This window comes from Sciurus vulgaris, assembly GCF_902686455.1.
Source record: "Sciurus vulgaris genome assembly, chromosome: 7".
Lineage (NCBI taxonomy): Eukaryota > Metazoa > Chordata > Mammalia > Rodentia > Sciuridae > Sciurus > Sciurus vulgaris.
The window spans coordinates 113,687,561-113,825,348 of NC_136467.1; the positions used below are offsets into that span (position 1 = coordinate 113,687,561).

Consider the following 137,788-nt stretch of genomic DNA (forward strand, 5'->3'; position numbering starts at 1 on the left):
GAAGAACTTCTCCTCTAAAAATAAATGGTTCCCTTTCCTACCTATACTCCTGAGCGCTGATAGGGAAAGATGTAAAAGCAGGAGAAATTGGAGAGCAATAAGCTAAGCACCTACGTGCCTTCCACTTAAGACTCCCAGCTTATGCAGAAAATTAATATTCTTTCAAAACAAACGAAGAAACAGAAGAAAAGAATGAATGCATGGGATTAATGAATGGAATAAAGAAAGAAGGGGAAAAGAGTGAATGAATGCATGGGCGAATTAATCAACGAAGGAGTGAGTGAGGCCAGTAACCACCGACTCCGAACTTACGCAGACAACCGTCAAGGGGGATTCCGGAGGGGCGGGGCGTTTGCCCGGAAGCGCCGTCGGGGGCGGGGCCAAGGGCGGGGCCCTCAAAGAGCGGCCACTTCGTTGGTCCGAGTGGGCGGGGCGAGAGGGAGGACCCGATTGGACTGCCCAGCTGCCCAGAGTAAACGGCTGTGGTGGAACGGGTCGGCGCTGCTGTCCACCCCTCGCGCCGGTACAGCCTGGAACCGAGGCTACAGCGAGCCCGGCGCTCTCCCTGCTAGGCGGACCCGCAACCCGGAAAGGCGGCGCGGCGTAGCCCGGAGACCGATCCTGCTCGAACCCGGCCCCAGCGGGCTGGCGCCGCGGGCATGTCGGAGGCGCGGAAGGGGCCGGACGAGGCAGATGAGAGCCAGTGTGACTCCGGCATAGAGTCTCTGCGCTCTCTGCGTTCCCTACCCGAGCCCACCCTGGCCCCAGGCTCCAGACCCTCGGACGGCGGCAGTCCCCAGCCCTGGCCCCATCCTCCGGGGACCTCCAAGGAGCCACAGGAGAAGGAAGACGGGGACGGGGAGCGGGCTGACTCCACCTATGGCTCCTCCTCGCTCACCGAGCCCTTGCCCTTGCTGGGGGGTCCTGAGGCTGAGGACCCAGCCCCAGGATCGCCACTGTCCTCCGCGGGGGCACTGAGCCCTCAGCAGCTTGAAGCACTCACTTATATCTCTGAGGACGGAGACACGTGAGTACGGGGCTAGGGAAGATGGGATACTAACCCTGGGCCTCCTAGGAACTGCAACTATCCGGGTGCCCCACCACCACCACCAAGAGTATATCTCCAGGCACCAAGAATATGTCCCGCGCTGGAAGGGACTGTCCCAACTCTCTTCCAAACTCGGAACTTAATTAACTCTTAGCCCACTTTTGTACCATAGCCAGGTCCAGACCAGAGGACTTGTCATCATTTATTTGCCTTCCCTTTGGGAAATAGGCAGAGTTAGCACAGTTCTTACCCAGGCACCTGGAAACCCAGCCAGTATCTTGGAAATCCACCTAACCCACCCCTGAGAAGAGAAAATTCCCCTGACCAGTCCAGGTTTTTTTTTTTTTTTTAACTTGCTGGGGGAGGGGGCATCCTTGTTTGCTCAATATCTGGGATTCCCAGCTCCTGACCTCAAAACGCCCTGTCTCCAGGAAAAAGAGACACCAGTTACAGGTTGCCCATAAGTGCCAGGAAGCTTGGGATGGGGGTGCTGGCAGGGTACAGGATTGGGACTGGCCCTGAGAAGAAGAGAGTGACTAGGCTGGGGCAAGAGTGCCCCAGCAGACAGGCGACTGACTGCCCCAGCTTACTTCCTTCTCTACTGAGAAAGGGGAAGTGAGGGCTGGAGTCAACCTCCCCAACACCCTTCATTCCTGAACACCCCAAGTCCTCCTCACTGTTCTGCCTTACCCCCTCATTCTATTCTTCCTCTCCCAGACCCAGAGGGTGTTTGATGGGCACTGAGCCAGGGGACAGCTGAAGTTAGAAGTGATTGTGTGGGATGGGATGATCAGTTGAGGACTTGGCCCCAGAGAAAAAACACTGGCAGCAGAGGTAGTAGCTGGAATTTGGGGGTAAGAAATGGAGGGGAGGGTTGGAGTCCCAGATTAGAGATGCTGGAATAAACAGGCACAGGGGAGGCAGAAGGTGCCTGTTCTGACCTGCATTTTGGAGATGCAGGGGTTGCAATCTTGGGTGAATATTGACAGAGTTATCCTCTGGACCCAGTAAGTGGGAAAGGAGAGATCCTAGGCCTTTTGTACTCTACCTAGATCACTCAGAACCCCAAGGTTTCAGGGGCTTAGTGCAAGATACCTACAGTTGACCTTTGATCCAGGGAGTGGGTCTTCCGACACTGCCCTCTTCTTTGGCCTCTCAGTCCCAGCCTTTACCATCTCTAGTTAGAGACAGGTGGTGTGTGTGTGTGTGTGTGTGTGTGTGAGAGAGAGAGAGAAAGAGAGAGAGACAGAGAGAGAGAGATGTGAAGGTGGGCATTTTCCTCCCTTGGAGGTGTTTGGACTGTGGGAGGTGTGGAAGTGGGAAGAGGAAGTGGGAGGAGGGGAGACTGAGGGAGAGAGGGAGGTGGCTGTAGGAATGTGACCCAGAGAGCAGGCCCTGGCCGAGGGGATTTCCAGAGCGGTTCCTCCCTCCCTCGTCACTCTCTCCTGGGCCTCTCCTGCCGCCTGCCTGCAGCCAAAGCCTGCCCTTTCTCCTGTCTGAGCAGCCCCCTCCCCAGCCTAGATGGGCCTTTTTTTTAGCCAAGATGCCCCCTTCACTAATGCCCCTAGGCAGTTGTCCAGGCCTAGACTCTCCAGCTCTGGCTTTCATTTCCCCCACCTGATGTGGGGAAACCCCAAGACTGGAACTTCCCTTGCCAGATACCCCCCTTACCCTGAGGTTAAGACTTTTGTCCCCTTTAGCAGACGGACCTTTCCTGCACTGCACAGCTATCCTCTTAGAAGTGCACACAAGAGTGGAGGGCCACTAATCAGGCCTGTGCCATTTGAGAAGTGGCCCTTTTGACTTCCCTGGGAAGGGCAGCAGGACGAAATGCTGTCTCCTGCCTCTCTTCCAAGAGCTTGTGTTTCTCTCCCTTGGAATGTATAACACTAGTTGCTGGGGGGAACCCCATATCTGACTCCTCCTGTACTCCCTGTCATGGGGAGGTGGGGAGCTCGGCCCTGGAAACCCCCTCTGCAGCTTTCAGTTTGGCTTTGAGCCGCAGTTGGCCTTGCAGGGCCCTGGGGGCAGAGGGGAGCAGGGCGTGGGCAGGCTGGACAGGAAGGCCCTTGTCCTGTCAGCACCCTGCCTACATGCCCACCCATCCAAGGCCCTCCTCAAGGCCAGCAATGGGAACGTGGGCCTCCCACCCCCAGAGTCCTGCCATTCCACACCAACCCTCATTTCCAGGCCCAAATTCTCACCTTCTGCACCTACCTTGCAGGCTGCTAATTAGAGGGTGGTGTATTCCCTCTAACCCCAAGACCCCAGTCTCCCCTCTCTGGCCTGGGCCCTGACCCTATGCACTCCCCTGCTCCCTAGGCTTGTCCATCTGTCGGTGATTCATGAGGCCCCAGCCGTGCTGCTCTGTTGCCTGGCTTTGTTGCCCCAGGAGGTCTTGGACATTCAGAACAACCTTTACCAGGTGGGTAGAAAGAGGAGTCTGTGTCCAGATAACTGTTTTTGCACTGGAACCACCCCCAGCAGCCACACCAGGGTCCTTAGATTGCTCATTTGGGAACCTATGTGCCAGATGCTGGGCTTGAAGTGAAGGATGCAGAGATGAGTAAGACCCAGCCTCTGCCCACAGGGCTCAACCTGGGCTGGAGGACCTGTGTAAACACCTAATGACACATTATGGGGACAAAAAGTGTGATAAAGACACATACCTGCTGCTGTGGGTCCGGTGTCTTTATGGAACAGGCAGAGAAGGCTTAGTGTCAGAGGTGACATCTGAATGAAGACTTAAGGAAGAGGTCTGCCAGGGAGACTGTCTAGTCTGCTGCCAACCCAATTCCTGCAGCCTAATCTGAGGGCATAGCACAGATCTCCCTAGAGGGTGAGTGACTGGACTCTGACCCCACACGTTCTTTCTCCAGGAGATGAGCAGACCTATGAGAAGAACAAGGGTCACTTCCCTCATCCTGCTTCCAGAATTGGGGTCCTAAGAACTTGATGGTGGGGTGACACAGAAGGAAGGGCTTGCTAGTTCTTTCTTAGAAGACCAGAGCTATAGCCTTTATAAGCTGCTCTCAAAGAAAATGCTGGCATCTTGATATTGCTGTGCCCACTCTAGCGTGGGAGCATGCTGCAGTAACCCCTTGACCTTCCGTTTGTGCCTACAGACGGCACTCCATCTGGCTGTTCATCTGGACCAGCCGGGTGCAGTTCGGGCCCTGGTGCTGAAGGGGGCCAGCCGGGTGCTACAGGATCGGCATGGTGACACAGCCCTACATGTGGCATGCCAGCGCCAGCATCTGGCCTGTGCCCGCTGCCTGCTGGAAGGGCAGCCAGAGCCAGGCAGAGGACCATCTCACTCCCTGGACCTCCAACTGCAAAACTGGCAAGGTTTGGGTAGCCCCAGGGCCTGTGGGAAGAAGAAGGACAGGAGACAGGGAAGGGAGAGACCCAGCTTGTCCATTGGTGTTCCTCCAATTGGTGGACACTCGGTGCATCTTTACTAGATGAAGGAATAGATGATGGATGAATGATCTGATTCAGAATTTACCAATATCTGCTGAGTGCTGAGCAGAAATCTAAGTCTTGTCCTTAAAATATAGAGCTTAATAAAAATTAAATGAACTCCTTCATTCATTCACAATGTACTGAGGGCCTTTCTGTGTGCCAGATCCTACTCCAGGAGCTCAGCTTGCATCTGAAAACAAAACTAAGAAAGATAGAGATGGACAATAAATATAAGAAGTGAATTATATAGTGTGTTAAAAGGAAGTAAGTGCTATGGTAGAATAGAGCAGATGGGGGGACTGGAATGTGCTGGGGGGGTGGCTGATGTGATTTTTAAATAGGGTATTCAGGAAAGGCCAAGGTCATTTGAACAGAAACTTGAAGGAGATGAAGGGTGTACTTTGAATCTAAATCTCTATTAGAAGCAGAGAGTCGGGGGAGGAAGGAAGGTATAGACCAGAAAGGAGATAAGCCAAGGGGAAAAAAAAAGGTGAGGGGGCAGGGGAGCACACAGGAGTAAGTGGCCCCTAGGGAGAGTCTGGGGCATGAGGATCCCCAGATGGCTTCTCAGAGAAATCTGGACTGGGCTTGAAAGCAAGTAGAGTTCTAAAGTGTATGTGGGTTGAGGGGTATGTGAACTGGAGGAGGATCTGTTTAGGGCTGTCACTCAGCAGCCTGACCTCTGAAGCATGAAAGTTTCAATAACATGACTGAAAGGTGGAAACTTTGAGTTCCTTTCCCCTCAGACTTTTGAGGGGGTTTTTGGGGTTGCATTTTAAGAGTCCTGTGATTAGAGGCATTGAGTGGGCAGGGAATCCCTTGGGGGTAAGGGTTAGGGAGGTCTGAAGAGAGGGAGAGAGAGAGCTGGGTGAATGCCAATCAGTGGCCCTGTCTACCTCACCCCAGGTCTGGCCTGTCTTCACATTGCCACTCTGCAGAGGAACCAGCCACTCATAGAACTACTGCTTCAGAATGGAGCTGACATTGATGCCCAGGTGAGGCAGCCTGTCAGGGCACTACCTGCTTATGGCCTGCTCCCCACCTGGCCCAGCCTTCCCCCTACAAGATCCCCTGCCCTACTGGCAAGTGGTGCCACTGCGCTCCTTCAGATCCCGGGCCCAGCCTGCCACTTAGGGGTCTTGGCTAACATCCTTATGCCTTTCCAGGAGGGTACCAGTGGGAAGACAGCATTGCACTTAGCTGTGGAAACTCAGGAGCGGGGCCTGGTGCAGTTCCTGCTCCAGGCTGGTGCCCAGGTAGATGCCCGCATGCTCAATGGGTGCACACCCCTGCACCTGGCAGCTGGACGGGGCCTCAGTGGCATCTCATCCACTCTGTGTGAGGCCGGCGCTGACTCCCTGCTGCTGAATGTGGAAGATGAGACACCGCAGGACCTGGCTGAGGATGTACGAGACACATACTCTGCTCCACTCTGGTTTCAGGGCCTCCCATATCCATAGCAGAGATAGGGACTGTCAATAGCTTGAAGGACCAGAGAGTTAGGAGTCTCGGGATACAACTAGGACTCTGCCTGCCACTTACCAACCAACCATAGAACTCAGGCCAACCTCTGTCCCTCTCCAAACTGGTTTCCTTAGTTGGTCAGGACCAGGGGCTCAAACTTATACTCCTACAGCAACTCTGCACCTGGAGTGAATCAGTGAAGCTGGCCAGGTGTAAGACAACCAAGTGTTGAGGGCAGTGAGAGAACAGAGAGCCATACCTCGGGTTTCTATTTGGCTTCAGCAAGTGCTTAGGCATAGGAATATAGGCCCCATGTTTCCAGGTCTTGGAAATTTTTGAGAGGTGAAACCCAGTTCTTCTGTATAGTCTTTCTTGTTTTTAAATGTTAAGTATAAAACAAGTGTTTAGAATGTTCTGCCTCCTTCCTGCCCCCAACAAAAGCAGATCCAGGACTGGATCACCTTTAATGTCCTCCTAGCTTGGCTATTCTGGCATTATTTTAGAGACCAAAGGCTCGGCTGTGCCAGGAGGCCTTCATTAGTATGAAGATGTAGTCCCTCATGTTCTTCAGCCCTGGTGAGGAGGCAGTGGCCCAACAGGTTTCCCCAGGTCTCCTCCACTGCTGCCTTTTGTCATGGCCACTGATATTGCTTCTCTCCATTCTCTTTCTCAGCCCCTTATTCTTTTGCCCTTCGATGACCTGAAGATCTCTGGGAAGCCGCTGATGTGTGTCGACTAAAGCCAGGACAGGAAGCTGGGGCCACTGCTGCTGCAGTCTGGGCCCAGTGTGCCCTTCTAGTGTCCTAGGGACTGCTGAGGCCAGAGCCTGGAGCCAGTACAGTTTTGAGTGAGAAGAGGGATTGCAAGTCAGAGAGAACCAGCCTGGAAGAAAGAGCTTCCCAGGTGGACTGGAAGGAGATTTTGGGGAGGCTCCTAAAGCCCCAGACATCCTGGGTGAAGCCTGTTTACCTCTCTTGGAGATGCCAGGGCCCTCATTTCTACCTGTCTGGTCGGTCTGAACCTGCCAATAGTGGGAAAATGTAGAGGCTTCTGAGTGAGAAGAGACTGAAATAGAAGCAAGCAGGCCCTGAGGGGTCCCACCTTACTGCTATTGAAGATTCCAAAACACTCTTGGTCTAAAAACTTCAAACAGAAGGACCTGAACTGAGCCTTTGGGAAAGGGACAGTTCAGTAATATAACACTAAAATAGCATAGACTTTTAAAAAGTGTTTTCCTCCCAGCCAGGTGCAGTGGTACAAACCTGTAATCCTACTCAGGAGGCTGAGGCAGGAGGATCACCAGTTTGAGACCAGCCTCAGCAACTTGGCAAGACCCTGCCTCAAAATAAAAGAAAAAAAAAAAAAATTTAAAGGCTGGAAATGTAGCTCAGTGGCAGAGCGCTCCTGGTTTAATCCCCAGTGCTGGGGGTTGGGTACCCTCCTAGAGTTGTTTTGTGCATGCGCATAGGCAGACCTGCCCTATGTCTAGTGATAGAAGCAGAGAGACAGAAACTGTCCCCTGGGTGTGGTAAGGAGCTAACAGTCCTCAGACTTGTCTCTGTCCAGCACAGACCCTTGTCCTTTTGTGGAAATGAGGGATGAAGGGAGAAGAGGAATGAGAAGACACAGGAGTCTGCCTCTGGGGTAGCCAAAGGAGGCTAGGCACCAGAGACCTGCAACTTTATACATTTTTTAGAGCTGACAGTGTAGCAAGTGAGACAGCCTCACTCATAAACATTAAATCATAAACATCCAAATAATATAATTACAAATTGCAAAAAGTGCTGTGAAGGGAAAGACTAGTGGGAAAGAGGACAGTAACGTGGGTGAAGGGCCTTTCTTTGGGTGTTCCAGGGACGCTTCTGAGGAGTGTCATCTCAGTTGGGACATGGGATGAGTAAGTGATGGGATAGAGCGTTTGGGTGGGGGAAAGCCTTTGGAGAGTGAGAGGAACTGAGAGCAGGCCAGCTAGTCTCTACAGGGCCTGAGTAAGTGGGCGAGGAAGATGGGTCAGTTAGGTCATGCAGAGCCTCGGGGGTCACGGGGACTGAGGGGACAGAATTACTGGCCCAACCAAAAAAGGAAGGGGATGTCTTCATACTGTCAGAAAGTGGGAGAACTAGTGAGGCGTGTTGCCTGTAATCCCAGTGACTGGAGGCTGAGACAGGAGGATCCCAAGTTTGAGGGCAGCCTCAGTGAGACCCTGGAGCTCAGTGCTGAAAGTGACCCTGAGTTAAATCCCCAGTACCAAAAAAAAAAAAAAAAGTTAAAAAAGAAAGAATAACGTAAAGGGGAACTGTTTGGGACACAGAGCCTCGACGTCCCAGTCCACAAGAGGGCAGTGGTCACCCACCCCTACCTCCAGGATGCTGAAGGGGCTGAGGGCGATGACGCCGGGGAAGGCGTCTCTCCTGGACTGGGTCGCTGGGCTCCTCCGCCCAGAGGCAGCCCAACCTCCCGGGCCCAGTTGCGTCTGCCTCCAGGCCGCGCGGGGGCGCTGTAGCCCGGCGGCGGCTGGGGGCGGCGGGGGGCGGCCTCCGGGAGGGAGGTACCAAGAGCGCGGCACTTCCGCTAGCCGCCCGCTCGCTGGCTGCTGGCGGAGGCGGCGGAGGGTGCGCGCGGCCCGGGGACTCGCAATCCCCGGTCCCCCTCCGCCCCACGCGGCCTGGGCCATGGACGCCAGGTGGGGGGCTAGGGCAGCGGCAGCGCACGTGATCGAGCCCCCGGGCCACGTGACCGCGTCTCCGCACTGGGGGTCGGGTGGGGTCCCAGCCTCCAGGCAGCCGGCCCGCGTGGCGCTGCACGGAGCCGGAGGGGATGGAGAAGCCGCCTGGGCTTGTGCTCCTTGAGGGACTTCGGGGAGTGAGGAGAGAAGGAGCTGGGGACCCTGGCGATCCGGGAACGTGGGAGGCGGGAGGGGGGGAGGGGGAGCTGCCTCTAGCCAGAGCAGCCCAGGCGCGCTGGAGGGAACAGAGGGGACCTGTGTGGCCAGAGAGGCGGGTCCGCCCCCGGGGAGGGAGGAGGCCCTGCCTGTCGGCCCCGTGCCTAACCCCCCAAGACAGAGAGAGGCTCTTTGTCCCTCTGGGCTTTAGCGAAGGGGGCGGGGACAAGACGAGGCACTTCTGTGCCGTCCGCTTCTTTGGGCCTGGGGACTGAAGAACTGCACACTAATCCTTATGTCTGCGCCCCCAGCAGGTGGTGGGCAGTGGTGGTACTGGCTGCGCTTCCCTCCCTGGGTGCTGGTGGGGAGACTCCTGAAGCCCCTCCGGAGTCATGGACCCAGCTGTGGTTCTTCCGCTTTTTGGTGAATGCTGCTGGCTATGCCACGTTCATGGTACCTGGCTACTTCCTGGTGCATTACTTCAGGCGGAAAAACTACCTGGAGACAGGTGTGTGGAGAATGGGTGGGGAAGTGGTCTAGGTCTGGATTGCAGGTGTTGGTTGACGTTCGAAACCTAATGTGACTTGGAAAAGGAAGAAGGGAGGGAGGCCAGTAGGCTGGACAGCAGGGCAGGCTGGCTGCTCTGGGGAAGTCGAGGTGCTGTGGAGGAGGTTTGGGGCTTGACTGTGTGTGTCTTCTTCAGGCAGGGGTCTCTGCTACCCCCTGATCAAGGCTTGTGTGTTTGGCAATGAGCCCAAGGCCTCTGATGAGGTTCCCCTGGCTCCACGGACAGAGACGGTGGAGACCACCCCCACTTGGCAGGCCCTAAAGCTGCTCTTCTGTACCTTGGGGCTCCAGGTAGGTAGGCAGGCTCTGCTTCTCATCCTGGATTGAGTCTCAGTGGGCCCGGACTCTGTGAAAATCGGTTTTCATTCTGTCCATCCCAAAGATTTGCTGGTCTGTGTGTTGTGTGTCCCTTTCTCCTAGACACACACAGCATCATCTTCAAAGTTTGGAGGAAGCACGGATTCTCCTCCTTCCTCCCCTCTCCTTCTCCAGCACTGGTACTGAAAGTAAGGATGCACTTTGATTTCATGATGTCTAGTGCAGAAGGCGGCGCATCGCTTCCCCACATTTCTGTGACATCTATTGTGCTGTTGTTATACTTCCCCCTCCCCTGTTGTGACTCATACACTAAACCCACTGATGAAAGTTTGGGAAAGCCATTCAGTACTACATGTTAAAAGGATCCTAAGATGCTGTGTGGCATCTTGGAGTGGGTGCTAGTTCACTTTTTGTAGCATGTCCAACCATATAGGAGTCAAGCCTCCCTGTCGTCTTGCCTCCCTAAGTTGTTTGAAAGTAGGGAGGAGAACACTTTGGATGGAGCCAACTCTAATGTTCCCATGCTATGGGAACCAACAGGGTCTGGGCAGCTCTAAAGCATGTGTTAATGTGTTTTTCACCACACTTGATTTCCTACAAGGTGAATCCAGACTTTGGAGAGGAAATTTCTACTGCAGAGGAACGGAAAAACACGTACTGTCCTTTGTCATTTAGAATCATCCTGAGGAAGAGGGAAGTTACCTACTTTTGTCTACTTTTTCCTTCTCTTGTTTATTGTCTCCTGTCTACCCTCCCCCACCCAGGTGTTCTACCTGACCTGGGGTGTGCTGCAGGAAAGAGTGATGACCCGAAGCTATGGGGCCACAGCCACATCACCAGGTGAACGCTTCACGGACTCACAGTTCCTGGTGCTAATGAACCGTGTGCTGGCACTGATTGTGGCTGGCCTGTATTGCATCCTCTGCAAGCAACCTCGACATGGGGCACCCATGTACCGGTACTCCTTTGCCAGCTTGTCAAATGTGCTTAGCAGCTGGTGCCAGTATGAAGCTCTCAAGTTCATCAGTTTCCCCACCCAGGTGCTGGCCAAGGCTTCTAAGGTGATCCCTGTCATGCTGATGGGAAAGCTGGTGTCTCGGCGCAGCTATGAACACTGGGAATACTTGACAGCTGGACTCATCTCCATTGGGGTCAGCATGTTTTTGCTGTCCAGCGGACCAGAGCCCCGCAGCTCCCCAGCCACCACACTCTCAGGCCTCATCTTATTGGCAGGCTACATCGCTTTTGACAGCTTCACCTCAAACTGGCAGGATGCCCTGTTTGCCTATAAGATGTCATCAGTACAGATGATGTTTGGGGTCAATTTCTTCTCCTGCCTCTTCACAGTAATCTCACTGCTACAGCAGGGGGCCCTCCTGGAGGGGACCCGCTTCATGGGGCGACACAGTGAGTTTGCTGCCCACGCCCTGCTGCTGTCTGTCTGTTCCGCATGTGGCCAGCTCTTCATCTTCTACACCATTGGGCAATTTGGGGCTGCTGTCTTCACCATCATCATGACCCTCCGTCAGGCCATTGCCATCCTTCTCTCTTGCCTCCTCTATGGCCACACTGTCACTGTGGTGGGTGGGCTAGGGGTAGCTGTGGTCTTTGCTGCCCTCCTACTCAGAGTCTATGCCCGAGGCCGGCTAAAGCAACGGGGAAAGAAGGCCGTGCCTGTTGAGTCCCCAGTGCAGAAGGTTTGAGGGGATAAGGACCCGAGAGATGAAGTGGAATAGGACCCTCACCATACTATCCAGAGGTGCTGGCTCAAGGGCAAAATATGGGTGTTCTTGGTATCACAAACCAGCTCTGCAGCTGGGGATGGGGAGCCCAGAGATATCTTCCCTTTTGCCTTAAGCCACCATCCTCCAGTAGGCAAGTTGAGCCTCAGGGTAGAAGGGAGTCTTCGGTTGGGGAGGTGAAGTGGGCATAGGTCCTTCCCCATCAAGCTCCCTGAAGTTTTGACCCACTTGGTGGCTCTGCCACCAGCAACTTCAACACTGCTTGTCCCCTACCTTCTACACCCACTCTCATACCTGCATTTCTTAACTGTTAAGAGAAGCACAAGTATTGTAGGGTCCAAATGGCTGCTTCCCCAGGAGAATCAGTATAAAGATGGCAGTGTGCCAAGGAAAGGGAATGAAGAGCCCTGCTCAGCATGTATGACCCTGAGGCCCTAGGCTCTGGCCCCATGAACCAGTTGCAGGTTTTGGTACTTCGGAAATGTCACTTTTTGCTCTTATAATTTTATTAAACTGCTGCAATGGACTTGGCCCTGTGTTTTGGTTGGCTTAAGGAACAGAAATGTCAATGTCTATAAATTCAAATCACCAATGCCAGCATGCACCTTTCTTACAAACTTATAGCTATATGTATCTGTTATATAACCCAGGAAAACAGCTCAGCCTGCTGTGTAGTTGGCTGGAGGATCAAGAATGATCTGAAGCAGTATCATCCACTTTACAAGGGAGAGCAGAACTGTATAAAACTGCATCTTCTTTATTTTGCATACTTTAATTTTGGAACAAAATAAAACAACAAAAAACACAATACAACATCCAACCCTGCTGCCAAACTAGGTAGGGGATGGGGCTTGAACACCCTGTTTCCTGCCTTAAAGACACCAAGGACAGGAGAAAAACCACTAGAACATCAATCGGCAGAGGAAGCCAGGTGGGAAAGGGCCATTCAAGGCTAATAATGTAGAAGCCATGGGGAAACTATACAGAGGGCAGATTCTCAGTGGCAACTCCTAATCTACTTCTTCCATGCGAGATGCATCCTCGTCACCCTCAAGAGGGGGAATCTCATCAGGAACAGCATTGCTGGGTTCCTCTGCTGTCACTTCATCTTCATCAATGCCTAAATGTAAACAAAAGGCCCAGTGAGAAATGAACTGAACAGACATTAAATAAAATCTGTCCAAAAGGCCAATTCCACAACTAGCCCCCACAGCGAAAGAGTCCACACTGCTTACCTAGGCCTAGCTTTATCATGCGGTAGATGCGATTGGAGTGGGTCTGGGGGTCCTCAAGGGAGAAGCCAGAAGACAGCAGTGCAGTTTCAAATAGCAGCACCACGAGGTCCTTGACAGCCTTGTCATTTTTGTCTGCCTCTGCCTTTTGCCGCAGTGTCTCCACAATGGGGTGGTCAGGATTGATCTCCAGGTGCTTTTTGGCCATCATGTAGCCCATGGTAGAGTTGTCTCGAAGTGCCTGGGCCTTCATGATCCGCTCCATGTTGGCTGTCCAGCCATAGGTGCTGGTAACAATGCAGCAGGGTGAAGACACAAGCCTATTGGAGATTGTCACCTGTAGACAGTTGGAAGAAAGTTTTTTTTTTTTTTTTTAGCAGAGCAGCCTAGTGCAACCCTATAGTCCTGACTATTCCAAGAGGCTAAGGCAGGAGGATCACTCCAGCCCAGGAGTTTGAGGCCAAACTGAGGAGCACAGGAGACACCTCCCCTTGCCAAACAAAACATTAGAACACTTTAGGTTTAGATCAGATCATTGGAAGGTAAAAATGATATGCTTTTAAAAGTTTCTACATTCCCAAGCACCTGAACTAATACTTATTCTCTAATTTTGTAGATCAGTAGCCTTAAACCTAGAGACTAAGAGAAATAAGGCCTTAAACAGTAAAACCACCTGAAACCACTAAGATTGCTAATCAGCATCATAAGATTCTGAAAGGAGCAGCCCCCAAAGATGGAGGTTACAAAATATATCCTAGTCCTCAAGCTACTTACCTTCTCAACCTTTTTGTCCAAGATTTCTTTCATGAGCTTGCAAAGGTTCTCAAATTTTGCCTTGCTCTCCTCCATTTTCTTTTTTTCCTCCTCATCCTCCGGTAGCTCCAGGCCTTCTTTGGTCACAGAGACCAGGCTCTTCCCATCAAACTCCTTGAGTTGCTGCACACAGTACTCATCAATAGGCTCAGTCATGTATACCACCTCAAAGCCACGCTTCCGCACGCGTTCCACAAAAGCAGAGTTGGCCACCTGCTCTTTGCTTTCACCTGTGGAGTTATTAAATGTGACTCAGTGACCAAAAGGATTTACACTGCCAGCTCCTGCCAGTTAGCCCTGATGTGTCCTCCCCAGATAGGAGGCTTTGATCAGATTAGATCTTAACGCACCAGTAATGTAATAGATGGACTTCTGTGTCTCCTTCATGCGAGAGACATACTCTGAAAGAGAAGTCATCTCATCTCCAGACTGAGAGGTGTGGTAACGCAGTAGCTCAGAAAGGCGCCGCCGATTAGTAGAATCTTCATGGATTCCAAGCTTAAGGACAGAAAGAAAAAAAACAATCCAACTTAACTGAAAATAACCTTACTCTCCATATAAATAGGGAAATACATTCTAATTACTGAAAAAGTGGTCAAAGGCTGGAGTAGTGGTACCCATCTAATTCCACAACTAAGGAGGCTGAGGCAGGAGAACAATTCGAAACTGACCTCAGGCATTTAGAGATACCCTGTCATAAAAAAATAAAAAAGGCTGGGGATGTAGCTCAGTGGTGAACTGCCCCCCACCCAAATAAAGGTCGAGGGAATAAGCATTTGTCTCCTTACCTTAAGATTTTTAGAAAATGCCTCATAGAATTTTTTGTAGTTCTCCTTGTCTTCTGCCAACTCAGAGAAGAGCTCAAGGCACTTCTTCACAATGTTTTTGCGTATGACTTTCAAGATTTTGCTCTGCTGAAGCATTTCTCGGGAGATATTCAGGGGCAGGTCCTCAGAGTCAACAACACCACGAATAAAGTCTGCAATTGAATGGCAGAAAACTCAGTACAAACAGCTACATGCAAACTGGTACCCAGATTCAAGCAAAAGGTTCTTTTGCTTCCTGAACCTTGACTTGTTTTATTGTAGAGGAACACAGATTACCGTCACAGACATTACAATCCCAGGAGAATACTGCAGGTCTCAAAACACTTTACCCACTACAACAGGCCCAGGGGATACTTACTGAGATACTCTGGTATCAGCTCATCACAGCTGTCCATGATGAACACACGACGGACATAGAGTTTGATGTTGTTCTTCTTCTTCTTGTTCTCAAAGAGGTCAAAGGGAGCCCGCCGAGGGATGAACAGCAATGCCCTGAATTCCAACTGACCTTCTACAGAGAAGTGCTAGGAGAAAGAAACCCAAGATAATACACCAGTAGAACATTTCAGAACAAAAGTGTCTTTCAGTCAACACCAAAGTATCTACATCTACAACTGACATACAGCAGTTCCTACTGGCAGCCCTGGAGGGAAAAAACATGAACCCTAATGTCAATAACCTTAGGACAGTCCTCAATGTGTACAATCCTTGGTTGAGTTAAGGGAACAGTTCTCCAATCTGAACCCTGTTATGTGTAAGGCTGCCATGGATGTTGCCCAGATTTCTATTAAAAGACAAAAGTGAAGTCATTTGGGAGGACAGAATCTCTCCACTGTGGCAGGGTCACTAGTAAGTGAAGTCATGTGGCTCCACGACTTTCACAGTTTGAGCTATCAACCAGTTGGGCAAGTTCTGTATGGACTCTACTATCTGCTCCACTCCAGCTGAGCCCACATATAAGGTTTCTCACCTTGACTGCCAGGTGGTCTTCCCAGTCATTGGTGAGGCTCTTGTAGAATTCTCCATATTCTTCCTGAGTAATGTCATCAGGGTTTCTGGTCCAAATAGGCTTGGTCTTGTTCAGTTCTTCATGATCAATATATTTCTCCTTAATCTTCTTTGTTTTCTTTTTCTTATCTTTACCAGTATCATCCTCTTCATCTGAGCCCACATCTTCAATCTTGGGTTTCTCCTCATCATCCTTATCTTCCTCCTCTTTCTCACCTTTCTCTTCCTCTGCCTCATCATCACTGATTTCCTTCTCTCGTTCCTTCTCCAACTAAAGTACCAAACATAGTGGTTAACAGTGAAGAACACAAAACTCCACAACCACACTCAGTGCAGATGGGTTGCCAAACTGGTACTCACATAAAGGGTGATTGGATAGCCTATGAACTGTGAGTGCTTCTTCACCACTTCTTTGACCCGCCTCTCCTCTAAGTACTCTGTCTGGTCTTCTTTGAGGTGGAGAATGACTTTAGTACCCCGGCCAATGGGCTCACCTAGTAGAGTCAATTGCAATGAAGGGTAAAACCATTGAGACTAAAAGCAAGACTGATTTTTAAAAGAAACTGCTCTGCAAGTATGATACTCAAGATTGTTATTTCTTCCTCCAGAGAACTCTAACCCAGCTACATCCATTTGGAGAGCCAACTCACCATGATCAGCCCGTACAGTGAAGGATCCCCCAGCAGAAGACTCCCAGGCATACTGTTCATCATCATTGTGCTTTGTGATCACAACCACTTTCTCTGCCACCAGATAGGCAGAATAAAATCCAACACCAAATTGTCCAATCATGGATATGTCTGCACCAGCCTGCCAAAGAATATTAAAAAAAAAAGTTAAAAAAAAAAAAAAAGGAGCATGAAATTTGAAACATAACCAGTCACAAAAGCATCAATGAATATTAATGTGCACATAGATGAAGTGCTATATACCTGAAGAGCCTCCATAAATGCTTTAGTACCAGATTTGGCAATGGTTCCCAAGTTGTTTATGAGATCAGCCTTGGTCATGCCAATGCCTGTGTCCACCAAAGTCAGGGTCCTTTCCTGAGGGTTGGGGATGATGTCAATTTTCAGCTCTTTACCACTGTCCAACTTGGAAGGGTCTGTCAGACTCTCATAGCGAATCTTATCCAAGGCCTGTAAATAATAGAAATTATAGGCATGTTTTTATGTCCATCTCTTCTTCCAAAATTCTTGGTCTTCTACTTCCACATAGCCTCAATTCTATAGCCCCTTAAGTCCTCAGACCAACAGCTACATTATCCACTTGTCCAAGTCAGTCTCTTCAAGTATATGATGGCTACCCAGAATATAAATCTTTTGGAACAGTTAGTTTATCCCCTTAAACAGTAGCAGCTCCCCTTCTCCCTCAAGTGCTTTAAAAATGAAAAAAAAAAAAAAAAAAAAAAAAAGACACAGCACTCCAATGGAGACCTGCTCCAACACTTACATCAGAAGCATTAGAGATCAATTCCCGAAGGAAAATTTCCTTGTTGGAATAGAACGTATTGATGATGAGAGACATGAGTTGGGCAATTTCTGCCTGAAAGGCAAAGGTCTCCACCTCCTCCTCTCCATGGTGCACTTCCTCAGGCATCTAAGATAAAGATGGTCAAGAATTACAAAGAAACTCGAGAATCCTAAAGGTTCATAAGTTCAATTAAAACCTGAAGAGATTTGAGTTCAAACTGCTTTGAGCCAAGTACTATCTATTCCCAAGCCTGAAAAAAAATCTTTAAAGATTTTAAGCTACACACTAAATAAGCCAACTCAGGAAAACCTAAATCCTTCAACCAAATGGCAAGCCAGACTTTTTTTGTAAGATTATCTTAAGGTCCAAGCCTTAAAGAGTGATGAGGCGCCTCAGCATCATCTGGTAACTTGTGAGAAATTCAGAACGCTGATCGCATCACAGGTTATCTTAAGAACGCCAGGCAAACCCCATGCACATTTTAACGTGAAAATTTAAACTCGGGGAAGGACAGAGTCTAACAAAAACAGCCCTTTATTTATGATACCCCTTAGTATCTCCGAAGTCCACCGAATGTGGTGTTCCACCCTGCAGGGCAGGATAACCTGAGATCGATGGGGTGGAACCCAAAGAGCAATTAAAGCAGGACAAAGAACCAGGAGGCAAAGCTCCACCGTGACCGCTGGAACAGCGCAGACTCCCGCTTAGGACCCAACATAACTAAGATGGTGGCCAAAGCCATCGGTCGACCCTCGTCACTGCCGGACATGCGTCGGCCGAGACCATGCGAGGAGGGGGCGCCGCGGTGCACCCTCCCATCGCCCCAGCATCCGGGCACTGGGGCGGGGCGCCAGGCACCAGAAGCTTCCAGAACAATCTCAGCTCTCTGGGAGGAGCGGGGGAGGGACCATGAATCTTCCAGAGCCTCCCCCTCCCCCGCTCCTCCTCCTTCACCCGGACTGCAAGAAAATCTGAAAAAGCCGCGGTGGGACCGAACACACTGAAGACTGAAGACGTTCCTGCCTCGCGGCACACCCTCACACAACCGAAAGGCCCAGAAAACGCGTCCAGTGCGACAGGTGACAAAGGCAGCCACGACGGGTCGTGCTGAGTCACCCCGCGCGCGCAGCCCCACCACCCGCTGGCCCCCCGTGGCCGCGTCCGGAAGTGGGCAGCAAACATGGCAGCGTCCCGTGCCGGCGCGGCCACCACGTGCGGTCGCCCACCCCTCCAGCCCCGCTCCGCCATCCCTCTAATCCGCGGCGATTTGCCGCCTGGTGGACGCCCCGCCGCCCAAGCACGATAGAGAAAGCTCTAGAGCCCGAACCCACCACCCCAAAAACCAGTTTTCCCACAGGCCGCACCGGCACAACGGTGGCTAGCCTTCAAAAGATCAGAGGGACGAAAACACCACGAAAGAGCCCTCGAAGGAGAGGGCCCGCACCGAAGACTACGGCCTTACCTTGACGAGAAGGGGCTGCTAGTATTAGAATAGAGTGGGCCCGAACAGTGCGCCACTCGCTCGCCACACCTAGGCTGCGCGGGGTGACTCAAGAGAGCTACCGTGCGCCCCGAGTCGCTCTATATAAGGCGAAGCACAGCCCGGGCGCCCTCCCCCGGATCCCTCCGCCTTAAAGGAGGGCGCCTGTCAGCTCGCACCTGCAGCCTCCCGCCCACCTGACGTCATGGTCCGAAGTCAGGAACGGGGCGGGGAAGAGCCCTAGCACCCCGCCTCCGGCTCTGCCTCGGGATCAGCTGTCGGTCCATTTGCCCGTTTGCTTTCCTTCACAGCCCCGTGTCTGCAGGTCAAGGACCTCACAGGATTAGGAATCGGGAGCGCTCTTGTGGCCTTAAACGGTGGATTTACCAACCCCCCTAGAGTCCTCGGAGCTGGCGTCTCCACACTCTTTAGAGGCCGGGCCTCTATGGACATCTAAAAAGAGAAGAAACAGCTAATCATCCCTACTGCCTTCCCAAAGCTGATCTTCCTAGAGTATCCAGACCACGGACGGTGTGGCACTCAGGGTACGACTTTAGGCACCCAAGATCCCCGTTCTCGCGGGAGCAGCGGGAAGGCCGGCAGTTCGGGGCGGGGCGTAGTTCCGATTGGGGGAGGGCGCTGGCCGGGGCCGGTGGGGGACTCTTTGTCAGCATGTGGCGGAAGGAGCGGCAGCGGCGGTGCTGCGGCACTTCCAGCAGTTTCCAGGCCTGTCTCGGCAGGAGCCCCCCGCCCGCCCCCGCCCCCGCTAGGCTCCGCCTCTCCCGCTGCGGTGAGCTCGGCTGGGGTGCTAGGCCAGTGGCGTGTTTTGTCCCCGTCCTATTTACGGTGGCTGCCCCCTGCGGAACCCTCTCTCCTCGCCGGTCTTGGAGGAGTACTCCCTCGCGGGTGGAATCGGGCGTCAAGATCCCTTCGGATCTGTCATACGCGCATGGGCAGCTGGGATGGCTCTGCGGGCAGCTCTCAATGACCGCGTCGCTACGGGAAAGACCTTCCCAGCCTCTGCGTTCACGAAAGTGCAACAAAGCTCAGGGACATATGCCCTCCCTACAAGGACATCAAGCTGTTTCTCCAGCAACTTTCGCTTTTCTCACCCGCTTCCCTTTTGCAGCTGCTTGGGCTTGGGGAGAAGAGAGTCCCCAGAAACCTCTGCGGGTCCTGCAGGAGTCTTGGGAGACCTCATGAACACGGGGCCCGGAGGGCGGTCTTGTACCAAGTTGTTCTCTTCAGCCAAAGAGCCCGAGCCCCTTAGGCTGTGAGCCTGCCTGTACCTGCCTTCCAGCTGGCAAGCTGTCCTTGCCTTTCCAAGGTGTCATTTGGAAGCCTGGTGAAACCATTTAGGAGAGAAGAGCCCCCTCTGCTCTGTGCACTGTTAGATGTCCACGTGCACCATTCTTAGCCCACTCTGTCCACCCCTGTAATACTTGAAGGGGTTACCCCACCATTACCAACCGCACCTTCCTCACCAATCCTGGCACGCGGTTCACCTTCCCTAATACACCTTGGTCATTGTTGAATTCTGATGAACAAAGGAGGACCCTTGTTTTCCTCTTCCTTACCCACCTCCATTTAATCAACCCTGCCATCTCCACTCCAGTTCTACCCGTTCTTATCATCCCTTGTGGTCTGTGAGAAGCCCATGGTTGGGCGAAGTCAATGAATGTGGAAAGGGGCACTGGGTGCTGCTGTCAGGAGGGCCCCAAGGTGCTCTATTCTGATCAAAATCTCAAACCAAGAGCTGGGGAGGTAGCTTAGTGATAGAGTGTTTGCCTAGCATGTGTGAAGCCCTTGGGTTTGATTCCAAGCACCACACACACACAAAAAAATAATAATAATAAAGATCTCAAACCAGCCAGGACACAGTGGCACATGATGTAATTCCAGCAATTTGGGAGGCTTAAATGGAGGAGCACAAGTTGGAGGCCAACCTCTGCAACTTAGTGAGATCCTGTCTCAAAATAGAAAATAAAAAGAGCTGGGGATAACTGGGGTGGTGGTACAAGCCTGTTATCCCAGCAGTTTGGGAAGCAAGAGGATTACAAATTCAAGACCAGCTTCAGCAACTTAGCGAGGTCCTAAGCAATTTAGTGAAATCCTGTCTCAAAATAAAAAGGGCTGGGAATATGACTCAATAATAAAGCACCCTTGGGCTAAATTCCCAGTACAAAAGGGGGGGCGGGGTGGCTAGGGAGGATGTAGCTCAGTGATAAAGTGCACCCCTTCTGTGCTTTTTAATGCTCAGTACCAAAAAAAAAAAAAAAAAAAAAAAAAATTCCCAAACAAAGCTGTCTGCACTTGTAGTCCCAGCAGTTAGGAGGTTGAGCTTCTGCAAATCTGGAAGTGTGAGACTAGCCTGGGCAACACAACAGGACACCGTGGTTTGTTGTTGTTGTTGTTGTTGTTGTTGTTGTTTTGTTTTTTGTTTGTTTTTTTAAAAGCAAACCTCAAATCAGGAGCAGCCTCCCTCAACATGTCCTCTCCCTCTGAGCAGAATGGGCCTAGCTAATTAAAAATGTGTTGCATGGGCTGGTAATTTAGCCTAATGGTAGAGTATAGCCTAACATAAGCTAGGCCCTGAGTTCCATGGTTCACCAAGAGCCATTAGGGCATCGCACTGACCTGTGAGCAGGTGAAAATAATTTCACATTTATGAATAGGAAAATGAAGGTTTTGGTGATTGACTACCTGGTCACTCAGCCCAGAGCCCTTCCTGCTCCAGAAGTGGAATGAAAATATGGTCTCCCTCTCAGGACCTAGGTCCAAAGCAGATGAGGATCCATTCCTGTAAATGGGCTTCCTCTGAATTGGACCCATAGCACTGTCATGACTAGAGACTCCTCAGAGACATCCTGAGGACTTTCTAAATTGAGAAAATCTCAAATCATACCAGTATAGAAATTCCATTTGTTCTTCGAGGAAGCCTTTCAAGAGACCTCTGCCTGTGTCCACAAGCTTAATCCCTCTTTTACCTATTGACACCAAGCCCCCACCCTGAGTTTTGCCTGGGGACAGGACAGGGAGCCCCCAGCCCACTAGGGCTGTAGCAGGCTGAGTGTGGACCATGGAGGTATGGGAGAAATGGCAGAGACCCCAGTCAACCTGGCAAAGAAGGCAAGCTGATGGCCACAGCTAGCCAGGCCAAGGTACAAATCTGCTCCCAGGAGAAGTAAAAAGCATGGAAAGGTATAGAGACCAACAAAGGTACCATAGTTTAGGAACCCCTGAGTGAGGTTGGAGCCGCTGAAAGTGGCTCTGTAAGCAGGAATTAGTTCTCAGAAGGTTGCGAATGCCCTGTTGAGAAGATCTAACTTTAGGGGTGAGGGAGACCACTGAGAGGGCCTTTAAAGACACTTTAAATGCCTTAATTCTCTAGAAGCTTTATTCCCAGCAGCACTTACAACCATAGAGTTTCTCATAGAGGAACCATTATTCCTCATCAGGCCTCAAAGCCCAGGGTAACTTGCAGTTGAAGACTGGTCTCTGAAGCAGAAGCAGGGATTGACAAACCACCACCTGCAGCTGGGGATACTGTTACTTGTTTTTCTATGGCCTAAGGGCAAAGAATGATTTCTACTTTTTTTTTTTTTTTTTTTTTTCTGGTACTAAGGATTGAACCCAGGGGTGCTTAACCACTGAGCCACATCCCCAGAGCCTTTTTACATTTTATTTAGAGACAGGGTCTCACTGAGTTGCTAAGTGCCTCACTAAGGTGCTGAGGCTGGCTTTGAACTTGTGATCCTCCTGCCTCAGCCTCCAGAGCCACTGGGATTACAGGCGTGCACCACCACACCCAGCTTGATTTCTACATTAAAAAAAAGATTTTACATTTAGCTATAATTCTACCTTTTGTTTTGCAATGCTAGAAATTAAACCCATGGTCTCGTGCATGTTAGGCAACCACTGAACCTTAGCCCCAGCCCAGGTTTCTACATTTTCCAATGGTTGGGAAAAAAAAAAAAAAAGAAAGATATTATTTTGACAAGTGAAAACCATACGCATACGAAATTTGAATTTCAGTGTCAATAAATTTTATTGAAGCACAGCCACACTCATTTGTCTATATTTTGTCTCTGGCTGCTATTTTTATTTTTATAATAGAGACAACAGAGCTGGCAAACTTTAAAACATTTACTCTTACCTTTTCCAGAAAAGGTTTGCAGACCCCCAAGCTAGCTAAAGCTTGTGAAACAAGTGAAGTCTTGAAGAAGCACAAACTCAGCCTAGGCAGGGGAATTCTGGGGGGCCACTGAGCTGAGATAAGGCTCAAGGCATGAAGAAAACCACTGGGGGCCTTAGGAATTTCATGATTGTGGCTGCAGCTATAGATCTTTCTTTTTTTCTTTTTTTTTTTTTTTTTAGGTGGGGGGCTGTCAGTACCAGGGATGGAACTACTCAGAGGCACTCAACTCCTAGGTCACATCCCCAGGCCTATTTTGTATTGTATTTAGAGACAGAGTCTCACTGAATTGCTTAGCACCTTGCTGTTGCTGAGGCTGGCTTTCTGCCTCAACCTCCTGAGCTGTTGGGATTACAGGCATGTACTACTGGGCCGGCTAGCTATGGATCTTGAACCCCCAGAACAAGCAACTTCCCAATCTCATTGCCTACCAGTTGTGTCCTGTCACTTTCTGGCCCTCCTGGTGGGGATTTTGTAGTCTCCTCCTCCTCCTCCTCCTCCTCCTCCTCCTCCTCCTCCTCCTCCTCCTCCTCCTCCTCCTTCTTCCTTTGAGGTGCTGGGGATAAATCCAGGGACTCTCCCATGCTAAGCAAGAGCTCTGTCACCATGTGCCCCTCCATCCCCTCCCCAATTCCTAAATCTCTGAACTCCTCAGGGAATACCATGAATTGACACCTCTTCTAACCAGTGAGACTGACATTCAGATAGGTTCAGGACAATGGGGCAGGTGTGTACACCAGCATGGACTTCTCCTCTTTGCCGGTTTTCACATTCCTCAGGGACATCAGTCTTACACACTGTTGCTCACCTTATTGCTAGTTCATTTTTATTTCAGCTCTGATGCCAAGGCAAATGGAAAATTTTTTTTTCTGTTTCTCAGAGAGTTCAAAAAAATTGATTTTTATTTATTGCTCCAGCAACTTGATAAATTACATTATTAATTCTTAATTTGTCAATTTCTTGGGTGTTTCCTAGGTGCAAACATATCTGGGAACAACAGTTTGATTTCTCTTTCCCTTTCTAATTCTCTCTCTCTCTCTCTCTCTCTCTCTCTCTCTCTCTCTCTCTCATTCTCTTTTTGGTACTGGGGATTTAACCCAGGGGCACTTTACCGCTGAACTACAGCCCCCATCCTTATCATTTTGTATTTTCAGCCAGGGTCTCACTTAGTTGCTTAGGGCCTCACTAAATTGCTGAACCTATCTTGGAACTTGCAATCCTCCTTTCTCAGTCTCCTGAGCTGCTAGGATTACATGTGTGCACCACCGCACCTGGCTAATTCTATTTTTTTTTTTTTTTTTTTTTTTTTTTTAGTTATAGATGGACACGATATCTTTATTTTATTTGTTTATGTTTATTTTTATGTGGTGCTGAGGGTCAAACCCAGTGCCTCAACATGTGAGAGGCAAGCACTCTACCACTGAGCCACAACCCAGCCCCCTGGCTAATTATTATATCTCTTATTTCTTGTTTTATTGCATCATCTAGGACCTGCAGAACACCAAGTGGAAGCAGTGCTTCTGGGCATCCCTGATCAGAAAAGCAGTGCTTCTAACATTTCACCATCGAATATAATTTTTTTTTTAATTGAACCCAGGGGTGCTTAACTACTAGGCCACATCCCCAGGGTTTTTTTTTATATTTTATTTAGAAACAGGGTCCCACTGAGTTGCTATGAATTTTTTTTTTTTTTTTTTTTTTTTTTTTGGTGGTACTGGGGATCGAACTCAGGGCCTTGTGATTGCGAGGCAAGCACTCTACCTACTGAGCTATCTCCCCAGTCCTGTTGCTATGAATTTTAATCTGAATAAATATTGCATTCTCTGCATCTACTGAAAACATTAGATTTTAATTCCCTTAAATGGTTAACTTATTAATAAACTTTCTAATATTAGACTGACATGACTCGTTTCTCTGAAGTTTTATAGAACTCAGCCGTCCAAAAAACTACCTAGGTCTTATTTTCCATATGGAAGCATTTTAACTAGGGATGCAATTTTTTTTAAAAATGGATTTCTACTTTTCTTTGAGTCAATGGTTTAATAATTCTTCTGGATATGATGATGATGATGATGATTTTGAGATAGGATATCACCACTCTTGCCCAAGTTGGTTTTGAATTCATTTGCAGGCTCCTGAGTAGCTGGGACTAGGAATGTATGCTGTCACACCTGGTTTGGATATTTCTTGAAAGTTTTTTTGGTTTTGTTTTCTTGGTGCTGGGGATCAAACCCAGCACCTTGTGCCTGCAAATAAACCTTTGGTTACTAGGCCATACCCCGGTTCTCTGTTCCTATTTCTTTTGGATCAGTTCCATTGTTCTCTATTTTCTTACTAATACTGAGTGCATTAAAATTTAGCCTTTCCTTTTCTCTAACATAAGGATTTAAGGGTACATATTTCTCAAGAACTATATTAGCCACATCCCACAAAATTCAATATGCTACGTAATATTTATTATGATTCAGTTTTAAGGATTTTCTGATTCACCTTATAGTATCTTCTTTGATCACTGTAGAAGTGTTTTAAATTATCAATTATTTTTTAATTATCCTTTATGTAGTAGTCAATGTATATGACTGTCACTGGCTCTTTTGTATTTGAAACTTGGTTTGTCAAGCTAGATTGTGGTTAGTACTTGTAAATCCTCAACATGTGCTTGAGAAAAAATAGACATTATCTTATTGGGTTTGATCTGTTAAATCAAACACATTGTTGTTCAAAATAACCAACACAAAAAATGAATGAAGTGTGCACAGAACATATCTTGGAGAGGCCCGAGGCAGGGAGCCAGGCAGGGTGGGAGGAGAGGAGAGCCCTTCTGAGGAGAGAGGGAAGAACGCAGGGCGGAGGCAGGGGAGGGGCGGAGCACACCTCTGGGTTGGAGGATCCAGGAGCCTGTTTTAGACATGTTGTGAAACACCAAAGAGAGGGGTTTGCAGGCAGAGGGACACGTGGAAGAGGCCTGGACTGGACTGGTAGATGTAGGCATCATCAAGCTGGTGGCTAAAGTCAAGGGCAAGAACAAAATCACTTAGGGGAGAGTGGAGCCATTCTTGAATTACAAACCAGGCATCTTTGGTAATCTGCTCTATTAATACACATGTGACTGTGTCTCACCTTTCCAAGGGCCCCAGGGATGTAACTAAGTCCTGCCTGCCTGCCATTGCCAGCCAGCCCAAAGGGTTTGTCCTTCTGCCATCTCACCCACCAGGCATGCCTTTTGTCTTGGGCTTTGTTCAGAGTTATTTGAGTAAGAAGGTAAAACATAACCCCAATCTGTTTGTCTCAGAGCAGATTACAGTCAGGGGAAGGCACAAGGGCAGGTGGCACCACAAACAATCCTGACCCACTTAATGTTCTACCTGCCACCTGCCCTGTCTCAGGCACTTGGCACACCTTTTCAGTATGCAGGTCTCAACTGACTGTATTTCTGAACTAGTCACCAGAACCAGTGCCTGCCTGGTTCCCTTCCACCCAGATAAGGGACAGGTAGGGCTGGGTGGTGAGGGAATCTGGGTGCTGGGTGAGTGAGGTTAGACATCAAGGACTTTGTTGATGTCACTTAGAAGGCTGACATGAAAGTTCAGTATCCCAAGGGGCTTGGGACCCCTGGGAATGTGAAGAGAAACGACTCTCTCTGGAATTTTCCAGAGATGGGAGGAAACGGATCACATCTCCATTGTGGTGCCACGTGATCCCTCCTATCTTTGTCTCCTTTGCTGCCTGGGAAGAACTCTTTGGGGGATGGGGAGCATGAGGAGACGGACTGATTCACCTGGTGCCTTGCAGTTTACAGAATTTTTTTTTTTCCATCCTTCAACTTTTCAACCTTAGTTTTCCGGGATAAAATGAACACAGCAATAGTCAGCACTTTTAGGGTTTATTGGGAGAGCAAATGAAACGATGTGCCAGAGTACAGAGCGGTGGGGAAAGCGACACTACTCGCCAGATCTGAGTGGAGTCTCACAACCCCACGCCCGCAGGCAGGGCAAGCGTCACTATTCCTGCTTTACACAAGAGTGGCTGCGAGATGGAAAGTGCCTAGTTCAATGTAGCCCAGTTGAGCAGGAGGGTGTGGGCCGCCCTCCAGCCACCTGCGCGCCCGGTGACGTCACCCCCCGCCCCTCCCCGAGGTGCAGGGCGGGGCTCAGGCTATTCCCGCCCCAACCCGGCATCTGGCTCCAACCCTGCAGTGAGGTCTCCTGCTGCCCTGTGGAAAAAAGGTACCCGGACGGTGGTTCACACTGGAAATGGCTGGACTGGGGAAGAATGGCGTGGTTCTCAAGCTCCCAGGTCCTGTGGGAGAGGGGAAGGAACGGCACCGGGGAAGAGCAGAGCAGCCTAGACAGGAGACCCCAAGGATGCTTAGGCTCATCCTAGTGACCATGGCATCTCTGTGGCTCTGGGGACCTCATCTCCTTTGTCTAGGTTTCCCTGTACAGCTGCCCTCAGTTTCCTTAACAAGTCCATACATATATTGACCTTCCTTTTTAAGGAAAGGAGCCAGGGCCACAGAGAATGTGTGGCAGGCCCAAGACAGAATTCCAGGCTTTGAATCCAAACAAGATGGCCCTCTTGTTTGGCAAAAAGCCTGGGAGAGGGCAGCTTCTTGGGCCATGCTGACCCACTCACCCACTTAGCACTCACCCACAGCCTGGATGGAGGGGAATGCCAACTTGCTCCTTTGCAGGAAGCACCAAAACAGCCAAGGCTACAGAGGGTTGAGTGGACACAGCTGGCCCTGAGAGCACCACACAAAGGCCAGTTCAGTGTGGATGGGCTGCAGGAACCAGCCAGGACACAAGGTCACTGATGGGTTGGGTTGGGACTCTGCCCATCTCTACCTTAGTTGCCAACTCATCCCAGGAACCAGACAACCCCCAGGACCTGCATGGACAGTGCCAAACTGGCCTCTGTATCAGATCTGCTGTCTGACCCGTCACAGCCACTCTTTCCTGTGTGTGGACTCAGGTTTCAAGCAGGGCCTACTGGCCAGACAGCAGCACTGTCTCTTTAAAGTGACTCTGCATTTCTCTGCTCACATTCATTTTGAATTACTATCATAGTTTAACCCTAAGAACAATTTGGGTTTTGTTTTCACAAGAATTAGGGGTCCCCTATCACCCCACCCCTTATACTTGCCTATGCCATGCTCTTTCCACATTCTCTTAAAAAAAATAAACATATATTCCGATTTGTTGGTTTGAACTTGGCTTCATTTCTGTTTTCAAGAATGACTGCTGATTTTACTAGGGCTCAGTTTTTCAAGAGTGTTCAAGGTCTCAACATTTCACCATAAGACTAAAAAGAGGGACATTTCTGTGCAGCAGTGGCAGCCCCAAGGAAGGATGACAGACCATTTTGAGCAGAAATGTCAGGTGATGACCAATATTAAGTCATGGCAGGCAGGGATATCTGGCAGATTCTCCAGCTCTGCTCTCCCTTCCTCTTGGAAGCAGAGGGGAAAGTGGTGAGAGCCAACAGGGCCCCCTGCCCACCGCCAGGCTCATCCAAGGAAGCGTTGTCTGCAGAGCGCCCACTTGTGGCCAGGATCCATCACTACAGCTGGTTGCCAATTTTTTCCTTAAGATTTTCTTTTCAGGAAAGATATACCAGCAATTTCCTTCAACATCTATTTAAGTACAGAAAGTGACTGTAGTCTTTTCTTCCTTTGAATCATTGCTGGGATTGGGAGGAATTTACATAACATCCCAGGGGCACAAGCAATGAGCACCACCACACAGTTGGAGTCACGCATGTGGAGACCATGGAGCAACAGGTGTCACTGGGACACAAGCAGATATAGTGCAGCAAAATTTCCCAAGTACCTCTCTGGGAGTCAGGCACGGCATTTTGAGCTTGAAAAGCCAAAACATGAATAAAACATAGATCTAACGTCAAAAACATGGTGGTCTTGTAGCTGGACAAAGATAAGCACCTAAGCTAGCATGGTACAAGCCTATAATCCGAGCTATGTGGGAGGCTGAGGCAGGATGATTCCAAGTTCAAGGTCAGCCTGGGCAACTTGGCAAGATCCTGTCTCAAAATAAGGGCTGGCAATGTAGCTTAGTGGTACAGCCCTTGCCTAGCAAGCACAGGCTTTTGTTCAATCTCCAGTAGCAGAGGAAAAAAGATAAGAACATGATAGACAATAAGTCATCACATTACTGAAGTTTGCTGTGTAGAAGAGGAAGAAACTACAGAAACTGGCTGTGGCTGATGGAGGATCAGGAAATGTTCAGGGAGAGAGGTGCATGCTTCAAAGAAAGGGACTAGCACACCCCTATATTAGTTTTCAGATTTTTTTTTTCTTTTTGCTAAGGCTGGACTTGAACTTGTGATCCTCCTGCCTCAACCTCCCCAGTAGCTGGGATTGCAGGTATGCACCACCATGCCTGGCCTGATTATTCTTGTGGCCATAACTGGGATAGATCAGAGAAGACCTGGGAGTTGGTCTCAAAAAGCCAGGTAGAAGTGGTAAAGGATCCTCTGCCAGGCCCCTGGGGGGACTGCTGGCCCTCAGGAAGGAAGCCAATAGGGATCTGGGGTTTGGGTACAAGGGGGAAGGTAGGGAGGCCTGAGGGCAAGCAGAGGAGAAAGACCTCAGGTCTGCGGCTACGGTTTGCCTCATATCACATACACTGAGGCATGTGAAAGCTGGAGGAAGAATTCTAGGGAACCAGCAGCTTTTGAACCTGATTGGAAGGAAGTCCTTATCTGTCTCCACCTCAGATATATACTCTGGTTTGACAAATTAGCACCTGGACTTCAGTTCCCACTACAATGGTATACTTAACTACCCCATTAGGGCTTGAGCTCATGGAAGAGACTGAAAAATAAGCTAACAATTTATTGAGGCCCGAAGCCATCAATTAAACGAAACACCTCTGATAGAAAGGAAGTTCTGCCAGAGGTGCCAACTCAGTAGCAATGTGCTGGTCAGGAATAAGTGTTGGGGCTGGAGAGTCATCATGACCAGAATGCTGCACTTACCTCTAGCCAGGTAGTCATTCTTGGGCGGGGGTCTCAGTTGTGAGGACTTCTCCACTGAGACTCTCATAGTCCCATTCCAAACTACCCCTCCTTAGGCCAGAGTTTGGGCTGAGGAGGAGGAAGTCCAGCTTCAGTATGAGGACACATAGGCTCCTTGTTCCCCAGGAAGTCTGGCAGGCTGTGCTTTTGGTGTCAGGGCTGGGTGCCAGGTAGGGGAGAACCCTCAGGCCTCAGCCTCTTCCTGCCCAGTGATGTGGGAGTACCGCCAAGAGCTGGGGGTGGAGCTGGCCAGTTTTGCAGAGTTCATTGAAGGGGATGAGGACAGAGCTGGGGGGGTCAGTAGCAGTTAAGACAAAGACAAGGAGCTGTCTCCATCTCCAGTCTTGTGAAAGGAGAAATGAAGCAGCAAAGAAAAACTTGGCCTTTCTGTCTGGGCCAGTCCGGGTGTCCTGGCTGGAGGCCTGTCCCTCCCCTGTGGTCCAGCAGGGGGCACTATAACTCCTCTGAGGTCAAGGGACTATCCCCAACCCCTTAGGCCCAGGCCCAGGCCTCAAGGCCCCCAGGCGGGTCATGCTCATCCCTCCAGACTCAGAATTCCCATCTTCTACCCTCACCAAGGCATTAAGCTTGTGGCCCTCACCAAGGCATTAAGCTTGTGGCCTGAGAACACAGGGAGCCATAGAGAGGAAAAAAAAATTATTTTATTTAATCAGAGAGCCTCTGAAGGCACCTGGTTTGTGTTGAGTATAAAAAAAAGGCAGTAAAATAGCAACTGTAACAGTGTGCATGATGGGTAAGGAGGGATGGGTGAAGGGCAGAGGACAGGGGCACGGATAAGGGGGAGAAAGCACATGGGAAGAAAGGAGGGAGGGGAAGTATCAGATCAGACCATACAACGGTCAGTCCTGGTCCCCAGCCACCCCTGGTATGGGCAGACAGACACAAAACACACATGCACGCTCTCTGAGCCCAGGAGCCTCTCCTGCCCTGCTCAAGCAGGGACCAGTCAGAGCCATCAGGCAGAGGCCACGCCCCTCCTGACTGACCCTCCAACCCACAGTGTTCTCACTGTCCTCAGTTTCCATTCAGAGGCTCCCTCCCCAGGGCCTAGACATTGTGGCCCAGCACAGGCCATAAGAAAGCAGAAGTTGGCTTTAAAAGAAGAGAAAACCTTCAGACTGCCTCGCATCTTTGGCAAAAGGGGCAGGAGGCAGGCCAACAGTGAGTCCTTCCATTTGCCCATGGTCACACAATTGCCCGAAGCAGGAAGGAGAGGACAGCCCCCAGTGCCAGGCCCAGACACAAAAAGAAGGTCATGATGGCTCCCGCGGTCTCCGCCTCAGCCGGCTTTACTTTCCTAAGGAGGGAAGGCAAGACAACCTAAGCACTGACTGCCCGGCCCCTGCCCTAGCCAGGGTCCCCAGCTTCTGGGGTGGGGAGACCAATCTGTCCTCCATTCCCAACCTGCTTCTGCCTCTTGGGGGAATGTGTCCTGGGGGGACCTCTTCCAGGCAGCCCTAACCGCTCCCTCCACAGCCCCACCTAAGCAACCAGGGTACTGCCACCCTCACTACCCTTCCCCAGCCATCTCCCGGTAGCCATCAGCTTCAGGATCAGAGAATCTCCTTTTGCCCTCTCTCCCTCTACCGAGTGTCCCCACCCGGAGCTCTAGATCCTGACAAATGCCACCAAGTTCCCTACCGGGCCCCACTCACTTGGGCCCGAAGCACATGCAAAGGCTGGCGAGGTAGCCGTTGGAGAAGGCGAAGGCAGCCATGAAGAAGATGTACCAGGCATCGTGCTCAAAGACCACGGGCAGGTAGTGGCGGGGACAGACGTTGCACAACAGCAGCAGTGGCACAAACACCAGCCGCGCGACCACTAGGCTCGGCAGCCAGCAGCTGTCCTTCCCAGGCTGCAGGCACCAGGCAGTTCCTCAGTCGGGGCTGAACCCTGGGTTCCATTTAGTGCCCCTCGAGACCGGACTGACCTCTAAGCCTGATTACCTCTAAGGGGACACTGATCAGGAAGGAGCGGGCACAGTGAAACCCTGTGGAGTGCTGGAATGTTTGACAACTTGACTCGGGTAGGTGCACGCACACACGTTAAGTTTTACACTTAAAACTTATACACTTAATAATATAAACCGGATTTTAAATAATGGACCCCTTCCATTATACTTTCTTGGGTTCCCTTTCTGGGTCTCAGGCTGGACTCCTTCCCCCAGGGAAGTAGCCTTTCCTTCACTTACCCACATGAAAACAGCTGTGAGACTCCGGCCCAACCAGTCAAAGATATTGAAAGTCAAGAAACAGGACACAGGAATGAAGTAATTTTCTGGGGAGGAGGAGAAGGGGAGGGGAGAGAAACAGACAGAGCAACTCTGACCCTCATTGGGCCTCAGCTTCCCCAACCACACAACAGAGAAGGTACTTCCAGCCCGGGGAAGGACAAATGGACCCAGGAAGATCTGGCTGGGCAGAAGGCAATGCAGGCCCTCTCAACCTCATTTCCAGTCCCGCTTGAGAATGTGTTGGGAAGTTGCAGGGTCCTTACCCCAGGCGCTGGTGCCTGCGATGCTGGATTTGACCTCAGCAGTCACAGCAGGGAATAAGCCAATGGTGACCGTGAAGATGAAGCAGACAGAGAGAGCCAGGACTGAGATCTAGAGAAAAGGGAAAGCACTCAGCCAGTTTTTTGTTGTTGTTGTTGTTGTTTTTATTGTTGTTTGTTTGTTTTCTGGTGCTGGGGATTGAATCCAAGGGCACTCTACCACTGAGCTATATGTCCAACCCTTTTTATCTTTTATCTTGAGATAGGGTTTTACTAAGTTTCTGAGGCTGGACTTGAACTTGTAATTCTCCTGCCTTAGCCTCCAAAGTCACTGGGATTAGGCATGTCCCACCACACCTGGCTTCTCCAGGTGGCTGTCTTCGTGGCTGCTGTGCATCAAAGAACCAAGAAAATGAACATGTGCACATGCACACGTAAGAAAGAATCCAGGAATGTGACTAGTCTCAGGTCAAAAAGGGAGCTAGTGGCAGCAGGGAAGGAGGGAGCAAAAGGAGAGGAAGAGGTAAGGGACATAGGGTAAGATGCCTTGCCCCACATACATTTTTGAGGATGGCTCTAATAGAGTGGTTTCCACTGGTTGACTGAGAGTTGGGGGCTGAGACCCCAGATTCCTCTTTGCCTGCTCTTGGCCCCTCTCCTGGCAGGTGACAGGTTGTAGAAGAATCTTCAAGTTGTAGGAAGGACAGAGCAATAGGCAGGGTTAGTTACAGGTGGACCGCGGCCACACCCCAACACCTAGCTGAAACCTCCTTTTCAAATCCCCAGGGCTTGAGCCTCCCACCCAGGGCTTAACCATTCCCAGGAGCCTCAAGTCACGTGATTCTCTGCCCAGAATCTGAAACTGCTTCCTAGTGCCTTCAGTCCTAATGCCAGGGCATACAGGGTCATCTAGGATCTTCCCACATTTTATCACTTCCAGCCCTCATTTCCTACTGCCCCCTACCTCCACCCCGGTCGCTCTGTCCTCCACTGGCTCATGGCTGCCAGCTAATACAGTGTGTCCATTCTTGGCCCCTCTGCTCATGTTCATGCTGCTCTTGCCTGGCATGCCGCCCTCCCCCGCTGCTTCCTTAGGCTATGAGACCTTTACTGATGAGGTCCAGCTTGGTTTCCTGCTCCCCAGGCCCCTCAAGTTTGAGCTGCTGGTAGTAGCGGAAGAACTCCTATCAAGCAACAGAGACAGAGAGGCAGGGTCAGAGGCATTGCTAGGATTCCTACCTCCCCCAGAGTTTGGCCTCAGACCACTCTTGGTCGGGAACCCTGGACCTTCCCACCCACCAAACCCCAGTTCTCTCCATTTGCTCACCAGTCGGGGCAGGCCCAAGTAACAGATGATAGCTAAAATGACAACCACACAGGCCGTGATAAAGTAGCCAAAGGCACTTTCTGACAGTTCTGAGCCACCTGAGACAGACAATGTCCATGATCAGAGAGGCCCCATCTCTTCTTCCCGACACCACCCCAGGGCTACAGGCAGGTGGACGGGACTCACTGGCAATAGCGCAGATCATGGCCACTGAGGCGAAGAGGCCTGCCAGGCCCTGGCCACTCATGATGGGGGCTGTGTAGCTGGCGGGCAGGAGGCCAGCCAGACCGAAAAGGCTGCCCTGCAAGATGGCGCCGAATGCTGGGGAACAGGATAGGTATCAGCAAGGGATGGTGGGGTTGGCAGTCAAGGGTCCAAAGGAAAATGAGCCCCTGTGATTCCCGCTTGCTCCCAGTGAGGCTTGATGCTGGGCTTCCCTCTGCCCCACACCCAGCCTAGCCCAGGCCAGGCCAGGCACACTCAGGCCTTTAAGTCCCGACTGCTCATGACATCCATCCCCTCCCAGTCCAAGCTTACAATTAATGAGCATGATCTTGATCATGGTGATGACGAAGAAGGGCAGAGCATCCAGCTGCACCTTCACTAGGATGGCAGTGACCAGGAACACCAGCAGGATGGCCACTAGGCTGCCTAGGATCCGTACAGATTGGGGGATCCTACAGGAGAGGCGCAGGGCAGCAATAAGGGGTGGGCAGGAGTCAGTAATGGCCGGGCTGGGCCAGAGGCAGGTACTCACCTCTGATGAAGGAAGGAGTTGAGGCAGGTGAAGAGCAGCAGTGGCAGCATGGCACACAAAGTCATGACATTGTTGAAGATGGCACTGAGGGACCTCTGCTCTGGCAAGGGTGCTGTGGGGGCAGCTGGAGCCTGGATGTCCTTGCTCATTTCAGCAGTGACCAAGGACACATTCTGGGACATGTCCAGGCGGTTTGTGAAATACTGCAAGGATTGCAGAGAAAGGGTTGGAACCTCTGTCTCTTCCTGGGCCCAAAGGCACACACCCAGACCCTGTAAGCTCAGAGGACATGCCCCATGGAACCCAGGTCCCCAAGTCTCACCTTAGTGGCAGTCATGAAAAAATTCCAGGGGAGCAGTGTCCCCAGGCCCAGCATGAAGAAGATAAGCCAGACAGCTTTGTATCTGGGATGGGAGAAAAGAAGGGCTAAGTGACCTACCATCCCGCCTTCCCTCCCAGGTCAACCTGAGACCCCTTCCTCCCTGCCCTCAATCTCTTCATTTCTCTAGGGAATTTGTCGAGTAGAGGGGAAAGGGGGTCAGGGACATAGGACTGAATGGCATGACTGATAGGACCTCAGTTCTCAGCCCTCAAACACTCAGGGGATCCTGTAGGCTGGGAACCAGTGTGACCCACACATCCGGAGATGGTTTTGGAAATCCTGCTGAAGGGCTGGGGTGGGCGGGTGAGTAAGAAAACAAACAGCGAGGAGTCTTCTGCCCCCACCAGGCAGGCTGGCTGGAAGTGATTGTGCGGCTGAGCAGGAACTTTGCGGTTCCCCCAAAAGGATTCTGAGGTCAAGAAACTCCCAGACCATTCTGGACCTAGCAGGGCAGGCGGGTGGGGTACCTGGGAGGCAGAGAAGGAGGGAGTTACAGTTGTTTTTTCCCCCTGGTCTAGACAGAACTGGCTTTGTAGGTCACACTACCTAAGGTAGGCCAAGAGTCTGTAGCCACTGGAAATCATCTGGGCAGTCATCTGGACCGGGTATAAATAAAGGCCACCCAGCTCCAGCCAGGCCAGTGTTTAATTAGGTAGGCCTTACCTATAAGCTTAGCAACCCTGGTTCACCAGGGTCACTAAGGCCCATGGCCATTTCCAGATGTGCCTGCCATACTCTCCCAGCAGCCAACACCCACATTCTTCAGAGACCCCCCCAAGGCACTAAGGAGGAAGGCCTGGTCAGGGTGCAGGGGCCTGGATCATAACAGACCTCATACGGAGAGGGCCTAGGTAAATGCCCCAAATGGGCAGGTCTGAGCTGTGACAAATACAGCCCCCAAAGCCTCATATACCCCCCATTGAAGTAAAGATGCTGAAGGATGGATTCAGAGGCCCAGAACGGAGGGCAGAACTCCCAGGCAATGTCACACAGGACAGAGGGTTACAGTGAGACTGGGAAGCCAGGGAACAGTGCAACAAGGTGGCAGAGAGGAAGGAGGGAACTGCTAGGCCCATACTTAAATTCTTTCCCCTCCAAATCCAGCCCCATCAAGTGGACATTCTCATCTGCCTTTCACAGGTGGGGAAATGGTCCCAAAGAGATCAAGTTAAAAGACCCCACAGCCAAAGTAGCCTGGTTCCATAAGCTTTGGCACAGAAAGGAAAGAAGGTAGCAGGGGAAAATTAAGGGGTGTGGTGGCCTGAGGCAGAGGGAAAGACAGTCTAAGGCCTGGCAGGAGTGTGACAGGGCTTCATCAACATTGTCAGGTCCCAGACCATTGGAGAGCTGGAATGGACACAATCTCTTCCCCCAAAACACAGTCCCCCCTGCGGCTGCAGATCTAACTTGAGCGAGTTCACAGGCTCCAGAAGTGGGAAGGTCAAATTGAGGACCAAGGTGGGTGGGGGTCATCTGAGGCACAGGCCCCGGGGCAGTCCTGAGGGACAGAGAGGTTTTGCCAGATGTGCTCTGGAATGAAGGGTATTGCCAAGTATCTCCCCGGTGGTGGCGGGAGGAGCCGGAAGCTGCAGACTAGCTGGAGAGCAACAGGGGAAACACTGACAGGCCAGACGGCCTGCTGCCCACCTCGTGCCCTCCCTGCAGACTCTCCCGCCAGCACCCAGCCAATGCACACATGCTTCCCAGCCCCAAGCCGACCTGGGCTGGAAGGCCAGCTGCAATGGCAATTCCAAATTCCAAGGAACACTGCACCCAGCCCCCTGGAGACCCATTCCTTTGATCCCTAGCCAAGGTCCCCCCCACAGTACCTGTCTTGAGGCTGGTGACTGGTGGTAGTCATGGTGCTGTTGTCCTCGGTTGTGCCTGGCTGACGGCTCCCTCCCTCTGGCGCTTGCTGGGGGCAGAAGCAGTATGAGGCCCTGCTTCTACCCAGCCCTCCTCAGACTCTTGTTGGGAGGAGGGGACAGGGCGGACAGAGTGGGCAAGTGGAGAGCCTCGCAGGATCCCCTCTGGGCCCTGCCCCTCAGGACCACTAACTAGACCCTCTGGCCCAGCAGGCCAGTCCGATCCAGCCCTTATGCCTGCTCAGGCTCCACCTGGCTCCAAGCCTGGCCGTTGCCACCGCTATTTTTATCCAGCAGCCGAAGCAGTTTATAAGCTGGGAAACAGGAGGGTGGAGAGCAGGAGAGAAGGAGGAGGAAGCATGATTGAAAGGGAGGGAAAGACAGTTAAAGAAGACAGGGAAGGGATAAGAAGGGTCAGAGACAGTGCTGACAATGGAAGGTGAGCCGGAGGGCAGAGGACAGGGTGGAATGGAGTGGAGGAGACAGCCAGAGGGAGGGGAAGCAGGAAGGAGAAAAGGCACAAAACCAAACCAAAGCAATCTACAGGGCTCCAGGCTCCTTCTGCAAGTCTGACCTCTCCACCCTCCCAGGAGCCCCTGGATTCAAGGACAGGGGAGGCTCTGCCCAGCCTGTCCCCTACTCAAGGCACCCCAGACTGGCCTCTCTGCTGGGGACATCTTAAGCCTTTCTTTCCAGCCACTGCCCAGAGGCTTCCTACTTCCCGGCCAGATTTCCAGGGAAATATTTCACAAAGGGTGTGGGGACCCGGGCCTTCTCACAACCCTGCCCAGCCACTCTGACCCCCAGCACTGCCCAAGGGTCATCCCATCCCCCTGTCAGTTCCTCTCCAGGCCACTGTCTTCTTCCTCTTTCTGAGAATGGCCTTGCAGGAAAACTGGGAGTGGGGCACAGGCCCAAACTGCTTAGTCCCAAAGCTTCTAACCACCGCTCTCAGCATTCCTCTCTGTGGCCTGCTTGTGCAGGGGGATGCTCCCCGGCACCAGAAGATGAAACAGCTTTCCCTTAGATGGCCTGGGAGGCCACACTGGCATGCGCTGGTCTACCCTCCAGGTGGGCCCAGCTCTGGAACCAGGCCCAGGCTGTATGGAGTAGAAGACAGCCTTCTGCTCCCTGTCTGGGCACTGGCCCAGACTCACTAACAGAAGGATAGAATAGAAGGGGCCTGGGAAGTACCTAGGAGGAGTCCTAAGGCAGCTTGGGCCTGAGGCCTTGTCCACAGGGTGCTGAATGAGGGCCCAGAGTGCAAACGGTGGTACTGAGCAAATCAGGAGAGAATCCCTCAGGCCTCAGGGGAAGCCTCATAAGCACAAAAGCACACCCAGGAGATAAAAAGGCCAGAGCAGCTGGGCAGATAAACTGCAAGAAGTCTCTGCAGGGGAGCGCCCCGGCACCTGAGATTTGCAGCAGCAACTCAGTGGGGAACTCTGAGACCCTCAAAGGGCTTTTTCACCCTTCCCTGGGTAAACTCTAGACTACAGATCTTCCTCATTCCTCAGCCCCCAGTCCAAATCTGGGTTGCGGGGTGGGGTGCACCTCCAAATGGAGGCTGAGGGCTTCTTCTTTCAACAAATATTTACCAAGGACCTCTGTATGCCAGTCAGGCATTGTTGCTAGGCACTGGGAAGAGTGGCAAACAAAAGTATTGACCAGTGCTCCACCCCACCCCCACAGATAAGGCTCTTGACAGAACAGCCCTCGTCCCCTTAGCAAACTGCATTAGGCTTGGAGAAGTATTGATTTCCGTCCTCTCCCCCAGCTCTACCCCTGCTCTCTGTTCTCAGCAGTCCCCACCCGTCCTGGGCACCATGCAACTTCACTGGGCACCCCTCCACCCCTGCCCACATCTTCACATTCCACTGGCTGGCCTAGGTGTTTTGTTCTTGTCAGGTTTTGCCCAACAGCAACCAGGGATCTGATACCAGCTCAGACCATCTGGTGTATCAGGGCCATGCCTTAGCCTGCTAAATCCTGAAAGCAGCCACCAAACTGAGCCCGTTCCTGCCCCCAGGTTCCTAACACCTCTCTTTCACCCTAACTTCCAGGCATACCATTGTGCTACATCAAATCTTCACTCCCTAGAGTGCTGTATGGGGCCAGTCACTACCTGCAGAACCCCTCCCTGCTTCTCTCAACTACCCAGAAGCTAGTTCTAGATGGTTTCCACTGAGCAGATGGGCCAGCTGAGGTTCAGAGATGTTGGGTTTCTTGCCTAAGATCACTGTGTAGGTGAATGGGGAGCCCAGAATTCAAACTCAATGCACATTTTATTCTAGGTTCCTTCCCCAGTGGGGAGGGAGATATAAACACTGCTTCCCAGATGTTCCTGTAGACTTGGGGGGGGGGGGCTTTGCTCCAATTAAAGGGGAAAAAATAGGCAACAGTCCCAGCTACTGGGGAGGTTGGACAAGAAGATGGCAAGTTTGAGGCCAGCATTGGCAGTTTAGTGAGAACCTGTATAAAAAAAAAAATTGCTGAGGATGAAGATCAATGGTGGAGCACCCCTGGGTTCAATCCCCAGTCCCCCTACAACATAAATATAAATAAATAAATAGAAAAATAAGGTGGGGGCCCAGACCATTCCCAGCGCGACCTGAATGTCAGATGTAGGGTACCTCATCTCCATCCCATCACATACACATTCAGGCATGGAGAACTCACACAGACGGGAGGGCAAGTCCGAGGGTCTAGAGGTTATTGAGATGAGTGGGCCAAGGGTAGATAGAGAGACCCCAAAGTAGGATGAGGGCCAGGACGGAACCAATGTTCCCCCATCACCTCTCTCCTCTGAGGAGAAAGCCTGCAGTTTGCTGTCCTTGTCTTGTCACTCATTTACTTGAGTAAATGAGGACACACCAGGAAGGAGAGATCAGGGACAAATATTTGGCTAGTAAAAGGGATACTTAAAGGGACAGCTCCCCTATCTCCATCTGCGTCGCTCCCCATCCCATCACATTCACTGCACAAACAGCGTCGCGGCCCCTCCCGTGTCTCCCAGGATTAACCTCCCAGGATTAACCATCCCCTCGCCTGCCTCTTGGAGAGGTCCGCGTGGCAACAGCAGCTTTTGGGCCCGGAGCCAGACCGCTGATGCCCCACTTGAGTCGTTGTCCCCACAGGATCCCCCAGCGCCCGGCCTGTGTGTGCCACGTGCTGCGCGCTCAGCACGCGCCAGGCCAGGGAAGCAGGGGTCCCGCGTCTGTGTCCAGGTCGCGGAGCTGTCTAGCCGGGCCTCCCTGCCCTCGTGGCAAGCTGGACGCGCCACCCCGCGCCCGGCCGTCCCCAGCACGCGCCCACCCAAGCCCCTGGGAGCACCTGCTGGAGGACTCCTCCACGCGGAGATCTGCGCGCCTTCTCAGGGCTTCCCGCGCCCGCCCTGGAGCTTTCAAACCCGCCCTCCTCTGGGCCCGCCCCCGGCCGGCGCCCGCCACTGTCCCGGGCCTGCCACCACCTCCCGGGACCGCGGCGTCCTGGCCCCGCCCCCGGCCCGCCCCCGGCCCACCCCATCTCCGCATTAGCAATTCAGCACTCTCCGGGGCTGCGCCCAGACACCCAGCGCCCCAGGGCCTTCTGCTCCTATTATTTCCGAGGGCCACGCTAACCCAGCCCATTAACAAGCTCGTGGGCCTGGAGGGTACGGCTCCACACCGGGCGTCCTAGTCCCCTCCACGCAGGGGCTGTGTAAATCCTGCACATTCCACCTCGGGACGAGCACCGGGCTCACACTGGCCCGGATGCCCCCACCGCCAGGCCCCACCTGAGGTATTCTGTTCTCCCGCTCCAGGCCCCCTCCAGCCACTTCATACTGCGCCTTTTTTCTTTCCAGCGCCCCACCTTTTCATGCCGCCGTTGCCAGTTCAGATCCCTCTTCTTTTCGTTTCAATAAGCCTTCTGTCCCTCTCCCCCATTCCCTTGTGGAATCCCTACAACTTAATCATTGGTGACCTGTGTGGTGAGTTTTTCTACCCATGACACATACCCCTGGCCATAGACCCATAAACATCAAACCACCCAAAGCGCTGGCTTGAAGGGGATGAGTGTGTATGTTTGTCTCTGTCTCTGTGTAGCGCCCAAAGGCAGAACCCTGGAGCCCCCTCATGATCTCAGCCAGCACTTTTGAAAATTGAGGCACTGCTGGGGATGGGAGGAGAAAGCCAGGAAGAGCCCAACATCCTGCACAAATCCCATTGTCCCAGAGATGATACAGGTCAGAGGTGGAAGCCTTGCTGAGCTCCATATCCTTCCCTGGCTGACAAGGAAGGGGGTCCAGGCTGAGGAGGAGTCCACCATGTACTTCAAGGGAAGGGCAAGGATACCTTTTTGTTATTGTTGGAAAGTAAATCAGGTGGTCATTCTTTGCCCCTACCTCAGTGCTTTAGGATGATCCAAAGGTTGGAAGTGTCCTCCAGAGTGAAAATCCAACCCAGGTTGCCTACCCCACCCTCAAGAACCTCAGGTTTGTCCCCTGGAGATGTCATACACACTAATTAACAATTAGCGGCAGGTTTCAGTGACAGCACCCAATGGCTCAGGAAGCTGGGGTAAGAGGATTGCAAGTTCAAAGCCATCCTCAGCAACTTAGCGAGGCCCTAAGCAACTCAGCGAGACCCTGTCTCTAAATAAAATACAAAAAAGGACTGGGGATGTGGCTCAGTGGTTAAGTGCCCTGGGTTCAATGCCTGGTACCAAAAAACATCAACAACAAAGAGTTAACAGTACTAATATTGTAGGGACACTGCAAAATCACCCCTCTTCCCATGAAAGCCTGGACCCTGAGGAGGGAGGGTTTTATATAGGACAGTGGGTAGAGGTGTCCCCAGCTTTACAGCCCCCACAGAGACGACACACATCTTCCCCACAGCAGGAAGTAAACAGAGGGCAGGAAGATGGGTGTGGGTGGTGTTTTTCTAGGCACTGCCCCTTGGCTTTTGAGTGGCCTCATGTCTGTCCACAACCCTGGGTTCCTACCCTCCTGTTTGTCCAGTCTCTCTTTCTTCCTCTCCTGGCCATTGCCTCCCCTTCTCCTTGGCCCCCTGCCTCACTCCCACCTTCCTTTCCCAGCTCTGGCACTGTGGGAGTGGCTGGCCTGGTGGGCAGAGAGCTCAGCCAGGCACAGCCAGGCTCGGTGGTTAGTGGGTACAGTTGTGTACACAGGGGGCTAGAAGTATAAGGAAACCGGAGGAAAGAGTGAGGGTCCCCAAGAGGCCAGCCTGGAGAAGGTTGGTTCCTCTCCCCACCCCCACTGGGCCTGGCCTGCTCAAGGGATGGCAACAGCCAGGCCTATTATTGTTGGAGAGAAGCCCATCTGGCACACACCCTGCCTGGACCCCAGCCAGCACCCACACCCATCACAGTGGCCTTTCCAGACAGGGAAGGTTCCTGGGCCCTCTGCTGGACAGCCACTAACACAGGCCTGTGCCTGGAGTTTTTCTAGCCAAATTAATCAGTCCTCTGCCCAGTCTTGTGTTTCTCTTCCTCCGTGGAATCCTCAGATCTCAGTCACAGGCGGTCGGGGGGGGGGGGGGGGGGGGGGACTCTGGTCCAGCTGACCCCCACTCCCAACCCAATCCCCCACCACAACACTGGGGACTGTGGCATGCTCCAGACTCCTTCCTCCCCCTGGCCACTTGTAAGCATGCCTCACCACCAGCACACAGCCCTATCTCTCCCCAGGCCTGCATCCTTTCAGCTGTCATCAACAAGCCATCTGTGTTTGCTGGAAATGTGTTTGCTGAGCCTGGGGGGTTGTCACTAGAACATGTGTGTCATGTTCTCAGTTGTGTTTGTGATTATGTCTCCATGGCCTTGTGGCAGGGTTGGGTCTACAGAGAGGTCAGTGAGGTACTGCCTGGGATGCCAAATTTAAGGGGATGCCAAAAAAACTCAGTAATCAGGATAAATTGTAATGCAATGTGGAATTATGGTTTGTTTGAAAGTGTTAGTGATCAGCTGGGTGCAATGGTGCAGACCTGAAATCCCAGCAAGTAGGGAGGCTGAGGAGGAGGAGTTCAAGTTCCAGGACAGCCTAGGCAACTTAGAGAGGCCCTGTCTCAAAATTTAAAAAAAAAAAAAAAAAAAGGGCAGGGGGGCCTGGGGATGTAGCTCAGTGGTAGAGCACCCCTGGGTTCAATTTCCAGTACTTTGAAGGAAGGGAGAAAGGAGAGGAAGGGAGAGGAAGAAAAGAAAGGAAAAGGCAGGACCAGACTTAACTATGTGCTGGGGTTCGTGAACGTGAACATGAACTCGCTTGGGACACCACTGAGCTACACTTCTGCCCTAGTGCAAAGTTTAAAAACCAAATTTAATAAAAAGGCTCAATGATGAATACAACGTCAAATTTTTAAATAAAGACAAATGGTGGGTACTAGGTCAGGGTTCAAGAAGAATTATGTGTGATCACTGGATCTGGTCGCCTAATATCTCAGGCTCCTGCCCTCTGCTCTAGGCAGATCTCTGACCTGCGGTAACGGTAAATGGTTGAGATCAGAGAAGAGGGGGAGTCACCTTAGTAGGCCTTCAAACTCGCAGAAAACTACCCTCTCTTCCAGAAACCTCAGATTCAGACTGCACCGACACACAGTCTGCCTGAGCAGCGTGAGAACTGCGCAGACCCCGCCCCCGCCCGGTGCGCGCCTCGCTCTCTCCCGCCGCCCCCGCCGCTGTTCCCCGCGCACCTGCTGAGACTTCGGCGGGGGCATCCGGACTTGGCGGAGAGGACGGAAATTCCCAGGCCGGCGAGTCCCGGAGCCCTCCTGGCCTCCTCACCTCCGTCCTGAGGCTATGGCCATGGCCAGAGAGCGCAGCCCGCGCGGGGGTTGACCGATCTCTGCCGCCGAGCGGGAGAAAGGTTGCAGTTGGCGACCGCGGCGCCAGCCCAGCGCTCCGCGGCAGGCTCACAGTCCAGCCTGGCGCCGTTCGCCGCAGAGCGTTTCGGGACGCCGGCGGTGAGGGAGGCCCCGTGGGAGGGGCTCGTGGGCCTGGGAAGGGTGGCCAGCGTATCGAGGGAACCCGGGACTCAGTCCCCCTTCACTCCGCCCCTCCCCCAGTTCGTCCTCTCGGGAGGCCAGAGCAAGTGCATTGGCTTTGGAGAACCCCGTGGGGAGGTGAATGGGGCGAGGAGAGTCCTACTGGAGTGGGGGTGACAGCTTTGGTGTCGCTTCTCTGGGCGTTGGGAATTGAATGGGGATACTGAGAGGAACCTGTACTCATCACTATCCCCCTCTCCACCTAGAGCTCAAGATTCATTCAGGGAAGTAGGATTATTGCATGGAAGCAATAAGCAAATAACCCGGAGGCTGGGATGCAAATGTGCCTGACAACTCTTATTTGAAACACACACCCCCCAGGCCCCTCCCACTGGGGAGGGGGAAATAAGGAAGTCAATTTTTCAGGCCACCCCCTCCCCTTCTCTTCTGGGTGGAGTGTCCTGAAGTCCTGCATTTCTGCACTGCCCCACGCCCCAGGTGGCTACCTACAGGATCCTTTAGCAAACAAGGCTCCCCCTCCCCACCACTTTTAGCTGAGAAGTCTCCAGACTGACTCAAACAGGTTTTCCTCCTGTGAGCTAGCAGCCAACTTTCCTCCAAAATAGACCCAGGGGAAGTGTGACCTTCTGGGCAAAGTTAGACACTAGAAACAACTTAACTTCAAGGTTTTGTCTGTCTGTCCGTCTCTCTCTCTCTCTCTCTCTCTCTCTCTCTCTCTCTCTCTCTTTTATTTTTAATTTGGTCCCAGGGATTGAACCTAGGGGCACTTAACCACGAAGCCACTTCCCCAACCCTTTTAAAAATATTTTATTTAGAGTCTTGCTGAGTTGCTAAATGCCTTGCTAATCTGCTGAGGCTGGCTTTGAACTCAGGATCCTCCTGCCTCAGCTTCCGGAATTGCTGGAATTACAGGCATGCACCACCGTTGCCTGGGCAACTTCAAGGTTTTGGAGACTGAGTCGGACAGTGGAACAAATAGCAAAAGGAAGCCTCCTAGTGATTCTCTCTTTCAGGCCCCCTCCCCACCTGCTACCCACTGAGGTGTGGGTGACAAGAGTTTCAAAGGAGCATCCCAAGAATTCAACAAATATTTATTGAGCACTTGTTTGTGCTGGGTTTTAGGAGCAGTGTTGCCTCCAAAAGCAACCAAGATTTTCTTATTTTAAGGTAAGTCCCAAGCCCGGAAGACCAACAGTCTGGATCCAAATGTTACCTCTTATCTAAATTGTCAGATCCTTTATGTCCTCATTTGCCTGGAGGTGAGGTCTCCTCTCCCCTGAGGCCAGAGGTCATTAGCAGAGGTCTTTGGGAAGAACGGCAGAAGGGAGGTGCAGTGATCCATTGTCTGAGATACAGAGCATCCTTCTAGAAAGACACGTCTGCAGGGAGGGGGAGGCATGTTCAGGTCAGACCCCACTCGACTGCCCAGTGGGCAGGCTGCATTGGCGCTGGTGCCAAGACTGTCTACTCCAGGAGAAAGCTTTGCGATGGCTATTCGGCTCCCGCCAGGACTCTTGGCTTCACTTCTGGGGGCCTAATCTCTCCCTTCTCTCCTGGTGGTCCACTCTGGAGGTCTCCCCAGCATCTGGCTGATGTCGCTGGCTGAGGATGAACAGCAAACAGCCCAGTAGAGCCTCTCGCACATCCTGGGAGCCCAGGCGACGGGCCAGTCGGCGCAGCAGGGGCAGGAGGTGCTGGCGGGCCAGGCGGGCGGCAGGCAGCAGCAGGCGGGACAGCAGCCCTCTCAGCAGCAATGGGAGCAGTGGGGCAGGCATGGCAGCTCAGAGCTGTGAAGGCAGTGGACGCTCTAACCTGGTACTTGCTGCTCCCACCTCACCTGCCGACGACCTGGGATGGACAGGAGCACCCCCTCCCTTCAGTTTACACCTTTGTGCTCCCCAGTCCTCAATTCATGGGTCGCTTGCTTTTGCTTTTACGGAAGCCCTTTCTCTTAGCAAGGTAGCTGGTAGAGGGGGTCTCACCATAGCACAGATGGGGATACCAAGCCACAGCTGGGGAGAAGAAAACTGGAGCTAAGACCCACAGCCAGCCCTTCCCTGCCTCCAGGGGCTCTACTGTTCCTTGGGCCCTTCCATCCCCCTGGCATTCCCCAATCTTCCTCAATCCAGCAATTCTAATTTTTCTTTTGGGGGGTTCTTGATCCATCCAGACCTGCAATCCTTACCACCCTGGCTCCCTGCACCTACCGATCCACCGCAGCTCTCACCAGTCAGAATTGCTGCTCAGAATCAATCTCCGGCTGGACCTTCCTGCAGTGGAGACAGCCTAGCTGGATGCAACACTGGGTAACCCCACCCAGCTCAGCCCTACCCAGCTCAGCTTGCCTGGGTGGGGGGAACAATGAAGTGACAGCTGTGTTCTGGCACCTGGTGTATTGAGGGGAGAGGGCAGCTGGGCTGGCCCCCTTTTCCAGTTTGGAAGGAGGAGAGGAGGGAGCTTGTGCAGGAATTCCCCTTGCTGGGTGTAGGCCTCAGAGTTGGGATCCAAACAGCACTTCCTAATTGTGTGTCCTTAAGTATGTTGACTCTCCTGGGCACCAGTCCCTTCATCTGCTACCTCAATGGCTGAGAGGAACTGAGAGGAGGAACTGAACTGGACAATAGATGACACTCACATGTTCAAACCTCAGATACAGTAAGGCAGCAGCTGTGGCACACTTCTTAACACCAGTCCTACTCCAGTGGACAAGACAGGGAAACCAGGACCAGGTGGGAGCAAGCCCTCACCTGGGGGCAGAAAAGTGGAGACAGTCCATTCATAACTGGGCATACATTCCCACTCAGAGACAGAAGAGCGACACAGAGGTTACATTCCCACTCAGAGACAGAAGAGGGACACCTAGTTCAGGACCCTTTTCTCCACCCGCTTTTCCCTCCTTGACATTAAAGGAGGGTCCATAAGGTAGCCAGGTGTATCTCATTGGGTTTACAGGCAGGTTTTTGTTTGTTTTTAAATACTTCATTATCCTACTTTGAAAATTGTTATAATTCCAGCCTTCTTAGACTCAAATGAGATAATGGCCTTGACGTATTGTATAAACTTCAAGGCTTTGAGAATATGATCATTTATCAGCACCCCACCAGCAGCTGCTGTCAGCATTGTCATTGTTGTCATCTCCATCACCATCTAAGACCTCGAAAAAAGAAAATTTGCAAGGTCAGAAAGGCCTGTCTACTTCTGTGTGGAAGAAGCAAGGGAAAAAGAACAAAAGAGTATACATTCATAGGCAGAATCTTCCTCTTCTTTTTTAAAATATTTTTTAGATGTTGATAGACCTTTATTTTATTCATTTATTCATATGTGGTGATGAGAATCAAACCCTGTGCCTCACAAATGCCAGGCAAACGCTCCACTGCTGAGCCACAACCCCAGTCCTCTTCCTCTTCTTATAGTCGCTTCCTGAGGAAGTTCAGTGGCCATGTGTTTATCCCAGGGCTGTAAGCAGGACACATTGAATACACGTGTATGCCAATCCTGAGTTCGTGATCTCACTCAATTCTCACCACCGTGGTGCAGGGAAGCAACAATTATAACCAATGAATAATCATTGAGGAACTTTAAGGTTTGGGGTAGTTAAGCACATAATCCAAAGTCACACACAGGGTAAATGGCCTGATTTACCACATTCGGTAATGGCCTCTAGAACTGCCCTTTTCCTGGGTCTCCCCAGTTGTGTCTTTCCAATTCCTTTGGCCAAAATTTGGAAATTATCCTGGACTCCTTTCTTCCTATGGCAATTCTCCATCCATATGAGCAAATCTGATGATTCCATTTTAAAAATATTAAGAATATGCAGCTGGGGATGTAGCTCAATGGTGGATTGCTTGCCTACCATGCTTGAGGTCTCAGGTTTTGTCCCCAGCAACACACACACATACACACCACACACACACACACACACACACACTTTTGAGGCCAGAAAACTAAAGACTTGTCATATGATCTTGTCTGCAATACCTATAGATTTAGGTGATTTTATTTTGAGGCTCCCAAAATACATTGAGGTTCCTGGGTCTGCCAGGAAGTGACATTCCTTACTCACCTATAAGACAATTGTAGAAAGGAACCATGTATTTAAGATTAGGAACCATGTAAAAAGACTAGTTTATTCCCTCACCCCTAAGGATTTTAATTGGCTTCATAAACTCAACTTTAGTTTCTTAAAACAATTTGATCATATCTGATCCTATTCATATTTTCAAATGTGACATTCTAATCAAAGACTTGGTAACATATGCAATGTTTCTGTGTCCTGTAAGAAACAGGTTCTTATTGAACCGTGAAAATAAAACATTCACTAAAAATTTCTGAATTCTGGAGATATCAGGGAGAAAAAGGAAATGTTTAATTTTATCTTATGAAGAATGTACTTTATCAAACTACTGAAAAAGTTTCCTCAGATTCAATCAAAAACCTGTACTTTTTAGAGTCCACTCCATAGATCTTGAAGACAAATCACAAAAGCTTTAGGAAATCATCAGAGTAAAATAATGACTGTCTGTGGATCACAGATACTTAAAACGATCATGGTTTAAGATCTGATGAACCAGGCATGGTGGCACACACTTGTAATCCCAGCAGCTCCAGAGGCTGAGGCAAGAGGATCACAACTTCAAAGCCAGGCTCAGCAACTTGGAGAAGTCCTAAGCAACTTTGGGCTGGGGATGTGGCTCAGTGGTTAAGCATCCCTGGTACCAAAAAAAAAAAAAAAAAAAATTCTAGTAAAAGTTCATCATAATGCAATTAAAAAGGAAATTTTATAATTTCTGTGGCATGTAATATTTTAAGATAACTAGTATTATGACTGATATGTAATATATTCCATTATATCATGATGTATCAGATTTCTAGGAGTTTTATACAACTTCTTTCATACTTACATTAATAACATTTATCTATACATATAATCTATAGAAGGCTTAGCATCACTTATTTGATAATGCTCTCCACATAATTTAAATATCAGATTAGCCTAATTAAGGCTGGGGGTGTAGCTCAATGGGAGAGCATTATGCTTAGTACAAGCAAGAGCTTTTAAAAAAAAAGCCTTATTAGTTTAACATCTCTGTTTTTTTAAGGAGAACAAATTATTTTGAGACATTCCAAGGGCCCATTTGGAAAATCTCAAAGTTAGTTTGAGGTTAAAAATAAAAAGACAGTTTAAAATTTGATTTTGGACACTATCAAAAGGTTTAGAGCCAGGTATGGTGGCACAGGCCTGTAATCCAGCTTGAGAGGCTAAGGCGGGAAGATTGCAAGTTCAAAGCCAACCTCAGCAACTAAGCAAGGCCCTAAGTAACTCATGAGACTGTCTCAAAATAAAATAAAATATAAAAAGGGCTGGGGGTGTGACTCAGTGACTAAGCAGTCCTGGGTTCAATCCCTAGTACTTAAAAAAAAAAAGAAAAAAATTTTAGAACATTCGATTAAATAGGATCATAGATCATTGTGAAATAATACCAGAGTGAAAGACAAACATACAAAGTCACGTGATCATAGAAAACTTTTAAAATTGAAAACATTCAGTATTTTGGGTTTTTGTTTTTGTGTGGCACTGAGGATAGAACTCAGGGCTCCAAACATGCTAGGCAAAAAGTCCACCACCGAGATACACCTCCAGTTCCTCAGTTTTACTAAGTAATCAAAAAAACTAATGAAGATCATATGAAACACAGGAAATTATTTTGATAAAATAGAATTACTCCCCTTAGGCAGATTATTTAAGAGATTACTTTCACAACCTTTTATCAAAAGCAGACCAGCCAGAGTTCCAAATACAAAATAATGATAAGGAGATGGAAACATTAACTATCCTGATTGAATCCGTACACATTGTACATATGTATGTAATTATCACACTGTACCCCATAACAATTAACATAATAATAAAAAGAAAGGAAGAAAAAAGTGAAAGAGCACACCAATGCTTCAAGGAAACCTTGTTCCTCCCGGGACTCTCACACACACATTGGGAGTTGAACCAGGAATGTTCTACCACTGAGCCAAACACCCAGCCCTTTTTATTTTTTTATTTTGAAATCGAGTCTAAGTTGCTGAAACTGGCCTTAAACTTGGAATCCTCCTGCCTCAGTCTCCCAAGCAGCTAGGATTATGAGCGTGCACCACCACATCTGGCCAGTTTCTTAGTTTTAACTCAGTTTTATGATTGTAAATATCTAGTTAAGGTAAAAAATTTGGGAGCTGGGGTGCAGCTTTGCCATAGGGCATTTGACCAGCTCATGGGAAGCCTTTATTCCCAGCTCCAAAAAAGACAAGAAATTATTTGACTAGTAAACCTAGTGGAATAAAAGTTGTCTGTCTGCATTATATTAATGCTGACAACTTTGGGAGCATATCCATTTTTACAAAACAACAATACTTGTTTGCCATAGATTATCCAAGTGTGTGAATTTAAAAAGCATTGAGCCAGCAGCTAGGACAGTAATGCACATTTATAATTCCAGCTACTTGGGGGATGAGGTATGAGGATCACTTGAGCCCAGGAGTTAGAGACTAATCAGACTGAAACACCTTGAGATCATGTCTACAAAAGAAACAAAAGCCAGGCTTGGTGGCCCATGCCTGTAATCCCAAAGCAGCCTAAGCAACTCAGTGAGACCCTGTCTGTAAATAAAATATAAAAAAGGGCTGAGGATGTGGTGCAGTGGTTAAGCACCCTGCATTCAATCCCCATACCAAAAAAAAAAAAAAAAAAAAAAAAGCATTAGGTGAACATCTGTGTATCCAAGAGGGTGCTTAATTTATGTATATGCTTTTTTACAATTTAATTTTGGCAACACATGAGAAATATCCCATATATCACACACATGCATTTAAGACATATATATACATACAGACATGCACATCATAGTTTTTATTTTAAACCTTTAACCACATGGCATGTACAGTAATACAAAACTCACTAGTTTATAAAAGAATAACCTGATCTAAACTTTGCATCTGGCAAATGCAACAAGTTAAGATTACTTGCTCAATGGCTAAAGCTTTTTACTATTTGTGGAAAATATTTAAAGTTTGCATTTGCCCAATTTCTAAATAATTTTCTCCCCTTTCCATTTCCACCTATCTCTTTACCAGTCAAGGGACCAATCAAAAACCTGATAAGCCTTTTTTCACTTAAAACTGATTAGTTTTTTATGACTTAATCACAGATTTGTAAGTCATCTCCAAAGAGGGCACAAAAAGATGCAGCCCTTCCAAGATTCAGAGCCACTGCCAGAGTCCCCTGAGAATTGGCAACAGGCAGTAGGACACTTGCTGGGGATAGTTACAACCTCCATTTCTGTAAACTATGTTCTGACAAAAAAATAAGACCAGTGGAAAAACATTGTCTTTCCATGGGAGGGTAGGGACCAAATGGGTGCACTAAGTCAAAAACTCACACAAACTGCTTCTCATAAATGTCTTTGACTTACCCCCACCTTCCTCCCGCCCCTGGCCAACTCTCTTCACATCTCCCTAAAGTCTGCTTGTCATAAGGGATGGCTCTAAGATAAAACAGAGTAGAAATTTTCCATTTCAAAGGCACAGAAGAGAGGCTGGGGTTATAACTCGGTTGGTAGAGTACTTACCTTGAGTGCACAAGGCCCTAGGCTCAATCCCCAGCACTGCAAACAAACAAACAAACAAACAACAAAATAGACCAGAAGAAGGATTGAGTTTTCTTCCAGAAAGAATATGGGGGCATAACTGCCTATTATTAGACATCGGTTTTGGGGGAATTCCTGAGTCTCTTAAAGTTCAAGTGACTGAAGGCTGGAATGGGTAAAGGAATGGGCTCATAGAGCTTGCTCACCGGGACCTCACTGTGCAGTGAGGTGCTGTGTTTTGTGGAGCAATAAGAGAGCACACACAGCAAGAGGAACTTAAAGGGCCCTGGCAGCAGGAATATCCTTTAGTTTCTCCTGCCAATTTAACCTAGATGTCTCAGGCCTGGAGATGATGCCAGAGTACTCTGTAATCCCTCAGGAAAACAGGAAGTTAAAACAGGCAGCTGGGGATTTAAGGGACTTTCTTTTTGGAGCTGAGGAAATGGGAGCCAAAGGAATGTACTGAAAAGATGGGACCAGATTTTGAGGAGGAGAGCTTTGGGGGCGTCCAGAGATCTAAGAAGTTTTCTGGAGGTTCAGGGACAGGGAGTTGAGGGCAAATATAAGAGGATGGAGAAGGGGAATTTATGGTGGATTTGGATTTCAACTTTTGTTCTAACTTTGATTTCTGTGGATTTTTTGTATTTTTGTTTGTTTTGTTTTTTTAATCTCGTTAAGGAAGTCTGTAAGTCTAGCCTTTGTATTATTTTGCATCCTCTGTCAATTTGATCTTCCCATGGGTATCAATAAGTCAGTTGTTTAGCATGAGAGTTTCAATATTTTTTTTCTCAAATGTGACCCATTTATTTATTCAAGGAGCAATGCAAACCAGTAAACCTTTCATGCAAAGACTTGGAGATAACTTTCTAGGCTTAAAATAAATCTTTACTATGGAGATGACTGGTGTTCCTGAAGTTGAAGCCTTCTTATATGAAAAAATTCACTCCCAGAGACAGACTAAGTAAAAAAGAGCTTCATGGCCACAGGCAGTTAAGAATAATATTTGTGAAATGGTATTTCCTGTATCCAACAGAGTGTCTGGTCACATACCTGCTAACCTATGACACCCAAGTAGCTGAGTCTTTTCTAGGACTAACTAAGCAATGAATTTTGAGATGACATTTGCCACTAAGGGACTGGGGCCTCTTATTAAGATAAACTCTCCTGAGAGCTGGTATAGTCAGATAAAGAGAAGTCTACTTGTCACTTCATGGATCATTCTCCCAACCTATTAGACTAACTGCCTGATGCAAGCCGATATTAGCAACCCCTAACCAGAGAAACCCAGAAAGATCATTCTCACTGGTTACAAAGCCAAACTATCAGGATATAAAACAAAGAGAACTTTAATCTATGATGTCATCCTTCTTATGACAAAGGATGCAAAAGATGGAGACACTGGCCTTCTCTAGAGGGAAGGGATCAGAAAACAATAGCTCACATAAAAAACACACAAGGCTGGGTGGGGTGGCACATGCTCCTAATCCCAGAGGCTTGGGAGGCTGAGGCAGGAAGATAGAGAGTTCAAAGTCAGCCTCAGCAACTTAGTGAGGCCCTGTCTCTAAATAAAATACAAAAAAGGCCTGGAGATGAGGCTAAGTGGTTAGGTGCCCCTGGGTTCAAAACCTGGTACCAAAAAAGTAAAAAACAAAAAACACAGGGCTGGGGGTATGGCTCTGTGGAAGAGTGCTTGCCTGGCATGCTGGAGGTCCTGGGTTCCATTCCCAGCACCACACACACACACACACACACACACACACACACACACACACACACAGACCAAAGTCTCAAGAGCTAGTTATAACACAAATGTTTTCTAGATTTAGAAAGGAGGATAGACATGGAAACTCTTACCACTCTCACTTTGCAGACAGAGATGTGGGGACCTGATGTGGTAAGAATCTTACCTTCAGCTAGCTTTCCGTCAGGGGTCCCAGAATCCTGTTTCTGCTTTAGTCCTGGAGTGTGCAGTCCATCACTAAGGTCCATTTGTGGTTGCCAAAATGTAGAGAAGGGTAACCAATGCTTCCTTCTGTACTTCTAGGTTCTTTGGCTGGTCTACAAATTAAATTGACATAAGACAGACTAACAGGAGAAAAAATATCATAATCACATATGTCTGCATGGAGTCCCATAAAAATATAAGACCCTATGAAGCAGCCAGATGATGGAGACTTCTGTACCATCCTGAGCTTCAGACAAACCAGGGCTTGGAATTTCTGGGGTATGATGGAGAAAAATTAAGGGAGGGGTAGGGGAGGAAGGGGGTGATGAATAGAGACTTCCTTGTTATGTGGATGGAACTCTCTAGGGGCAGGGATAAAAGTTGTCATGAGCAGCTCTCTCCCTGACACACACCCTTTTACTGACACAAATTTCTTTATAGATATAAGTTTTCCTTATAAAAGGGCAAGTTTTCAAAGATACTCCTGTGCCTGCAGTTTTTTTAAAATAATCAATATGCCAAAGAGTCAGATTTTGCGGTCTCTTACAATCATTTTTTTTTCTTTTTTTTTTTTTTTTGGTGGTAGGGATCGTACCCAGGGCCTTATGCTTACAAGGCAAGTACTCTACCGACTGAGCTATCTCCCCAGCCCTCTTACAGTCATATTTTGAGGGTGTATACTGAGCCTCAACAGCACCTACTATTGCTTCTGCCAACAAGGTTTTTTTTTTTTTTTTTTTTTTGCACCGGTGATTGAACTCAGGGGTTCTTAACCTCTGAACCTCATACCTAGCCCTATTTTGTATTTTATTTAGAGACAGGGTCTCACTGAGTTGCTGAGGGCCTTGCTGAGTTGCTGAGGCTGGCTTTGAACTCGTGATCATCCTCAGCCTCCTGAGCCTCTGGGATTACAGGTATGCACCATGGTGCCAGGTTCTGCAAAGCTCTTCATCCAGGTATGGACAGGGCTCCCCGTCTCATCCCCGTCAAGTCTTTGCCTAAGTGTTACCCAACCATCCTATTTAAATATACACTGCACCCACTCCTTTTGTCCCCATCTCCCCTCATCTTTCTCTGTCTCCACAGCAGATCACTGTCTGACATGCTAGATATTTTGCTTCCTTATCTTGTTCATTATCTGCCTCCCACACCAGAACGTGAGTTCCAGAAGAGTAGAGACTTCTCTATTTCTCGTCTCTTTTGTCTGCTGCTGGGTCTCCATTGTTTGTCAGTTAACATTTGTTGTAAGAAAAAATAAATGAAGTTCTGTGTGGGGATCCAACACTGGTCCTGTTAACCCCAGAGCCTTGCTAAGGTCATGAGCTCCGTCAACCCAAACATGCTCCCAGAATGTGCGGGAGCCCGGAGCTGCACAAATAGCTAGAGACAGCCCTTGGGGAACAGGAAGAACACACAGAACCAAAGGGGAAGAAAGGCAGGCCTGATGGCTCCCTCTGAGGAACCCAGGAGGCCCCACTGAACACTGCTCAGATCTGTGATTGATGTGACTTGGGCCAAATCACACTGTCTTCTCCGTCTCAGTTTTCATAGCTGTGGGATCTTTGGGCCCTGGGCCTGGGCCAGATACTCCGCCCTATGACACTGCCTCTTGTAACCAGTGAGGAATTCCAGGGGACTGAGCGGGCAAAACAGGTAAAGGAAACAGGCTATTGTCTCTGGTAACAATGAGGAACTGCAGCAGCGAGGGAATAGAGGCAGGTGCTGGGTTCAAGTAACAAGTCTAAGCTTAGCTACTATCCCCCCACCCCGGCCTGTGTCCATCTCCTCCCATTCTCACATTGATTAACCCCACTCCATTCCTCTTGGCCTGCCCCAGATCATTCTCCTAAGACAGGGAACTAAGGGCTGTACTAAGAATTTCCTGGAAAGATAACCATCCTGGCTGTCAACAGAGTTGCCAGGGAGCAGTTTCTTCTAGTTCCTGGTTTAGCATTGTGTAATGGGCCTGCACTTCCCTGACCTCTGTCTCCCAGGCTCTGCTGGGGGGTGGGTAGACAACTTTGAGGAAATCGACCAGACCTTCTGTTTCCTTGAGGTCAATTAAAATACAAGTGTCTGAGAGCTGGGCACAGTGGCACATGCCTGCAACCCCAGCAACTTGGGAGGCTGAAGCAGGAGGATTGCAAGTTCAAGGCCAATCTGTGCAATTTAGTGAGACCCTGCCTTAAAATAAAATAGGACTGGGAATATAGCTCAATGATAGGGCACTCCTGGGTTCAATTCCTAGTACCACCAAAAAGATACAGTGTCTGGGTTTCAAACTGTGAAATGAGATCTTTGAACTAGACTCTAAGTGACCACTGAAAAGTCCACTTCCCTGGTCCATTCCTCAGGTCCTCAGGGCCATTCAGAAGCATAATGGAGACACCTACCACCCTTATACACGAGCATCAGTTAAATGGGCCACTCATATTGACAACAAACATTGAGTACCTACTGCATGCCAGGCTTGTACAAGGTACTGTGGCAGTAACAAAGAGGCCCAATGCCCCCAAGAGTAGGCAGGGTGACAGCACACAGGTAAAGTGGGGATGGGGTGGTGAGAGCTCACGGCTTCTCACCGGAACCAGGAGCTGGGCTCCCTGTTCATCCCACCCCTGCCTTCGTGTTCCTACCTGGGAGTTCCAGAGCACTCCATAACATACCTAGGCTAAAACTGTCATTAAGAAGAAATGTATCTGAGTACCAACCTGTGAAATCGGTTGCAAGTGTTTCTACGTTGGTCACTTAGCTCTGGATTCACATGCTGGCTCTGCGCCCCTCTCTAGTGCTGCCCTGAATGCCTGACAGGCTGTACAGTGCACAGCGGAGATAAGAGTCACTCTCTGGAACTGTCCTATATGGTGGCCCTCCTCCCGAAAATACGAATTATAATACTTAGTTATTAAGAGGTGGGGAGAATACAAAGCTCAGAGTTTGGTCCTTAGAAGGTGTTCAATAAACATTCATATCCTTCCATCTTTGCAGTTTTTACCTCCCAGCACACTCCTGTGTCTGAGGCCAGCTGAATGGGCTGCTTCTTAGAAGCTCAGGAGAAGCCACTTGGACCAGAGGCTGGGGTTCAGTTAACACTTGAAGGATTGATGGAGATCTGTGAGGCCTTGGCCCAGCTTCAGCACTGGCCTGGAGTCCTTCCCATTTGTGGGAGGTCGAGGACAGTGCTGACCCCCAAATAAGGAGTGCCTCAAGGAGTCAGGGAGGCCTCATTTCTCCCAGGGATGCCTCATCAGGCCGGGAGATCCAGGGAAGCTGTTGCCAAGAAGTAGGTGTGGAAAGCTTTGTGCAGGAAACAGAGTGGCCAGGTGTAGGCAGAGTACTCACCCAGGAACTGGTAGCTTGGCTCCACCACTTAGCACAGCACCTTTCTGCCTCAGACAATAGATTTGAAACCATCTACCCACGTGGGGCTACGGTAGCATCTGAGGCCTGACTCCAACAACTGAGAGAACAGACTGTGGTTCCTCCACACCCACCAAGTAATTCCAGGCAGCAGGACCCACACTGGACATGCTCATAAGACATGAGTAAAAGGAGTCAGGGAAGGGGCTGGGGTTGTGGCTCAGTGGTAGAGTGCTTGCCTGATATGCATGAGGTACAGGGTTCGATCATCAGCACCACATATAAATAAATGAATAAAATAAAGGTCTATCAACATCTAAAAAACGTTTTTAAAAATTAAAAAAAAAAAGGAGTCAGGGAAGTAGATGCTGCCCAGAGTTAACTAGAGCTGACAGGTGGGGCCTTTCTCTATTCGTGGGAACAGTTGCCTTGACCAGAGGAAGGGAGGTGGCTCAGGAGTGGAGCCATATAGAAAGAAGCCCATTGTCCCCACGGAAACAGTTGTCACTCTCCCCAGACTCAGCTGGCAGGACCCAAGGGTGAGGTGCAAGCCCTAAACCCTCTGGCAATGCCTCACAAGAAATAGTCAGCTGTTGGAGCAAGACAGCTGCTCCCAGGACAGTGGGAGAGAAGGTGGTGAATGAAGGGTAGGGAGAAGGGAAGGAAGGACATGCCTAGCAAATTCCATATGGGGAGGGAGAGCAGCAGAAACCACAGGCCCCAGGAAAAAAATCTAAGAAAGATAGAGCAAGACCCTAGTGGAGAAAGCAAACACATTTTTATAGAAGGACGCAAAAGGAAAACTTAAATACATGGGTGTCAGAATGTGTCAGAATGATGGTGAGGAGAGTATCATGTGATAAACGAAGTGAAGATGTTTGTTTTCCCCCAAGTTATCTAGAAATTCAGTGTGACTCCAATCAAGGGCCAACAGTGTTTTGTATTTTCTTTTCTTTCTGGATCTGGGTAAGCTGATCATAAAATTTATATGGAAGAAGTAAGGGCTAAGAATAGCCAGGTCAATACCAAAGAAGAAACAGAGAGGCCTGGCCCTGAGGGTGCCAATTTGGACACATTGTAATAAATTATTTGCCTCACAGGAAATAAAAGGTGCAGAAGGTGGCAAGAATAGACACCCCCTAGCGGGGTTAAGGAACAGAAGGATCAGAAACAGGCCTAAGAACATGTGAGGCAGAGGGGGACTTGCTGGTGAGTGAAGAAAGGACATGTGTGGTCAGATGTGGGGCAAGGACTGTCGGGCACACATGGGGGTAGGGGAGATAAGGTTTGACCCTTTGGCACATCAACTAACTCCAAAATTTCTGGTGGCATTAGAGACTTGAATGTGACAAGTAAAACATAAAAAATAGGAACAGATTTTTAGGAATTTGGAATAGCACAGAATTGTTCATTTTATAGATTTTTATAAACTTTTTGTTATGGTAATTTTTTTGTTTTTGTTTTTTTGATACCAGGGATTGAACCCAGGGGCATTTAACCGCTGAGTCCCATCCCCAGCCCTTTTTTGTATTTTATTTAGAGACAGGGTCTCACTCAGTTGCTTAGGGCCTGTCTAAGCTGCTGAGGATGACCTTGAATTTGCAGTCCTCCTGCCTCAGCCTCACGAGCCCCTGGGATTACAGGTATGTGCTATGGCGACCAGCTTGTTATAGTAATTTTCATAGCTATTGGACTAGTCTAATGAACACCCATGTATATGCGTCACCTATTTCAATAGTAGATCAGAAACTTTCAATGACTAAAAAAGACACTATACAAGGGCTGAGGACATAGCTCAGTTGGTAGAGTGCTTGCCTTGCATGTACTAGGCCCTCGGTTCACACTACAAAGTGAAATGACAACCTCCCACAGGCTGAGGGGAGAAATGTACAATACACATAACCAAAAAAGATTTAGCATCACCGGGTGCAGTGGTGCGGGACTGTAATCCCAGGGACTTAGGAGGCTGAGGCAGGAGGATCCCCAGTTTTAAGCCAGCCTCAGCAATTTCCCCTAAGCAACTCAGAGAGACCCTTTCTCAAAATAAAACACAAAAAAGGGCTGGGGATGTGACTCCGTGGTTAAATGGCCCTGGATTCAATCCCTGGTACAAAAAAACAAAACAAAAAAAACAAACAAAAAAAAAAACAGATTTAGTATTAGTATTGATTATAAGCAAAAATCTTTTATAATCATTAGGAAAAGGACAAAAAACAAAAACAAAAAAACGAATCCTATTAAAAAAGATCAGAGGAGGTCGTTTCCTGAAGAGGAACCAGGACACTGCTCACCTACACCAGCCAATGGGGAAACGCACACTATGCCAAGAACAACTCTCACTGTGCAGCCCTGGGAGGCAGACCTCAGGGAGCACTGGAGGGAGAGTCAGATGGCATGGTCATTCAGAGGGCGATTTGGCAATATCTGGCCAACCTGGAAATGCAAGCTTATCTTCCACTTTCTCCCTTCCTTTCCTTCTTAGGCTTCCAGAAGTTTCAGCTCTGCCCCACAAAAAAGGCAGTGAGGCCTGGCAGGTAGGAGGTGTGGTACTGGGTAGAGGCTGTCTGATTTCAGCTGTCCCTGAGCATCCTCCTCCCTCCTGTCTTACCTTGGGTGTCCAGAGCCAGTCCCTTTCTGCCCTCCCTCTCTCCTCTGGCCTCCGCAAGCAGGAGGTGGTGTGTGTGTGTGTGTGTGTTGTGTGTGTGTATATGTGTGTGTGGTATGTGTGTGGTGTGTATGTATATGTGTGTGTGTGGTGTATGTGGGGTGTGTGTGTGTGGTGTGTGTGTGTGTGTGTGGTGTGTCTATCTGTGGGCCAGGAATGTGGGAGCCTACCAGAGGTGAGCAGCATCAGGAAGTGGGAACAGGATGGACACAGGAGGGAGGCCAGGGGAACCTTTCTGGATAAGGGTGACCTTGCTGTGCCACCCCCATGGCAATCTCGGGGAGCACAAACTGCTCCCCAAACCATGACCCAGAATGACTCAACCTCCCCTTGTTGCTCTTCTCTTGCCTCCTGGGGGCCAATGGAGACTGCTACTCAGTCTAGTTTCTTCTCTCCCACCTCATCCCCTCTCTTTTTTGGTGACAAAATTCTGAAAATACAAGCTGGGCATGGTGGTGCACCCTGTAATCCCCATGACTCAGGAGGCTGAGGCTGGAAACTCACTAGTTTGAGGATTTCTGGGTGACTTAGTGAGACCCTGTCTCAAAATAAATTTTTAGAAAGGACCAGGGATGTGGCTCAGGGTAGAGCACTTGTCTAGTAGGCACGAGGCCCTGGGGCAATCCCCAGTACTGAGGGAAAAAATAAAAAATCTGAAAATCTGAGAGCAAAGAATAAAACCTCATCCTAAGAGTGACAGGGACCTGGAGTAGTGGGCTTGGGGAAAGTGCATTTTTTCAAACCACTGAGAGTAAGTGCATGACAATTGTGACAACAGCCATCATGAAACTTCTGTTTAGTTCAACTGATGAGTGTTTGTTTCACTTGAATCTAATAATATGAATGTTCAAGAACAGAAAATATGAGCATAGAGCTACATTTTGAACGTTTCTCCATTCTTAGAATTACCACTTTTGTGTAATGTACCACAGAAATTACTATTACATGCTGAGCGGGGTGGTTGTGTGGCAGGTTTGGTTTGATTTTGGGGTTTTTTTTGTTTTTGTTTTTTTGGTACCAAGAATTGAACCCAGGAGCTCTTAACCACTGAGCCACATCCTCAGCCCTTTTTGTTTATTTTTTGTGGTGTTAGGGATTGAACCTGGGTTAAATGTTAGGAGAGTAACCATTATAGAAAACAAGCACTTTACAAACATGTAGTGAACAACAGCACTGTCTTTATAATATACCCAATACCTCATATTCCTTCATGAGGTTAACATTTACAAGTGTATGATGCATTTGGTCCTTATAACTTTCCCGAGTTCTCTTCCTTTCCCTGAGTACTCGTCTCTGACAGAAGAGTAAACTGAGGTTCTGAGTGGGCCTCTGTGACAGAAGAGAGTTGTAGGAAAGTAGTGGTGGTAGAAGGGGGTTGTGCATTAGACTGGGGCGGGTTCCTGTTCCAGTTCCAGTTCCAGTTCCAGCCTTAGTCCTGCTGGAAACAGGATGCAACACTCTGTAGGCCCAACCTTTCCTCAGTGATTCATTCAGCATTCACTGGGTGCAGGCTCTTGAAATACAAATGTCAATGAAGTGCCCCTGTCAATGAAAAGACAGTCCTGCTCTCAATGTGTGGTCAGTAGGAGCGACAGAGGAGGAAATGGGAGTTGCAATACAGAGAGGCCACTCTGGGGGCAGAGGGGTAATGCCATGCACTTAAGGAACAGGGCAGCGAGGGGCCTCGGGTTGAGGAAGGTTGGAGCAGACTTCCAGGAGAACACAGCTACCGAGCTGGGGCAGAAAGGAGGAGTGGCCAGGGAGGGAGGAGGGCTTCTGACAGGTCTCCTGGAGGAAAGGAGCAGGTTCCCTGGGGAGGAGGAGGCGGCCAGGTAGGATGTAAGCTGCAGCCTCCCTCCCATGCCACAGAGGAGACAGTCCAGGTGAGGAAGAGCCTGAGCAAAGCAGGAGGCCAGGGAGGGCCCATCTCAGGAAATGCCTAAGTGGGCCCAAGGTCTGGGCCAGGAGCAATGCGGAGGCGAACTTTGGACGTCCCTCCTGGTGGGTGGCTCTGATAGAAACAAGGAAACCAGGATCCTTTTCGGGAGGGGGATGAACTCAGGTTCCCAACAAGGTGATTCTGAAGCCCCGCCAGATCTGGAGTTTGGTGTCTGTCAGAGAAGGGTCCAGGAGGGACGGGGGACTGCTGCAGGATGAGCGGGCCAGGACCTGCTTTGGGAGGCAGAACAAGCCCCAGGAGCGACCCGGGAGGCAGGAAGGTGCAGCTGTAGACTCCCAGAGGGCCTGAGCAAGCTTAAGAAATATCTTGCGTAAATAAACACACACTGTGACACCCACACAAGGGGTTGACAAAGCAGAGGAAGTGGGAGGTGGAATTAAAGGTGTTTTGGTTTTCTTTTGTGAGCTTTTCTGTATTTTCTATGTAATCAGAAGAACAGGAGGAGAGTTTTTAGTTTAGAATCAAATGTCACCAAGAGGTCAAATGTCCCCAGGAAGATATAGACCTAGAGGGTATTTGGGATGTGGCTCTGAGAGGGGACAGGTGGCTTGGGGAGAGCAGTTCTGCTGGAATGAAGGGACAGAGTCCATGTGGCAGACATTAAAAATCTAGCTAGATCAATGACAAAGGAAAACATTGCGATTCCAATGCAGGCGAAGGTCTAATCTTCCTAAAATAGAAGTGGCTCATAGAGTTTTATAAGGAAAGCCAAAAAAGCCCACAATGAAAATGGGCAAAGAATAAAAAGAGGCAGTTCATGGAAAACAAACTGCAAGCCAAAGCAAAATATGAATATTGCTTAGTTTTACCCACAATTAGAGAAATGCCAGTTACAGCTATTCTGAGATACCATTTTTCTTCTATCAGATTGGAAATATGTAAAAATTTGACCACACGTGTTAATGAGGCTGTGGGATATAGGCGGTCTCATCCTGCTGGTCAGAGTACAAATTGGTACTGTCCTTATGAAGAATTTAATATTTATTATAATTACTGATGTATATACTCTTTAGCAAAAAAAAAAAAAAAAAAAATCCCACTTTTTGGAGTTGGTCCTATAGAAATATTTGCAGTGGGTTAAAATGGCATATGTTTAATGTTATATATATTGTAATATATTGTTTATAATAGCATAAGAACTGCTAAATAAATGATGAGGCTTCTATACAGTGGAATGCAGCAGAGCTATAAAAATAAAGAGGGGCTGGAATGTAGCTTGGTGACAGAGTGCTTGCCCAGCAGGTGTTGGGCCCTGAGTTTTGATCTCCAACACTGCAAAACAGTGAAATAAAATAAAAAATAAGAAGGAAGCTCTTACATCCTAATAGAAATATTCTCCAAGGTACATACTTTAATTGCTTTTTAAAATAAACTGTTTTAGAACAGTTTGAGATTCACAGAAAAATTGTGAAGATTGTACAGAATTTCTGCAGACCTCATGCCCATTTCCCCTGTTTGTTGGAGAATGGTGTTAGAAACCAGTTACCGGACATTAGATGTGCTTGTTGCTACTGGAGTATTGTTGCTTTTAGACAGACTAAGGAAGTATGTGTGGGTATATGAACCAAGTGTATACTCAGATCTACACATTTGCATGGGGAGTGCTGGCTGGGGATTGAACCCAGTATGCTAGTGTTCTGCCACTGAGTTATACCCCCAGCCCTTTTAAAATTTTATTGTTGAGACAAGATCTTTCTAGGTCACCTAGGTTGGGCTGGAACTTGCCATCCTCCTACCTCAGTCTCCTCAGAACTGGGATTACAGGCACTCACCACCACACCTAGATTATAAATATTTTTTAATGTAATCATCTGTACCTATACTAAGTTAAAAAGGAATTCATACTGATATCTCCCATTTAATCTACTACCACATGGATTATTCAAGCCTCCTTCCCTTGTTAATTTGTAATAAGAGATGGCAGGGAGGAAGGGAGGGAAGGAGGGAGGGGGCTGTTTTAAATGAAAAGAGGAGCGACTGTTGGCATAGCTTAGTGGTAGAGCAGGTGCTTAACAGGCATGAGACCCTGGGTTTGAACACTGGCACCCTCCCCCTCCCCCCAACACACACAGAAAAGAAAGAAAAAAGGTGCCAACAGGTGTGCATAACATCCTACTTTTTGTGCAAAGAAGGTGGAGAATTAAGTGTATGTATTTATATGTTTGTACTTGCATAGAGAAATGCTGGAAAGATGTAAAGCCATCTACCAGGAGAATTGAGGACAAGGTCACACAAAACTTGCCCACAAATGTTTATAGTAGTGTTTTTCAAAATAGTGGTAGCAGTTGCACACACCATAATATGTAAAGCCATGAACTGTATACTTAAAAATATTTCTAAAAAGCTTATGATCTGGGTGTGGTAGCCCACTCCTGATATCCCAATGGTTTGGGAGGCTGAGGCAAGAGGATCACAAGTTCAAAGCCAGTCTCAGCAATTTAGCAAGACCCTGCCTCAAAATAAAATATAAAAAGAGCACTCCTGGATTCAATCTCTGATCACAGCACCCCCCGCCCACCACCAAAAAAAAGGCTTATGATTTGGGCATGGTGGTGCATGCCTGTAATCCCAGCCACTCCAAAGACTGAGACTGGAGGATCCCAAATTCAAGGTCAGCCTTAGCAACTTATTGAAGCCCTCAGCAATTTAGTAAGACACTGTCTCAAAAAAAAAAAAAAAAAAAAAAATTTAAAAATTAAAAAGTAAATGGGCTGGGGATGTGGCTTAGTGGTAAAGTGCCCCAGAGTTCAGTCCCCAATACCACAAGACAAAACAAAACAAAAAAAACAAACGTTCTGATTAACTTCTTTTTTTTTTTTTCAGACTCTACAGCTGTCGCTTCTAAATGTTGCACGGTATTCCATGGTTTTCCAGCACATCGGAGACCCTGCTTTCTCAGAGGCCAGAGGATGAAGCTATGGAGTTACTTTGAGAAAGGGGAGAAGTTAAGGTTGAAGTCATTCTTCCGATGCGACCTCAATCTTTATAGTAAAATTGGAGGTTGTGGAGAGGCCTCTGAGGGGAGCCAGGTGGAGGAGGGGCAGCAGCTGTGGAGAATGGCAGTTAGTCAGCAAGAGTTGAAATTTTGATTGCCAGGGGCCCAATTGAGGTCAGCCAGCATGGCTGTGGAGGAGGCAGACTACAGAGCTTAGTTCCTTCCCCAGAAGATCTCAACTGCGAGCAGAAGTTACCCACGCCCAGACAAGAACGGAAAAGCAGGAATGTGGGGCTGCCTGCCTGTGGCTACAGATTGGCAGGAGAGAGAGACAGTGGGAATAGCCTCCCAGGCCTCCCAGGACAGTTCGGCTGCCAAGAGGGGCACGAGAAGTCACTGGGATGAAGTCATTTTCCATATTTTCCACTGTATTGAAGCCTCATATTTTATTTTCCATATTTTACACTGTATATATAGCTATTGCGAATAATACGTAGTGCCAGTAACCACTCACAAGTGTCAAGAATTCTATCATGGCATCTTGCTTGTGATACAAAGTCACAAGCCTCATGCCATTTGTGTTGTTTAGTTCAATGACTTGATATTTTAATATGTATTTACAATTGAACGTTTGATTTTCCCATTTTTTTCCAGTATTGGGGTTTGAACCCAGGAGTGCTTTATCATCAAACTACATCCCCAGACCTTTTTCAATTTTGAGATAAAGTCTCCCTAAATTTCTGAAGCTGAACTTGAACTTGCAATCCTCCGGCCTGAGTCTCCTGAGTCACTGGGATTATAGCCATAAGCCACCATGCTTGGCCAGTGAGATATTTCAATACATGTGTACAACGTATAATGATTGGACGAGGGTAAGTGGAGTATTGGATGTAGCCAGAGGTAGAGCACCCCTGGGTTCAAGCCCCAGTACCACTAAAAAAAAAAGTTATACTGTATCCCATAAATATGTATAATTACCATGTCAACTAAAAATAAAATATATTTTAAAAAATTTTTAAAGAAGCGATTCGTAGTCCTGATTTGGGAGTTTTCTGCTTCCCTCCCTCCTGGCTTGAAGTTGGCAGTGTTTCATCCTAGGTCAAGGGGTCAGCATCTTCCTGGGGTTCTGGGACTGCAGGGACCTCTCAAAAGTTCAAGAGACCTTCTAGTTTCAGGACCTCACTGCCCCACCCTGCAACTTTGTTCTTCATGGAGAGAGCTCCTTGGAGAACAGGGAAGATAAGGTGGGGAACAAGCCTTTAAGAGGCTCCTTAGAGAGTATCATTTATCTGTCACACTGGGCAGGAGGAAGGGGACTCCTGGAGAGTGATGGCTGGTGATAATGGATGGAGTGGGCTGCTTTCTATACACACTGACCAGGTTTGGTCTTTGAAGTCATAAAGGAGGCAGGGATAGGTCCGTTGCAGGGAATCTGTCACCAGTTCAAGGAGGACCGGAACTCCAACAGCCCCCTCAGCATTCCAGCGGTGGGCAGTTAGGACAGAGTAGGAGGCACTGAGCCTGCCTCAGGAGGTTGAGAAAGTGCACAGAGGCAGGAAGGATTTGGGCTCCTTTGGGAAGGACAGGTCTCTAATTCAAGGGAGTGTGGGAGCTGTTTCTACTAATGAGTCTGAGAAGCTCACACACCCAGGACCCAGTATCCCTGCCAGAGACCAGAGGGGGAAGCCACAGAGAGATCTAGAAAGACAGAAATGTGGTTGTGGAGCTGCAGTAGAGCCTGAGGCTTCTCACTACCACAGGAAGCTGGGACTGGGAGTAGGGGTTGGGGTGCATCTGGAGTAGACTCCAAGGTCAAGAACTAGTGAAACAAGGACCATCCCTCCCGTGAGGGCAATAGTTCCACAGGCAACAATTTTCTTCTTTCTTTCTTTTCTTTTTCTTTCTTTTTTTTTTTTTTTTTTGGTACTGGGGATTGAACCCTGGGGCACTTAACCACTGAGCCACATCCCCAGCCCATTTTTTATATTTTTATTTTGAGCGAGAGTCTCGCTAAGTTGCTTAGAGTCTCACTAAGTTGCTTAGAGTCTCACTAAGTTAGTGAAGCTGACCTTGAACTGTGAGCCTCCTGCCTCAGCCTCCCGAGCTGCAGCTGGGATTACAGGGTTGGGGTTACAGGCATGCACCACCACACCAGCGACAGGCAACGATATTCTAACAATAATAACGACTTGAATCTGAACACCTTTAAGGCAGGAATGAACACTCAGTCCTCACCACTCCCAGTCTCACACCCAGGAGGTTCCTTTCATGTATGTGATATGCCTGCTGGCTGCACAGGTGTGGCATTTTGACCATTGAATTTTTGACCTTTGAGACACTGCAGTGCCACCCTTGGGGCCCGAGTTTGAGGGAGGAGAAGACACAGGTGGCTCAAGGTATTGTGGCCCCTAACTTTGCCAGTCCTTTATAGCCTTCACTGGCAACTGGCAGTTTCCCGTTAAGGGTCTCCAACCCTAACGCTGCTCCACCACCCAGTTCTTACCCTCAAAGACTGAAGCGAACGGCCCACAAATACTAACAGCGCCCCCTAATTATTGCGACAAGCTCGCCTTTTTAAGCGCTCTGGGGAGGTGGGGTGCTCTCACCTTGTGGGGAAGAGAGCTATCCGACTCCTCTTTGGTGTTGGGGAAGTGACTTGCGACCTCGCTAGTCTTTTCCTGGTGTCGAGACACAGAGAGGGGGAGTCCAGTGGCATGTGCTGTTTATTATAACAACGTCCACGGGTGAGGGAAAGGAGAGCGAGGCTGTGCCACTGGAGGACCGGGTCAGCCTGCAGGTGTCAGTGGACAGGAAGCGTGGAGGGCACCAAGTGGCTCAAGCGCCCTCCCTATCTTCGGCCTTCTCACACAGGGAAACACGGTAGGCCCAACTTAAGTTTTAAGTAAAATATACTGAGAGTCTGAGATTTGTGGGGTTAATCCAGCTACTAGAAGCCGGCGGGGGGAAAAGAGCGCCCCTTTGAGCAGCAAAGCGAGGGCGGAGTAAACACGGCATCTGGGTCCAGGAGACAAGAGAGCTGAGGGCGGCAAGGAGCACCCCACCCTGCTCGACCAGAACCCCGGCTGGCGGAGAGGGAGCCAGGCTCCAGCGGCGAGCCTACGCCAAGGTCACGGTCAGCCACTGCAGAGAGAAGAGCAAACCAGGACGAGCGGAGGCCGGGAAGCCCTGGACATGGCCGAGTGGGCGGGGACAGAGGCTGGTGGGCGGGACCATGGGGCCGGAACATCCCTTCCCACTCCTCCCCACGTACCTGCTCCAAGTCCAAGCGAATATAGCCAGTATTCTTGGGATCCTTGGTGAGAAAGAAGACTGTTTCAGGAAGGAGGCGGGAGAGAGGGGTTGAGAGCCGTCAGTGGTTTAAAAGACCCACTTCCAACAGGATAGAAGGTCAGAACGTGCTTAAGAAGTTGTTCCTTGTTGCTTCCCAGATAAACCCCTGACCAGGTGTGCAATGAATCATCACAACTCATATATCCTTGCTAGAAGCCAGATCTAGTTCTCAGTGCTTTCCATGGCTCCACTCCGTTTACTCTGCACCTCCATTCCTGTACCATTATCATCCACATTTGATAGGGCATGGGCATGGAGGCACAAAGTCACAGCGCCAGCAAGGTGTGGAACCGGCATTGGAACTGGGGTCATGTGCGTCTGACTTGGGATGGGGAGTTGTTCTGGAGCTGCTTTTCTCAGGGTGAATGTGTGGGAGAGGGCCAGTGTCCCTAACCTAGGCTGGGCAGTGGGCAGGTGCTTAACTCACAGTACATGGCCTTCAGCTTCGTGAAGCAGCTGATGAAGCTATCAAATTCCACCATCATGTTATCATCTGCATACCTAGCCACTAGCACCTGCATCACCTTGTTGTTCAGCCTTATACCTAGGAGAGAGAAGTCAGGGAGAGGTGAGTCCTGGGCTCTGCACAAGGCATCTCCCAGCCCTTACACCCTTTCTTGTCCCCTGGCTACCTGCTTTCTCAATTGCCAAGCGCATCTCATAGGAGTTCAAGTTGCCTGACTGGTCCTCATCACACTCTCGGAAGATGTCCTGAAGACAGATGTGATAGGACTATGCACATAGCATTGGTTGAAACCAAGAAATACTGCAGTACAGTTGGCAATAGTTGCTCAAGCTCCTGAGTCTCCCACATTGCCCCGCCCACTGTGGGCTTCCAATATTTCTATTATCTAGTGACTAAGGTGCTAATTCCAAGCATAGCAGGGGGCCTCTGGTAGAGCAGCTCAGGTTTTCTGCAGGCATCCTTCAACACTGGCTATCCTGGTTAGTAAACAATGCGATAGCTAATACCTCAGCCCTCCAACACCTTCTGTGGTCAGAGGTTCCAGGTCTAGCTTCATTTCTGCTAGTCCCCACTCCACTCCTCTTTTTAACCACTGAGCCCCATCCCCAGCCCTTTTTATTTCTTTATTTATTTTTTGTATTTTAGTTAGAGACAGGGTCTTGCTGAGTTGCTCAGGGCCTTGCTAAATTCCTGTGGCTGGCTTTGAACTTGTTATCCTCCTGCCTCAGCCTCCCAGGTCACTGGGATTACAGGTGTGGACCACTGTGCCCAACCCCACTTCTCTTGAGGACCCCCTTTCCTGATTCCCACAGGCTGTCTTTCTAGAGCCCTTTACCGTCCATTTCTTGATTTTTTTCCATAGGACATAGAACTCCAGAAGCCCCAGCTTTCCAGAGTCATTTTTCTGGGGGAATAGTCAAGGATAGCAGAAGAGGGAGTGAAGCCTTGGGGCAGGGAAGCAGAGAGGCACTGAATGGTAGTAGCCATAAAAATTGACTTTTTTTTTTTTTTTGGTACCAGAGATTGAACCCATAGGAGCTTAAAACCACAGAGTCACATCTCCTGCCCTTTTTATTTACTTTTTATTTAGAGACAGGGTCTTGCTAGTTGCTTAGGGCCTCACTAAGTTACCAAGGCTGGCTTCAAACTTGTGATCCTCCTGCCTCAGCCTCCAGAGCCGCTGGGATTATAGATAGGCATGGGCCACCATGCCTGGCAGAACTGACATCTTTTCCTAACCCTATCACAAAGAAGGCCATGGCTGGCCAGAGAGGTTGCCATCTCTAGGTCAGGCTTGATGGGTAGAGGACAGGTGTGGGAGAACACCAGATAGGACCACCCACTAGATAGGAAGATACATCCATGAGGTTGATCATACGGCGACAAGCGTCCAAGCCAAAGCCCTGGATCTTGTATTTGACTGTGAGGGAGGGAAGGGATAGGAAGAAAAGATAGAATAAATGGGATGTAGTTGGAGACCGGGCAGAATATGTGGGGGAAGGGCTGCAAGGGTGGGAGTGGAGACTCACTTTTTTTTTTTTTTTTTTGCAGTGCTGGGGATCAAACCCAGGGCCTTGTGCTTGCAAGGCAAGCACTCTACCAGCTGAGCTATCTCCCCAGCCCCGAGACTCACATTTGAAAGCCATTCTGTTGAGCAGTTTCTGTAGCTCATAATGGTCTATTTCTTTGTCCTAGGAAAGAGGACCGGAAACTCCTGCTCTGGCCCCTTCCACCCCCAGCCACACTCCTTCAACCTCAACCCATGCTCTCTCACCTCGCCTGCCACTGTCTCAAACAAATGTATGAAGTCCTCATCTATGTCCTTCTTAGAGACGCTTTCCTACAGGAAGGGAGTGGGAAAGGGATGCAGTCCAGAAAATTCTTTCATACCCCTCATGTGTTTCCTTCCAACCTCCAGTTCCATGGCCTCCCCTCACCTCCTGGAGATGTTCTTCGTAGCTGAATCCATCCATTTCCCTGGGAGAAAGGGAGTGAAAGCTTGGGGGTTACCAGAGGTGGGGGAACAGGTTTGCAGTGGGATCTGGGAAGGTCATGTTGCATATTCAAAGCAACATGTAACAGCTCCGTGGGATCTAGAGTCTAGGTCTAGTTCTGGTTCTACTACTATCTGGGACTTCAGCTGCTGATGCTTCAATTTTCCTGACTATAAAATAGGGGCAATGTGGAGGAGGACCAAATAACAGCTCCTCAAGCTTAATACCCACAGTTCTTGATCAGGAGACCTACAAACGGTGAGGTACGACCCTTACCAGGACTGGCTGTGCTTCTCCGTGAAGACGCGCAGCAGGAAGTCGGCTTCTTTGTGTGGCTCGAAGGTAGAGGGAATAATGATGTATTGCCCTGGAGGCAACCGGAGGTGGCTGCTCACCTCCCGTGAGTTGATGAAGGTCTCTGAGAAGCCACTGTCCTGATTCTTCTTGAAGAAATCCTTCTTCAAGTGCACATCCCGGATGTTCTGTAACTACATGTGCGATGGAGGTGGGTGCAGGACTGGCATGGGAGAGCAGGGAGACAGGGTCCCCCAAGGCAAGCAGCCTGATGGGCAGTGGGGGGGGGTAGGACATCCCCCAAAGACCATGCAACCCTGGGATGGTCTCTTCCTCACTCCCACCAGGGCCTCAAGGGGCTGGGATCCTAACCCAGTGTTTCTCAGAGCATTTTACCAAATCCCACCCCTTGCCAAAACACATGCAGGGGGCAGGATTCGTGGCCCAGGAATAAGCCCCAAGTCTTCTTCTGTACCTCCTTTGGGACCTGGGAAGGAAAGAGAGAGGAGATTCAGATCCTGAGAGTGCTCAGGCCTGCAGAAGCCAGGCGGAGTGTGCAGTGTGTGTGTGTGTATGTGGGGGGCTCTGACAGCATCAAGAATCCATCGTATTTGGCTGGGAGTGGTGGCGCATGCCTGTGATCCCAGTGGCTCAGGAGGCTGAAGCAGCAGGACCGGGGGTTCCAAGCCGGGCTCAGCAACTTAGCCAGGCCCTAAGAAACTCAGTGAGATAAATAAAACACAAAAAAGGACTGGGGATGTGGTTCAGTGGTTAGGTGCCCTGGGTTCAATCCCAGGTACCAAAAAAAAAAAATCATATTTGGATTGTAAATTATAATTTACACCATGTTTTGCCAAGGTAGATTTGTGTGTGTGAGTGTGTTTGTGGTTCTGGGGAGTGAACCCAGTGTCCTGAGCATGGTAGGCAAGTGTTTACCACTGACCCATATGCTTGTTTTTTTTGTTGTTGTTTTTTGGATACAGGGATTGAACTCAGGGGCATTCGACCACTGAGCCACATCCCCAAACCGATTTTGTATTTTATTTAGAGACAGGGTCTCACTGAGTTGCTTAGTGCCTTGCTGTTGCTGAGTCTGGCCTTGAACTCTTGACCTTCCTACCTCAGCCTCCTAAACTACTGGGATTACAGGCATGCGCCACCGTGCCTGGCTGTGTGCTTGTTTTTTAAGACAAGGTCTTGAATGTGTGGATTCAAGTGATCTTCCCACCTTAGCCTCCTGAGTAGCAGATGGCACATACCATCACACCTAGCTCCAAATAAATTTGTAAAAAGATGAGTTAAATCAAGCTCAATACAGTAGGTTGCTAGGTGCAATGGCATGTGTCTGTAATCCCATGTACTCAGGAGGCTGAGGCAAGAGGATTGTGAGTTCTAGGCCAGCCTGAGCAACTTAGCCAGACCTTGCCTCAAAATAAAAAATGAAAAGGGGTGGAGATGTAGCTCAGTGGTAGACTATTACTGGGTTCAGTTCCCAGTACCAAAAAATAAATAAACAAACTAATAGCTGCGGTGGGTTGCCGCTATGGTTTGAGTGTTTGTCCAAACTCATGTTGAAACTTAATCCCCAAGGTTATGTGTTAATGGCATTTGGAGCTGGGGCCTTTGAGAGGTAATTAGGATTCGATTAAGTCATAGAGTCCCATGATGGCATTAGTGGCACTGTTAGTAGGGGAAGAGAGATCTAAGCTAGCAAGCTTCCGTAGGATGCCCTCTGCCATGTCATGAACCTGCAGGAACACCTTCAGCAGGTGCTGAGCAGATGCTGGTACCATGCTCTTGGACCTCTTTTCTTTATGAATCACCCAGTCTATGGTATTCAATTATAGCAACGAAAACCAAACTAGGACTGTGGCTTTGCTGCATGTAGCATCAGCACCTTTAATATGCTCATGTTTACTGTAGAGCTCTCAGCGGAGCAGAGACTTCCCTGATCTTTCCCCCTCCTTCTTCTTCTCCCCCTCTCTCCTCCGTCTCCTTCTCTTCCTCCCTCTTTCTTTTGCAATGCTGGAGATGGAGCCCAGAACCTACCACATGTTTTTGCTCATTATTGAACCCTGGAGACTGGACAGTGATTTGGCACATAGTAGGTGCTCCATAAATACTTGTCGAATATAGAATGACCAAATGGCCATTTCTAGAATTTTGCAAAGCATGATTGGTCCTAGGAAACACCTGTCATGGATTTGTCTTAGCCCTTGGAGTGAGTGCTCTTGGTGGGGCAGCCGAAGGACAGCTGCAGAGTGAGATGTCTCTAGTATCTAGGAATCCAGACACAGGCTTTGCCTCTGATCCTGGGATGTGTGAGCTTGTACAAGTGACCTCACCCCTCTGGCCCTCCATCCCCTTCCTCCTCTTTAAGGGTGTTAGCATTGTAAGGCCTTTAGAAAAGCGCCTGCCACAGAGGAAGTGCTAGCTAGGTCTGATACATAAACAAATCTGTGGAAAGATACAGCGGCTGGAGAGCCATGCTTCTGGGCTATTGGAACCTGTTCCACTCTCAGGTGGGGGTGGCCCTGAAGAAGGATCTTAAAGGGAGGAGGCCAGGGGTGAGGGAGCAAGAGTAGCTGGGTGACTAGCAGGGCACCCACTGAGAAGATGACAAAGCCAATGGTGTGCAGCTGGATTCCCTGGGGCCGAGCATGCCGCCAGTTCTTCTGCATCAGGGCCACCAGGCAGGTGCAGACTGCATCCTCCTCAAGGTCATCCTCTGGGTCATCCTCCTCAGGGAGATGGATCTTAAACTGGGGGTTGGTCCAAAATGTGTCTGTGGAGGAAGTGGTTTTGCTGGGACAGTGTCTTGACCCTGCCCTTCCCGGGATGGACCAAGCTTCCCCAGTTGTGAACCTGCCTCCCTTACAGGCAGATGTTGGGATTGACCCCTGACCTTATGCACCTGGCCCATGACCTTGTGCCCAGACCTGGGTTAGTGCTGAGTGTGGCCCACTGATCACTTCCTGCCCCCGAGGCCCCTCCCTACCAGGGTTGTTCCTGCAGCCCCCCGCAGTGCTGCCCCTCCTCCAGCTGCCCTCGTAGAAGGTGGTGTGCCAGTAGCGCTTGTGGTCCCCAGAGAGCGCGTCGGGGGTGAGGTTGCAGATCTCCAGGAGGGTGAAGTTGTTCATGAAGTCGTGGTAAGATATCCTGCAGCGGGTATGATGGTGCCCGTCAGCGTACACCCACACCCGTGAGCACGGAGGGCCCCAGAACCTCCCCATGGGAGGCACGGGGGGGAGGGTGCCAGGGGAGTTGGGGGTGGGGCATGGGGGGGTCAGAAGTGCCCCTAAGCCACGCCCACCAGAACTCCCCATCCTCCTTCTTGTGCAGCAGCTGTACCCGGAGGCTGGCATCCACCTCGTCCCACTCCCAGGATCTGCAGGAGAGAAGGCAGCAGCCGGAGAGGGGTGGGCAGGCCTCCCACGGGATTCCCTCGCCCACCCCTGCAGGTCTGCCTCCTGGGGTCCCAATCTACGTGCAGCACCTTCAGGGAGGGCCTTGCCCTGGCTCATAGTCAGGACACACGTCAGTCCCTCACTGCTTTACTCATGGGTCTGCTGTGACCTCTGTCCCCCACCTGGGTCACAGGCACCTACTCATCACTCCAGGCTCCATTCCACTCAACCCTGCCCCAGGGATTCTGGACCCGAATCAGTGTTTCCATCTTGCCCCTGTAGCGGACCTGGGGGAAGGCATGACAGGTCAGGGGCATGGGTCAGGAGAGAGGGTTCTTCCTCCTTGCTGTTCTCAGGTGGGGCTGATTGCCAGGACTCACATCCTCAAGGCCGGTCACGGCGTAAGCATGTCCTCTCACTAGCATCCTGTGAGTCATGGATTCCAGCTCACTATCACTGGTGACCTACAGGACAGAGGGGAAGGGAAGGCATTCAGGATCTGGACTGGGGCACCCTCAGAAAGGTAAGAACTCTCTGGGTTTCTTTTTTTTGGTACTGGGTATTGAACCAAGGGTGCCCAACCACTTAGCTATGTCCCTAGTCCTTTTTTATATTTTATTTAGGGACAGGGTTTCGCTGAGTTGCTAAGTGCCTCGATAATATGCTGAGGCTGCCTTTGAACTCATGATCCTCCTGCCTCAGCCTCCTGAGTTGCTGGAATTATAGGTGTGTCCCACTGTGCCTGGCCCTTGGGTTCTTTTTTCTTAAAAATTAAACTTTATATTTCAAAGTAATTATAGATTAACGTAAGTAATACAGAGAGACCCATAGTAACATCTTGCAAAACTGTACAATGTCAAGCCAGGATGTTGCCATTGATGCAATCCATCAACCTTGCACGACTTTCCCTAGTCTTACTAGAACTCGCTGTGTGTGTCCTGTGCAGTTTTCTCAAGCATGTGGATTTGTGTACCCACCGCCACAGTCAAGTGCAGAACATTTCCTACACTGTAAGCAGCCTTCATGTTGCTTATAACCACACCCACCTCTTCTCAGGACTCCCTGTCCTAGCCAACGACAATCACAAACCTATTCTCCTTTTCTATTATTTTGTCATTTCAAGAATGTCATATAGTGGAGCTGGATGTGGTGGCACACCCCTGTAATCCTAGCAATTTGGGAGGCTCCGGCAGGAGGATCACAAGTTCGAGGCCAGTCTCAGCAGCTTAGTGAGACTGTCTCAAAATAAAAATATAAAAAGGGCTGGGGAAGTAGCTCGGTGGTAAATTGCCCTTGGGTTCAGTTCCCAGTGCAAAAAAAGAGAAAGAATGTCGTGTAAATGGAATCATGCATTCAGCGTGCAACCTTTTGGAGTTGACTTATTTTCATTCAGCGTGAGTCTCTTGAGAGTCATCTTAGCTGCTGCAGATATCAATAGTTTGTTTCTTTTTACTGCTGAGTGGTATCTCATGGTGTGTAATCACCACAGGTCATCTAAGCATTCACCTGCTGAAGGACTAGATTGATTGCCATTTTTACTACTTTGAATGAAGTTGACATAGCATTTGTGTATGGGGCTTCGTGTGGACCCAAATCTTCATTTCTCTGTGATAAATGCCCAAGAATGTGATTGCTACGTCACATGGTAGCACTCTGGGTTCATTCATTTATTTAAATAAGTATTTGTTGGGTGCCTATTGCATGGTAGGTCTTGTCCAAAGTCCCAGGGTCCAGCAGTGGATGATGACACACATAAGGTCACTACCCCCATGCAATGTGAGCACTGTCTGAAGATGAGCTATGAATAGACACAGAGGTAAGCAAGATGTTTCAGGTCACAGTACAAAGTAGAAGCCCTGCATGGTGGCCCATGCCTACAATCCCAAAGGTCAGGAGGTGGAGGCAGGAGGATTTCAAGTTCAAAGCCAGTCTTAGTAACTTAGTGAGGCCTTGTCTCAAAACAAAAACAAAAACAAAACAAAATAACAACAATCACAGCAAAACCCTTGGCAAGGCCTAAACAACTCAGCAAGACCCTGTCTCTAAATAAAAAATTAAAAGGTCTCAGGATGTGGTTCAATGGTTGAGCACCCCTGGATTCAATCCCTGGTGGCCCACCAAAACAAAAACAAAAACAAAGTGTAAAGTACATCTATGGGGAGTCATGGAAAGCTAGCCTGAGAAAGGGGCAGCTGAACTGAAAGGGGAGTGAGAAGCTAGTCATGCAAGTATCTGCTTTCCAGGTGAAAGCAGCAACAGGTGCAAAGGCCCTGAGGCAGGCCTGAGCTTGGCTTACTTCAATGGAGCAACCCATGAGGGAGGATCGCTCCAGGGCCTTCCTAAGGAGCCTCAGCAGGTTATTAGGGGGCCTCAGGAGATTAAGGCTCTGGGCCACTCCACCAGTGAAGTCCTCGAAGCCCTCCATGGTGCTACCCCCAGCCAGTGCTTCGTAGGACCCGCTCAACCTGTAGGTACAGAAATGGGAGTGTGAGGAGGTGGTGAGGGAGGGAGGAATGGCCTGCTATCCACAACCTCCCCCCACTGCCCCAGCGTCTCTTTCTCTGCCTGTGGCTGCCCACTGGAGGGCAGCTGGTGGGCAGGGCAAGCCCCTCCGAGGGCTCAGGGCACTCACTTGGCATATGCTTTCTCCAGCAGGGCGCTCCAGAACTCAGTGCGCTCGGAGGAGTGTACGAACACCAGCTTGTCATTCTTGGTGGGCAGCCGGTCATCCACCACCACGTCCATCCACTGCCCAAACTGCCAGATCTGTGGGTACCAAGGTGGGCCTCAGCAGGGCAGGGGCATCTCCATCTCTTGTCCCTGTGCCTAGGGCTCTGTACACACACACACACACACACACACACACACACACACACACACACACACGCACGGGAATCCTGTCATCTGAGCGCCTCCTAGTGGCCAGGCCCAGTGACACATCAGCCTTGGAGCCCCACTCCCTGGAAAGACTGAACAGTGAAGGAAAGGCTGAGAAAATCTTGAATCCCCACCTCCAGCCTCCTCGCTGTCCTGCCTGGCCTCCAGGTGACTCCATCACCTTTTGACCAAAGGCCCTCCTCTGAAAATGGGAAGCTTTACTAGGGTCTCTGAGATCTTAACACCTCCTACTATTCTTTTTTTTTTTTGTATTTTTTTAGTGGTAGATGGACACAATACCTTTACTTATTTACTTTTATGTGGTGCTGAGGATATGTAGTGCCTCACAGGTGCTAGGTGCGTGCTCTACCACTGAGCCACAAGCCCAGCCCCAGAATCTCCTATTCTTCAAAATATTTTATGACATGGGTTATTGTCCACGTGTTATTAAGGGGCATATCACAAAAATTAAGTGATGGAGACCACTGACATCACACACACACACACACACACACACACACTCATCACATATATACACAAATAATAAGAGGGAGAGAAGGAGAATGGAGAAGGAGAACCACAAATTGGTAACTATTTTCTTTGGGGACTTAAACAATTAGCCCACACAATTTCTTTCATGAGCAGACACTTCTGTGATAATCAGGTCAAAAGCCACCCCAATTAACGTTATTTTTGAAAGAGAAAATAAAAGCGCACAACTTAGCAAGATCCCAAAAAGATCCCAAAATAAAAAATAAGAAAAAGGGCTGGAATCCCCAGTACCACAATAAATACACACATACGAATTCTCTCTCTTGCCCCCCTCCCTCTTTCCCTCTGTCTCTGTCTCTGTCTCTGTCTCTCTCTCTCACACACACACCTCACAAAGCAATTCAGGTTCTCAGACTGCCCCTCACCTGAAAATGGAAGATGCCAGCATAGTTCTTCCTGAAGCTCTGGTCCCTGGGCACCACTCGGTACAGCAGTTTGGGATACGTGGTAAGGGAGCCAATGGCGGCCAGCAGCCAGCAGTCCCCTGAAAGGCAGGCAGAGCTTTTCCCCTTGAGCACCCACATGTGCGGGTGGATCCCTGCCCTGGGGGGCAGGAATCTGGTCCTGTGCACCCCACTTCCAGCAGAGCCGCCTTTCCTCAGCCCTCCACTGAAGATCGCTGGGGAAGGAGGCGAATGGGGCCACCAGGGGCATCTGGCTTTGGGAGGTGAACTCCGATGCCTGTTCTGTTCTGTGGGAGAGTCGCAAGTTGGAGCCCTAAGCTTGTGTTTTGGGGCATTTGGGGAGGAGGTATTATTTATTGTTCTCAGATCTTGCTCCCCTCCCTGGGACCTGCTTTCTCTGGGAGAGCGTCAACATGCTCCCTCTGACACGTCCTGTCACCTTTCCCACTGCCCCACTCCCACCCCCTGAGCACACTGGTGACAAGGGCTCGAGATGTTTCTCCCTCATGTCACCCTCATTCTGTGGAGACCCAGAGGTTCCATTTGTACCTCAGCAAATTCCCTAGGACTAGCTGTGCCTGGGGCACAGGGCCATGTCTGTGGCCTGAGGCATGATTTAAAGGGAGCCTGTAGGAGGACAGCACTATGAGTCACCTGCTGCCATCTGCCTCCTGGGTTCAGCCCTCACTAGGAAGCAGGTGGTGCCTGGGTGGGCACCCTGGGCCAGGCTGAGCTTGAGGGGACTGGGAGAGCTCTGCGATTACCAGGGATCTCCCAGCTTCCTGAGGGAGGCAGAGGACAGGAAGGAAGGCCAAGTATGCTGCAGACCCACTAGCACGAGGGTGCCAGGGAAAGTGAATTTTCTCCCCTTAGAATCTGATACCCCTCCAGCCCAGTGAGCTGCAGAGGCAGCTGTGGGGCCTGAGGTCTCCTTGGACTCTACCCTGGCCACACCCTGCCTTTTTCTCTGCCACAAGTGGGGACAGACTTCATTCCTAGGGGAAGCCAACCCTGGTCTCATCCCTAAAGAGGCAACGAGGGGTTTGGAGGAAATTGGGACAGGGCCAGGCTTAGGAAGGAAGACCTGTCCATGCAGTCTGAGGGACAGTGGGTCGGATGGAATCAATTTCTCCCTTATTTGATGCCCGAATTGAGAAGGTTTTAGCACCTGCAGAGGTTTGAAAACCTGTCCACAAATGTTTGGCTATCCTTCCCTCAAAGAAGATGGTACCTAATTCTCATCCTCTTGAATGTGGACCAGATTCAGGGCTTGCTTCCAATGAATGAAGTTACACTGTGTGGCTCCTGATACTAGGTCATAAAAGGCCCTATGGCTTCCTCCTTGTTCTCTCTTGGAACACTAACTTTGATCCCATGCTGTGTGGACTTTCAAGCAAACCCATGAGGAGCCAAATGGTGAGGGACAGAGGTCCCCTGCCAATAGCCAGTAAGGCACTGAGCCTCCTGCTGGGTGAGGGCACCATCTTGGAAGCGACCACCAGACTCAGGAAACCCTCAGAGGAACACAGCAGGTCCAGTCAGACCTGCCTACCTATCCTGTCTTGGAATTCCTGACCCACAGAAACTGTGAATTAAGAAACGCCTCTTCTTGTTTTTAATTCTCTAAGTCTTGGGCAATTCATTATGATCAATATATTACCCCCACATGCCCCCAAACCCAGACTGCAGTAGGTATTCCTACCAACCCTCTTTCCTGGCCTCTCTGCTGTAGAGACCAGCTTCCTGTCCCCGACTCACCGAGTATCCCCTGGCAGATGTCTGTGGGAGAGACCCCATTTGCGATGAATTGGGGGTTGCTTGCGATCTCCTGCAGTGAAGGAACAAAGGTGTCAGGGGGTCCAGGACACCTGCTCCCTGCCCCCCTCACACCTTTACTGGGGACTGAGGTTCCCTCCAAGTCCTAGGGGAATAGATAAGTGAAGGAAGCTGGAGGTGCAGGACCCGCTGAACATGGCTCAGCTGTGGTAGCGGAACTCGGTGGGTGACCTCCCAAGGGTAATCTGGGAGGTTTGGCTGAAGCGTGTTCAGAACAGTCCCCAGCTCTGATGGAAGTGGAACCCAGGGGTCAGGATAAGGTGGTGTGGGGGACTGGAGATGAGAAAAGCCCCTCCCATGAGCCCACACCTTCCCCACAGTGCGCACCTTCGGCCGCTGCCACAAGATATTCTGCACTTTTCTGGAGTTGGGACCCAGTTCCTTGAAGCCTATGGAACTGGGTATCGCAGGGAATATGGGGTCTTCAAACAGCTCGCCCATGCTCAGGCAGTCTGTTTGCAGCTCCTCAAAGTCCTGATTCCTGTAGTTTTGGGCATTGTCGTGTTGGCCGACACCCTTGGCTTTGAGTCGATTGTGGTTTATGTGAGCGACCATTCCCTTATTAATAAAACTGGTCTCTGCTCAATAATAAAAAGACAGAAAAATCTAATTATAAATGCAATAGGTATTTTTCAGAAGAGCTACAAACGATCAATAGTCACATGAAAAAAAGGCTCAGCAACATTCATCATCAGGGAAATTCCAAGTCAAGACCACAGTGAGGAACAACCTCACACCCACTAGGTGGCTGTAGTAGTAGAAGAGAGAGAAAATAACAAGTGCTGGTGGGGACGTGGAGAAATTGGAGCCTCGCGTGCTGCCGGCGGGAATGGAAATGCTGTGGCCGCTTTGATTTTACTTATTTACTTATTTATTTATTTATCTTGTGGTGTTGGAGATCAGATGCAGGGCATCCGTCTTGCTACGTAAGAGCTCTACCACTGAGTTGCATCCAATGCGTCCACTTGGAAAAACAGCCTGGCTGTTTCTCAAACAGTGAACATAGAGCTGCCATAGGACCCGGCAGGTCACTTCTACTGTGTGCTCAAGAGAAGTGGAAATAAGTGTCCAACCCAAAATCTCTTCACGAATGTTCCATTATTCATAATAGCTAAAAAGTGGGGGAGGGGAACCTCAAAAAAATGTCCATCAGTTAACGAATGGACAAAAAAAACGTGTTATATATGTAATAAAACAACAAAAGTAGCCAGGCCTGGTGGCGCATGCCTGTAATCCCGCTGGCTTGGGAGGCTGAAGCAGGAGGATTGTGCTCAGCAAAAGCAAGGCACCAAGCAACTCAGTGAGACTTTGTCTCTAAATAAAATACAAAATAGGGCTGGGGATGTGGCTCAATGTCCAAGTGCCCCTGAGTTCAATTCCCAGTACCCCCCGCCAAAAAAACCCCATATTGTGATATTCCATTTATACAAACTGTGTAAAATAGGGCTGGGGATATAGTCCATTGCCAGAGGGCTTGCCTAGCATGTGCCAAGCCCTGGGTTCAATCCCTAGAATGGTTAAAAAAAAAGAAAGAAAAGTCTAAAACAGGCAAATCTATACAGACACAGATATTATAGAAGAGAGGACTCAAAGGCTCTAAGAAGAAAGAAATGATAATGAGAGGGAAATACTAATTACTTGGATTTGATTACTGCACACTGATGTGTTGAAATATCATCATAAACTCCACTAATATATACAGTTAATATGTGAATAAAAATTTTAAACAAAATAATGAAGAAGAAAATAATGTAGATCAGTGGTACCCCAGGGCTTAGGAGGGCAGGGAGGCTGCTGGTGGTGGCTTCTTTGAGGAAGTCATGAAAATGAGAAGTTGGCTGTGGTGACAAATGTGTGACTCTGCACATAGTGGTCTCTTGGTTTCCACGGGACATTGCTTCCAGGAGCACTTGCCCATATCAGAGTCAGAAGATATTCAAGTATATAAAACAGCATAGTGTTTGCAGATGATCTCCCGAATACATTGTTTTTCTCTTTTTTTGTGGTACTAGGGATGAGACCCAGGGCCTTACATATGCTAGGCAAGCACTCTACCACTGAGCCACATCCGCAGCCTTTTACATTTTTCTGTTGAGACGGGGTCTCACTCAATTGCTCAGGCTGGCTGTAACTTGTAGTTCTCCTGCCTCAGCCTGCATCACTGGGATTACAAACACGCACCACCACACCCAGTTCATCACTTCCTTTTCACGGATTTAGGGTTAGTACTCTGTGTGACAAATTTGTTTTGGTTTTTGGAATTCTCTGGAGTTTTTCCCTTGAATATTTTCAACCGGGGATTTGTTGAATCTGTGAATGTGAAACCCATGGATATGAAAGATCAATTGTATACTAAAAGACAGTAGATTGTATACTTTTTTTCCTCCTCGTGCTGGAGATTGAACCTAGGGATGCTCTACCACTGAGCTATGTCCCCAACCCCTTTATTTTTTTATTTTTATTTTTTTTCTTAGTTGTAGATGGACACAACACCTTTATTTATGTGGTGCTGAGGATCAAACCCACAACCACTGAGCCACAACCCTAGCTCCTTAATTTTGTTTTGAAACAAGGTCTTGCTAAGTTGCTGAGGCTGGCCTTGAAATTGAGATCCTCCTGTCCCAGCCTCCAGAGTAGCTGAAATTATAGGGTGTGCTATCATACCCCAAAAGTTATAGAATCTAAATGGGTGAACTGTATAGCATATGAATTATATCTCAATAAAGTTGTTTAAAAAATGATCTCCACAACTACTTTTAACCATATATACATACACACACACACACATATATATACACGTGTGTGTATTTCATTTTTTAATTTTAGTTTTTTAATTTAATTAGGTTTCTTACAGTCTGGCTAAATTGCTGAGGCTGACTTCAAACCTGAGATCCTCCTTTCTCAGCCTCCTGAGCTACTGGGATTACAGGTGTGTACCACCATGGTTGGCCAATCATTCATATATATATATATATATATATATATATATATATATATAGGAAACGATTATATTACTATTTCTTGATTTTTAACTTTTGGCAAATGCTCTACCACTGAGCTATACCCTCTAAGCCTGAAATGCTGATTGTGAAATAGTTCTGATCTAGAAATTAGGGACTGTAGCTTCTACCGCTGTCCTTGTCACCAAATCTTCATGTGACTGCTGCCTTTTTTATGGGATCACATACACATAAAATGAGCAATTTGAAAAAGGGGGGAAAAAAGGCCTCCAGACACATCCACACAGACACTGACTTTTGGGAAGAGTAGAAATTGGGGTGTATAGAGGGGCCTCTGGGGACATGGAGGGTGGATGGGGATAATTCAAGTTAGGCAATGGCCTAGTGGGGAGTCTCACACCTCTGCCACCAAGAGGCCCACCACCTGCTGCTCACTTCCCACCCACACGCACATGCAGGCACACCAGGGACACGCATATGCACGTGCACCTCCACGTGCCTGACCCCCGCCTTGTCACAGGCAGCAGACCCAGGGAAGGGGGCACAGAGAGGAGAGTGGGGGCGGAGAAAGAGGAGGTGAGGCCACAGGGCAGAAACTGACTGGGAACCTCAGGCCCCACCCACGCATGGACTGACCCCTCAACCTTTCCAGGTTCTCAGCAGGGCGGGGGAGGGATGTGGGGCTGGGGTGTGGGGAGCTCAAGGTGAGGAGAGAAGGGGCAGCTGAGAGAGGGGCTGGAGGACCCCATGATTGTCAGAGGTGAGACCCTGACTGAACCCACAGGGGGAGGAGCAGGCATCTCAGTTAACAAAACACACAGGACAACGGAGCCTGGACTCCAGGCGCAGTGGAGGTGAGATGGGTCCCTGCAAGGCCCTTATCATCAGGAGAGGGAGCAGTGGCCTGGGGACCAAGTGGCATACCCCAGGTCACAGAGCACCAGGCGGGTGTGTAAAAAAGACTGACTGCAGACTCTAAATCTCTTCTTGCCTCAGCTTCTCCATCTTCAGAATGGGTGATAGTCTAAGGCATTTTAATGGTTTCTGGCACAAAACATATTCAAGAAGCTAATTTTTGTTGTTTTTTTTTTTTTTTTTTTTGGTACCAGGGATTGACCCCAGGGGCACTTAACCACTGAGCCACATCCCCAGCCTTTTTATGTTTTGTTTAGAGACAGGGTCTCGCTGAGCTGCTTAGGACCTCGCTGAGTTGCTGAGGCTGGCTTTGAACTCATGATCCTCCTGCCTCAACCACCCAAATTGCTGGGATTACAGGCGTGTGCCAAGCATCCGGCTAAAAAGGTAACTTTAAAGAACAAAAGTCATTTAAAAATCTAGGCAGGAGAATAATTTCCTAACTTGCCCCTTTCTTGACGCATCCTCCCTTTCCACTGGCTCCCCACAGGTTTGGTTGGTTGACATTTTGTTGAATGCAAACTGACAATAGACATTCCCCTTATCTGTCCAGTACTTCATTTATTTATTAAAATTTTTTTTGTAGTTGTAGATGGACAGCATGCCTTTGTTTATTTTTATGCAGTGCCTCATACATGCTGCACAAGTGCTCTGCCACTGAGCCCCAGCCCCAGACACGGCCCAATACTTTGTTTAAATGGTTCTCCTCTTATAGCATGACAAATACAAACCAGGCTGCCACTTTCTGGCCCAGCACCTTGTACAGGCTACTTTTGTCTCTCAACGACATCTTCCCAATGCTGTGCCTCTGCCTGGTCACACCCCTGATTCTGTGCATACACTGTGCCCCTGGCAAGAGCCCAGCCTCCCAGTGCCGGCACCCGCACCCTGGCCTGTGAAGCCTCTACTGACATATTCAAGCAGAGCGTGGGGCTGCTTTCGTCTAACACTTTCTTTCATTTTTATTTTTATTTTTTAAATTGTTCTTTTTAGATATACATGATAATAGACTATATCCTGACATATTTTACTTGTTCCAGAATAAGTATAACTTATTCTAACAGGATCCCATCCTTGTGGTTGCACAGGATGTGGAGTTTCACTGGTCTGGTATTCATACATGAACATAGGAAAGTCATGTGCGAGTCATTCCACTGCACTTCCTATTCCCATCCCCCTACTCTTCCCTTCATTCCTCTTTGTCTGATCCAATGAACTTCTATTCTCCCCTCCCCCATTGTGTGTTACCATCCACATATCGGAGAGAACATTCAGCCTTTGGTTTTTTGGGATTGGCTTATTTCACTTAGCATAACAGTCTCCAGTTTCATCCATTTACCAGCAAATGCCATAATTTCATTCTTCTTTAAGGCTGAGTAATATTCCATTGTGTGTGTGTGTGTGTGTGTGTGTGTGTGTGTGTGTGTGTATATAAATCCATAAATCCATTCATCCGTTGAAGGACACCTAGGTTGGTTCCATAGCTTAGCTATTACTAAAACTTTCTTTCTAAATGACACTCTGCCAGCTCTGAGTTGACCTGTCTGATTTCCCTGGGAGGCTGTGAGCTCTCAAAGGTGGAGGTTGTGTCACCTTGTACCCCACTGGGTTTCCTTTACATCCTGCAGTACCTGGTCTCCCAGCAGGGGCTGAAAAATGCTTTCAATGAATGAACGAACCAATGCCTTGCTTTGCAAACTACTAAGTGTGCTTGTTTGCTTGGTTTTGGTACTGGTGATTGAACCCAGGGCAGTTTTACAACTGAGCTACATCCCTGGCCTTTTTATTTTTTATTTTGAGAGAGGGTCTCACCAATCTGCTGAGGGTCTCTCTAAACTGCTGAGGCAGGCCTCAAACTTGAAATCCTCCTGCCCCAGCCTCCCACATTGCTGGGATTACAGGCGTGCGCCACTGGCACTGGCTCTAGTGCCTTTTGGTCTGCTTTCTCTCTCCTGCCCGACCTCACCCCCGTCCTGCTAGCCTCCTGGCATACTGTGTATTTTGTTTATTATTTGTGTCCATCATAAGGGAAACTCATGAGGGCAGGGAGTCTTCGTCCATGCTGTTTGTTGCTGTATTTTGCACATAGTAGGTGATCAATAATTGTTTTGAATGATGTCCTCCAGCAGTTCTGGAAGGAAAAAGCTTGGACTTCTTTAGTGTCTCCCATGGGGAGGGCCCCATAACAAGCCTGTGAAGGGATAGATGGGGATGCGGCTCATCCTTGGACTCCCCATTCTGCTAGGGGGAGCCCTCAACAAGCACATCCGGGAGCAGGCACCTGGAATTGCCTGGAACGCTCCGGCTCTTACCCAACACTGCCCCTGTGCTCATGCCTGGACTGGGAACCAAAAAGAGCGGGGCTCAGACCAGGGAGCCAGAGTTGGTGTGGGGATGGGCAGGTTCCTGATCACAGCACAGAGGTCTCTGTGGGATCCCTTAGGGGTCCTGGAGCCTGGAGGTTCTTGGTCCCCCACTAAGAAAGTTTTCTTGGTCTTAAGAATCAGGTGCATTGGTGTGCACCTGTGGGCCTAGCTATCTGGGAGGCTGAGGCAGAGGATCACTGAGTCTAGGAGATCAAGACCAGCCTGGGCGACATAGCGAGACTCTTGAAAAAAACAAGTCAGGATGAAGAAAGAATCCTGTGCTTTTCTTCTTCCACAGAGCCTGTGGTTAGACTGGGGAGTCTCTTGCTAGACCTAAACTTACAGGGGTCGGGTAGATGCTGAGGATAGAAGCCAGGAGGCTGGGTCTAGGGGCCAATGACCTCCTACCCTTGGGGGGCAGGACTGAGCCCCTCGGTGGCTGGCTGGCTACCCTCAGATCACCCCACACCGTGGTAGGCTCTGCCAGTGTCCATCCTCCCTCCCTCTCAGCCCACACTCCCAGGACCCCCATCCACCCAGGCTTGCCCCAAGTGGTCCTTCTCCTTCCACATTCCCAGGACCTTCTGGATTCATGGGGCCTGATCTTCTGGACCTGGGAGAGATTTTCTGTTTCCTGAGGTTTACTTCTCTAATGGCTTCCTGAGTCTCCCTCATGCAAACCCCTTCCCCAGGCAGCTGTGATGGTGGGTGGGGTGGTGGGCCCCTCAGAGGGCTGAAGGAGGAAGTGTCCCTGCCCTGTCCTTCCAGGTGGTCTAACCATCAGTAGCCCGTTGTTTCCCATCCTGAGGAAGAGGCCCAGCTTGGTCCTTGGGAGGACCCAGTCTGATGGAGGACACGTCTCCATTTCTCGGGGGAGGCTGTAGTCTACAGGAGGAACAGGCCTTCGGCAAGACCCCGTTAGTGCCTACCTGTGGAGTACAGCATGCTGGTGGCTTTCCCGGTAGGTGACAGTTGAAGGTTCTGGGGGGAGGAGGAGCAGAGGCACCCCTCCCCCACCCCAGAGCGCTCCAATGGCAGTGGGGCTCCTGGGACAGGGGCGTGTTTAACTGCTGCCTTCCCTTCTCTCCTCCTTCCCACTTGTCCCCCACTGACTAGTTCTGCCAGTAACCCTCCCCTTCCTTATCTGCCACTTCCAAGGTAGGGGACCCAGCACCCCAAAGGGGGCAGCCTTCATTAGGGAAAATCCGTCTCTTTCAGCCCAAGGCTAGTTTTTTTTTTTTTTTTTTTTTCATTTTTTTGGACTGGGGATTGAATCCAGGAGCATATTACAACTTAGCCACATCCTCAGCCTTTTATTATTATTATTTTTGTTATTATTATTATTATTGTCATTATTTATTATTTTAGCATCAGGGCTTGAACCCTGGGGTGCTTAACCACTGAGCAACATCCCCAACCCTTTTAATTTTTTAATTTTGAGACAGGGACTCGCCAAATTGCTGAGGCTGGCCTTGAACTTGTGATCCTCCTGCCTTAGCTTCCTGAGTTGTGATTACAAGCGTGGGCCAGCACATCCAGCACGCCTAGCTTTTTTTTGCTTTCTTCTTCTTCTTTTATTTTTGGAAAGTCTTCTTTTTAATGTTCCCACTGACATGTAGTTCTTGTGGTGTCCCCATCTCCACATGGCACTTTCTGATGTGGTCATTGTCATTGTCTCCTCCTCCTCCTCCTCCTGCTGGGATGGAACCCAGGGGTGCTTTATCACTGAGTTACATCCCCAGTCCTTTTAGTTTTTTTTCTTTCCACATTTTTAATTGGTGCATTGTAGTTGTACATGATGATGGGATTTGTCTTTACATGTTTGTACAGGCACACGACGTAAGAGTATCCTTTGGCCAATGTCACTCCCAGCACGTCCCCTCTTCCTTCCCTCCTCCCTCCTCCTGTCCCTTTCCTCTGCAGTTCTCCTTTGATTTTTTTTTTTTTTTTTGCCTTTTTTTTTCCTTTTTCCTCTCTAGTTTCCACATATGAGAGAAAACTTATGACCCTTGACCTTCCAAGTTTGGCTTATTTTGCTTAACATAATGATCTCAAGTTCCATTCATTTTCCTGCAAATGACATGATTTTATTTTCCTTTATGACTGAATAAAACTCCATTGTGTATCTATACCACTTTTTCTTTATCCGTTCATCTGTTGATGGACACTTTGGCTGGTTCCAGTTTGGCCATTGTGAATTTTGCTGCTATAAACTCGGGTGTGCATGTATCCCTCTAGTGTGATGACTTTAATTCTTTAGGATAATAACCAAGGTCTGGTATAGCTGGGTCATATGGTGGTTCCTAGTCTTTTGAGGAAACTCCATACTGATTTCCATAGCGGTTGCACTAATTTACAATCTCAATAACAGTTTTCTTTTTCTCCATATCTTCTCCAGAATTTACTATTGTTTGTATTCTTGATGACTGTCATTCTGTCTGCCATTCTGTCTGGTGTGAGTTGAAATCTCAGTGTAGTTTCGATTTGCATTTCCCACGTTGCTAGTGGTGTTGAACATTTTTTAATATGTTTATTGCTGATTTGTATTTCTTCTTTCTATAGTGTCTATTTAATTATTTTGCCCATTTATTAATTGGGTTATTTGGGAGTTATTTGGTGTTAAGTTTTTGAGTTATTTATATATTATATTCTAGATATTAATTTTTTTGGGGTGGTGCTGGGGATTGAACCCAAGGCCTTGTGCATGCAAGGCAAGCACTCTACCAACTGAGCTACATCCCCAGCCTAGATATTAATCTTCTGTCAGAAGAGTAGCTAGCAAAGATTTTCTCCTGTAGATTCTCTCTTCACATTCTTGTTCATTTGTTTATTTTGAGACAGGGCCTCACTAAGTTTGAGGCTAGCTTTGAATTTGCCATCTTCCTGCATTGGCCTCCTGAGTCACTGGGATTATCAATGTGTGCTACTGCACCCAGCAGGATATCCTCTCTCTCTCTTTCTCTCTCTCTCTCTCTCTCTCTCTCTCTCTCTCTCTCTCTCTCGGTTTTTTTGTTTTGTTTTGTTTTTTTTATTGGTACCAGGAATTGAAGCCAGGGGCACTCAACCCCTGAGCTACATCCCTAGCCCTTTTTTGTATTTTATTTAGAGTCAGAGTTTCACTGAGTTGCTTAGGGCCTTGATAGCTTTGAACTCATGATCCTCCTGCCTCAGTCTCCTGAGCCTCTGGGATTACAGGTATGCGCCACTGTGCCTGGCTCCTCTTCTCTCATAAAGACTCCAGACACTTTGGACTAGGGGCCCATCCATTGCAATGTGACAGCATCTTTTTTTTTTTTTTTTTTTTTTTTAATATATTTTTAGTTGTAGATGGACACAATATTTTATTTTTCTGTGGTGCTGAGTATCGAACCCTGTGCCTCACACATGCAAGGTGAGGGCTCTACCACTGAGCCACAACCCCAGTCCTTAATCTTAACATTTTAACATCTGCAATGATCCTAATTTCCAAACAAGGTCATATTTTGAGGTACTGGGGGCTAGGACTTCAACAGCTTCAGGCACAATTCAACCTGAACCCCTCTCGGTGACTGTAGTCTGGCATGGTTAGGTCACTGGTCTGTCGTGTCTCTGCAAGGGACAGGGTGTGTCTTCTGAGGTGAAATCTGCTCTAGAATGCAGTCTTTACCAGAGGGTTTGATCATTGAGGACAGGGACTATCTAGCCATCCAGTGTCCCTCAGATCTGCCTGGTGCCATTCCAGTGTGGACTAGAGCTCAAGTACCATGTGGAATCACCGAGCCGGTTCTGAGCTCCAGGAGGAGCTGACCTTGGGCAAGTCCTTCCCAGTCCTCTTTCTAGGTCTCAATTCCCTCATCCAGAGGAATACTAATTACAGTTTATGAAGTTCTTTAAATTTTTTTTTTGGTACAAGGGATCGAACCCAGGGGTACTTTACCACTGAGCCACATCCCCATTCCCCTTTTTATATTTTGTTTAGAGACAGGGTCTCACTGAGTTGCTTAGGGTCTCACTAAGTTGTTGGGCCTGGCTTTGAACTCGTGATCTTCCTACCTCAGCCTCCTGAGCCTCTGGGATTGCAGGTGTGAGCCACTGCACCCGGCTTAGTTTATGAAGTTCTTTTGTGCCAGACGCTGGGCTAAGACCTTTCCTCTCAATGAATGCTTAAAACAGCTTGAGGACATGGTATCATTATTTCCATTTTTCAAATAAAGAAAGGGAGGTCCAGGGTATGCTGTAACTTGCCCAAGGTCACACAGCTGGTAAGAGGCAGAGTCAGGATTTGAACCTAAAGTCTCAGTCCTTATATGTTATCTTCTACTGCCCCCAGCTGTGACAAAAGGAAGTGAAGTGAACTCTGGGGCTCCCTGTGGCTCCCTCCACTTTCTGATTCCACCATTGTACCTCTGAGACTCTCAAGGAGACCCAGCACAGAGCTGGGTGCTGGGCCCCTGCCCAATAATCATCTATCAAATGATCCAATTGTTAATTCGCCTTCCTAACCTGTGCTGTCTGATGAGGTGCCAGGGGCGGGGTGTGGTGGGCTTGGTGCTCTCCTCCAATGCAGCAGCTTGCCCTGGGGGACTGTCCTCAGCACCCTTGCTCTGAGGGCTGCTGGGCATTACCTGGAGTTTCACACCCCTAAAGATATGAACTTCAGCCGGGTGCGGTGGTGCATACCAGTGATACCTGTGGCTCAGGAGGCTGAGGCAGGAGGATCGAACGTTCAAAAAGTCAATTTCAGTAATTTAGTAAGGCCCTAAGCAACCTAGGGAGACCCTGTCTCTAACTAAAATATGAAAAGGTCTGGGGATGTGGCTCAGTGGTTAAATGCCCCTGAGTTCAATACAAAAAAAAAAAATCAGTCTCTACCAGGGGACTCCATGAGGTTGGTGAGGGGAGAACCTCCCTGGAGGGCAGGGGGATATGCTGGGCAGGCAAGAAGCTGGCCAGAGACCAGGGCTGAGGTCTGTCCTGGCCATGCTCTGCAGACAATGGCGCTTGCCAGGCTCCAAGTGTGTGTCTGCCCACCCACACAGAAAACAGGCTTCACACATGTTGGGGTCTTCAGGCAACCTGGGTGCTTGCTTGTTTCAAAGCCTCCACAATTTCTGTCCAACTACCACCTGGCACTCTGCTCCCCTGCCCTTGGCCTGGCAGAAGCTGGGGACTCCACCTGGGAGTACGTGTTCCATGGGGCTGCAGATCTAATGTAAATGTGAAGGCCGAGGCCAGGACCAAGGACTTGACCTTCCCTTCCACTGTAATTGTCTATCTCTGCACCCACAACAGCCTCCGAGGACACAGGTCCTCCAGGTTGGTTTGCAGTGCAGATGGTATCTCTCATGGTATCTCTCTGTAGCTGGGCTGGACCCTGGGCAGTTTGCTCTTGTCCCTTGCTGAAACCTGTACAATCTTTTTTTTTTTTTTTGTACTGAGGATTGAACGCAGGGATGCTTTACCACTGAGCACATCCCCATCCTTTTTTATTTTTTATTTTGAGACAGGGTCTCTCTGAGTTACTTAGGGCCTTGCTAAGTTGCTGAGGCTGGCCTCAAACTTGGCGATCCTCCTGCCTCAAGCTCTGTCTGGGACTGTAGGTGTGTGCCACCGTGTCCTGTGGCGCCTGTACAATCTTTAACAGCTTGCCTCGCTGCAGGTCTTTCTTGCTGACTCTCAGTAGGCCTTTTGGTACCTGTATTGTACCTCCCCTTTAGTCTCTTCTCTCCTCTGGGAGTTGACTGAGTTCTGCTGGTTGTTGAGGTTGGGCAGGAGGATGCTCCAATGGGTTTTAGAGGCCACCTGGTCACATATCCTGATTTTTACCAATGAGGAAACAGGTTCAGAGAGGGGAGGTGGCTTTCTTAGGGAAACACCACGAGTTAGTGACAGAACCATGACTGGAATGCAGGCTCTCTGGCCTCTACTGTACCCACAGTACAGCGTGGGAGTGTGGGAGGACCCCACGGCACTGTGGGCCTTGGAGAGTGGGTCAGAGTGCAAACAGGAAATCCCTTAGAGAGGTGATTTTTTGTGGGGGGCACTCTACTACTGAGTTACTACATTCCTAGCCCTTTTTACTCCCTATATTGCCTGGGCTGCTCTCAAACTTGTGATCCTCCTGCCTTAGCACCATTCCATCCAGCCGCAGCTGGGTTTACAGGTGTGCATCACTAACGGCGTCTGGCTCGAGTTGAGTCTTCTGACTAGAAGGTGGAGAGTGGGAAGGGGCTCAGGCATCCCTGGGGACACAGGGCTGGGGCCATCCCACTCTGAGATGCTCAGGAGGGTCTCCACCCTTTGCAGGCCTTTTTCTCCTGATTGCTGTCCTGTTTGGGGACAGTCTGAGGGGCTGGCCTAGTCCCTCCTGCCTCTGAGACCCCTGAAGTCTCTCTCCAAGCTCTCCCCTTTCCCTAGTGGAGAAACCGAGACTCCAGACAAGAAATCCCTTGCCACTGCTCATGCAGGGACTGTGAGCAGGCCCTCCGGCAGGACGGAGGGTGAGGTGAGGATCCGGCCCACGTGTCTGGGACACCACACAAATCAGACAGAGCTTTTCTTTCTGTTTTTATTTTAAAGGAAAAAAAAAAAAGAAAAAAAGAAAAAAAAATAACAGTGCAAAAAACCCATTTTCCAGTGTCAGCCATGCCCACCCCACCCCCAGGTCCCCCGCCAGCTCAGGGCCTGGCTCTTCCTCTCGCTCTCAGTACCCCTCCCCTCTCATGCATCCCTTAGGGGCTGGAGGCTCCATATCCCTTAGGGAATTAAGGGGAGGAAAGAACTGGGGGGGCAGCCCCTGATCTGCCTGCCCCCCCAGGTCTCCAGCCATGGCACCAGGTACCCCTCTTGGCTCTCATTAACCCTTTCCTGGCCACACTACTGGGGGTACTGATCTGGGGGAACTCCCTCCACACCCCTCTTTGCCCCGGGGCCGGCTCGGGGCTCTCCTCACTGAGGTTTGGGGGGCTCCCTCCCTCCCTCCATGGTGGGGGAGAGCGGTAGAATTCCCAGGTTTAAATACCTTAATGAAAGCAGGGGATGGGGAGGAAGGGGCTTTAGATCTAATAAATTATTAGCGTTTAGTGTCCGTGGGGGTAGGGTGGGCAGGGCAGGGCGTGGCCTCCAGGGCCCTCCCTCCCCTTACTGGTGAATCTCATTTTCTATGAGGCTGTCCTCGCAAGACTGGAAATCTGTGTCCGTGAGGCCATCAGGTGGCATCAGTAGCTCCTCATCTTGGGACGAGGATGATGGGGGCTCATCCCCCGAGCTCCCAGGAGCCCCATCCCCATCCCCGTCCACCTCTGAGTCCTGCAGCACCTGAGCGATGTATTTCTGGGGGGAGGAGCAGGAGGGGGTGGGGTGAGCAGCTGCCCCTAATGGCTGGGGGGTGAATGAGGAGTCTTAGGGGCTGTGGGGACCATGGGTCTGTAGGACAGCAGAATGGGCAGAGTCCTAGGTGAGGGGCGGGACACCCCTCCGGTGAAGCAAATCTCTCCCTAATGCTGTCCCTCCAGGGTCTGGAGCAGGTTTCCCTTCTGGAGGACTAATGGGACACCCAGCTTTGGGCTTGACTTCATCAGAGGCCCCCCAAATTTGGCCATTGAGTGGGGCACTCACCGCAGATTTGGGGACAGCGGCAGCAGTGGGGGGCCGTCCATTGCTTCTGGAGCCCACAGCATCTGTCTCCGTGTGCTCAATCTTGAGGGCCCAGAAAAATCATGGATGGGAGACTTGCCCCTGCACTGGGTACCAACTGCAGCCCCACATCCTCTGGACACTGACCCTGCCCCCAGCCTTGGCCTCTTCCCTCCCCCCTCCCCCGCCCTGAGCTTCCGCTCACAGTTGCGCCCCCACACCTTGTAGTTGTGGGCACTGAGGTATTTGAAGTGTCCGAAGCAGACGTGGCAGAGACAGATGACGATGGTGATGACCAGGACGACGAATGTGAACATGGACGTGGGGGCTAGGAACCCTGGCATGGGGGAGCACAAAGAATGGGGCTGCTACCTGTCCTTCGGGCTCCTTCCCAGGGCTCACTGCCCCCACTTCTGGTGCCTGAGTGCAGTCTCCCCACTTCCATGAGCCATGATTTCACCATGCCCTCTCCCGGCCTCTTGCTGTGACCCCTAGCCATTCGGCCCTCTTGTGCCTGCTCTGCCTTGACTCTGGCGGGCACCCCTCCACGCCCACCTCCCAGCTCCCTGAGGGGGGCGGGTGGCCCTCACCCGTGCGCATGGTGGAGAAGAAGAGCAGCCAGAAGAGGCAGAGGATGGGTGCAGCCACCACCTGGTTCACGGCCCCGGAGTGGATCTTCTTGTCCAGCTTGGCCGGCAGGTAGGCGTAGTAGAGATTGTACCTGTCTACCAGGTGCTTCAGCAGCATGTACATGAGCCCTGGGGGAAGCCACATGGGCCCTGACCTCGAAACCAGTGCCAGTGGACCTTTGTGTGCCTGTCGCAGGTTGCCCTGGCTTCCTGAGATGGCCTGTCACGCCTCCTGTCCCTACCCCAGCCCTTGTACAGGATGGTGTCCCATGCTCCTGGCAGGATCACAGAGCTTCAACCTCCTCCACTTCGATCCCTTCATTCTGTGGCCCCTCACTAGAAATTCTCTCTCAGGAATCCATTCCTCTGGCCAATAAGAATCCTCCTGAAACCCAGTGTGCTTTTTCCTACTCCTGTCCCTCAACTGGTGAGTACAAATTAAGCAACCAGTTCTATTACCCTGGAGACAGAGGGAATGGGAGTTTCTAATGAGGACAGGGATGTTAGTTGGGGAGTGTGAAGCTTTTATGAGCCAGAGAGGGTGGTTAAGGGGTTAGGATGTTACTGGGGGAGGCAGAGACTACTGGTTGGGAAGGAGAGTCTACTGGTGAGTTAAGGGAAACTTTTGCTAGACAGCTTCAAATAGGAAGAGAGAACTGCCCAAGTCACACAGCTCTGCTACAGGGGGCAGCTCCTTGAGGGGCAAGGACCCCTCCCCCAGGAACCCACAGGTCTTTCCTGGGTTCAAAGGGCTGTGAACAAGTGTAGATGCCTGTGAGGAGTGTACGTGTGTGTAACACGTCAGTGGGAATGTGATGTGTCCACGGGCATCCAGTTGGGGAAGGGCATCAGATGGGCAAATGTGGCCCTGCTGGGGTGACTCTGCCCAGGGACCCAGCATGCCAGGTGGGTCCAGGTCCATTCCTGAGCTGAGATAACTTTCCCCCTCTTCCCCTAGGCCAGACCCCAGACTGGGCCAGGGACCAGGCGGGAGGTCGGAGGGGCCGCTCTCCCACCGGGGCCCTGTCCACTCGGGGTGGCCTGCCTTACTAGAGTGGAGCGGGCGAGGCCCTGGGTTCCCCCGAGCAGGGCCCAGGTCCCGGCGCGGCGGTGCCTACCGAAGGGCACGATGATGGGGCAGGTGATACTGTAGGTCATGACCACCGTGAAGACGCACATCATCCAGGCGTAGGCTGCGCCAAACTGGAACTCGTAGGCCTGATGCTGGGGGGGACATGGGCAGGAGGGTGGCTCAGGGTGAGGGGGACAGGCTGCAGGAGGACAGGGCAGGTGGGAGAGGGAAGCCAGGAACTCTGGGGCTGGGAATGAAGCCATGGGGAGCAGGGACCTGATGTTTGGGGAAAGAGAGGGCCAAGCAAATGGAGAGAGGGACTGTAACTGAGGGGGGCATCAGGTGGGGGTAGTGATGGGGCCTGGAGAGGAGCCTTCCAGAGACCAGGAGCTGGGAGGTGGGAGGCAAGAGTTGGGAGGATTTGAGGATAGGATGCCTAGAGCCCTCTTGGGGAGTTGGGGCAGAGGGACGCTAGATCTAGGGAGCAAGCCTCTCCCAACTCCCAGAAAAACGCTATACTTTCAGAACTCAGGGACCTCTAGGGTCATCTATGTCAACCCGCAGCTATACCTATGGGAAACGTGAGGTCCCAGATGGAAAGGGGATGGTCCAGGGCTGTAGAACTGGGCTCCCCAAGTCCCAACAACCCTAGCCCTACTGCTGCTCTTTCTGGTTTGGCCACCAGGGGGCACTGTGCGGGCCGCTGCTGTCCCAGGCGGCCATACCCGCTTCACGTTGCGTCTCTCAGCAGCGGAGCGCGCCAGGCAGAGCCGGATCATGTACATGAGCAGGCCTGGGATGCGCAGCAGGTCCATGGCGTTACCGATAAAGGCTGAGGCAATGACGTAGTTCACGAAGAAGGCGCCGTTGTCCGGCAGGAACACACACCTGCGGGCACCAGGTGCTCCAGCGCTGCACCCTTGGGGTAACCTGGTGGCTGCCCGCCCACTGCCAGCATGACAGCACACCACACCTTCTCCCTCAACTTGCTTCCTCCATATGGACACCCCCAGCTCAGCAGCCTGCAACACCTGTGCTCCAGTCCCTCAGGAGTGTGAACCTCAGAGACAGATGCCTGAGTGTCAGCAGATAGCCCCAAAGCAAGACCAGGTACTCTTGAGTGTGAATGGACATAGCTGAGATTAAGCCCAGAGACACCCCTAGAACTTGCCTCATAAAAACTCAGAAAGTGCTCAAGACTCTCAAGCCACCAGAATGTTCAGGGTGTAATTGTCTGAGCTCTCCACAAATAACCCCAGTGGGACCCTGAAAGACTCCCAAGGATGTGAGCCACAAGAACACCCAGAAGGTTGTTCCCTTTGAGCTTAGTTATACCCAGAGGGTGAACCTCAGACACCCCCACAGACAAGCTTCAGAGACCCTTCCCCAGAAATCTGCAGGGGAGAGACTCTAAGAACCTTTTGTCAATGCTTGAGACACCACAAGTGTGAGTCCAAGATCCATATGGAAGGATTACAGGAAGCCCCTGAAGCTTGGGAACACAATTACAGTCATGCTATGGACACCCAACATGTCCTCACAGGGATTCCCAGAGAAGATGCCATAGAGAACTTTATAGTCACAGCGCAAAGGAGAGCCCGAAACTTCAGATGTTCCCAGAACTCATGCTGCGTCACCACAAAGTGTGAGCCCCCAAACCCCGACAGGCATGCCAAGTTTTAAGACCAAGAGCTTCCACAGCTACTCAAGGATATGGGCTCCAGGGACCAGGGATACCCTGGGAATCCTCAAGTCACTCCCAAAGTACGACTGAGATCCTACTACCAATACCTCTCCAGCCACCCAAGTGAAACTCGAGACTATAGTCATCTGGAATATGAGCGGAGATCCCACAGAAACCCCCAAGTATGGGCCACAAAGCTCTGAAAGCACCTTGAGGGTGAGCTCAGGCCCCAGACAGGTTCCCCAAGTGAGGCCCTCTCTCATATGCACACCCCAGACACCCTGTGGCTGTCTCTTCCAGGATGACCCTGCAGACCCATGGTGGTGTCAGCCCCTCTCCCACGGGGGCTGCCAGTGTCTCTCAGGCATGCCCGCCCCTGCCATCTGGTCTCACTCTTCAGGGGCCCCCATCACTCACTCAAACCGAATAGCTGCTTCAGCCAGGAATTTCTTGTCGAAGAGCCAGCGGAAGAAGAGGTCTAGGCTGGAGGGGAGGAGAAAAGTGGAGTGGGGTGGAGGCAGGAGTGGTGTAAAATACTAGGGGAAGGGGTGTCTCCCAAGAGCCTCTAGGGAGGCCCCAGACTCAGGAAAGAAATCTCAGGGGGCCTGGGGATGGCCGGCCTCTGGATCTCCTCCTGCTCTTGCTTTGTAGGGCTGGGAGCCTGAATGGTGCCCCTCCCTGTCCTGCAACGCCCTGGCTCCCATCCCCTCCTCTGAAACTCACCTGCTCAGTCCCAGAGAGGGCAGGAGCAGCACCATAAAGATGAGGAAGGTATAGCACTTGTGCATGGTGGTCCTGTTCTCTCCAGAGCTGAGGAGCAAGCAAGGGTCAGTGGTCAGATGAGCCCAGGCTCCAAGACCAGGACAGTGTCCCCGGACAGTCCCCTGAGAAGCGCAGGTTTCCCCAAGGTAAGGACCCAGGGCCCCAGCCCTTCCCTGCCAGCATTGGCCTGCAGGGGCAGGCAGCCTGAAGGGCAAAGGGTTTCCCTTTCCCCGGTGGGGTCAGTATACAACTAGACGCCCCCGCAGGCAGCGTGTGATCTCACCGTGTCCAGTGGGCTTCAAAGAAGGCAGAGTAGTAGACGATGGTGGGCAGCAGGGCTGAGAAGCACCACAGCAGCAGGGTGGGGAAGAACTGGGTGATGATGGGGTTCTGCGGGGACACGGAGCGGGGGCTGGGCCAGCAGGCCCAGCTTGTGCTGCATACCTCCTCCTCCCACACTGAGCCTGGGGCCCCACAGCTCTTGGGGCCCATGTCATTAGTTGAGAACACCTGGAGGGCCAGGGCCATAGGTACAGCCCCAGGGGTGTGACACCGGCCACCAGCCCTTGCTGAACACTCTCTAGGGACAAGCACTGATGTGCTTTCCATTCGTTAATCCCACGAAAATGATACTGGTCCTTTTTACAGAATAAGTAAACGACGGGAAAAAGCAAGCAGTGGGGCAGGGGTCCAGATGGGGGCCTGGTCTTCACTATGCCGTTATTGCTCAGTGGTTTTCAAACTGTCTCCCTCTGACTGATTTTGTTTTGTGTTGTTGAGGTAGGGACTCTTCACTGCCTAGACAGCCCTGGACTCCTGGGCTCAAGCCATCCTCCTGCTTCAGCCTCCCAAGTAGCTGGAGCATCTGGCAAGTGCCACACACAGTACGTGGCAGACTGTCCTCCTTTGAACACTGAGTTCCAAGGCAGTAGGTTCCATGCATGGCAGGAGGGGCAGTGGGGCCCAGGCAGAAGTGGCCACCCTGCTGTTGCCTGAAAAGCCTGCTTTCCCACATGGGTTTTGTGCTGATAAAGGGATCAGAATCTAAGTGTGAAGACAAGGATCTAGTCTAACCCTTCCATTTCTCAGTTGGAAAGACAAAGGGATAAGGAAAACGGACTTTTCCAAGGTGACATGGTTGATCAGGACTAGACTCTCTTCCCTGGGTGTCTCTCCAGGAGTTGTAAACCCAAGAGTGACTGCCCCTGGGGGCGAGGGGGTAGGGAGCCCCAGGGCAGTGCACAGAGGTGTTTGCAGCCCACATTGTGGGGAGCATCTTGGAGGGACAAACAGAACCAGAGCCAGGCTGGGCAGAGGGGAGGAGGGGTTCGGAGCCTGGCATCTAAGGTCTTCAAGCAGCATGAAGGGCTGGGTGGGCGTGGCCTCACGTTGAGGTACTCCACAGGCTTGGTGACGTTGAACTTGTCCATGGTGGTGATGATGATGGCCGGGGTGGTGAGGAAGAAGAGGAGGATGAAGAGGACGACATTGATGACCAGGCAGCGCAGCCACCAGATGAAGCCCCGGATGGAGAGGTGCTCCCTGGGAAGGTGGGAGAGGGATCACTCCAGGGACCCAGGACTCAGCTGGTCCCCAGTGACACCGATTCCCTCCCCAGCCTCCTCCTACCACAGGAGCCCTCCCCAGGGCCCAGAAGCTTGCCCCGCATCCCTTCTGCTCACCAGTAGATGTTCTGGGGGTCGGGGGCATAGGACACGGTCCAGTTAGAGATGTGCAGGGACTCACTGCAGGAGGAGGACCGCGGCTCCCCGCGACAGGTGCAGCCCTGGCACTTACACACGTTGAAATCCTTCAGGATGCTGGGAGGATGGGCACAGTTACTGTGGCCCCAGCTGGGGACCCCACTGCCAACACTGGCTGCGAGCGCAGGGACCTAGGAGTCCCGTCAGGCTGTTTGGGGACAAGGGCCAGGGGTGCAGGCAGGGTGGGGGGCTCACATGGCGGTGATGGTCTCATTGTGGAAGGTGACAAATGCCATGCCAAGAGGCTTCTCGTTCACCTTCTCCTTCTCCCGCTTGTAGTCTTCTTTCAGCTTCTGCTCTAGCTTTGTGTAGTACTCAATGGCCTCCACCTGCCAGGGCGGGCAAGGGTCAGGGAATCTGGTCACAGAGACGGGCTAGTACCCAGAGCATTGGTCATGTACTTACTACATGCCAGGCCTGGTCTGTGAAATTTTAAAAAATCATTATTTTATTTTTGTGGTACTGGGGATTGAACCCAGGGGCACTTTACCACAGAGCTACATCCTCAGCCCTTTTTGTTTTTTATTTTGAGATAAGGCCTTGTTAAATTGCTGAGGCTGGCCTCAAACTTGAGATCCTCCTGCCTCAGCCTCCCAACTCACTGGGATTACAGGCATGTGCCACTATGTCTAGCATCCTCAAGGCTTTTTTACATGTGTGGACTACCTTACAAGGTAGGTACAATTAGCCCCACCTTACGAACGAGGAAACTGAGGCACAGAGCAGTTAAGGAAATTGCCCAAGGACCCCATTGTTAATAAGTACAGCACAAAGCTTTTTTTTTTTTTTTTGTGGTACTAAGGGTTCAACCCAAGCTGCATCCCAAGTCCTCTTTATTTTTATTTTTCATTTTGAGACAGAGTCTCACCAAGTTGCCCAGGCTGGCCTTGAACTTGTGATTCTTCTGCCTCTGCCTCTTGAGTAGCTGAAATTATAGGTGTGCAACCAGCTTCTTTCTGACCTTTTCTTTATATGTTTGGTTGTAGGTGGACTCAATACCTTTATTTTATTTGTATGTGGTCCTGAGGATCGAACCCAGGGCCTCACGCATGCCAGGCAAGCATTCTACCACTGAGCCACAACCCCAGACCCTCTTTCTGACCTTTTTTAACCTGGGGCTTGAAAACCTGGCCACTGTATGAACAGGACAAATCCAACAGAGGGAACTGGGGCTTTGAGGACTCCAGGGGCAGGTGGGGACCCACTGGGGCAGGGGACCCAGGCTAGCCTCCTCTGGGAGTCTGTGTACCTTGGGTCTTACTGTGCCCCAGGCCCATTTGTGTGTTTGCTCCTGGGGTTGTGGGACAGGTGCATTCATTTTTGCTGTGACTCGTCTCTTCAAGCTCAGTCAGGGGCTATGGGAGCCCAGCAGCCAGCTCACACCGTACCTGCTCGCAGCCTCGCACCACGCAGCAGCAGAGGTGGCCGCAGGGTTTGGGGTTGATCATGGTGGGCACGTTCTCCTTACTCTGCAGGTTAGTGAAGTAGAGCTTTCCCCGCTCAGCCTTCTTCCTGTGGAACCCAGGTGCCTGTCACCCACCACCCAGTGTGGCTGGGCTGGCTTGGGAGGATGGGTAGGGAGCCCAGCTCAAGAGTCCCATTCCCCAAGGACAGGAGCTGGCCTGTTCTTGGATTTGTTTGGAGGCATGCATGGTCCAGACACGCCCCAACCCCAGCCTTGCTCTTTCCAGAGTTGAAATAATAGGCACTTTGGGGGTTGAATTAAAATCCAATGCCCTTGAAACACCTGGAAGGGGACCAAGATGCTCTCCACTATGGGCAGAGGGCCTTTGGTGTCACCCTCCCCTGCTCCCAGCCCTGGTACCTCTCAGCGTCAAGGAACATAAGTCGAGCCACGTTGTAACAGGGGCGGGCCTCAAGAACCGTGCAGTTGGGGTAGGCCTCTCTGAAACACAGTCCGGCTGTCATTCTCTGCAGCAACACTGCCCACCTGTCTGCCTGTCACCCATGACTCCATTCCTTCCAGACACACATCCCCAATCCAAGCTCCCTCTTTCATGATCTATAGAAGTGACAGTTCCCCAGGAATAACACTTTACTCTTAGCCAGGGGTGGTACATGCCTGTATTCCCCGTGGGTTGGGAGGCTGAAGTAGGAAGATCATTAAGTTCAAAGCCAACCTCAGCAACTTAGCGAGGCCCTAAGCAACTTAGTGAGACCCTGTCTCTAAATAAAAAAATAAAAAAATACATAGAAGGGCTAGGGATATGGCGCAGTGGTTAAGTGCCCCTGGGTTCGATCCCCAGTACCCAACCAAAATAAAAAAAAATTTACTCTTTTAGTTTTTTTGCAGTACTGGGAACTGAACCCAGGTGTTTGTTTGCACACCAGGGATTGAACCCAAGGCCTTGTGCGTGAGAAACAAGTGTTTTATTACTGAGCACATCTTAGTCCTTTTGATTTCTTTTTATTTTGAAAGAGGATCTTGCTAAGTTGCCCAGGCTAGCCTTCCTGCCTCCGCCTCCTGTGTAGATGGGATTACAGGTGTGTGCCACCATGCCTGGCAAGAATAAGACTTTGAAATTCCTCCTCATGCTCATCTAAGTGAGATGAAGACACAGGTATACATGGAGACTGTGAACTAAGATGTGTGAACATTCCAGCAAGGAGCTGGGGAGACCAAGGCTGGGGCCTGATTCTTGCCCCAGGCTGTGAACGTGAGGTTGAGAGAAACTGTTTCTAGTCATAAGCTGTTCACTAAGCACTGTTCCCAGAAGACAGATCTGGTCCTGATCCAACACTTGGTCTTGACTAGTCCAATCAACCCACAGCCCTCTCCACAGATGACCTAGGCCCAAAACGGATTTCCTAACCCTGATGTGAGACTGACTAGAGAGACCATGTCTGCCTCACCAATGCTGGGTGTCTGGCAGGGCTCCTTGAATGCTTACTGACTGTGATGGAGCAGTTTCTGTTTAAATCTGATTGCATTCCTAATCCTTAATCTAGACTGAGTCTAGATTAAGTCTTTTTATGTTTATAATCTTTTTATGTTTTATTAAAATTTTAATGAAGGACCCCCAAGTATTAAAGATATATGAGATAAAGTTCTAAAGCAATGAGATAGACTTGGCAAACTCGTGAGAATTTTAAAAATTTGAATCTGGGATAGGGTCCTTGAAAATGAACCTTCCAGGAGGTGACAGAACTTTCCCTGACACTTTTTGCTCACAACACTTTAGGTTTCCTCTTTGGAAGGGCAAGCTGTCATTCTCACTAGACTAATGGCAGATCCTGTAGCCCAAATGCACAGGCCCCCTGATATTGCACATAGGATATTCCCTCATCTGTCGAGACAGTCCTCTAATCCCAACAGACCCCAGACCTGGACCACAAGCCCTCACTGACACTGATGACCAGCCCAGGAGCTCAATGAGGACAAGAGCTGCCTCTTGCTCATCACTATATACCCAGGCTTGTCTTAACAATGTGCATACAGTCAGTGCTCAAAAAATTGTGCTGAATGAATGGACATATGATATGCCTATTCCACAGTGCTCATCCCACTGATCCCCAAAACTCCAGGCCAGACCAGAATCTCCCTCACCCCTGCTTATAAGCAGCTTTGAATTTTTTCTTAGCAACACCCTGACTTGACAGTGTCCATTACTAGCTCATTTGTTTGTTATCTGCTTCCCTTGACCAAATGTAAGCAGGTGACAGTGGGCCTCTTTCTGTTCTTGTTTCCTGGTGTAGCCTCTGCTCCTCTTCCAGTCCAGGCACATAGGTCACCAGGTATTTGCATTAAGAGAACAGACATCAGCACGACAGGTATCAGCTGACAGCTGATTCCAACTGGACACTAATATGAAAATGTCACTGAATTCTGAGCACACACTATCCTGAATCCCGAACCAAATTGCCCCCTAATGCTGAAAACGGCTGGGACCCTGGATGAGACCCCACATAGTTCTTTCGCACTGACCAAGGAAAATCTAATTTTGACAGATCTGATTTCAAGAATAGACCCTGATTCTGATCACAGACCATGTCCTGATCAAGACCACCAACTGCTTTATCATGACCACTGCCAACTCTTAATTCTGACTACACATAGACTGTGACCAATCTCTGATCAGATCTTAGACTAGCTCCTAAAACTGATCTTCATCGTGTGAACCTCAAGAGTCTCAATAATTTTTCATTCATCTTTTGGAGTCCCAATGCCCACAATAGTAACTCATGACCACCAGCACTTAGAAAGCTTGATGAGTGAACAAATAAATGTATGACAGGTCCCCCAATTCTGTACACAACTGTCCCTACATATTTACACAGATGGGTCTTTAACTAAGACTCCCCTGCCCATGAGCTCTGCCCCAAGGTACACTCCTAGCCATGGGGGTACCAGGTGAGTGCCCTCTTTGCCATTCAGTGTCTCTGTTCTTTTCTCCAGCGTCTGGCCACCATGTTGTCCTGGAGATTCCTCCCCATAAAACAGAACTCCAGGGCTAAAAAAGCCCCACAGAATACACAGCCCAGGAGAACCCACTGACAGCCAACAAGCTCTTCCCTACCATATATGCACAAATTTCAGAATGCCATTGGTAATTTTAAAGAACCTGTACACCTTAAATGGACCCTGGGCCAACAACCTAGTCCAAGTTGGGAGGAGCTGTGGGATGGTGGAGGGAACCATTATTGTACTTGACAATATTTTATTTTTCCTGCTCTTTAGTGGCAAAGAGGGGTGCTGGGAATTGAACCCTGGGACCTAAGCATGTTAAGCACACATCCCACCACTAAGTAACTTTACTAGCCCTCTCCTGCTCTTAAAGGGGTCTATCACCTGGGCCACATGCTACACCACTCTGGAATCAGAGACCTCTTCCATGATCTGACCTCTGCCCTGCTGTAGACCTCTGAGTTCCAATGTGGGGATGCTTTTGGGATAAAATGCAAGGGAGGGTGTGTAGACCTAAGGCTGGGGAGGGGCAGCTTACTCACTCGAAGTGTTTCTTGATCTTTTCTGACTCTGCATATTTGGAGATTCCGTTGATGAAGAGTGTCCGCTTCACCTGGATAAGAGGGGGCAGATTTGCCTTCCTGACGTCTGACCCAGAGGAGCTGGGTCAGGGAGGGGCTGGAGAAGGGGCTTTGTTTTAAAAGGAGCAGATGGGGTGGGAGGAGGTCTCAGGGGTATGACAGGCCCTAGGGAAAGCAGGAGTGGTGCTTCTAATGGAAATTGGGCAAAAGAGATAACAGAAGAGGCATTTGCTCTTTTGAGAGGTTACGGGGGAGTGCACAGGGGCTGGGGGGATCCTCAGAGCCTGCGGACACAGCAGTGACTGGCATGAAACAGGCATCCAGTACTGGTTTGGTCAGTGACTAGGTGGCAAAAGACTATGACCACCACAATACCAGCCTCGGCTCTTTCCCCAGGTCAGGCCCAACATGTGGCTGGGGCTTTGCCACGCTTGCCCTTCCCAACAACCTGGGAAGAGGTACTCTTATCCCAGTTCATAGGTAAAGAAAACAAAGCTTTCGAGGGGGAGTTTCTGAGCTGGGTTTCAAACCCAAATGGCCTAACTCCACAGCCAACACCCCTGAGGGCTGAGCAGGAGCGGCCTGCTGGGCAGGGATGGGGCAGGGAGGCAGAGCCAGGGTGGGCTGGAGGCTCTGCTTCGCTCACCAGATCATCCTCCTTGTAGCGCATCTTGGAGGTGTGTCTCCGCATGCTGTAGACAGTGAGCAGCAGGTACAGGAAGGCGAAGGAGGTGTGCAGCCAGAGCAGGTTGTTCCTGTGGGGAGCAGGGGGTCCATGGGGGTCACTGGGCTGGGACACGCTGAGGTGCTCCCGACCTCTTGCTATGTTGGACCCTGGATATGGAAGAGGCCCTTCCACTGCCGCCAGTGGAGACACTCACAGGGTGGGCCCCATATCTCACAGCCCCTAGGCCCACAGACTGTTCCACTCTAATGGCAATGTCCTCCAGAGGTCACCTCTTCAAGCCTGACCCACTGGCTTTACGGTGCCCTTCAACTGGCCCTGGCCAGCCTTCTCTGGACTGACGGTTGTCCCCTCTTCTGCATGTGGACATCGTTGGGAGATCCCCAGCAGGGTTCTGCCTCTTGTCTCACCACCACGGGCCTCTCCACTGATAATGCTCCATCTCCCCACGCCCTGCCCAGATTCTGGCTGCCGAGCCCGGCCCCACCGACCAGCTTTCCAGCCTTACCCTGATTTCAAGTTGGCAATGGTGGTTCTCCCAAAACTGTAGGCATTGTTCTCTGGGAGGTGGGAAGAGAAAGGGAATGATGGTTGGGCTGGGCATGTGTCTCCTGCCCCTCCGCTTCCACCCTGCCGTATGGGCCCTTACTGACCCAGCAGGTCCCCTGAGAAGTTGACAGGTAGCACGATGCCCACGGAGAGGACGCCCACCACAACCAGCAGCCCGATGATGTGCCGCTGGAAGGACAGGTAGTGCACCGCGTCGCCCCCACACTTGTCCCGGATCTCATCATCCCTGCAGGCGGGGGACAGAGGACTGAGGTTAGGACCAGCCTGCTGGCTCTGCCCCGCCCCTGCCCCAAATCCACCCTCACCCTGCTGATCTGGCAGCAGCATGGGGTTGAAAGGGGCCCTCTTGGTCCTGAATTTCCTGGGAAGGGGGGAGGGAGAAGGCACAGAGAAGGAATGCATGGAGAAGGGAAGGGACTAAGGGGCTAGAAGGAAAGAAGGAGTAAAAGAGGCAGAGGAAGGAAAAGAAAGAGAACAGAGTGAAACGAAGAAGAAAATCTGAAAGGGAGGAAGAGTGGGGAGAAGGACCTGGAGCCGGAGGAGTGAGAGAGAGGGGCAGGAGTGGGAGGTGGGGCGGCAGCGGTGCCTTTGGGGTGCTGGCTGAGCTCCACGCAGCCACGCAGCCACGCTTGGGAAAGGGCCTGGGGACTCGGGGAGTGGGCAGAGGCAGTGCTAACCTGCTGAGCTTCCTGCCTCCTGCCTTTCTCAGCTCACTGCCTGCCTGCAGGACTCTGGCTGGATCTCCTGAGTTCTGCCTGCTGGATACTGGCTCCTGCCTGTGGCTGGCTGGCTGATCCCAGTCCCAGCCTGACGGATGTCCCCACTGATGCTGCGCAGAGGCTGAGGCGGGGGCTCCAGCCCCTGCTCTCAAGGGGTAGTAGGGGCAGGGGGAGAGGAGGGCAGAGCTGCCCATTCCCCCAGCAGGGAATCACAGAAAAGACTGGGATGAAGTGAGCATTCGGGGGACTGCAGAGGACAGGTGGCCCCATGGATGGGTGCCCCCATGGCCTGCTCCCAGGAGCAGAGACTCGAGTGCTGGGCTGGCTAGGAGCACTAGGGCCCGCAAAGCTGCTGGCCTCTGGATTTTGTAGGGAGATGAGAAGTTCTGAAGTTTGTTCTGTTTCTCTCTTTCTTTAGAGCTGGGAGACCACTCACTTACTTTATCCTGAAGATGGCTGTCAGCCAGGAACAGAAGCCCTGGGGGGACAGAAGGCTATCAGCTGGAGGTCCCAGTCCAGCCACCTCCCTTCCCCTCAAGTCCCACCACCCCACTCTCACAGTTACCTCCAGGATCTGGCTCACCATGGCACAGCTTCCACACCCGCCCACGGTCCTGAAGAAAAGCCATGCCCTCGGAATGAGCTCAGCCCCAGAGTGGGGAAAGAGGAAGAGGGAAAGGACCCACCATCAAAGAAGAAAAGGGCCCAAAGGCCAAGCCAGGTTTTCTGTGCACCTTCATGTCCAAAGATAAAGAATCCTGTGAACCCTGTGGTGTGTGGGCCAGGATGGGGACAGGGGTAGTCTGAGATTCTAGGGAGGGTGGTGGGGCCCACTGACTCCAACTAAGAAGAGATTGCAACATGGCTGCCAAAACCATAGGGGTTTGCCTGATTTCCTGTCTCTGTCTTCTAGTCCACCCTGGAGGGAACCAAACCCAGGGTCTCCTCTATCCCCAGGCCTGCCTTCAGGCAGCGGGTGGGGAGCTTTAGGGGTGGACTGGGCACAGAGAACTAGTACCCAACTTCCTACCAGGAGAAGGTCCAGGGCAAGCCTAGGACTGGGGAGAAGGTGCCTCAGTCCAGATGCAGACCATGCTACCTGGGCATCGCTGGAGTCTGGGGACCATCTGAACACTTCCAGATAGCAGGGATGAAACCTTTGCCATGCCACTTACCTACAGGAGTCCAACTCAGGAAGCTGACAGCCATCTGCCATCCAACTCAGGAAGCTGACAGGAGCTGCCACTTCCAGGACCCCCAGTCTAAGCTGGACTGACCATGGCCAACCCAGTGTCTGAGGATTAGAGTTCTACCAAGGACCCTCACCCTCAGCATGACAGGGCCAGGCAGGCAACCCTGCATGCTGGGTCTGCTATGAAAGGGTCTGGGACTGTTGTGAACTGCCAGGACTGAAGGGGGCACTGCTACTCAGCCCCAAGCCCCAGCAGGTCAGCTGGCCACTCAGTCAGGGTTGCCAACCTGCCACCTCTGAACAACTTATCAGAGGCTGCGTGTTTTGCTACACAGGCCTGGAAGGCTCATTATGATTTCCACAAACATGTCTAAGGAGAAAAGGTGGCCTTAGGATTAATCAGCAGCAGAGGTGAGCACAGAACTATTGTGACAAACAAAATCTGAAATTTACAGATATGAGGGTGAGGCTAGTTAGAGACAGACACAGACAGGAGCTAGGAACTTGGGGGGTTGTTCTGTGGTTCTGAGAAAATTCACTTCCCTTGCTGAGAAGGCCACACCAGTGTCCCTGACCCATAGAACTGCAAGTTAGAGGTTGCTCAGCCCATGTGCCCTGGTGTCAGGGAGGGCTAAGACACTTGAGGGAGGACACTCACATTGTCCCTTTGGTCAAAGTCGACGGAGCTGGAGACAGAGGTGAGACGCTCATACCGGTCATGACTATCCCCGTGCATAGCTGAGGCCACACTGAGAAGTGGGGGAGATGAGAGATCAGAGGCAGATGTGAGCGCCAGGGGAGCGGGTGTGGGCACCCAGAGCTCCAGGGCTATAGGAGGCATAGAAAGCGCAGAGGCTGAAGCAGGAGCGATTGCCCTCTACCCTCCTCCCTCAAATAAGCCTGTTCCCTTCAGGGGGCAATGGGGCATTATGGAGGAGAGTGTCTTCATCATGGCCCAGATGGAAGAGAAACAAGGTTATAGGGCTTTGCAGTTCCAGTGCTGACCAGCAGGGGCGGGGGAAGCAGAGCTGGTACACGCAAAGAACAATGGGCGGTGATAGGAAGCTGGACTAGGACAGCTCGCCGGGATGGGGGGCTGGAAGATGTCTCAGGCAGGGCCTTGACCTCCCTGATCCCTGTCCCAGCAGCTGCCACAGCTTCAACTCCAGTCCTATAGACAGAGACCACCATGAGAGACGCAGGCCAGACTTGGGGGCTCCTTGGGCAGTCCCCCTCCCAGGCCTCCAGAAGGGTGAGCAGGGAACCCTGGAATATGAAGAACTAGCTGTTAGGAGATGAGAAGCCACTGGTGACACCCAATCTTGTCTCTGCATGATCGTGCTGGGGATTGTGTTGGGGATTTCCTGGAGGATGGTCCTTCCCCTCCTACCAGTGAAGGTCAAAGGCTGCGAAGGCAGGGGCACCCAGGCAGGGACTTCTCTCAGGCAGGGAGCCAGAGAAAGAGCTGAGAGGGTAGGGAAGGCAGAGACAAGCTGGGGAGCCCCCTGTTCTGCAAAGCACACCGCCTGCGTTAATCTGAAACATGAGCCTGCAGAGGAGAAAACTGCAAAAAGAAATCAGCAACTTGGCAGGAAGAGAAGAGAAGCGTGAGAGAAGAAGAAAAAGGAAAGCTGGTTTAGTGAGGATGAGGGGGCTGGCGCCCCACATACTATTCCTGTTCCACTCGGTCCCTCTCCTGCCGTCGAAGCCTGAGGACAGAGAATAGACAGGGTTAGCAGGGGCAGAGGAGAGTCCCTCAGAAATGGCAGGTGACGGAGACCCAACTTAGGGCCCTCGTGCCCCCCAGGCTGGCTCTGGGACTAGTCCCTCTTATCTCCCCCAACAAAGGGGGACAAGAGAGGGCTGGCTCTTTTCTATTCCTGAGCATTAAGAATAAGGAATATGTGTACAGAGGTAGAGGGAGGGTCTCAGATCCTTACCTGTCTGCATCTGTCACCAAGGCCAGCCGCCCATAGTCCCAGGCCACCTTCCGGAGGATAGAGAATAAGAACAGCAGTGCCTGAGGAAAGAAGGGGGAGTAGGCAGGTGAAGACACTGCCCACTGCTGGGCTAGCCAGGGAAATGGGACTAAAGGGCTAGAAGTTTTGGTTTAGAGGGGGATGCCCCTGGCTTGGGTGAGTTCTTAGAAACTAGACTGGGGCTGGAAGGTGGGTGTTCCTCCTGCAGGGGAGGCTGAGGAGTCAGGGTCTGGTGGGAGAGTGGACGGAGCTGGAGGTGTTTGCCAGGGACAGATAAGGCATGGGTGTCAAGGGTGGGGAGTGGCCTGTGGGAACTCACAAGGAAGCACATGAAGTCCAGAGCCAGCACGGTGGGGACGCCCCCAAAGGGCAGGCCCTGCAGGACAGTGCTGCGGATGCGGGCGCTATAGCAGTAGTCCTTGGGGTTGCTGTTGTTGAGGGCCGTGGTGCCCAGTGTGGCCAGCAAGAAGGGCAGCATGGCTGCTACTGCCGCATGGTCCTCCTGGGCAGAGGGCAGAGCAGTCAGCTAAGTTGGTCCCCTGTTCCCCACAAGGCCCCGGCAGAGTGGGCATGGGGAGGGAGGGGGCAGTTAGGATAGATCACCAGGCTGCCTGGAAGGGTGGAAGCTCTGGCCTCCGGAGATAAGGGCCTGGTGAGGGGAGGGTTGAGTCACATGGATTTACCTTCACTGGCTCTCAAGCTGTGACCCTACCCCAGGCCTGGGGAACGCAGCCCAGATGTCAGGCCTGCAATAGGGAGACTGGAAGGAGTTTGCGAGTCTGTGTCTATCTCCACGCCCACACCACACATACTCTCTCCCTCTCTCTGTCTCATTTTCTCTGCCTCAGGTAAGGGCAGAGCAGAGCTGACGGAAGATGGGGAAGGGTCTTAGGTCCAAGGATTCAAGGTTAAGAGAAGGGATCTCCATGCCAGGGGAAGATGGCTCAGCTCAGGAGCCAGCTAGCTGCCTAATCCTGATCTTCTCTTTCTATCTCTACTAGAAAATGGTATGGGGGTGGGGACGTAGCTCAGTGGCCTTGGGTTCCATCCCAGCAAGGAAAAAAAAAAAAGAAAGAAAGAAAAGAGGGCTGGGGAGATAGTTCAGCTGGTAGAGTGCTTCCCTCGAAAGCACAAGGCCCTGAGTTCGATCCCCAGTACCACCAAAAAAAATAAAAAATAAAAAAAAGGAAAGAAAAGAAAAATGCCATGATTTTATCTGCTTAGAGTTTTAAACTCTGTTAATTGCCTCAACATAATTGGCCTCAAAACAAGATGTTTAGCAAGGCACAGTGGCACTTGCCTGTAATCCCAGCTACTGGGAGGCAGGAAGATCATAAGTTTGAGGCAACTCGGCAAGACCCTGTCTCTAAATAAATAATAAATAAAAATAAGAAGGGCTGGGGATATAGCTCAGTGGTACGGCACCCCTAGGTTCAAAATTCTCAGTACCAAAAAACAAAACAAAATAACAACAACAACAACAACAAAACCAAGATATTTAGCCCCTGGGTCCTCAGAGCAGGGGTCTGAGGATAGGGTCAGAATGGGAAGTCAGGTAAAAAGCAGGGCTTCTGGGTTTGTGTTACCTGCCTAGCTCCTGCCACTCCTGCTTACCTACATCTTTTCCCCTGGGATGGCACTAGATACCCCTGCACTGTTCCCTCTCCAGCTTCTTTACCTCCCCAACTCTCTGCACAGGGGTCACCAGAACAGTGTGAAGACTACAACTCCCACAGTGCCATGCTCCTACCTCCAGAGCAGGGCAGGCTGGGAATGCTATCCCCTCCAGCAAGCTTTTCCATTGGCAAAAGAGGGGAGAGTGGGCGTTGGCTCCTTAGCTGGTCTAAGCCCCTGCAATCAGGGTATTGCCCTCCTGCCCATTCCCCAGCCAGGGCCCTCGGTGCTCAGGGAGGATGGGGTGGGCAGGAAGAGGAGGGAAGGGGCAGCTAGCTAGATGCCCGGGCTCTGGAAGTGCAAGGGGACAAAGCGAAGCTGGGCCCTGGGGAGGCTCCCGGGGAGGAGGAGATATGTAGCTGCAGCGGTGGCAGCAGCATCTGTGCTGCCCCACCCTATCCTACTGGGGGGCCCTTGGGGATCCCTTCTGCTGACAACACTGAGCTCTGCCTAAGCGGGGGATGTCCCTAGGGAAGAAAGGAAACCAGACAGAGAACAACAAACCTAGAATGGGCAAATGCAACTTTGAAAGCAAGTACTCCTCAGCCCCCTGGGGTGACTCAGGGTTTCTCCAACCCACCAGCCCTGGGTTTTTCCCTGCTCCTTCCTAACATTCCAACCACAGGGCAAGAGGCAGGAGCTCTCAGATGGAGGAGGAAGCTGGGCTTGTTTACATGTTTCCTTGGTCCCAGGGAGTCTTTGCAAAGCCTGGGTTAGGGAGGCTCAGGGAGTACCTGCCCTGTGTGTTACGCCTCCCTCTTTTCTAGTCTAAGCTGACTTTAAAAGTCACCCTAATTTAGTACTTGTAGCAGGCACTATTTATTGAGTGTCCACTATTTCAAGAGTCATACATATACTGTTGCATTTAATCCTTGACAATCCTATAGTGTCACTGCGACTTTAAGATGAAGATACAGGATTCAGAGAAGTTAAGTAACTTTCCCAAGGTCTCATGGCTAATAAAATGACGGACCCAGGATTCAAACTTAGGTCAACTTCTTTCTAAAGCTAGAACATTTTTTTTTTTTTTCAGGGCATGGAGAGGCTTTTCTGAAGTGCTTAGAATGAAACTATACAGACTGTTGAAGCTTCATAAATAAAATGTTCATTAAATGTTCTCAGGCCAAAGAACACAAAGGCACTGTGTGTGTGTTTAGATGAGCAAACGTGCTTGTGTGTGTCGTGTGTGTCTGAGCTATGCTCTAGGGGAGCCAAGGTGGCCAAGGTGACTGCAGTCTACAGAAAGGAGGGAGTTGTTGGCTTTAAGTGGAGGTGTGTATGTGGGTGTGTCTGGGCGCCTGGGGACAGAAATATAAAGAGCACAGACCCTGGGGCACCAGGGCAGGTTAAAGGTAGCTGTACGTTTCCTGGGTGTGTGTGGGGTGGTGTGTGGGGCCTCCCTTTCTCAACTCACAATTCCAAAGTACCCCAGAAATCACAGCCCATTCCCACCCTTTGCTGGTTCTTTCTCCAAACTCTAAGGCTCCACTAGACCAGAATGCCACCACCACCCCCACCCTACTCTGAAGACAGATGGAACCTTCTGGGAGCTTCTACATTAAGTGGCCCCAGCAGGGTAGTAAGTGTCCAGCTGGATGGTTAGTAACTGAAATCACCATGTCCCTCTGCTGCCACTCTCCTCTCTGTCACAAAGCACTCTCCCCTCCAAAACTACACTGCTCCTCCCCTGCACAAAAGGAAGGCAGGGACATACTCAGATCACTATCCCCATTTTGCAGGGGAGGAAGTAGGGCCCAGGGAGGTGAAGTGACTCGCATAAGGTCACAGGGCAGGTTAGGGGTGGAGTTGAGGCTGGTGGCTCTGCAGGTTGACAGGTTACTTCTAGTTCTTTATTGTCAGGGGCGGGGTTGCTGGGCAGAGTTTCATCAAGGACAGCTGCTTTCGAAGCCAGCACAAGGCCCAGTCGCTGAGAGGAGAAAAGAGACAAAGGTGGGCTATTTTGGGGGGTGAAGGTGGCAGTGGGTAGTTCTTCTACCGCACAGACATGCCCCAGTCAGTTGTGTGCTGGAGTTTCTCTAGTCTGATACTGAGGCTTTAGCTCAGAGTGGGCAGAATGATGGAGGATTTTATATTTAACTAAGTTAAGGTTGTGATTTTACCATTCGGGAATGTACGTGTAAGTTAAAAGTTTTTCCTTATGGAGCTACTGGGAGAAGAGTTAACTTGGGGCTGGGGATCTGAGGTGAAGATGGAAGCCAACTGTGTTACTGTATAACCTGGGCCTCAGTCTTCCAGTTTGTAACAAAGACATACTAAAATCCTGGCCTCCCCCTACGGATTTCAGAGGGGTAGGCAAAAATGTATCTATAAGTGAGAATAAAAGTAGTAGCATGCCTGTAATTCCAGCAGCTTGGGAGGCTGAGGCAGGAGGATGGAAAGTTCAAAGCCAAACTCAGCAAGGGCAAGGCACTAAGCAACTCAATGAGACCCTGTCTCTAAATAAAAAACAAAATAGGACTGGGGACATGGCTCAGTGGTCAAATGCCCCTGAGTTCAATCCCCGGTACCTCACCCCGCACTGCCCCCAAAATAAAAATAGTAACTGAACACATTTATCAAATGTTTCTTTAACTTACTTTGTGCCACTGTTCTAAGCACTTTGTAAATATCACTCATTTGCTTCCGGTCACAACCCTAAGAGGTCGCTGAGGTACACAGAGGGTACATGACTTGCCCAAAGTCATTCAGCCAGTTTGTGGTGGGGTCAGAGAGGACCCAGGCAGACTGGTTCAAAGGTATGCTCTTAACTGCTGCATTCCGCTGCCTCTGAGAATAAAGAAGCCACTCCACCAGGGAGCTGAGGGCTGGGGGCTGCCAGATGCAGCTCTGGAGAAATGCCGCCCTCTTTCCACCTGCTTGCCTTTCCTTGTGCTTGGGGCTCCTAGACTCCCGACTCAGGCTTGGGTTTGTGATTTCAGGTACTGTGGGTGGGGACAGGAAGTAGAAGACAAGTAACAGAAGACAGTCTGGTGGTTAAGAGCACAGACTCCAGGATAAGACAGACCTGGTTTTCCTTCCTCAAACCCCTTTCCAGTACAGAGGATGGAACGATGGAATCCTGGCAATCTAATACTGAGCAACATCCCCAATTCAATTCTTTTTTTTTTTTAAAGACAGGGTCTCTGTAAGTTGCTGAGGCTGGCATCAAACTTGCATTCTTCCTCCCTCAGCCTCCCAAGTCACTGGAATTATAGGCATATGCCACCACTCCCAGCTCCTACTTGGCTTCTATCTTGGGCAAATTACTTAACCACCCTGGGCCTCAGTTCCTTCATCTGTAAAATGGAAACAATAATCCAGTTGTGACTGTTTAAAGAAAGAACTAAACAAGATGACTTATCTAAAGCTCTTAATACAGTTTAAGACATATAATAGGCTCTAAAAATAGCCATTGTGAATAATAAGATGTGGAATATGATGGGTTGATTTAGTGGAGGAAAACTGGTGAAAATCAAAATAAAAGAGAAATTTCTCTATGAAGCAGGATGGCTTCTCCTTTAGACCTAAGGATTTAAACTGTTACAGACTCTGCTACTGAGTTGTAGAGAATGTCCCCAAACTCTGCAAACATTCCTATCCACCTGCAGCAGGCTGGGAGGTAGGGGTATGGCAGGTGATGCTATGCCAGGATGGGTCAGGAGTTCAGAGAATACATTCTTGATCAATTACCAGGTAGGGTGCCAGGCTCTTCACCTGTGTCATCTTGCTTGATAAACCATAGGAGGCGGTAATAACTACACTTTTTAATGGAAACAAAGGTTCAGGCTGGTTAAGTAACTTGTCAAGGTCACACAGCTAAATTATGGCAGAGCTAGGATTTGAACATGGGTCTCTATTACTGCTACACTTGGAGAGACTTTGTGTGACTTCCAAAAGAGGGTTCTCAGATACCTATCACCTGTCTTCTGATTTACAACATCCCCACCCACCTACCTACCCACCCACCTACAGGCCAAGACTGCATTGGGTGAAATGACAGCAGGCCCCAGCATGTGCCATCTGGGGCATGCCAGGGCCTGGACCCTCTGATACCCTGGAGGACAATCATGCTGCCAGCACACCTCCACCTGGAGCCTGGCAGACATTCCCACTCCCCTCCTCACCTGTACCTGGGAGGCAGGACTGTGAGCCCCTCTTTAGGAGGTGCTGGGCACAGCCTCATTTTTCCCGGGCTGCTGCAGACCCAAGGAGAAGCCAGAGTGGTACTGGGTAGGGAGGCTCCAGGCTCCAGGGCAATGGAGTGCTCAGGCTTGCCCGAAGCTGCCAGTCCTCTTCCCCGGGGACCCAGGCAGGTGGCAGCGGAGTCCCAAGGGCAGCCGGCCCCTCTGACCTCTTGTCACCACTTCCCAAGCGTCCTTCCCTTTGCTTGGAAAACCGGCGGCAAGCTTTGGGACAGTCCACCCCAGGCGGTTAAGACAGCTGGGAGGGACAAAGCGCGCCCCCTCCCCCCAACAGGGCCTTTGCCCCACTCCCGGTTCCGCGTCTGAATCTTTTCCCCACCGCACCCTCCAACGCAGGCCCGGGCGGCTCATGAATGAACTGCCCTGTGTGGGGCGCAAGGAGAGGACACGTTCCCCGGGCCAGTAGCCTCTCCGGCCCGTCGATCAGTCCCCAGAAGGGCCAGGGGCAGCAGCCGGCCTCGTTCCAGCACCCGCGAACCCTGCCCTTGACGAAGCCCGAACCTGTGCTCCGGGCCAGCGTCTTGTATACACTGCCCCCAGAACAAGAGAAAAGATAAAAAGGACCGAGGACATCGGACTTGGCGACCCTGGAATCCAAAACTCGGGGGCGGGGGCGGCTGGTTCCCCACAGCGGCGGCGGGCTGGTGGGGCGCAGCTGGAACCCCGGCAGGGAGCGGAGGGGACGAGCACCTGGTCCGGGCAGATAGGATAAGAGTGGCACTAAGGGGCCGAGAAGAGGGTCCCACCCCTTGGGATCTCCCAGGGCCTGGGGTCAGACGGCGGTGCACATCTGGACCCCGGACAGGGGTCGGAAGATTCACATTTGGCTAGGGATGGTGCGGGTTTGGGGGCAGTGAGCGCCACCACTGGGTCCCGCGGGCCCGGGCACCACTGGGTCCCGCAGGAGGTTGAAGGGAGGGGACGCGCAGCTGAGTCCTGGTTTTTTCTTTGGGTGGTGGTGGGATCCTCCAAGCAAAGAGAGGGGGCTGGGGAGGGGTCGCGTACTCACCCCCAGGCGCAGACTCGGCTCCGGCTGGGAGCCCCGGGTTGGGGCGGGGCGGGGCTGGGGGAGGGGGAGGGGGAGTCGCTGGGCGGCTGGAGCTCTGGGCTCCTGCGGCGGCCGCGGCAGTGTATGGGGGAGGGGGAGCGGGAGGAGGGAGGGGAGGAGGGGGCGGGACCCCGCCGGTTCCACCCCCCACGCCAGCACACGCAAGCTGCGCGCGCACTCGCAGATCGCTGCTCGCAGGCAGGCCCGGCGCGCAGGCGCATGGGGAGAGGCCGCGTGGGGGAAGGCGGTGCTTGGCCAGTGGGGCTCGCGGCGGGATATTCCGGGGCAGCGAGAGCGGTATGGTGGGGGTTGAGGAAGGGCGTTAGGCTCCTAGGTCTCCTCTTCCTGTCTTCCTTTCTTCCCTGCAGTAGGAGAGGCGGGCTTCCCGGGCGTGGGTGAGGAGAATTTGTGGGTCTTTGCGCGTGGGAGCCAGTGGGAGGAGTTTCGATGGGGAGGGAGGCCTTTGACCTGGACCCTCCTCTATCCCATTCTCCCTTGGACTGCGGGGGTCCCTGAGGTTTCTGCGCCTCCCTCCCACGCTCCCGCCTGAGCTCCCTTGCCTTCCCAAGGATGTGCAGCCCGCCTGGGAAGGGGCGGATTGCGGTCAAGCCGTGGCGAGGTCGTTTTGGAAGGTCACTCTGGCGCATCTCCTGCAGTTATCTGCTCCTCCCTCCCCTGTCCAACTTCGGTCTGGAGATGAGTTTACTAGGGCACTTTGGTGGCCTAGAGAGGAGTGAGCCCTTGCTTTCACTTCTGTCTGCTGAGTGCCTCCCCTGGTGCAGGGGTTCCTGGTTTCTCATTTCGCTAGAGACTACATCTAGTCCTAATTAAGACTGGAAAGATGGAGAGACAGACTGACTTGCTGTATGGCACCCACAAAAATAGGATCACAAAGCCCCGATGAGCACCAACTTTAATTTCGATCTCCTGAGGGGGTCAAAAAGGAAGCATTGCCTTCCCAGTCGGCACAAGTGAACTTTGCCACTCTAAAAAATTGATTGGACTGAATTCGGAAAGACGCATAGGCAGTCACTTTGGGTTACTTGGGAAATACTTAAACCTTGCAGCCACTGCTGGACAGAAGAATACTACCTATCTGGGAGCATCTGGTTCTTGTAGTTGGTCAATGCCTGTGCTGTCTACTGACTTTTTAAAGGTTCTAGGGTAGCTTGTCCAATGCAACTGTAAGATCTGATTCCATGCAGTGTTTTCCAAACTGTTGATTCCTATGGGTGAGTTAGAAATCAGTTTAGTAAATTTCGTCCATCATTTTAAAAAGAAAGTAGAAATATCAGAGGGTGTTGCATTTAATAAGTATTCCTTCTTGACACTTGATTCAGGTATACACATGTGAGTGTATAAGGAGGTGTTGAACAGTGTGTTTCCATGTGTCACAGTTCGAAAAGTTTGATTTCCTGTATCCTGTTTGCCAGCTTGAGTTTCTGGTCAATTCAGGCGGCCCAGGGGATGCAGTTAGTATACCAGGAATATACATTGAAGGACAGAGTGGATCTCTGTCTTCCAAGAGGTTACTTCCTATGAAGAGAGTTCACTCTTTGTTCACTGGAAATACTGGAGAACTAGGATTTCGTTGAGAAGTAGATTGGCTTTTTTGGGAAAGAGCAGTTTTTCAGCTGTGACAAAAAGGTGGATGTCCACAAAGATGCCTTTGTGGACTGCCCAGTGCCAGGAGTCTTTGTAGCCTTGGATTCTAAGAATTGTTTTGGGTAGGAGTAAGCAGTTTAGATGAAAAAGGATAGGCTGCTGATTTTTTTATTGTTAAGGGGATGGTAGTAAAACTAGTGTGACCCATTGTTTGCATGGAACAATCAAATTCATTTTGGGATCAAAGAGCACTAGTAATGGATACTTGAAAATGGAAATGGAGGACATAGTTACCTGCTTTTGGACCTCCGAGATCATGGGAAGGCCTTTCTTAAATATTATTCTTAAAAATAATAAAGTCATGAATATGAACATATGGTTGGTTGATTCCTGAGCTGTTTCTGCCTGTCCCTAGTTAGGTTCATCACCTGTTAAGGAGTGTGTGGACCATTGGGTGACCCTTTCCAGACAGAGAAGGGGAAGCGTTTCAGCAAGCCTGAGATAAGAATTGAATTGAGTGCACAATAGCATACATAAAGAGACAGTGCCCAACATGTTTTACTATTATTCCTGAGTATGCAGGTTAAATTCTTCGACTGGACTCTTCTTTCTCAGGAGGTACCCTGTTGGTCTTTGAACATGGTAATTTAGACTCTCCTCTGCCCGTAGCATCTCAGAGGATGCAAAAGTCCTTTGAAACCTGTTTCACTCCACTCTTGTCCTTGTATTGTGATATTTGGATTTTTTTTTTTTTTTTTTTTCTCTCTGTCTCTCTTGATACTGGGGGTGGTGGGGGTGGGTGCTTTACTACTGACTACATTCCCAGCACTTTTTTTTTTTTTTTTTTTTTTTAACTTTGAAACAGGGACTCACTTGCTAAGTTGCTGAGGCTGGCTTTGAACTTGTGATCCTCCTTCCTCAGCCCCCCCCTGAGCTGCTGGCATTACAGACTAGCACCACTGCATCTGGCTGTGTTTTTGTATGTTTGTGTTACTTGGGTGATTATGGCTTCAGGTGGAGGAGGGGTGCTTGGAAGTTGTCACACAAAGTTAGGTTATGATTTAACCTTCCATTTCAAAGACTGATGGTTGTTTGGGTTGTTGCTCACCCTGGTATGATTTTGTAGGTGTGTTAAAATGACAACCAGTGTGCAAGAGAGGACTGAGATTCAGGTCTCAGCAATGTTGTTCTCTGGATTGGGTAATATGCTGAATATTAAGAAAGATGCAGGTTACTTATTGTTCACTAGGGAAATACAGGAAAGAGTAGGAAAGCCCCTGTCAAAAACCTAAAATTATTTATGTCTTTATAAAGGAGAGGAAACACTTTTCCACTCTAAGCCATACTTTTTTTTTTTTTTTTTTCTCCTACCTCTGTACCTAGGCTTTGAAACCAGGGGCACTTTATCACTGAGCTTTCATACCCAGCTCATTTTATTTTGAGGCAGGGCCTGCTTAGTTGTTCACACTGTTTTCAAACTTTTTGATCCTCCTGCCTCAGCCTCCATAGTAGCTGGGATTACAGGTGTGTGCCACTATACCTGGCTCACTAAACTAAAAACCATGGTGTTGCCCCGATATGTTGTGCAGGCTGACCTCAAGCTGTGATCCTCCTGCCTCAGCCTCCCAAGTAGCTTGGATTATAGGGGATGTGCTTCCGTGCCTTTGGTAGGCCTAGAAAAGTGATTCCTAGGTCACAGACTTGACGGGAGAGGAGGGGAAGCTGGGGTGAAGAGAGACGCTTTCCGTTAGCAGCATTTCCTCTTTGGTCCTAGCCACCCGCAGTCCTGTATACCCCAGGTTTTGCCTTTTCCTCACCATTTGTTGTCCTGCACACCTGACATCTTCATAAACCTGGCTCCTTGCCACTGGCCAGTGTAGGTACTAGTGGAGAGTATGTGTGGGATTAAATAGACTTAACTTTGCTTTGTGCATTTTTTCCTGAGTTTGACTATACCAAGAGTGGTACAAATTTTTTTCTGAATTATATTTGCCTATCTGAGACTCACGGATAGGAGGGGCTAGAATAAATTAAAAAGCTAGAGTAAATTATACACATTAAAAGACAGCTTGAATCAGTGAGAATTGTTAGATGTATCTATAAGAACCACTGCTTTACTTTTGTAACAAGGTGGGACACAAGTTAAATAAACAAATATAAGACCTGTTTATCCTGTTTAAGAACTCTTGGACCTGTTTATCCTTTATGGACTAAGTTGAGAATAATATATATATATATATATATATATATTTTTTTTTTTTTTTTTTTTTTTTTTTTTTTCCTTTGCAGTTCTGAGGATTGAACCCAGGGCTTTGTTTTACCACTAAGCAACATCCACAGCCCAAGAAATGGGATTTTCTCCATGGCAGCTGGGGTAGAAAGTTGCCCCTTATGCTATTGAAGGATGGTTTGCTTATTGGCAGTAGTAACTGAAAGGTGAACCAGAATTAGCTTGAGATTTGGATCCAGGCTGGACTGGGTGTAGCATAGATACCTACTGAAGAGGCAGCTTTTTATTGTCCTGAGTTTTTAAAGCTGTGTGGCAGATTTTTTTTTTTTTTTTTTTTTTTTTTTTTTTTAATACTAGGGATTGAACCCAGGGGCACTTAACCACTGATCCACATCCCCAGCCCTTTTTTACTTTTAATTTTATGACAAGGTCTCATTAAGTTGTTTAGGGCCTTGCCAAATTGCTGAGGCTGACCTTGATTTTGTGATCTTCCTTCCTCAGCCTCCTGAGTCTAGGATTACAGGTGTATGCTACCATACCTGGTTTGTGTGGCAGCTTTGACAAAGGAGTACCCACCTTGTGTGTGGTGGATTTGTTTAGGTGAAGTCTGCTGGAGGTGTACCAGTATTGTGTTGTGTAATAGAAACAGCCTTGGGTTCTGGTCTGGACTTTGTTGCCTTCTAACCTGGGATGAGTCAGTAAGTGTCACAGTGTTTCTGACTTCGTTTCTTCATCTGTAAAATGGCACTGTCCTGAGCCCTCAGATCTGTTCAGTCCTTAGCCTGTTCACCCTCTTGTAGACTGTTGCTTTTTCGTATTTGTCTTTGTGTTTCCATTGGGTGCTTAGGAATGAACTCATCAAAAGAAAGTGCTCTGTGTCAGGAATCTTTGGGAACTGCAGCAGGTTACAGATGTGTGAAGTTAAACACACAGTCATCTTCCTGAAAGGGAATTGTTGGACAGCAAAATAGTAATGAATCTGTAAGCATCAGAAGTATTTATTGGTCCAGAATGATTGGGAGAACCCTGCCAAGATCAAAGGATCAAGCCTGCATCAAGCCTGAATAATAGGGTGAAGTGCCCTGAGAGTTCCTTTTTTTTTTTTTTTTTTTTTAAGTCCAAGGGTACTGTACTTCTGAGCTACATCCCCAGCCTTTTTTATTTTGAGATAGGGTCTTGCTAAGCTGCCAAGGCTGGCCTCAAACTTGGGATCCTCCTGCCTCAGCCTCCCAAGGCATTGGCATTACAGGCCTGTGCCACTGCACCCGCTTGAGAGTTCCTTTATTTGATTCTTCAAAGCTGCCAGGCCTTTGCCTTCCCTTGCTTTGATGAAGAAGGACATTCATAGGCTCACACTAGCAGTTTGTTCTTTTTGTGGCTGGGCTTTGCATTTGATTTCTTAGTGTTTCTTTTCTCTTCTGTTACATACTAACAATCTCCTTTAAGCACTCATTTCTAATTATGCTGAACTTTTTATTTTCTCCCTTTTCTATAGAGCCCATTCTCCTTGAAAAGCCTTTAAAATGTATGACACATACCAGGCACCTGAATATACTGGTTGTTGAGGTGGAAACAATGTAGAGAAAGAAGCAGTTCCTGGCAGCTGGGGCAGAGCTGCAGCACTGAGTACGTTTGCTGATCTTACAACTCAAGTAATGGTTTCTTCCTCCCTTTTCACCAAACATTTGAGGTGTGGGTTCTTTTTCGTCTGTTTTCCAAACTCAGGCTCTGTGTATGAAATCTACCTAAAAATGAATCCCCCCCAAGCCCCTGGGAACCTGGGTAGAAGAGCACAAGAAAACCTCCCGACCCCCCAACATGGGAAAACTTGAGCTGGAGGTTGAATTGCAAATCAGTTCTGTGGGTTGCACAGATAGGTCTTCAGCCCTGGTTGTGTGCCACACACTGTTTGGGGCCTGAGCTTGTGTAGTGCTGACCAGGGCAGGTTCCAGTCCCTGCTCCCTGGGAGCGTTTATTCTAATGAACCTGTGGGGTGATGAGCCAAGCGAACAACTCACCTGTGTGTTGGTGAAACCCATCACCCGCCCCCGCTTGCTTCTACCACTGAAGGGATCTTAAAGTTAAGCCAAGATGGAAAATGAGCCTGGCTCTCGGATGGATGGCATTAAGCAATTGCTCTTTCCCCTCCCTTCCCCCTTCCCTTTTAAAAGAGAGGCTGTGTGATTTATACCCTGAAATGGAGGGTAGTGCTCAGTGCTGATTGGGAGGTGCATGAAAAGCCCTCTCTGGCACCATTGCCTTCCAGAAACGTGGCTTCCTCCAAGAGTTTCGACTCCCAATAATGTTGCCTGTTGAAAGCATTATGTCTGGAGTAGGTCTGAAGTGAACCAGGCCCTGTGCCCACCGGAGGGATTTAAGCAAGGCAATGACACCAAGGTCCATCAGTTGCTTGAAGTCAGTTGCTGCCTCTGCTGCTCTTTCTTGGTCTGAAGCAGCTCTTTGGTGGTGGGCAGGTAGGCGTCAGGCCAGGAGGTTTCCAGGGGCCTGCAAACAAAGGAGGGGCTACACCCACCACTGACAGCCACCATCCTGCCACCAGCAGTGCTCTAAAGTGTGTTGGCCTGTGGGTCACAGGTTCTTGGTAGGTAGGCGAGGGTCCCACAGTGTGGGGTAGCCCTTGGCGTGGAGCCCTGGTGAGGCGGGGCCTGTTTTCTCCCACCTGCCTGGGTTTACTTCATTCAGCAAATGCCTGTTGTATTCCTACTGTTTATCAGGACCTTCTGGGGAGGATGTGGAGGGAGTGATAGTTTATTTTTTATTTTGGGGGAGATAAGAGAGATGTAATACAGTAAATGAAGTATTTGACTCTTGTGCTTTAAGGTCATAGTCGTGCTTACTGATGTCCATTTGGTGTCTAAGTTGGGGCAGGAGGGAGGTCAATATCAAAATCACTAAAGAACTAGTGAATATTTTCAATTTTTTTTCTTGTAAAAATGGAAGTGCTCCCTGGAGGCATGACTCTTGTCACTCGTGTGTCCAGGGCAGGACATGGAGTCACTGCCATCTGAGTCCATGTGACTGCTGAGTTCCTGTAGCTAGATGCCCTGTTATCAGGTCCTCTGTGGGTTTTGTGTTTTGGATAATAAGTAGCAAGGAGCAGAATGTTAAGGGACATCAAAAAAAAGTATTCAAGTTTGTTTAGTGTCTGTGTTTGATAGTGCGTGCTCTCTGACAGTTCCAGCATGGTCACGCAGATGTCCCCGTGTGCAGTGGGAACGGCAGCTGGTGCTGCAGTGTTACCCAGGCTTCTTGAAGGAAGTGGGAACAGGTCAGAGGGTGTGGGCAGAGCGGGGCATAGTTCGCCGGGGGGGCTTGTGAGCGAGAGGTAGAGAGGGGCGTGGGCTTGTGCACTGACTGATATATGGAATTCAGTGAGGTGCCTTGAGTGCTGGGGTTGGTGATGAATCCCGAGCCAGGGGCATTCCAGGAAGCCCCTTGATGCTCCTGCAGTTGGTGGACCAATGTCCACGCTCCAGAGAGAGAGGCGAGGGGGAGGCAGGTGATGAGGAGCAGCCTAGGAGCCTGTTTCCTCCCAAGAAGCCAGACCAAGGGCCTGCTGGCGTCAGGCTGGAGAGCCCGACTGGGGCCTGAGGGGACGGCAGCCTAGACCAGAAGGGCTGCTGTTCAGGGCTGTGTCCCCCACCCCAGTGTTAGTTATTGCTCAGTGTGGAGCTCTCTCCGCCACCCACACTGTACAGATTATCTTCAAAACTTCAATTGGATTAAAGTGAATAATTTTCACCTGGTGTTTGTCTGCATTTCGATTGATTCAGCAAGCACAGAGGGCTGTGAGTAGGATGAGCATGTGATGTCAGCATTCTCTCTTTTTTTGTTCTTTTTAGATACAGATAACAGCAGAGTGTATTTTGACATATTATACAACATGGAGTATGACTTCCCATTCTTGTGGTTATACATAGTGTGGAGTTTCATTGGTCGCGTGTTCATATATGAACATAGGAAAGTTATGTACCATTAATTCTTCTGCCTTTCCTATTCCCGTCTCCCCTCCCTTCCCTTCATTCCCCTTTGTCTAATCCAGTGAACTCTTATCCCCCCGCCCTTGCCCCCACATTGTGTGTTTGCAACTATATATCAGAGAGTACATTTGGCCTTTGGTTTTTTGGGATTGACTTATTTCACTTCACATGATAGTCTCTAGTTTCATCCATTCACAAGCAAATGCCATAATTTCATTCATTATGGCTGAGTAATATTCCATTGTGCATATAAACCACATTTTCTTTATTCATTCGTGATATCAATATTCTTGATGGAACAAGAGTGATTTAACAGTTGGAAAAAACATTAATATTTAAGTTATGGTTGCCATGTTTACTCCCTGTTGAGTAAGAGCATAGGTTCAGAAGCCAGCTATTTGTGTTCAAATTTCTGCTTTGTCAGTCCTCACTGTGTGACCTTGGTCAAGTTATTTAACCTCTCTGGGCCTTGTTTCCTTGTGTGTAACACTGAGGCTAATACTGGTACTTATTTCCATAGAGTTTTTATGAGCCTGAATGAGATGGCAATGCAAAGCATTTAGCCTAGTGCCCAACACTGACCCACCCAGTAAATGTTCACAAAGAAAGGAGCCAGGGCTGCCGAGTTGGCTGGAATGCCCTTAGCCCCAGACTGGAGCCACTTCTGCTTCTGGTTCTGCCCTCGACAAGTTGTGGGTCTCTACATAAGTCACTTCACATCTCTGTTTCTCAGTTTCCTAATCTGTGAAGTGAGATGCGACATCAGAAGGAGGAGGAGAATGTCTGGTGTGGAGTCCAGGTGTGGTGCTAAGGGCTTGTGTCCCTTGTCTGGCGAGTCCTCCTGTGAGCAGGTGCTGCTCATGTTCCTGGGTCTCACATGGGAAAAGCTCAGCAGCTTAGTTACTTGCCCAGGGTCACTCAGCTCGTAAAAGTGAACTTGGCCTCATCTGTCTATCATTTGACAGATGAGGAGGAGAATGTCTGGTGTGGAGTCCAGGTGTGGTGCTAAGGGCTTGTGTCCCTTGTCTGGCGAGTCCTCCTGTGAGCAGGTGCTGCTCATGTTCCTGGGTCTCACATGGGAAAAGCTCAGCAGCTTAGTTACTTGCCCAGGGTCACTCAGCTCGTAAAAGTGAACTTGGCCTCATCTGTCTATCATTTGTCTCTTGTCTACGATTCTGTGTGTGTCAGTTGTTACTAGTTTCGTAAGCTAGCTGCCTTCCTTTGATTTAATTTTCTGATCATAATTATATTTGGCCAGTGCTTCCTGGGTTGTTTTAAGAAGAACGCTTGGGAGTAAGTCTGGGATTTGGGATTGACTTGTAGTTAATGTGCATTTGTAGAATGTGTCGGTATTTCTGTGGTAGTGAAAGGCCCCCCCCACACACACACCTTTATTAAATAAAGTCTTATCTGAGGTGCTTTGAACTTGCGAAAAACTGCCACATATAAACACTACAGTGTAGAGGTTTGACTCTGCAGAGCTCTTGAATGAGACCCTCTGCAGCCAAGTGTTTGAGTGGAAGAATAAGCAAATTTGGCAGCTGGAATCACCAGCAGACTGTAGGCTTTCTTAATCATGCCCCTAAGTGGGGTTCAGGTGCTGCAGAACACTGGTGACTTCCATAATTAATTGTTAAGGTCGAAGTCTGCAGACTGGAGTCATGAGTCTGGGGCTGACATTGGCTCTGTCATCTCTGCCTACTTTCCCAAAGCCCACTCTCAGCTCTAAGATGGTGTCGATGGGTTTACCATGTTAGTGTTGTTGGGGAGACTGACCCAAATATAGACTTTGGACAGTGATTTGGCAAGGGCAGTCTTTGGCTCTACTTTGTTGACCTTGAGCTATACAGGTGTTCTGACTGTTACATTTGGGGGAAAGGTGATATAGTGACAGGCAGATGGGCAGCTGTTTGGACAGCTTAGGACCTTGCTAAATTGTTGCTAAGGCTGGTGTTTTTTTTTTTTTTTTTTTTTTTTTTTTTTTTTTTTGGTGGTGCTGGGGATCGAATCCAGGGTCTTGTGCTTGCAAGGCAAGCACTCTACCAACTGAGCTATCTCCCCAGCCCCTAATCTACTTCTTTTTAGGGAATTAAAGTACTGATATCGGGCTGGGGATATAGTTCAGTTGGTAGAGTGCTTGCCTCACAAGCACAAGGTCCTGAGTTTGATCCCCAGCACCGCAAAAAAAAAAAGAAAGAAAAAGAAAATAAAAAGTACTGATATCAAAAACCATTCAAGGGAGATAGTGTGTGTGCAGTTTTGTGGCACTGCAAGACTTGACTTGGGAAGTAGCCGCTGGCGAGGGGTATGCCAGAGCATTCATGTCCTCCTCCTGCCTGCGGGAGTGACTTGACGATGCAGACATCCTCTGTGGTATGTCACTCACTGTGGAACTGTTGAGGGCCCGTCCTGCTCTCGGACCCTGGAGTCAGAATGTGAATCAGCAGAATTGAAGCTGGAGTTCCATCTAATCGTCTGTGTATCTTTTAACCACTAAGATTTATATTTAGTGACTAATGATCTTGCGCTAGAAGTGCCATCTCCCACACAAGTCCCCAAAGAAAACTGGCTCTGAGTCAGGACTCTGACTTTGAATTCAATTTTTTTCTTCCCCCTTTCCCTCAGGATTTGCTGTCTGGGGATTCCATGGCTGTCTTTAGGGGGCTCTGGGGCCCTTTCATCTACGTGAGCAGAGCCTTCGGCCCGCGCTATTTCAGGTAACTTTCTTCATTAAGTTCTTAAAACTGTGCCTTTGAGTAAACTTCCCATCAGGGCTGATTAGTGTGGAAACTGGATTGGGAGGAGAAATTCAGGGAGGTTTCTTGGGGTCAGGGAAAGCTAAAGGAATCAGCTGAGCTGGGATTTGGGGGATGATCGACAGTGGGGGTGATGAAGAGGTGGGTTCTGTCTGGCGGAAGCTTGTTCATATGACGAAAGCTTGTTACTTTTTGGTCCCTGTGAGACTCTTGCAGTGAATCTGACGTCTCTTGACCTATCATTCCCCTGGGGCATTAAAACGCTATCTTTTAAGAATGGAAAATTCATTTTAATTACAAAATAATACTGCTTATTATAAAAAAAAAAAAATCAAGCCTGTTTGAAGTGCGACCCCCTCTCCTCCTTCTAGACACTAAGCCAGGACAGCCCTATCCCATCCGTGTCCCCATGCCACAGGCATTTTCTGAGCACTATGCCTGGGGCTGGTCATACAGAGTAAAATGAGAATTGCTTCCTGTCATGAGAGAGCTCTCAAGTGGGCTGCAGGAAGGAATTCGAAAACAAATAACTCCAAGAAAATGTGATGAGTATCATAACAGGGTGCTTGGGAAGGCTCGAGACTGGAGCTGCTAAGGGGAGGGAGGGGGCAGGAGGAGGAGATGTGCGTGGAGGCAGTCTCCCTGGAAGGGGAGTGGGCACAGGGCCTGCCCAGGTCCTCAGGGAGGCTGAGAGGTGGTGTGCTTAGAGAATGCCCATCGTTCCTGCCAGCTGCTGGTGTGGAAGTGGTAGGATGTATGGCCTCGGAAGGTGGGTAAGTTGGGATCAGTTCGTGAAAGTGGAGAACTACTGGACGTTTCTGTGCAGGGGAGTGGCATCACTTTTCTCTTCCAAAGAGAGCTCTCGTCCGCAGAGTGAGGTGCAGGAGGAACCAGTGAGCACACCAGCGTCACAGTCTCTGTGGAGTGAGCTGCTCGATGAAGGACATCGTCAGTGAGGGTGCAGAGAGGGACAGTACTTAGGAGGTGGGGTCAGTAGGGCCTGCTGGCAGTGGATGTCTGATGGTAGAACAGGTGTGTGGGTGGGAGCTGGAGTTCCTTGGGGAACAGTCCCTGGGTAGGAAATGCAGCAACCAAACAGGGCTTGCAGCGGCAGGCAGGAGGTCCATGTGCATTGGTGGTAGGATGGGTTTTGGGGAGCCCTGGAGAGAGGAAATGTGGGACTATGATATAGGAGAGACGTGGGCCTGGAGATAGAGTTCACTAGTTGGCCGTGAGGAGAACAGATGGAACTGCCAAGGCTGGGTACGTAGAATGGGAGAAGAGGCCCTGAGATTCCTGCCAGCAGTGACGTCTGGAAAGTAGATTTCAGTGTGATCAGACTGCCCTGTGAACACCAGATCTGCCTTTAACATGTGCTCTAGAAACCAGACAAAAGGAAACGACCCTTTCTAGTACTATAAGACTGTTACCTTGACTCAGTTCCAGTTTCTGCTGCGTTGTCAGTGGATTCCCTTGGCAAGCCCGTTCACATCTTCAGGTCCCCAGCAACATGTAGATGAGAACATTTGGGATGAGTGTATCTGGGGAAGCAGGTTTTGCAGGATAGGCGTTGGATAGGCCTGGCCCATAAGGGATTCCTCTGAGTTCTCAGAGACCTTCTGGAAACCAGAGGCTTTAAGTTAGAGGTGCCGTGAAGTATGGTGTAATAGAAAAATAGTGTTCTCTTTAAAGCCCATCCAAATCAAGATCTTGCCACAGCAGCAGAAGCGCTTGATTGTAAGGGAATCTGGGTATACGTAAGTCCTGCCTGTCTGTCAAGGCTCCAGGGCTGTGTGTGTGTGTGTGTGTGTTGGGCGGGGGGCTAACGTGAACTCTCTTGCCTTCTCAAGAGGCCACCACCTTGGTCTAGACAGATGCAGGCCACAGCCTGTTTTTCCCTTTCTCACCAGCACCACTGGGAGCGTCGGTGCTATTCAGAAGATGACGCGGGTGCGAGTGGTGGACAACAGCGCCCTGGGGAACACCCCGTACCATCGCCCTCCTCGGTGCATCCACGTCTATAACAAGAATGGGGTGGGCAAGGTGGGTGACCGGATTCTGCTGGCCATCAGGGGACAGAAGAAAAAGGCGCTCATTGTGGGACATCGCATGCCTGGCCCCCGAATGACCCCCAGGTTCGACTCTAACAACGTGGTCCTCATTGAGGACAACGGGAATCCTGTGGGGACCCGAATTAAAGTACCCATCCCCAGCAGCCTGCGCCAGAAGGAAGGCGAATATTCCAAGGTGCTGGCCATTGCTCAGAACTTTGTGTGAGCAGAGCCCAGGCCGCCAGCTTCGGGACCTCGTGGGCAGAGCAGTTCCAAGAACTCCACCTCGGCTAAGCGGAGCCGGCCTGCCACGGGGCTTCTGTGCTGCGTCACGGTGTCCCACGAGAGAATAAACACTGTCGTGTGTTTCCTCTGTGCTTTCTCAGATGTGGTTGTGAGGTACATCACACTGAAGCAGCTGGAAGGTGGCCAGCCTTCCCGCACGGAGCAGCCTGGGTGCAGGGGCCTGGGCCTCTGCTTTTCTGGTTTGGATCCTGTAATATGAGTTTATCCAGGATTGTTAGGCTCTGGGAAACAGGTATGAATCAAAGGTCAATGTATAAATGTGCCATGGAATCTGTCACTTTCTAACCGAAAGGGTTTTGTTCTGTTTTCCATCCACAGTATCCTCTTCCTGTTTTAGAGGACTTGAGGCGTCAATGCTCATAAAGATTACTAGGTTCTGGAATGGAGCAGTGGAGCCAGATGCTGGCCTTTCTTCACTCTGGAGTATTTCTCAGAACACTCCTTTATGCCCAGTGGCGTAGACTTGTGGCGAAATGGACCTGTCCTTCTGTTTTGAGATGACGTGATCTTGGGCCTTTGCAGGTGATTCAGTGACAGTTTATCTTCTGTTCACTCGTTGGCCTCATTGGGGAGGTTAGGAGCTCTCAGTTTCCTTGATGGGATCTTATCATGTGATTTATAAATTCATTCATTTAAAATAGCTTGGGTGCTTATTAAATATCTCAGCGGCCTCTGAGAGGCAGAGTAGTGTAATGGTAAAGAACACAGCTCTGTAGCCAGACTGCCTGGGTTTGAATCCCAGCTCCACCACTCACCACTTCACAACTTGCAAATTATTTTACTTTTCTGTGCCTCTATTTCCTTACCCATAAAATGGGGATATAATAGTGATATAATACTTGATAGGATCGGTGAGAAGGTTCAGTCAGCTAGTGCCTATAAGTGCTTAGAACAGCACCTGGCAGTAGTAAGCTCTAACCGCTGCCAGCGATTTCCTGTCCCATGGAACTTACAGCATCACAAGGGAGACAAAACCAGCATGAATCAACTCCTCAAACAAATACAAAACCCCAAGCCTAACAAGGGCCTATGATAAAGAGTTAGATTTTCAGTATGATTAGAGGCAGCTTCCCAGAGAAAAGGTTGCCTCAGCTGTGGCCTGACTAGGTGTTGTAGTGGAAGTCAAAACAAGGTTCCTAGGAGGTAGGGAGTGTGTGGATGAGAATGTACAAGAGGAACCTTATTTTGTGTGTGTGTGGTACTAGGGATTGAACCCAGGGGTGCTGACCACTGAGCTACATCTCCATTCCCTTTTTAAAAATTTTATTTTAAGACATGGTCTCACTAAATTGCTGAAGGTAACCTTGAACTCGCTGTCCTCCTGCCTCAGCCTCCTGAGCCCAGTGAGGAATTCTTAGTTTTGGAAATGCTCTCAATCTAGATCTGTGTGGGAGTTTCATGAGTGTATACATCTGTAAATAATTAATGAACTGTACTTTAGTGAAAATAAACAAATAGACATTAGCTAGGTGAGAGGAGGGGAAAAGTTTCAGGTGGAGAGAAGAGACTGTGGGTGAACCCTGAAGCAGGAGGCACTGGGGTAAGTGCCACAGGCTGGAGGAAAAACCAGTGTGGCAGGAGCAGGTGGGGATGAGGCTGTGTATTAGTCATCCTGCTGTGCTGCGACCAAGGCCTGAGATAACCACCATCTGAAGGTTCACTCTGGCTCACAGCAGCACACCGTGGAGGGAATTGTGGGCTGGAGCAAAGCTGTTCACCTTGAGGCCCAGAAGTAAAAGAAAAAGAAGAGACAAGGGGCCACTGTCCGCTTCAGGGGCTTGCCCCCAGTGGCCAGGAGACCTCCCACTAGGCCCCATTCACTCTGTGTGTGTTGTGCTGGGGATGGAAACCAGGCCTAGCCGTGCTAGGCCATTGCTCTACCACTGAGCCACATCCCAGCTCACAGGCCTACCTCTTAAAGTTTCCACAACCTCCCAATAGTACCATGGGTTGGGGCCCAAGCTTTTAATGTGGGCCCCTGGGGGACATTTAAGATCCAAACTAACCGGCCAGGAGAGGAGTGGAGGTCCTCTGGCTTAGGACCTCTTAAGCTTCAGGAAGGAGGCTTTATTTTATCCCAAGGGCATGGGATGCTCTTGTATTCAGCAAGCAGGGTTGGGATGGGGGGAGGGGATACCACGTTAGACTTACTCTTCAGAGGGACTTTAGGAAGTCGGAGTGGATGAGCGTAGGCTTTGATGGACTATGCAAGGGACTGAAGTGGACTAGGGTAGAATGGAGGCAAGTGGACACCTCTAGGAGAAAACAGTTGACTGGACTTGGCTAGGGTGAGCTAACGTGGGGAAGGCAAGGAGGGGTGTGAGGTTTCTGGCTTATATGCCTGGGTGGATAGTCATGCTGAGCACTAAGCTAGGGTGCCTGAGGTTGGGGAGGGAATGCAGTAGCAGACAGGCTGGGTGCGTGTACCTTTGGTACATCCAAGAGATGTCAAGCAGGTAGCTATGTATAAATATTCTCGGGCTGGAGTTGTGGCTCAGTGGTGAAGTACTTGCCTAGCACGTGAGAGGCACTGGGTTCGATTCTCAGTATCCCATATAAATAAATAAATAAAAGTCCACTGACAAAAAAAAAAAAAACTCCAACATTGGAATAAAAGTAAAATTAGAAAACATTCAGGTTATGCATGTTCTTGGTGTTCCGCACAATGCTCAGGCTTTGCTGGCATTGGTTGAGTTTCAGAGGTAACATGATTTCTTAGGACCCTATTCCTAATAAGTGTTAAACTGATCTCAAAGCCAGATCCTGTGACTTCAAATTCAGGGTCTCACCACAGTGTCATGGGTCTCATTTTGGAGTTGGCAAGTCCTTGCCATCATGACTTGGTTCTGACTGGCTGAGGTCCTGCAGGCTGCCATGCTGATTCTCCTGGGTCCCGTGGACCCTCTTCCAGCTCACTGCTGCCCAGCTTTGCATCTTCCAGCCGAGGGATGCTCTGCTCCCCTCCCTTTAAGTTCGACTCAGGTGCTCTGGGTGTCTGGGAAACTCATGCCCCTCTCCATTAGGCCCTCCAGAGGGGGTGAAGGAGTCTGGGACGGGCGGGCTCTGCTGCAGCGGTGGACATGACTGAGGAGGACTGACCAAAGCCTAGCCTGTGGGGGGTTTCTCTGCAGCTGCAGTAGCTGGTACTCAGTAGACTCTTGACTTCCTGCCGTCTGTGCTGCTCCCAAAGGCTGTGGGAGGAAGAGACCCCTGGCCTGGCACAAAGGAGGGGTGGAATTGTTATCCTCAGTCTGCACTGCCTGCTCAGTGCTGGGCCTTTCCTCAGGACAGCTGGAACTGAGCTGGCCTGCTGCTCCTCTGGTCACTTGCTTTCTGGGGTCACGCCCTCTCTTCTTTCTGCCCTTGGTTATGTCCTTGCAGGGTGCTGAGTGCTCTGCTGTACCCCCTTGCCCTCCTCCCTACTACTGAGCTCACCAGAGTCATCCAAATGACTCTGTCCTTGCTGTCCCCTCTGGTCTCCCATGGACTTAAGCACTCCTCCTAAGGTGTTCTGCACTGACCACTGGAAGGCTGTGGTTTCAACACAGCCGGGTGGCCAGGCCTGTGACGCAGGCCTCAGCACACAGCCCAGAATAGCCCAGCCATGCTGCTTTTCCAGCTGCCCTATCACTTTGCAAACTGGGATCTAATTTGCCGTCCACCTCCCCCGCCCCATTCTCTCAGCCGGTGCTGCTTTCTTTGCCCATGAAATATTTATAATCACAGATTATGTTTCCCCTGTGAGTATAAACTTGCTTTTGTTTTTTCCCCTTCTGTGTCCTTAAGAAGCTGCCCCTGACAGGCCAACCTCCTTGGATTAATGGACTTCACCTCAGTGTCTTTGCTGAAGTGTCTGCCTCCACCCCTAGCGTGTCTCCTGCTGGACCGCTTCAGGAGAAATGTGGTAGAAAGAGCTCCAGAGTGACAGCTGTGGTTGGGAGACCTGGGTTCCAGTGGGGACCCTGCCGAGATCTAGCTGTGTGACTTGAGGGCAAGGCACAGCCTCAGGAGGAAGTAGGAGCTCACTGCTTGATGGCTTGGTGCTCAGGAGTCCTGAGGGGACCACCATGACGCTGACTACAGCCTCACCGTAGCCACCTTGAAGGGCATGCCCTTGGCTGCAGATGGGGGCCTGGCCAAAGTGTCCCACCTCCATCAACACTCCTGAAACCAACCACCCGCGCAGGGGGTGTCAGGCTGGCCCTGAGAGCCAGGAAGCTCCTTCCTGGAATCCCCACCCTAGCTTGCAACCAGGAGGGCAGCTGGCACCTTGCTCCCACGGCAGGGTGAGGGGCCAGCAGCAGGCTCCCTGCCCGAATCAGCTTCCGTTCTCTGACCTCTCCCTGCTCCTCTCTGCTTCTTCTCTTTCTCTCGTGGTCCTTCTCAGAAGAACTCGTTTTTGATGAAAATTGCGCGATACTGAAATCAAATGCTTAACTGAAATGCAACTCTCCCTCGGCTGCATTCCTTTCCTTCTAATTTTGTAATTCAATCTTAAAAAAAAAAAAAAAAAAAAAAAAAAAAACTGGGAGATTTTTTTTTTTATTCTTTCCCACCTGAAGGGTGGTTACGGACAATTCCGTTCTCAGCATTTTAGACACTTTCGTGCTAAACTGTTTTGCTAAACATTAATAATTTTCCAAATTATTTGGGCTTCCTGGACAGAAAGCAGTGATATATTTGCTTCTCAACTTTCAGCCTCAAGCCAGTGGTTCCCAGATGTGCCAACAATGATAACCCCTTGTCATTGACTTGATAGTTTGACAGGCTGTCTCCTAAGATGTACCATAGACATTAAAAAAAAAACAAAACTTATTTTGATAATTTCATAAGTACTCTTGCATAATTGGGATATTCTTGGTTATTATGAAACCTTGATAGGTGAGTGATATGAGGCCAAATATTTACATGTCACATAGAGCTGCACTTGGTCATCCAGGACTGAGGATCCAGCAGCAAGCAGCTGTGCTCCCTGCTCCCCACTCTGGGCTCCCTATTAATTTGCACCTCCTCTCAGGAGTGGGGCTGCTTGGCACAGGAAAGGCGCTGCCTTTTCAAGGGATGCCTCACCAGGCCTTTGGTGGATTTCCAGGACTGCGGATGGACCGAACTGACACATCAGGCTAATCCAGTGTCTTCCTGGTTGGCCATAGCTGATGCCCATAAAGGGACAGGCACACACGGGCCAGGGAACAGCATTTGTGTGTCCACATAGCTCCCTGGCCCTTGTCCTTAACTAACTGCAGTAATCCATTGGTTTTCTGCCAGTTCCAGTCAAAGGGTTTCTAGTAGAGAAGAATGAAACCCTTGCTTGAATTGAAGTTTGAGGGTTTTTTGTGGACCTATTTCTCCAGGATGGGTGCCCACAATTGAAATAGTTACATGGTTCTCCAGTTATTAGGAGCAACCTCTGTTTAGATCTCCTGTCCCAGAGACATCCCTTGTACTTAATGAAATTATGTTTTGAAAGATAGCTGTTTGCAGAGAGCTAATCCATATATACATACTCTCTTTTGTTCCATATAGGAATGAATTTTAGTCTTACTCTTTCCCTTTAAAAGATCGTGTATTTGTGTGGTGTTTTTTTATTTTTATTTTTTATTTTTGGTACTGGGGATTGAACCCAAGAGTGTTGTACCACTGAGCTACATCCCCAACCCTTTCAAAATTTTTTAAAATTTTGAGACAGGGTCTTGCTAAGTTCCTGAGGCTGGCCTTGAACTTGAGATCCTCCTGCCTCAGCCTTCAGAGTAACTGGGATTACAGGCATGTGCCACTGGGCCCAGCTATAATAATAATTCTTCCATATTTCTGTTATATCCCTAACACTATTTTGAAATGAAAAATCTTGCCAAATACAGTGGAGTGTGTATTAATCCCAGCTGCTCAGGAGACTGAGGCAGAAGGATTGCAAGTTCCAGGCCAGCCTGAGCGACTTAATAAGATACTGCCTCAAAACATAAAAAGGGGTGGGGATGTAGCTCAGAGGTAGAGAACCCCCAGGTTCAATCCCCGGGGGGGGGGGGGTGATGAAGGAAGAATTATTGCCTTAAACACATTCTGATGATTAAACAAAGCCCATTTTGAAAATTGTTCTCGCTAATCACCCCTAAGCATAAACCCGAACTCGTGGCTCTTGTGCTGCCTGATGGTAACTGAGCAGCAGCGAATGGCAGGAGCCAGGCCGGCCTGAGTCCACTCACTGCTGACCACGCCTGGCTTCTGGCTCTGCATGTCTCATTTCCTGTCCCTTCCCAGGCTGTCTTCTTCCCTCCCTTCAGTTTAGGACCATGGCGCTACTCTTTCTTTGAACTTTATTCCCATCATCTGGCTCATAGTAGGCATATGGTAAGTTGAATTAATAAATTATTTCCGTTCAAGTTTGTGGTGAGGTTTTATGTTTATTTATTTATTTATTTTTGCAGTACTAGGGATGGAACCCAGGGCCTCGAATATACTAAGCAAGAACTCTACTACTGAGCTACACTCTGGCCCAAGTTTTTGTTAAGGGACAGGTGAGCTTTGTGCCTCCTAAGTAACTACTGGTAGTCTTGTGTGTACCTGGAGTTTTCCCTTTTGAACTAGGAGTGTGCAGGAGGGTCTTCCCCCGAAGGCCAAGGCCTTGTCAGAGTTAACCCATCTGTGGCTTGAAAAGTTTCAAAACAAAGCTGAAGTGAACTCCCTCCAGTTAGGTTTGGACCCTTCTCTGACCGTGGGTCTTCACTGACGAACCCCCAAATTTAACTTACGGAAGTAGTAGACTTGGGTCAGGAATGTGGGTTTTCTGATTCTTATCCCTGTGTGGTGGCATTTTGATCCACCACAGCTTAAAAATCTATTGAACTTGCTGGGTGTGGTGGCAGTGCTTATAATCAAAGTGGCTCAGGAGGCTGAGGCAGGAGGATTGCGAGTTCAAAGCCAGTCTCAGCAGAAGTGAGGTGCTAAGCAACTCAGTGAGACCCTGTCTCTAAATAAAATACAAAATAGGGCTGGGGATGTGGCTCAGTGGTCAAGCACCGCTGAGTTCAATCCCTCACTGAAAAAAAAAAAAATCTAGTGAACTTTCTGAAGAATGTTTTTAGATGGGGCCATCTGATGCAGCCTGAAGGGGCAGGAGGCAACTGCCTGCCAGGAGCTCAGGAATCTCGGCTGCCCCCAGCTGGCCTCCTGAGGCCGAGCAACCCAGTGGTTTGGGCGTGTAGTAATGAAGAGTAGGAGGGTGCTTGTGATGTGGTGGTCTGAGACTCCTCTCTGAGTCTGCTGCACCGGGAGCCTAGAAGTCCCCTTCCTTCTTTCTTTCCTCCTCCTGAGTACTGGGTGCTTCCTCACTGGGACCCGGTGATTTCTGAACCCACGGTGGCAGGCCTACCTCTGTGGAGCAGTGCCCCTTTCTCCTCCATGCCTGCTGCTAAGGCTTTTGCCATCCTTGAACTTCTGTGCCTGCAGGCCTGATGATAGCTCTGGGTGGAAGGTAGGGCTGATGTTCCTGTTTTAAAAGTGGGAAAGAGCAGGGGGTGCAGCTCAGTGGTGAACACGTGCCTGGCAAGTGAGCAGCCCTGTGTTCAAGCCCCACACTGTGGGGAAAAGAAAATGGAAACTGGGTGTGTGAGCAGAGGCACTGGGCCCAGGGTTCTTTTCCTTCTGCAGTGGGGGCCTGCTGTGTCCAGTCCTTCCCAGCAGAGTGCGGCAGTGGCCAAGCCCCATCGATGCGAGAGCAGTCTGTCTTGCACACAGCTCTATCATCTATCAGTTGATGTAGAAAAAATACTGAGCTCAATGGTCAAAATTCGAACCCTCGATTTAGAAGTCTGTACCAAAGTCTAGCATTGGGGTTGGTAAAAATTCAAACATTTGCAGAGCGTTTACAAGGACCCGTGCTTAAGGATCTGTGCACGTCTCCCCACGGACCTCACCCACATTGGCTGGATGCCCAGTGGTTCCTGCTCGTGGGGAGTCTTCCCATGCCAAGTATATACTGATGACCCAGTTAAACTGGAGTCCACATTTATGTGCAAAGAATCAATGTGTACTTCCTTGGAGAGAACCTGTTGGGTAGGGTGGGATTTTGTTTTTATTTATTTATTTATTTTTTGGTACTGGAGATTTAACCCAGAAGTACTAGGCCACTGAGTTACATCTGCAACCCCCACTCCTCACCCTTATTGATACAGGGTCTCCTTGTGCTGCCCAGAACTTGCCAATCCTCCTGCCTCAGCCTTCAAAGTCACTGGGATTACAGGCATGTGCCACCACACCCAGCAATTCACTGGGTTTAAAGGGTGTCCGTGGAAGCAGTCAGCAGTCCTCAGGCTTTGGCAGGGTAGAGATAGGTAGTAAGAGCAGAAAAGAAAGAGCAGATGCACATGAGGGAAGGTGACTCTGTGTCACTACAAACTGACTCCAATGTTCTACAGTTTTCATCATCAGGCTAGCCGTTTCTTCTTTCTCTCCCACCGTCCCTCCTTTCCTCCCTCTCTCTCTTTGTCACAGGGGGTTGAACCCAGCGGTGTTTTACCAGTGAGCTACATCTCCAGCCCTTCTTTTTTTTTTTTTAAGCCCTTTTGTGTATTTTAGTTAGAGACAGGAGTTGCTTTGCTTAGGGCCTCCTGAGTTGCTGAGGCTGGCTTTGAACTCGCACTCTGCCTGCCTCAGCCTCCCAAATTGCTGGGATTACAGGCATGTGCCACCGCGACCACCGCCAGCCCTTCGTATTCATTGTTTTGGGACAGGGTCTAGCTAAGTTGCTGAGGCTGGTCTAGAACTTGCAGTCCTCCTGCCTCAGCCTCCCTAGTAGCCAGGATCACAGGTGAGCACCACCACAGCTAGCTGTTGGTCGTTTCTTCTGGACAAGGCTTCTCCACCTTCCTCCCCTTGTTTCCCTATCCTCTCCACCCACAAGGTTGTGGAACAAACAAGTTTACTGA

General features: G+C 50.0%; 8 protein-coding genes across 22 annotated transcripts; 3 read left to right on the plus strand and 5 right to left on the minus strand.

The window, feature by feature from the left end:
- Positions 1-438: 438 nt before the first annotated feature.
- On the plus strand, positions 439-8,283 carry NFKBIE (NFKB inhibitor epsilon). Its single transcript, XM_079148436.1, has 6 exons — positions 439-1,027; positions 3,371-3,473; positions 4,174-4,396; positions 5,420-5,508; positions 5,680-5,919; positions 6,651-8,283. Exons 1-6 carry the CDS (start codon positions 660-662, stop codon positions 6,714-6,716), a joined length of 1,089 nt encoding a protein of 362 aa, XP_079004562.1. The 5' UTR covers positions 439-659; the 3' UTR covers positions 6,717-8,283.
- A 227-nt stretch (positions 8,284-8,510) lies between these two features.
- On the plus strand, positions 8,511-12,011 carry SLC35B2 (solute carrier family 35 member B2). 6 transcript variants are annotated; one of them, XM_079148430.1, is made up of 4 exons: positions 8,511-8,660; positions 9,170-9,366; positions 9,562-9,716; positions 10,508-12,011. In XM_079148430.1, exons 1-4 carry the CDS (start codon positions 8,650-8,652, stop codon positions 11,444-11,446), a joined length of 1,302 nt encoding a protein of 433 aa, XP_079004556.1. In that variant the 5' UTR covers positions 8,511-8,649; the 3' UTR covers positions 11,447-12,011. The 6 variants fall into 6 exon arrangements, with proteins under 6 accessions (XP_079004556.1, XP_079004557.1, XP_079004558.1 ...); XM_079148431.1 differs by having other exon boundaries at positions 9,173-9,366; XM_079148432.1 differs by lacking the exon at positions 9,562-9,716 and having other exon boundaries at positions 8,529-8,660.
- Positions 12,012-12,222: 211 nt separating this feature from the next.
- Positions 12,223-18,454, minus strand: HSP90AB1 (heat shock protein 90 alpha family class B member 1). The gene is made up of 12 exons (XM_079148428.1): positions 18,301-18,454; positions 16,818-16,964; positions 16,298-16,504; positions 16,016-16,175; positions 15,726-15,859; positions 15,328-15,636; positions 14,716-14,881; positions 14,319-14,509; positions 13,881-14,028; positions 13,492-13,760; positions 12,721-13,054; positions 12,223-12,605 (listed from the first exon to the last, which is right to left on the minus strand). The coding sequence occupies exons 2-12, from the start codon at positions 16,962-16,964 to the stop codon at positions 12,496-12,498; spliced, it is 2,175 nt and encodes a 724-aa protein (XP_079004554.1). The 5' UTR covers positions 18,301-18,454; the 3' UTR covers positions 12,223-12,495.
- An 11,738-nt stretch (positions 18,455-30,192) lies between these two features.
- SLC29A1 (solute carrier family 29 member 1 (Augustine blood group)) lies at positions 30,193-43,318 on the minus strand. 5 transcript variants are annotated; one of them, XM_079147027.1, is made up of 13 exons: positions 43,086-43,318; positions 36,358-36,443; positions 34,469-34,550; positions 34,147-34,349; positions 33,927-34,066; positions 33,576-33,710; positions 33,390-33,487; positions 33,168-33,246; positions 32,623-32,747; positions 32,066-32,174; positions 31,761-31,846; positions 31,225-31,424; positions 30,193-30,866 (listed from the first exon to the last, which is right to left on the minus strand). In XM_079147027.1, the coding sequence occupies exons 1-13, from the start codon at positions 43,107-43,109 to the stop codon at positions 30,755-30,757; spliced, it is 1,479 nt and encodes a 492-aa protein (XP_079003153.1). In that variant the 5' UTR covers positions 43,110-43,318; the 3' UTR covers positions 30,193-30,754. The 5 variants fall into 5 exon arrangements, with proteins under 5 accessions (XP_079003153.1, XP_079003155.1, XP_079003154.1 ...); XM_079147029.1 differs by having other exon boundaries at positions 43,177-43,279; XM_079147028.1 differs by lacking the exon at positions 43,086-43,318 and adding an exon at positions 39,727-39,851.
- Positions 43,319-44,326: 1,008 nt separating this feature from the next.
- MYMX (myomixer, myoblast fusion factor) lies at positions 44,327-45,172 on the minus strand (the record flags this gene model as incomplete). The annotated part of the gene is made up of 1 exon (XM_079147451.1): positions 44,327-45,172. One exon carries the CDS (start codon positions 45,170-45,172, stop codon positions 44,918-44,920), a length of 255 nt encoding a protein of 84 aa, XP_079003577.1. The 3' UTR covers positions 44,327-44,917.
- Positions 45,173-66,482: 21,310 nt separating this feature from the next.
- Positions 66,483-86,260, minus strand: CAPN11 (calpain 11; the record flags this gene model as incomplete). Its single annotated transcript, XM_079147382.1, has 21 exons — positions 66,483-67,223; positions 67,672-67,788; positions 67,877-67,955; positions 68,546-68,614; positions 69,069-69,130; positions 69,344-69,401; positions 69,485-69,550; positions 69,648-69,687; positions 69,981-70,192; positions 70,474-70,485; positions 72,608-72,783; positions 72,997-73,157; positions 73,312-73,386; positions 73,607-73,692; positions 73,786-73,869; positions 75,702-75,870; positions 76,038-76,171; positions 77,200-77,318; positions 78,997-79,066; positions 79,402-79,652; positions 86,245-86,260. The coding sequence occupies 21 exons, from the start codon at positions 86,258-86,260 to the stop codon at positions 66,841-66,843; spliced, it is 2,439 nt and encodes an 812-aa protein (XP_079003508.1). The 3' UTR covers positions 66,483-66,840.
- Positions 86,261-92,363: 6,103 nt separating this feature from the next.
- Positions 92,364-116,010, minus strand: TMEM63B (transmembrane protein 63B). Of its 3 annotated transcripts, XM_079147975.1 has the most exons (24): positions 115,877-116,010; positions 109,311-109,493; positions 108,953-109,032; positions 108,683-108,721; positions 107,671-107,761; positions 106,261-106,298; positions 105,185-105,327; positions 105,040-105,091; positions 104,493-104,601; positions 103,808-103,878; positions 100,665-100,745; positions 100,228-100,351; positions 99,035-99,168; positions 98,759-98,896; positions 98,465-98,618; positions 97,360-97,466; positions 97,038-97,124; positions 96,732-96,797; positions 95,356-95,518; positions 94,677-94,782; positions 93,520-93,687; positions 93,151-93,266; positions 92,912-92,992; positions 92,364-92,626 (listed from the first exon to the last, which is right to left on the minus strand). In XM_079147975.1, exons 2-24 carry the CDS (start codon positions 109,467-109,469, stop codon positions 92,435-92,437), a joined length of 2,499 nt encoding a protein of 832 aa, XP_079004101.1. In that variant the 5' UTR covers positions 109,470-109,493; positions 115,877-116,010; the 3' UTR covers positions 92,364-92,434. The 3 variants fall into 3 exon arrangements, with proteins under 3 accessions (XP_079004101.1, XP_079004102.1, XP_079004103.1); XM_079147976.1 differs by lacking the exon at positions 108,683-108,721; XM_079147977.1 differs by lacking the exons at positions 106,261-106,298; positions 107,671-107,761; positions 108,683-108,721; ... (1 more) ...; positions 109,311-109,493; positions 115,877-116,010 and adding an exon at positions 105,779-106,234.
- Positions 116,011-116,080: 70 nt separating this feature from the next.
- Positions 116,081-133,675, plus strand: MRPL14 (mitochondrial ribosomal protein L14). Of its 4 annotated transcripts, none has more exons than XM_079147978.1 (4): positions 116,081-116,212; positions 126,377-126,468; positions 128,418-129,386; positions 132,651-133,675. In XM_079147978.1, the coding sequence occupies exons 1-3, from the start codon at positions 116,135-116,137 to the stop codon at positions 128,782-128,784; spliced, it is 537 nt and encodes a 178-aa protein (XP_079004104.1). In that variant the 5' UTR covers positions 116,081-116,134; the 3' UTR covers positions 128,785-129,386; positions 132,651-133,675. The 4 variants fall into 4 exon arrangements, with proteins under 4 accessions (XP_079004104.1, XP_079004105.1, XP_079004106.1 ...); XM_079147979.1 differs by having other exon boundaries at positions 128,418-129,096; XM_079147980.1 differs by lacking the exon at positions 132,651-133,675 and having other exon boundaries at positions 116,172-116,306; positions 128,418-128,941.
- The last annotated feature ends 4,113 nt before the right edge of the window (positions 133,676-137,788 follow it).

Coding starts and splice junctions, on each gene's coding strand:
- SLC35B2 (XM_079148430.1), top strand. Junction 9,367..9,561: donor GAAAAACTACCTGGAGACAG/GTGTGTGGAGAA, acceptor TGTCTTCTTCAG/GCAGGGGTCTCTGCTACCCC. Junction 9,717..10,507: donor TCTGTACCTTGGGGCTCCAG/GTAGGTAGGCAG, acceptor TCCCCCACCCAG/GTGTTCTACCTGACCTGGGG.
- SLC29A1 (XM_079147027.1), bottom strand. CDS start 43,109: ATGCCCCCGCCGAAGTCTCAGCAG. Junction 34,551..36,357: donor AGTCACCAGCCTCAAGACAG/GTACTGTGGGGG, acceptor CTCCCATCCCAG/ATACAAAGCTGTCTGGCTTA. Junction 33,711..33,926: donor CAAGATCATGCTCATTAATT/GTAAGCTTGGAC, acceptor CCTGTTCCCCAG/CATTCGGCGCCATCTTGCAG.
- TMEM63B (XM_079147975.1), bottom strand. CDS start 109,469: ATGCTGCCCTTCTTGCTGGCCACACTGGGCACCACGGCCCTCAACAAC. Junction 105,328..106,260: donor ACAGCCATCTTCAGGATAAA/GTAAGTGAGTGG, acceptor CCCCGCCTGCAG/GGATGATGAGATCCGGGACA. Junction 98,619..98,758: donor GACCCCCAGAACATCTACTG/GTGAGCAGAAGG, acceptor CCACCTTCCCAG/GGAGCACCTCTCCATCCGGG.
- NFKBIE (XM_079148436.1), top strand. CDS start 660: ATGTCGGAGGCGCGGAAGGGGCCGGACGAGGCAGATGAGAGCCAGTGT. Junction 3,474..4,173: donor TTCAGAACAACCTTTACCAG/GTGGGTAGAAAG, acceptor TTGTGCCTACAG/ACGGCACTCCATCTGGCTGT. Junction 5,920..6,650: donor CGCAGGACCTGGCTGAGGAT/GTACGAGACACA, acceptor TCTCTTTCTCAG/CCCCTTATTCTTTTGCCCTT.
- HSP90AB1 (XM_079148428.1), bottom strand. CDS start 16,964: ATGCCTGAGGAAGTGCACCATGGAGAGGAGGAGGTGGAGACCTTTGCC. Junction 14,510..14,715: donor GCTGATACCAGAGTATCTCA/GTAAGTATCCCC, acceptor ATTCAATTGCAG/ACTTTATTCGTGGTGTTGTT. Junction 12,606..12,720: donor CATGATAAAGCTAGGCCTAG/GTAAGCAGTGTG, acceptor GTTTACATTTAG/GCATTGATGAAGATGAAGTG.
- MRPL14 (XM_079147978.1), top strand. CDS start 116,135: ATGGGGAGAGGCCGCGTGGGGGAAGGCGGTGCTTGGCCAGTGGGGCTC. Junction 116,213..126,376: donor ATTCCGGGGCAGCGAGAGCG/GTATGGTGGGGG, acceptor CCTTTCCCTCAG/GATTTGCTGTCTGGGGATTC. Junction 126,469..128,417: donor TTCGGCCCGCGCTATTTCAG/GTAACTTTCTTC, acceptor CTTTCTCACCAG/CACCACTGGGAGCGTCGGTG.